The sequence below is a fragment of the Myxine glutinosa genome, chromosome 2, assembly GCF_964187855.1.
Source record: "Myxine glutinosa chromosome 2, kmMyxGlut1.1, whole genome shotgun sequence".
Taxonomy (NCBI): Eukaryota; Metazoa; Chordata; class Myxini; order Myxiniformes; family Myxinidae; genus Myxine; species Myxine glutinosa.
Window position 1 is genome coordinate 215,675,267 of NC_136262.1, and position 144,179 is coordinate 215,819,445.

Here is a 144,179-nt window from a genome sequence, read left to right on the forward strand (position 1 = left end):
TTGTTCTTGTCACCTGTCCAACTCATCCACATAGTTTTGTCATAACGTGTCCATAATTTTTTGAAATATCGTGCTATATATCGTTTTTGGTGCCATCTCACAATGGTGATCTGAATCACTTCAAAAACAAGAAAAAGAGCAATCAGAGATTGCAAACCCTCGCCAGGATGTATTTTCAGTGGTTTTTAAGGCTTTTGTGTTAAAACAAATATGGCGGCCGAACCACGTGACCGATGACGTCATCGTTATTTTTTTTCTAAACTAATTTATTCCTAAATTATGCGCAAGAAATTTCATCTTGATCGGATGAAGTTTTGTACTTGTCGAATTATGACGTCATAATGGAGGCACCTATGACATCATCATTAACATATGTTAATCCCCATGGAAAGTTCTTTACAATGAGCCATGTCTCAATTTTTTTTATTCAGCACTTTCCGAGATATAGAGGTGCAAATGTTTTCGATTTTTCCAAAATGGCGGCCGAACCACGTGACCTATGACGTCATAATTATCATTAAAAAATTATACAGGTGGAGTTGCATCTATGGTGAAAATTTCCTGTCAATCGGACCAACGGTTGCAGAGAAAATCATATTTATTCAGTGCGGACAAACAGAAAAACAAACGGACTCAAATGCAATACCCTCTCCTCTGGCGAGGGTAATTATCGCAACCGGAATCAGACACAACATCTCATGACAAGCCATTTCTAAATGTAGCAGAAGAATTTCAACAAAAGGTAATCAGTGGCAAGGAGGTTCTGGATTTGGACCTGAATAAATTCTAAAATTCTAAAGAACGGCATTTTGGTTTCAACTTTTTAGCCCCTCTAGATATCTACTATATGCCCCAATGTTTTCAATGAGACCAGGTGCCATCTCGGCATTTAACCTTGAAGGTCAATTTCAAGGTCATTTTGATGAAAAAATTAATAAATATTGGAACTTTGTCAAAACTAGCTTCTTAGCTTTTGTCAAATATAAATAAAACTTTGCATTTCATCTAGAATCTAGATGTAGTACATGCGACTCAGCTATCAAATAGTGTATGCAGCCATTATTCTAGTATTTGACTTGAAGGTCATTTTCAAGGTCCTATTGAGGAAAATATTCACAAAATATTCCGGTAACCTACTATGTGATTCGACTTTAATAAGATGACACGCTTGACTCATTTTGTTATGACCCACCCCTCCGACAAGATTGGAGACAGGGTACGTTAAAATGAGCTCCGTCCGACCGACCGGTCATCTGTCCATGTACTTTAGTTAGTGTATGCGATATGTCAAAAAAAACGTTGAACTTTGCAGATATTGCAGATTTCAAGCTTTCATATTGCAGATATCTATTCCTCGTGACATTACCTCAACCTGCTTAGATCACCCGGACAGTGGCTGAATTGTGTTGCCATGGCAACTGTCTCAGTAACTTGGCTCGTGTACGCGATATTTGAATAAAACGTTCAAGATTTAGCTTTCATATTACATACATCTATTCCTCATACCACCCAAAAGGTGAGCGACCTGGAGTATCAGGTTATTGGTGTGTTGAATTACATGGTGTCCGTATTCATTATTTCAGATTTTCCCAAGGTAACTAATTGGCAAATCATTTTTTCTTTCAGGTTTTGATTGAAAACTCAGGCATGGAGATGAATCAACCTACTTCATCAAAACGCAACAAGAAGATGAAATTTCCCACAATGCATCATTTGCCAAGGGGAGAGAGACAAGGGAGATTTGCCAAGGAGACATTTGCCAATGACCATCTGTGCCCCTTTTCATCAGAAGATGGAAAGACAAGGCTATTAAATGTTGCCAAAGGAAGAAGAAAGCATAAAGATTCTGACTCAGTTCGGATTACTAATCGCATTACTAGACTCTCTGAAAGTGAACTGTGGCAAGGAAATCCTATTGAATGGAACAGAACTTGATATACTGCAAATTCACAGGTGAAGGTAGGCTGAAACAGCTGATAACAGCAACCTCAACAAAAGCAACAAACAGGGCCTGATCAGAACTTCCAGCAACAAGCCAGAAACCGGTCAATGGCAGTTCAATTCATCTGAAATTATAATCAAACGAGCAGAAAAGTATATATTACTATGAGAGTGAGGTTGGCAAATGCTGTTATAGCTGCTGATAGGAAGTACCACATTCAGTGTGGGTAGAATTTCATAGGAAGATGGAAAAAGTTAGTGACCAGGCAAGAGATGATCAAGAACAGCATACAATGCATTGTCCATTATGTCTGTATCCCTGATGGTATTGTCCCATCTATGTCCCTGATTGCATTGTCACTTATGTCTGTATAACTGATGTTACGGATTCGTAACTTCCGTTGTTGTGGTTTTCACCCACTTGACATATTTCTGATATTATGTACTATTATTATTCTCAAAAGGGTTATTATTCATGAACAGTTATCTAAAGTTAAAAAGGCTAACTTTAAATGATACCGGAAAGCGAACCGGAAGATGACGGCAGAGAAGAGAGGAGAGGGCGGAGCGAGAGAGTCGGAGAAGAAGCTGGTTGCTTTGCGGTCTGCAACGAACGTTGTCGAGCAAGAGTCACGTACTTTGGGTTTCCTGGGAAAAAGGAATTCCTGCGATAAAGTTGTTATTCCTGTGATGGATCATCTTGCGTGTCAGGTTTGGCGGTAGATTCCGAAGAATCATCGCTGGGTCGTGACGACTCGAGAATCACGAGCCGTCGGCCATTTTGACTAGTGCGCTTCGCGCGTCGAGCAGACTTTCCTTGCTTCGTCAACCGTTTCCACCGCTTTCAGACGTATCTGTGGTGTGTGTGTGCACCGAGGCTTTTGACGATTACTTTGCGGCTCGCCGACCGTGAACAGTGAAAGTTCATACCTGGAGGTTGGATTTCCCAGTTGCCGTGAGTGCGCCTTTGTGCCGCTTTAACCACGTGACCATTTTCTCCGCTTTGGGCCGCATGCGCCTTTGTGCCGTTTTGGGCGGCGTGTCTGTGCCTGTCCTCTGAACGAGATTCTGGTTTTGATTCAACATCGTTCCGTTGATCACTGGAGGGACCAACTCTGAGCTTGAAGACGGGAATATAGAGACAATGGGGAAGGTTATTTTCCACTCACTTGGAGCACAGTGAGTGTGAACCTCATGCACAGTGAACCTCATGCATGTTAGCAGATGGTACCATCATAGGAGATATTGATTGTACTCCTGATTCCTATTATTGTTGTACTGTTATTTTTGTGTGATTTTTATTACAATATTTGTTTGTGTTATTGGTGTTTGTATTATTTGCAATTGGTGTGGTTTCACCATTGTTTTTGACACAGGATAACATATTTTTCTGCCGTGGCTCCTCTCGGGGTTCGGAGGTATACCAAGACCAGGAAGTCGGGGAGGAACACATAACAGAAATTGGGGGCTCATCCAATTGACTCGTGGGCTCGAAATTGGGTCTTCATCCGGGATATAATTCCCTAAAAAACATCCATTTGGGATTGACCCAGATTGAAATTGGGGGTTTGTACTGTGGAAAATTGGGGACTCGGCTTTGCTGATTAAATTCCCTAAATCTCGGACGGTGGATTAAATTCCTTAAATTTCGTCCGGGGAAGAATTCCCTAGCATTCCCAAATTTTCCAATTTTGGAATATTTTCCAACATTCCCAAATTTTTCAAAAAACCAAAAAAAAGATTTATTTTTTTTAATTTCTTGTGTGAAGGTTAACAGGTGTTACCAGTAGTCACCATGGAGTTTGATGCAGAGAAGTTTGCAGTGACCCCTAGTGAGGCACAGTTCTGAGCATTATTAAAATCGGAACTCTTGGTATTGGCCAGACATTTTAGCTTGGAGGTCCGAGCGAGTATGAGGAAAGCAGAGATGCAGAGATTGGTGATAGAATCTCTGGTGGGACGAGGAACATGGGAAGAGGGAGCCTTGGATTGGTTACCCGAGGAACAAGAAAATGTGAGCTCCGGAAACTGGAGATGCAATTGCAGAGCCAGGAAAGGTTGGAAGAAAGAAAAGCAGAGGAAAGGAGAGTTGAACGAGAACTCCAGGAAAGGTTAAAAGAGAAAAAAGCAGAGGAAAGGAGAGTTGCAGGCGAACTCGAAGAAAGAAGAGCAGCACAGGAACGAGAACTCCAGGAAAGGTGAGAAGAGAAAAAAACAGAGGAAAGGAGAGCTGCAAGAGAACTCGAAGAAAGGTTAGAAGAGAAAAAATCAGAGGAGAGAAAAGCCGAAAGGGAGTTAAGGGAACGGGACTCGGCGCTTCAGCAGGAAATTAAACTCAAGGAGCTGGATTTAATGAAAGAACGGGGAGAGGTACCATCCATGCGGACTGGTTCGACACCTAGTCAGAACACCTGGGATGTTGGCAGACATGTTAGGCTGGTTCCACTCTTCAATGAAAAGGAGGTAGCCAAGTTTTTTTCACACTTTGAGAAAGTGGCTCAAATGCTAAAATGGCCTGAGGAGTCCTGGACCATGTTAGTGCAAAGTGTTCTGGTGGGTAAAGCTCAAGATATTTATTCAGCTTTACCGATTGACCAATGTGCAGATTCTGGGATAGTGAAGAAAACCATTCTCAAAGCCTATGAATTGGTCCCTGAAGCTTACCGGCAAAAATTCCAGAATGCCAGGAAGAGGGAAAGTGAGACCCATGTGGAGTTTGCCAGAATGAAAGAAACCATGTTTGATCGGTGGTTTGATTCAAAAGGGACAAAGTTGTATGAGGCAGCAACCATGGCAGATGACTATGCCTTAGCACACAGGATGAGGTTCCATAAACCTAACTTCCCGCCTGGAGTTCGCACGGAGAGTTATGATACATCTGGTGCGGAGAACGAAGATTCAGGGGGGCGGCCTCGAGATGACTATGAGGACCACTCTGATACTACGACTTCTAGAAATCAGAAGACCACAGTTCCAAGACAGACTTATCCTCCGGGGGGCTCGAGACAAACCACGAGTTTCTCCTCCGGGCCTACTTGCGCTTTTTGCAATAAACCTGGACACTTGATGTCCTGGTGTTATGCTATGGGAAGGCAAAATCAGGAGCCGAGTCAGACTAGTACAACTCCGAATGCAATTGCAAATGTGGGAAATCGCCCTCAACAGGGTTACCAACCATTTATTTCAGAGGGGTTTGTGTCATTGGATGGAGACTCGACTAACCAGAAACCGGTTAGGGTATTGAGGGACACAGGAGCACATCAGTCTTTGATGCTGGAAGGCATTTTGCCATTGTCAGAGAAGACGGCAACTGAGGTTAGTGTTCGTTTACAGGGGATTGGTGGCTGTGTTAGAGCTCCACTTCATGTCATCCATTTGGAGTCTGATTTGATGTCAGGACCGGTCACCGTAGGTTTACAAGCCACTCTTCCTGTAGAGGGAGTATCTTTTGTTATCGGTAATGATTTGGCCGGTGGTCAAGTTTCTGGTAACCTGATGGTTGTTAAAAAGCCCAGTGGGGAAAATAACACCACACCAGTCAGGGATGGCGGCACATTTGGCAGGCTATTTGTAGGTGGACTGAACTTCAGAACAAAGGAGGAAGTTCTGACCTCTGTCTTCAGCAAATATGGACCGCTTTTGGAAGTGCGGCTGGTAAAAGACAGGGAAACGCAAAAGTCAAGAGGGTTTGGCTTTGTCACGTTTGAAAACACAAAGGACGCCAAAGAGGCAGTGAAGGATTGGAATGGCAAGGATTTGGATGGTCGGACCATAGCCGTAGAGAAGGCAGGCCGTAGGCGTCGAGGGGGCTACAGAAGAGGAAAACGTGGTGGTAGTTTTGGTGGTGGCCGCAGTCGACATTACTATGGAGGCTCTCAGAGTTACAGCAGCTCCCGAAGGAATGATTATCAGGGTAGTGGCTGAGAAGGAGACCGCTATTCACGTGACAACAGTGACAAGCGGTTCAACCGTGATTATTATGAAAGTTAGAAAGAGTTTAAGCACTGAATGCTGCGGAGCAGCCGAGCCAAAATTCCTACACGGATTAACCGTGAACGCCACGTTCCTAAAGGCGTCCATGTAGTGAACTTTCCTACACTGATTTACCGTGAACACCACGTTCCTAAAGGCGTCCATGTAGTGAACTTTCCTGCACGGACTAACCGTGAACTCCACGTTCCTAAAGGCGTCCATGTAGTGAATACTTCCAGGCCTCACCACCCAACCACCATGGAACCTGGCTTTGAGCTCGGCCTCCCCGGAAAAGTGCTATAGATTTGCTGGCCTTTGGGTTTTGATCACAGCCCCTTAACCTTCATTCAAAAAATGAAAAATAAAAATCAGAGGTTGATGAGATGGAGTTTGGCTTTGCAGGGGTTCAACTTGGAAATTGAACATGTAAAGAGCAGGGACAATGTCGTTGCTGATGCTTTGTCCAGAGGGAATTAACTTTGGGGATCTCTGTGGGTTGTGTGAAATTTTGTTGCTTTATTTTTGAGATATTGATAATTGTTGCTCATGGGAATTGGTGATTTGGGTTGTGAGTTTATTTTTGTTTGTTTAAAGAGTTTGCATGCAAAGAAAGTTTTTGCTGTGTTCAAACTTTCTTTCTTGGGGGGGGGGGGGGGGGGGTGGGGGGAAGTGTTACGGATTCGTAACTTCCGTTGTTGTGGTTTTCACCCACTTGACATATTTCTGATATTATGTACTATTATTATTCTCGAAAGAGTTATTATTCGTGAACAGTTATCTAAATTTTAAAAGGCTAACTTTAAATGATACCGGAAACTGAACCGGAAGACGACGGCAGAGAAGAGAGGAGAGGGCGGAGCGAGAGAGTCGGAGAAGAAGCTGGTTGCTTTGCGGTCTGCAACGAACGTTGTCGAGCAAGAGTCACGTACTTTGGGTTTCCTGGGAAAAAGGAATTCCTGCGATAAAGTTGTTATTGCTTGGACGGATCATCCTGCGTGTCAGGTTTGGCGTTAGATTCCGAAGAATCATCGCTGGGTCGTGACGACTCGAGAACCATGAGCCGTCGGCTATTTTGACTCGTGCGCTTCGCGCGTCGAGCAGACTTTCCTTGCTTCATCAACTGTTTCCACCGCTTTCAGACGTATCTGTGGTGTGAGTGTGCACCGAGGCTTTTGACGATTACTTTGCGGCTCGCCGATCGTGGACAGTGAAAGTTCATACCTGGAGGGTGCGGTTGGATTTCCCAGTCGCTGTGAGTGCGCCTTTGTGCCGCTTTAACCACGTGACCATTTTCTCCGCTTTGGGCCGCGTGCGCCTTTGTGCCGTTTTGGGCGGCGTGTCTGTGCCTGTCCTCTGAACGAGATTCTGGTTTCGATTCGACATCGTTCCGTTGATCACTGGAGGGGACCAACTCTGAGCTCGAAGACGGGAATATAGAGACACTGGGGAAGGTTCTTTTCCACTCACTTGGAGCACAGTGAGTTAACTCATGCATGTTAGTGGATGGTACCATCATAGGAGATATTGATTGTACTCCTGATTCCTATTATTGTTGTACTGTTATTTTTGTGTGATTTTTAATACAATATTTGTTTGTATTATTGGTGTTTGTATTATTTGCAATTGGTGTGGTTTCACCATTGATTTTTGACACAGGATAACATATTTTTCTGCCTTGGCTCCTCTCGGGGTTCGGAGGTATACCGAGACCAGGAAGTCGGGAGGAACACGTAACACTGATGGCATTGTCCCTTATGTCTATATCCCTGATTGCATTGTCACTTATGTGTATATTCCTCACTGCATTGTCCCTTATGTCTATATCCCTGATGGCATTGTCACTTATGTGTATATCCCTGATGGTATTGTCCCGTCTATATCCCTGATTGCATTGTCCCTTATGTGTGTATAACTGATGGCATTGTCCCTTATGTCTATATCCCTGATTGCATTGTCACTTATGTGTGTATCCCTGATGGTATTGTCACTTATGTGTATATCCCTGATAGTATTGTCCCGTCTATATCCCTGATTGCATTGTCCCTTATGTCTGTATAACTGATGGCATTGTCCCTTATGTCTATATCCCTGATTGCATTGTCCCTTATGTCTATATCCCTGATTGCGTTGTCACTTGTGTCTGTATCCCTGATGGTATTATCCCTTGTGTCAATATCCCTGATGGTATTTTCCCATCTATATCCCTGATTGCATTGTCCCTTATGTCTGTATCCCTAATGGCATTATCCATTGTGTCAAAGTCTCAAAAGTCTTCTGTTGTCAGAAGACAATCACACTACAGTCAGTATTTCCTGGTGACCAAAAGATCCGCATCAACCTCAATGGCAAAACCAGCCGTGCTCGAACACTAAACGATGGCCTCCCTCAAGAATCAGTTCTAGATCTATTCAACCTCTTTGTCAGTGACCTGCCAATGCCAACCTCCTTCAATCTCACCTATGCTGATGTCATTGCACTCATAGCGCAGGGCCCCGACCTAAAATCTATGGGGGACCAACTCCACCAAGATCTGGGCAAACTGGAGGAGAACTTGCACAAATGGAAGCTCCATCAAAACCCCATCAAAATCGCTGTTTGCACCCACCATCTTGATAATCGCACTGCAAATGCAGTGGTACCGGTAGGTGTGACATTCTGCAGTATGAAAGTTGAAAATGTTTGTTATCCCAAATACCTTGGGGTTACATTTGACTGGACCCTAACCTATAAAGAACACCTGCAAGGATGCAATGAGAAGGTCAGGGCACGGGTAACCTGGTCTGGAAACTGGCCGGAACATCGTGCGGGGCCGGCGCTATAACACCTTATGCACAGCAATCTTGCCCTCATATCCTCGAAGTCAGAGTATCGTGTGCCAGTCTGGTCGGTGAGTGCCCACATGAAGACCATCGACGTTCAGTTAAATTCCGCAATGAGAACAGTGTCTGGAACCCTCAAATCAACAATGACCGAGTGGCTTCCTATTCTCTGCAACATTGCTCCACCAGCCATCTGAAAGGATGCACTGTCATCCCGGAAAGGATGCACTTCAGCCGCATTTTGGCTATCAAAATTCCAGCCCAGCGCCTTCTTGTTGAACATCCGCTCTGTCGCCTCAAGCTCTTACAGGTGCCCATCAAAGCGAAGCCGACCTGTGGAGGGCCAGCTGCGAGGCTGCCACAACTCCCACGTAGGCAATGGACAGCCTTCAACAGGCTCCGCACCATCGATGGAGGATGAGGCTGCATTGCTCCGTGACCTTGGAGGAGTCCAGACGATGGAGCACATCACATCGCACTGTCCCTTGCCGTAGCTATCGGGAAGACTTTTAGTCCTCCACCAACTCAACCCTGAGACAACCACATCATTGCAGAAAGTGGATATTAATTTTAGTGCACCACATATTGGCCATATGCAAGAAGAAGAAGAAGAAGAATTGACTTGAGAGGGAGGAGGGGGGGGAGAACCTGCCTTGACTGACTGACTGACTACTGTCCTTCATTTTTTAATTTAAAGCATCGAAAACACTTTGCTTTACAAATTTAAAATTGCTTAAAACCAAACGTTATCATTTAATTAATATTGTATTCCATAGTTTATGACTAATAGTCAACATATACAATTTATTATGGACAAAGGTTTTCGAAGTAATGTTTAATGACATCGTTGGAAAAGAGTTGAATCGCCTTAAATAAACTTTTTACATCTACCCTGGGAATATTAAAAATATATAATTAGACTACAGTTCCATTCCTATCTTCAGTTATCAGTCGCTGTACTTTTACAAAGTAATAATAAATAACTAAATCCCTAGACGGGAACCCTACCCTCCCTCCTCTCCCCTTCCAACCCTCCCCCCCCACCCCTCCCTCACTCCCCCCACCTCCATCCAGCCCCTCTCTCTTTTCCCCTCTCCCCTCCAAACCCCCCCACCCCCATATATCCCCTCTCTCTTTTCCCCTCTCCCCTCCCAACCCCCCCGCCCCCATATATCCCCTCTCTCTTTTCCCCTCTCCCCTCCCAACCCCCCCACCCCCATCCATCCCTTCTCTCTTTTCCCCTCTCCCCTCCCAACCCCCCCCCCCCCCCCACCCCTCATCCATCCCCTCTCTCCTTTCCCCTCTCCCCCACCCCTCCCTCCTCTCCCCTCCCAACCCCCTCGCCCCCATCCATCCCCTCTCTCTTTTCCCCTCTCCCCCATCCCTCCCTCCTCTCCCCTCCCAACCCCCTCGCCCCCATCCATCCCCTCTCTCTTTTCCCCTTTCCCCCACCCCTCCCTCCTCTCCCCTCCCAACCCCCTTGCCCCCATCCATCCCCTCTCTCCTTTCCCCTCTCCCCCACCCCTCCCTCCTCTCCTCTCCCAACCCCCTCGCCCCCATCCATCCCCTCTCTCTTTTCTCCTCTCCCTCACCCCGCACTCTTTCTCCCCGTCCCTGCATCGCTGCCTCCCTTATGGTGGAAGGGCCACGCTGAACAGACGGACAGACTGGAGGAGAGTATTATAGTGTCGATAGATTTATAGATGATAACCTTTCATGCACAAGAGGGAAGTAAATATGGACATTTGATACCCCATGAGGCACCTCACAGCTACATACATGTTCTCCACTTCTCCTTATGCACTTTTATTCACATGTAAGTAAATGCAAATAAATACTCTCATTGAAATTGATATTGTGTGTTATTTTTCATGAAAGTAACCTTGAAAATTATATTCAAAGTCACATGTTAAGATGTTTTAAAAGCTTTTAGTTTTGGGCCAAGTTCCATGGCTTCCACGTCCGATAGACGTGGCAGAAGACGACATTAAGTTTCCTAACTCCGTGTACAATGCTCTTGCATGGATAAATCGGGGGATGATCAGACAACAAACAAAAAGAAGATAACGATGTCTATTGTCTATTCCCGCTCACTAGGTCACAGACTCCATCTGATTGTCGAAGCCAAACAAGTGAGCTTCAAGGACAAGATAAAAGGACATTAGACGTTGCCAATGGAAGAAGAAAGCTGAAACATTCTGATTCAGTTCGTATTACAAATCACATAACTAGACTCTCTGGAAGTGAAGCCCCTGCCACCTCCCCCACTCCTCCCCTAACCCCAAAGGTATCTGTGGGGCACACGTGGTTTGCCAGTAACCCCTTTCTGATGAACCAAGTGAAATCCACATTCACCGCTCACCTCTTCTCATTACTTCCTACTTTTCACCACCTGTAGAAACAGCTTCCTCAGTCTCTTCAACTGAATTATTCTCATCAAGGCTTCAATTGATAACTGTTCACCAGCATCTCAGCTCATTCCCCATCCACAACCATGATCTTTTCTACCCCCATTCACCTTCCCCAAACACACCTCTTTCTGCGCTTCCAGTTTTTCATTCCACTCCCACGAATGAGAGTTTGCGGCTGCATCCATCTTGTTTATCCTCTGCTTCCTTTGGTGGTAAGCGTCTTTGGGCTTCCTGAAAAGCGCTATATAAAATAAATGCATTATTATTATTATTATTATTATTATTATTATTATTATTATATCCTTCCCTTGCTTTCCTTCTTTCCCAAGTCCCTTACCCCTTCAAGTCTCCCTCCATTTTGTCCCTTAACCTTTGTTGGTATGTTCCCTCTCTTTTGGTGTGTTCCTTCTCTTTTGGTGTGTTCGCTGCAGGTGTATTCCCTGCTGCCATTGGTGTGTTGCATTGATGTGTTCCTTTATGCTGGTGTGATTTGTTGTGTTGGGTTTTGGTTGGTGTGTTCCGGTTCCCTATTGTTCGTGTGGTGTGTGTTCTGTTGGGTTTTGTTTGGTGTGTTTCCTAATGTTGGTGTGTGTTGTGTTGGGTTTTGGTTGGTGTGTTCCCTAATGTTTGTTTTGTGCCCTAACGTTGGTGTGTGTCCTGATGTTGGTGTGTTTGGTTGGTGTGTTCCCTGCTGTTGATGTGGTGTGGTGTGTTGTGTTGGGTTTTGTTTGGTTTGTTCCCTGATGTTGGTGTGTGCCCTAACGTTGGTGTGTGTCCTGATGTTGGTGTGATAGGTTGGTGTGTTCCCTGCTGTTGATGTGGTGTGTTGTGTTGGGTTTTGTTTGGTTTGTTCCCTGATGTTGGTGTGTGCGCTAACGTTGGTGTTTGTCCTGATGTTGTTGTGTTCCCTGCTGTTGATGTGTTTGGTGTTGGGTTTTGGTTGGGGTTTTCCCTGATGTTGGTGTGTTTTGTTGGCTTTTGGTTGTTGTGTTCCCTGCTGTTGATGTGGTGTGTTGTGTTGGGTTTTGGTTGGTGTGTTCCCTGCTCTTAGTGTGGTGTGTGTTCTGTTGGGTTTTGTTTGGTGTGTTCCCTGCTGTTGATGTGTTGTGTTGGGTTTTGTTTGGTTTGTTCCCTGATGTTGGTGTGTGCCCTAACGTTGGTGTGTTCCCTGATGTTGAGTGTTGTGTTGGGTTTTGTTTGGTGTGTTCCCTAACGTTGGTGTGTTCCCTGATGTTGAGTGTTGTGTTCTATTTTGTCCTATCTCTATCTCTCTCTCTCTCTCTCTCTCTCTCTCGCCCCCCCTGCTGGTCGTTTGCATGCTGGTTGTACTGTCATGGCGTCTGCTTGTGGAGGCCTGTGAGTGCTCTGTGTTGTTGCTCCATTCCCCCCCCCCCCCCCGTTTTCCCCCCTCTGTGTCCTTGTACCTGTTCGTGGAGTCTTCCTGGTGATTCCCATATACGTTGAGACGGGAGAGAGAGCCGGAGAGCACAGGGTGATCGCTGGTAAGGGTTCGCCGTTTTTGGGCGTCGCCCGATCGGTGTTTGCTCCTTCATCTTAAACCTCTATTTCCTTTTTTTCCTTTCGTTTATCCTTCCTTCAGTTTGTTTTGTTGCCTCCCTTTTCCGAAGTTAGGGAAATCGGAGAGGTCTGATTGCTTCCCATTCCCGGAGTTCGGGTAGGGAAGATTGTATTATATATTCACCCTCCCCGAGTTGGGGAGGGGTTGTAAGTGCAGCTGTTCCAGCATGGCAGCTGCACTATCTCGATTTACGGCCTTTCAGAGCCTGACCCGTAAGCACGGGTTCTTTTGTGTACCTCCGGAACGTGAGGTTAGTGTCGAGGACGTTGTCCTCGCAACCGGTCGTGTTGTCGGGATCGACAAGGTTGTTGCCGCTTCGCGGATGAACAAGCGGATCGTTATTTTTTTGTCCGACGTGGATTGTGTCCCACAAATTGTCGAACAGGGTTTGACAATCGATCCAGATCTATTTGTAATGATTTCCCCACTAGATAGCCCAGCGATAAAAGTCGTGATATCAAATTGCCCCCCATTTGTATCCGACGATGTACTAATTAAAGAGTTGTCCCGATACGGTACCATCGTGTCTCGTATCTCCATGATTCCCTTCGGGTCACGAAACAACGATTTAAGGCACGTGGTTTCATTCCGGCGGCAAGTGTTTATGATTTTAAAAAATTCCCAGAAGGATTTAAACCTTATAATAAAATTAAAACATCAACAGAACGAATATACAGTGTACGTGTCCACCAACGTTCTAAAATGTTTTGGCTGCGGACAATTTGGGCATGTTAAGCATGACTGCCCCCGAAAAGAGAATTCTCCACAAGTGCAACCTCCCCTCCGAACCGGGAATAAGCAACCCCCCCACCTTCCCACCACCGGTCCAAACCCTCCCACCACTGACCCAAGCCCTCCCACCACCGACCCAAGCCTTCCCACCACCGAACCAAACCTTCCCACCACCGAACCAAGCCCTCCCGCCGCCGAACCAAGCCCTCCCACCACCGACCCGAACCTTCCCACCATCGACCCAAGCCTTACCACCACTGATCCCAATCTGTCCACCACCGACCCAAGCCCTCTTACCACCAATCCAAACCCCCCCGCCGTACCCCCCTCCCCTCCCCTTGAAACAGGGGCCCCTCCCTCTACTGAAGGATCCAATTGCAGCCATCTCCTGTTAACTATAGATCTCACCCCCCAGGCGACATCGTCCAATCACAGCTTGTTGCCTGCTATAACTGATCCTACCTCTCCCGCCGTGGTAGCCGATGGGATCCCCCTCCCGATGATCACGTCCTCCCTCCCCCCCCCTCCCCCCAAACCCTTGCAATCTCTTCCCACTAACCAGGACGAGTTTCAATTAGTCTGCCCAAAAGGAAAAAGACATCTGCAAACAACAGATGAAAACGGTCACCTCTTTAAAAAACCTACAACTGAAAACCGACAGGCCCTCCTCTCTGGCCTAGATTTGTCCCTCGTCACAGAAAATCGTTTCTCGGTATTGGAGGACATAGATGTGGATGAATCCTCGCCCTTGTCTACTGACCTAGAAATTGATATGGTTGAACCACAAAAATTGGTACCCCCCCCCCCTCCCCCCCCCCTCCCCTGAAGATGGCTCATTTCTCTCCCTCCCCGTCCCCCCCCTCTATGGACTATGCCCCATCCGATAACGTGGAGGGATGTGATGACGGTGAGGAGATAAATGATGAAAACCAGTGTGACACACCATCTGAGCCATCTGATATAGATGACTCTGTTAGTGAATGTGGTAGCCTCAAGGAAGAAGAAATCCCTCCAATCCCTCCCTCCGAGATAAAAAGGTTTCTTAAGGACACATTCCGAAAAAGGAATGTTGTAATAGAAACCTTTTTTCCGGAGCTACCTGATTTTATACATTCCGCTAGACTGATGGTAAAACGGCCCCACGTTTTTAATTTCAATTCCTCCCAACGTCACCGTTTAAAGAAGTGGTCGCAAAAAGCTAAGAATGAACTGCTATCAAAAAATTGAGTGGTGGTCACTCCTCCTTATAGCTGTAATGAGTTTTTCCATTTGTAGCTTGAATATTAACGGAGGATGTAGCTCTGTCCGCAAAGTTCAAGTAAGGGATTTTTTATTACAGAAGAAAGTTGACATTGCCCTCTTACAAGAGACCCATGCCAACGACTACTGTGTCGCAGAGTGGTGTAGGCTCTTCCCCGGCCTGTCCTTCTTTAGTAACGGTGACTCCCGCAAAGGCGGTGTCGCAATAATTCTTAGCCCCTCCTTTTCGCCTTCATCGCTTAAATTCGACGAAATACACAAGGGATCCCTAGCATCCCTAGAATTCCACTACTGTGGAAAATTCTATACTATTTTTAATATCTATGCCCCAAGTACGCCTGTAGCTCGGCGAGTTTTTTTTAATGACCTTGGGGCACACCTAACGTCCCTCGACAGCCAAAACGCCCTAAAAAACCGAGACAATCATGTTTGTATTGGTGGAGATTTTAATTGCACCCTTCAACCCCAACTAGACAGGAACAGTGCAGAGCCCCATCCTGCCTCCACAATCCCTCTCACCAAATTTTTAAAACAAATGAATTTGACAGATATATGGCGGGTACAGCACCCATCAATCAGGCAATACACATGGTGTCGATGCATTCAGGGTAATATTGTACTTGCTCGCTTGGACAAGTTTTATATTAATCCTCCACTTGAACGCCTCGTTCTGTCATCCAAAATTTGCCCATCAGGATTCTCGGACCACAGCGCAACATTTCTCAAAATTTCTGCCCCCTGCCCGAAACACAAGAGTGCTTTTTGGAAATTTAATAACAACTTACTTGATGATAGTACCTTTAAGGACATTTTTCCAGAAATTTGGAATATTCTGGTTGCCTCCCAAGGGAATTTCTCAAACCTCAGACAATGGTGGGATAATGCCAAAACGCACATCAGACTATTCTGCCAACAATATCGTGCGTATGGTGTTCAAGAGGAAAGAAAAACCACAACCTTACTAGAAGATGAAATCCTGGAATTACAGGAACAGCTTCAGGGAACCGCAAGTGTGAGCTACCAGGGAATGAGTCAACAAATTCATGGAAAAACGGCCTTACTGAATTCCATATCCGAAAGGCGAGCACAAAATGCTTTATTGCGCCTGAAGATGAGGTACATACACGACCTTGATGCTCCAACCAAATTCTTCTTCAGCCTTAAAAGGGGGGCCTCTTCGTCAATGATTACACGCTTGCTCCATGATGGGGAACTCCTTTATGAAGATGGCAGAATCAGGGAATGTGCCCGGAAACATTTTAAACAACGGTTTATGCGGCATGACATTAACCAGGATGCAATATCGGAACTTGTTTCTAACCTTCCAACATTGGCGGAGGATCAGAAGCAGCAGTTGGAGGATCCTCTTAGGTTACCTGAGCTCACCGCTGCCTTGAAGGCCTTAGAACCTGATAAAGCCCCTGGACTGGATGGGCTGACAAGTGAATTTTTCCAGTTTTTTTGGGACACCATTGGACCTCACCTACTGCGGGTATTGAATGAATGTTTAGAGGATGGACAACTGCCGTGGAGTTGCCGGAGAGCAGTCACCACCTTAATTCCTAAGAAAGCGGACACTCAACTTATAGAGAACTGGCGTCCTATTTCTGTTTTATGTACGGATTATAAAATTTTAGCCAAAGCCTTGTCTAATCGAATGAAACCTTTTATGAATGTACTAATAGGAGAACATCAATCCTTTTGTATTCCTGGACGTACTATTTTTAATAATATCTTTCTTATCCGTGATACCATTCGGTTTTGTAACAATTTTAATATGAATGTTGGTCTGTTTTTTATTGACCAAGGAAAAGCCTTTGACTGTATTGACCACATGTACCTTTTTAGAGTTTTAGAGAATTTTGGGTTTGGACCTATTTTTATCTCGTACGTTAAACTTTTGTATTGTAATATATCCAGTGTTCTTAAAATTAATCAAGTATTGTGTAGCCCCATTGCTGTACAACGGGGAGTACGGCAAGGTTGCCCGCTATCTGGACTTTTATACTCTCTTGCCATCGAACCTCTTCTGCTCCAATTACGTACGCACATTTCTGGCTTCACTGGATCAATTCTTACCACACCGCTAAAAGTCTCTGCCTATGCAGATGATGTCTGTATTTATATAAAAAATAGTGCTGACGTCACTGCGGTGGCTCAAGCACTAAAAACATATTGTCAGGCTTGTTCAGGCCAGGTAAACTGGAAGAAGAGTGAAGCCCTTTGGATAGGACCTGGAGATTGCCCGCCAATTGTCCTACCAGGAGGAGTGAACTGGCAGAAAAGTGGCATTAAATACCTCGGTATTTTCCTCGGAGACAACACCTTTGAGCAACAGAACTGGGTGGGATTACCAGACAAGGTAATGGCAAAACTGGCCCGCTGGAAAGGACTTCTTTTTCAACTTTCGTACCGCGGAAGAACTCTCGTCATTAACAATCTTGTCGCCTCTATGCTATGGCATAAGATGATATGCCTACAACCGCCCGGGAGCCTTCTTATTACACTGCAAAAGAGCATTGTCGACTTTTTCTGGAGCGGGAAACACTGGCTCCAACCCCCCGTGGCATACTTACCACTCACTGAAGGTGGCCAAGGTCTTATTGATATCCGCAGCCGGATTATGGTCTTCCGGCTTCATATCGTGCGCCAACTTGTATATGGAGATGAAGCCCTACTCTGGAGGCCTCTGGCTAACTGCATATTACAGCTTACATGCAAGCTGGGTTACGACCGAGAACTTTTCTTGATGAACCCTCATCAAATCGATTCATCCTTGCTGCCCACCTTTTACCAAGGGGTGATGAACGCCTGGCAAGCCCTGTCCTTTTCCCGTGAAATGGCAACATACAACATGGAAATGTTGATGAATGAGCCCCTATGCTACAACCCCTTCCTGGAAAACAGCTTGAATAATAGGGGACTCGTTCAACGCTTTGTTGATGCCAAGCTGCTGCGAGTGAAAGACCTCATGACAGAGTCTGGGAGCTGCCGGCTGAGTGCTGCCGCTGTGGCACAAAAAACCGGAATAAAATCTGTCAGGATCATCTCTCGGTTCCTTCAAGGGATATCCACAACGTATCGTAATACCTGCGAGGAACTTGGCCCTTCCCCCGAGGAAACAGCGGGAGACTTCCCCAAACTCCTAGTCTTCAGCCCGCCACTTAATCTGTCCCCTGGCCTGAACAGCCCTGATGATACTGCATTATCCCTTCCCGCCTTTCCAAAGAAAACTCTGTACAACGCGTACGTTAAAATTTTATACGCAAAAACATTTTCTGAGCACCCGAGGCTTCGATGGCAGGATGTTTTACCCCCAATACCCCCCAATTGTCCCAATTGGCGAAGTTTTTATCTTTTGCCTACTCCAAAGTATGTTGGAGATATTCAATGGAAACTTGTACACTGGATTTTACCTTATAATGTTTTACTGAACCGGTTTTCTACTGCTAACTCTAATCTATGCCCTTTCTGTGCATCCATTGAAACCCTACCGCATATATACCTGGAGTGTGAACGATTGCAACCTCTTTTTACATTCCTTCAGGAACGCTTTGTGAAGCTTGGTTCCCTCTTCAATCACATTGTTTTTATTTATGGTGTTTTAGGACCGTCTTCCCTTAGAAATGTGGTTTTAATGAATTTTTTAATTGGCCAGGCCAAGTTTGCAATTTATAAATCCAGAAAGAAAAAAATGGGAAACGCTTCTGACTCGTCATATGATGTACTGCTCACCTTTAAGGCTCTTGTAAATGCAAGACTAAAGCTAGAATACCGGTTTTTTAAAATGAACAAGAATTTAACATGTTTTAAAGAAAAGTGGGTTTTTAATGATGTCATATGCACACTTGATGATGATGATTTGATAATAATTTTTCCTTGAGACCATTTTTATTGTGCTTTGTTTCTTTATGACTGAACATTACTGATTTTTTGTACTCTTGTAATAAAAGGAAGAAACAGTCTCTCTCTCTCTCTCCCTCTCTCTCTCGCGCCCCTTGCTGGTCGTTTGCATGCTGGTTGTACTGTCATGGCGTCTGCTTGTGGAGGCCTGTGAGTGCTCTGTGTTGTTGCTCCATTTCCCCCCCCCCCCCCCGTTTCCCCCCCCCCCCCCCGTTTTCCCCCCTTTGTGTCCTTGTACCTGTTCGTGGAGTCTTCCTGGTGATTCCCATATACGTTGAGACGGGAGAGAGAGCCGGAGAGCACAGGGTGATCGCTGGTAAGGGTTCGCCGTTTTTGGGCGTCGCCCGATCGGTGTTTGCTCCTTCATCTTAAACCTCTATTTCCTTTTTTTCCTTTCGTTTATCCTTCCTTCAGTTTGTTTTGTTGCCTCCCTTTTCCGAAGTTAGGGAAATCGGAGAGGTCTGATTGCTTCCCATTCCCGGAGTTCGGGTAGGGAAGATTGTATTATATATTCACCCTCCCCGAGTTGGGGAGGGGTTGTAAGTGCAGCTGTTCCAGCATGGCAGCTGCACTATCTCGATTTACGGCCTTTCAGAGCCTGACCCGTAAGCACGGGTTCTTTTGTGTACCTCCGGAACGTGAGGTTAGTGTCGAGGACGTTGTCCTCGCAACCGGTCGTGTTGTCGGGATCGACAAGGTTGTTGCCGCTTCGCGGATGAACAAGCGGATCGTTATTTTTTTGTCCGACGTGGATTGTGTCCCACAAATTGTCGAACAGGGTTTGACAATCGATCCAGATCTATTTGTAATGATTTCCCCACTAGATAGCCCAGCGATAAAAGTCGTGATATCAAATTGCCCCCCATTTGTATCCGACGATGTACTAATTAAAGAATTGTCTTGATACGGTACCATCGTGTCTCGTATCTCCATGATTCCCTTTGGGTCACGAAACAACGATTTAAGGCACGTGGTTTCATTCCGGCGGCAAGTGTTTATGATTTTAAAAAATTCCCAGAAGGATTTAAACCTTATAATAAAATTAAAACATCAACAGAACGAATATACAGTGTACGTGTCCACCAACGTTCTAAAATGTTTTGGCTGCGGACAATTTGGGCATGTTAAGCATGACTGCCCCCGAAAAGAGAATTCTCCACAAGTGCAACCTCCCCTCCGAACCGGGAATAAGCAACCCCCCCACCTTCCCACCACCGGTCCAAACCCTCCCACCACTGACCCAAGCCCTCCCACCACCGACCCAAGCCTTCCCACCACCGAACCAAACCTTCCCACCACCGAACCAAGCCCTCCCGCCGCCGAACCAAGCCCTCCCACCACCGACCCGAACCTTCCCACCATCGACCCAAGCCTTACCACCACTGATCCCAATCTGTCCACCACCGACCCAAGCCCTCTTACCACCAATCCAAACCCCCCCGCCGTACCCCCCTCCCCTCCCCTTGAAACAGGGGCCCCTCCCTCTACTGAAGGATCTAATTGCAGCCATCTCCTGTTAACTATAGATCTCACCCCCCAGGCGACATCGTCCAATCACAGCTTGTTGCCTGCTATAACTGATCCTACCTCTCCCGCCGTGGTAGCCGATGGGATCCCCCTCCCGATGATCACGTCCTCCCTCCCCCCCCCTCCCCCCAAACCCTTGCAATCTCTTCCCACTAACCAGGACGAGTTTCAATTAGTCTGCCCAAAAGGAAAAAGACATCTGCAAACAACAGATGAAAACGGTCACCTCTTTAAAAAACCTACAACTGAAAACCGACAGGCCCTCCTCTCTGGCCTAGATTTGTCCCTCGTCACAGAAAATCGTTTCTCGGTATTGGAGGACATAGATGTGGATGAATCCTCGCCCTTGTCTACTGACCTAGAAATTGATATGGTTGAACCACAAAAATTCTTACCCCCCCCCTCCCCCCCCCTCCCCTGAAGATGGCTCATTTCTCTCCCTCCCCGTCCCCCCCCTCTATGGACTATGCCCCATCCGATAACGTGGAGGGATGTGATGACGGTGAGGAGATAAATGATGAAAACCAGTGTGACACACCATCTGAGCCATCTGATATAGATGACTCTGTTAGTGAATGTGGTAGCCTCAAGGAAGAAGAAATCCCTCCAATCCCTCCCTCCGAGATAAAAAGGTTTCTTAAGGACACATTCCGAAAAAGGAATGTTGTAATAGAAACCTTTTTTCCGGAGCTACCTGATTTTATACATTCCACTAGACTGATGGTAAAACGGCCCCACGTTTTTAATTTCAATTCCTCCCAACGTCACCGTTTAAAGAAGTGGTTGCAAAAAGCTAAGAATGAACTGCTATCAAAAAATTGAGTGGTGGTCACTCCTTCTTGTAGCTGTAATGAGTTTTTCCATTTGTAGCCTGAATATTAACGGAGGATGTAGCTCTGTCCGTAAAGTTCAAGTAAGGGATTTTTTATTGCAGAAGAAAGTTGACATTGCCCTCTTACAAGAGACCCATGCCAACGACTGCTGTGTCGCAGAGTGGTGTAGGCTCTTCCCCGGCCTGTCCTTCTTTAGTAACGGTGACTCCCGCAAAGGCGGTGTCGCAATAATTCTTAGCCCCTCCTTTTCGCCTTCATCGCTTAAATTCGACGAAATACACAAGGGATCCCTAGCATCCCTAGAATTCCACTACTATGGAAAATTCTATACTATTTTTAATATCTATGCCCCAAGTACGCCTGTAGCTCGGCGAGTTTTTTTTAATGACCTTGGGACACACCTAACGTCCCTCGACAGTCAAAACGCCCTAAAAAACCAAGACAATCATGTTTGTATTGGTGGAGATTTTAACTGCACCCTCCAACCCCAACTCGACAGGAACAGTGCAGAGCCCCATCCTGCCTCCACAATCCCTCTCACCAAATTTTTAAAACAAATGAATTTGACAGATATATGGCGGGTACAGCACCCATCAATCGGGCAATACACATGGTGTCGATGTATTCAGGGTAATATTGTACTTGCTCGCTTGGACAAGTTTTATATTAATCCTCCACTTGAACGCCTCGTTCTGTCATCCAAAATTTGCCCATCAGGATTCTCGGACCACAGCGCAACATTTCTCAAAATTTCTGCCCCCTGCCCGAAACACAAGAGTGCTTTTTGGAAATTTAATAACAACTTACTTGATGATAGTACCTTTAAGGACATTTTTCCGGAAATTTGGAATATTCTGGTTGCCTCCCAAGGGAATTTCTCAAACCTCAGACAATGGTGGGATAATGCCAAAACGCACATCAGACTGTTCTGCCAACAATATCGTGCGTATGGTGTTCAAGAGGAAAGAAAAACCACAACCTTACTTGAAGATGAAATCCTGGAATTACAGGAACAGCTTCAGGGAACCGCAAGTGTGAGCTACCAGGGAATGAGGCAACAAATCCATGGAAAAACGGCCTTACTGAATTCCATATCCGAAAGGCGAGCACAAAATGCTTTATTGCGCCTGAAGATGAGGTACATACACGACCTTGATGCTCCAACCAAATTCTTCTTCAGCCTTAAAAGGGGGGCCTCTTCGTCAATGATTACACGCTTGCTCCATGATGGGGAACTCCTTTATGAAGATGGCAGAATCAGGGAATGTGCCCGGAAACATTTTAAACAACGGTTTATGCGGCATGACATTAACCAGGATGCAATATCGGAACTTGTTTCTAACCTTCCAACATTGGCGGAGGATCAGAAGCAGCAGTTGGAGGATCCTCTTAGGTTACCTGAGCTCACCGCTGCCTTGAAGGCCTTGGAACCTGATAAAGCCCCTGGACTGGATGGGCTGACAAGTGAATTTTTCCAGTTTTTTTGGGACACCATTGGACCTCACCTACTGCGGGTATTGAATGAATGTTTAGAGGATGGACAACTGCCGTGGAGTTGCCGGAGAGCAGTCACCACCTTAATTCCTAAGAAAGCGGACACTCAACTTATAGAGAACTGGCGTCCTATTTCTGTTTTATGTACGGATTATAAAATTTTAGCCAAAGCCTTGTCTAATCGAATGAAACCTTTTATGAATGTACTAATAGGAGAACATCAATCCTTTTGTATTTCTGGACGTACTATTTTTAATAATATCTTTCTTATCCGTGATACCATTCGGTTTTGTAACAATTTTAATATGAATGTTGGTCTGTTTTTCATTGACCAAGGAAAAGCCTTTGACTGTATTGACCACATGTACCTTTTTAGAGTTTTAGAGAATTTTGGGTTTGGACCTATTTTTATCTCGTACGTTAAACTTTTGTATTGTAATATATCCAGTGTTCTTAAAATTAATCAAGTATTGTGTAGCCCCATTGCTGTACAACGGGGAGTACGGCAAGGTTGCCCGCTATCTGGACTTTTATACTCTCTTGCCATCGAACCTCTTCTGCTCCAATTACGTACTCACATTTCTGGCTTCACTGGATCAATTCTTACCACACCGCTAAAAGTCTCTGCCTATGCAGATGATGTCTGTATTTATATAAAAAATAGTACTGACGTCACTGCGGTGGCTCAGGCACTAAAAACATATTGTCAGGCTTGTTCAGGCCAGGTAAACTGGAAGAAGAGTGAAGCCCTTTGGATAGGACCTGGAGATTGCCCGCCAATTGTCCTACCAGGAGGAGTGAACTGGCAGAAAAGTGGCATTAAATACCTCGGTATTTTCCTCGGAGACAACACCTTTGAGCAGCAGAACTGGGTGGGATTACCAGACAAGGTAATGGCAAAACTGGCCCGCTGGAAAGGACTTCTTTTCCAACTTTCGTACCGCGGAAGAACTCTCGTCATTAACAATCTTGTCGCCTCTATGCTATGGCATAAGATGATATGCCTACAACCGCCTGGGAGCCTTCTTATTACACTGCAAAAGAGCATTGTCGACTTTTTCTGGAGCGGGAAACACTGGCTCCAACCCCCCGTGGCATACTTGCCACTCGCTGAAGGTGGCCAAGGTCTTATTGATATCCGCAGCCGGATTATGGTCTTCCGGCTTCATATCGTGCGCCAACTTGTATATGGAGATGAAGCCCTACTCTGGAGGCCTCTGGCTAACTGCATATTACAGCTCACATGCAAGCTGGGTTACGACCGAGAACTTTTCTTGATGAACCCTCATCAAATCGATTCATCCTTGCTGCCCACCTTTTACCAAGGGGTGATGAACGCCTGGCAAGCCCTGTCCTTTTCCCGTGAAATGGCAACATACAACATGGAAATGTTGTTGAACGAGCCCCTATGCTACAACCCCTTCCTGGAAAACAGCTTGAATAATAGGGGACTCGTTCAACGTTTTGTTGATGCCAAGCTGCTGCGAGTGAAAGACCTCATGACAGAGTCTGGGAGCTGCCGGCTGAGTGCTGCCGCTGTGGCACAAAAAACCGGAATAAAATCTGTCAGGATCATCTCTCGGTTCCTTCAAGGGATATCCACAACGTATCGTAATACCCGCGAGGAACTTGGCCCTTCCCCCGAGGAAACAGCGGGAGACTTCCCCAAACTCCTAGTCTTCAGCCCGCCACTTAATCTGTCCCCTGGCCTGAACAGCCCTGATGATACTGCATTATCCCTTCCCGCCTTTCCAAAGAAAACTCTGTACAACGCGTACGTTAAAATTTTATACGCAAAAACATTTTCTGAGCACCCGAGGCTTCGATGGCGGGATGTTTTACCCCCAATACCACCCAATTGCCCCAATTGGCGAAGTTTTTATCTCTTGCCTACTCCAAAGTATGTTGGAGATATTCAATGGAAACTTGTACACTGGATTTTACCTTATAATGTTTTACTGAACCGGTTTTCTACTGCTAACTCTAATCTATGCCCTTTCTGTGCATCCATTGAAACCCTACCGCATATATACCTGGAGTGTGAACGATTGCAACCTCTTTTTACATTCCTTCAGGAACGCTTTGTGAAGCTTGGTTCCCTCTTCAATCACAATGTTTTTATTTATGGTGTTTTAGGACCGTCTTCCCTTAGGAATGTGGTTTTAATGAATTTTTTAATTGGCCAGGCCAAGTTTGCAATTTATAAATCCAGGAAGAAAAAAATGGGAAACGCTTCTGACTCGTCATGTGATGTACTGCTCACCCTTAAGGCTCTTGTAAATGCAAGACTAAAGCTAGAGTACCGGTTTTTTAAAATGAACAAGAATTTAACATGTTTTAAAGAAAAGTGGGTTTTTAATGATGTCATATGCACACTTGATGATGATGATTTGAAAATAACCTTTCCTTGAGACCATTTTATTGTGTTTTGTTTCTTTGTGACTGAACATAACTGATTTTTTGTGCTCTTGTAATAAAAGGAAGAAACAGTCAGTCTCTCTCTCTCTCTGTCTCTCTGTCTCTCTGTCTCTCTGTTTCTCTCTCTGTCTCTCTCTCTCTGTCTCTCTCTCTCTGTCTCTCTCTATCTCTCTCTCTCTCTCTCTCTCTCTCTCTCTCTCAACCGTTTTATGCCTTGTTTGTATCGCGTTTGGTAATTCGATTTATCACAAACTTCTACATCCTCCTAACGGGCAACTGAGATATGGAAAGGCCATATGGGCAATTTGAAAATGAAGAAAGGAAAAGCAGTGTGGGCTTCAGTGATAATGATGATGAATCGAGGAAGACATCTCCAAAGTTCTTAGAGCCACAGGCCAGCGGTTCTATGTTATCAGAAAGTCTCATTGAAGTTGAACAAATTTTGGACAGAGCGAGTGAAAATCTGAAGGCAAGTGTGCTTGCTGAGCTGACTCGCTGGCAGCTGGTATTTGTTCAACAAAAAAATCAGAAAATGCAGATGGAACGTGAGCAGGAGAAGCTTAGCATCGAGCGCCTGGAGTCGGAACTAGCTAATCAGCGGCAGATGTTGCAAAGCTACGAGACTTCTGGGCAACGCAAAGATGAAGCTCTCTCCAACCTTTCAAGATGCCTTCAACGACAGAAAGAGGAAGTTGAGAAGATGAGAAATTGCAACCATTGGCGGCTGTGGCATCTTGAGCAACAGCATGAGGGCTGGACTGCATAATTGGCTTTTAAGCATCATCGGCGCACTCTCCTGTGCCACTTCATGGCGGTTTGGCGATCCATGATGCAGAACCGCTGGCGGGAACACATCAGTGAAGCTTGCCAAGCTAGGGCTCAGGCGGTCTGTCAACAACTGGGTGCTGACTATGAAGCCCGCATTGCCACGATGTTCCAGGAACAACAAGTGCTACAGACGCAAGTTACACGTTTGCTGGATGAGCGTGAGCTGTATGAGGATACTATGAAGAAGGCCTTCATGCGTGGTGTCTGTGCTCTCAACATGGAGGCGCTGAATATCTTCCAGGAAAATGACAGCGAGCCTGAATATTCAGGGCCTGGAACATCGAGGCCTCATCCTCATCTGAGCAAACGAGGTCCTGGAGCTTCTCATCCTCCCAGGGAAGCTTGTAGTGATGAAGACATTCCACGTCAACACGAAATAATTTCCCAGCAGTCTGCTGGCAGACCCCTGGATGGTCTCATGCATTGCTCATGGGGCACTTCAGCCCAACCTGAAGCACCTGGACGCGGGGCCGTCCCCCCTAACTGCAACACAACAGGTGTTTTCAAGAACTTTGCCAGGAAATACGAGAACAGGCCGTACTGGACCCCACCAAGAGTTTGGGTCTCGTTTTGCGAGGCAAAGAGGAAATGAGGCTGTTGTCGAAAATGCTTGTGCAACCTCCGTGATGGTTGAACGTCACCAACCAAACCTCCGGCAGCACACTTGGCAGCGTTCTGCGACCAGTGGGCACGGTCGAAAAGCTCGGTGGCTCCAAGAGAGCCAATGAGTGACTGCGTGACGACGACGACATTCCGACGTGCCAGTATATCTCACTTGTTTGGTACAGGTACCTATAAACAGTTATGTTTATCAGCTTCACCAGTCTTTTAAACTATGTGCCTTTTGTAGTTGTACACAACAACGAAGCCCTTCCGTTTGATTGCTTTATTTGTTATTTTTGTTCTCCACACTTGTCCCCAAGGTGTGTGTACATTGACATTTACATCCCTCCTTTGTCATGCAATAAGTTTCTCCATAAAATAAATGACAGCACAGACTACCTTTCTCTCTCTCACTCTCTCTCTCTCTCTCTCTCTCTTTCTCTGTCTCTCTCTCTCTCTCTCTCTCTCTCTTTCTCTGTCTCTCTGTCTCTGTCTCTCTCTCTCTCTCTCTCTCTCTCTCTCTCTCTCTCTCTCTCTCTCTCTCTCTCTCTCTCTGTCTCTGTCTCTGTCTCTCTCTCTCTCTCTTCTCTCTCTTCTCTCTTTTCTCTCTCTTCTCTCTCTCTTCTCTCTCTTCTCTCTCTCTTCTCTCTCTCTTCTCTCTCTTCTCTCTCTTCTCTCTCTTCTCTTCTCTCTCTTCTCTCTCTTCTCTCTTCTCTCTCTGCTTTGATTTTCATTCTCTTGCATCCTGCTCCTCCACAATCCTCAACACTGTAAACAAAATAATTAAATAAACAAATTAATACTTTCCTGGCTTTTCCTTTGTTCTTTTATTTTATATTTTAAATACAATTTACTTTTCCTTGTTGAGACAGGTGGAAAACATTGAATCAATCAATTAATTGAATAACATAATTATGGGTGGAATAATGATTGAGTATAATGTGTGCAGGTGAATCTGTCTGATCAAAGTATACTCACCAGTCACCACTCAGCTTGTATCAGTTACTTGGTTAATAGTTCACAAGGTCATGATGTCGGGATGGAGGAACGAACATTGAACCGAAAAACGAACCAATCACTATTGAGATTGTGGAGACGCCCATATTTCTGTACCCTACCTTATCCTCCCCTGACATCCCATTCTCCACCTGAATTCCCATTGTGTGGCAATCCCCTAACCCATCTCTGGACTTGGAATGGCTCAGCTTAAGGTGAAGCTCTCTTTTTGTGCTTTAAAGTTTAAATCATTCATTTTAGAGTTTGTCTTGTGTATAAAGTTTATGGTAATTGCCATTTGTCAAGGTTCTATTTATTTAATTTATTTGAGACAACTGCCTGGAAAATGCGTTTCTTGGGATCTTTCTGGTTGTCGGAATGAGTGGGAGATGTATATTGAGGGCTGTTCATGTTCAACTGATGGTTCAACTGATAGATAGGAATTTGTTTCCGAACTTGCGGAGTCACGTAAATGAGAGCACGTGACCGTTGGAGAACAGTCGAGTTTGTTATTTTAATATTTAAAGGTATAGAGTTTATTACAATGTAAGGAACGGTTAGAACATTGTAACTTGGAAAGAAGGAACACAAGTAGTGTCCTCCTGCAATTCCACTGAACATCCCGTCGCACTCTCTCCTCTCCGCTGTCTAGCTATTGCAGGCACCAGTTCGTGAAAGACTTGGTCAAACTTTCCTCGGCTGAGCCCACGAGAAGGTAACATTGATGGTGGACGTTAACATAAATACAATTAATCCTCCCTGCATAAAAACTGTTATAAATAAATTTCCGACTTACAAACAATTCGACTTACGAACAAGGGTCATGTGATGAATGCCAAATGAAAATCTGCGATATTGCATTGGTATTTTAGAGGAAACTTACACTATTCCTGGTCATCAACATGTAAAACTAGTACCTGTGAAACGTCTTTCCACCACCGTCCCGAAACCGAATGGAGCAGTTTATTGACGCACAAAACGGGATATTAAAAGTTATTTGGGTTTTTCAATCTGGGACGCATTCAAAACAACAATGGCACTCGGTATCGTGCATACCTCCACCAGGCTGAACAGTTTACGTTTTGTATCGCACTTACAGATCAGATCTGGATTCGGACCTGAACCAAAATCTAATAGTCTTGTTCCTGTCTCTTACACAACCTATCCACCAAGGTTTTGTGAAGAATCACTTAAAAATTAATTTTCGTATCCAAATCCATATTCAGATCTTCAAAATCGAATCGATTAGTCCTTGTCACACACTCAACCGATCCACCAAGTTTCGTCCAAATCCATCCACAACTTTTTGAGATATCCTGCTATGTATCGTTTTTGGCCCTATCTCTTAATGGTGAAGAATCACTTAAAAAATTAAACAACTCTCATATCCAAATCCATATTCAGATCTTCACCAAAATTTAATCAATTCTTCCTTGTCACACATCCAACCTGTCCACCAAGTTTCGTCCAAATCCATCCATACCTTTTTGAGATATCCTGCTATGTATCGTTTTTGGCCCTATCTCTTAATGGTGAAGAATCACTTTAAAAATTAAATAACTCTCATATCCAAATCCATATTCAGATCTTCACCAAAATTTAATCAATTCTTCCTTGTCACACATCCAACGTGTCCGCCAAATTTCGCCAAAATTCGTCCAACGTTTTAGGTATCCTCTTTACAGATGTGCAGACAGACAGGGATGAAAACAGCCTCCACCTATTATGGCGAAGGTAACAAACAGCATCCATGACTCGAGGCAGCTAAGTGATGCTAATCAAGATTGCGCTGGTCACGTGATCTTGAACTCATGCCGGCTACACTTTTCACGGGTTATGAGCATTCTATGTATTTTCAGTTCAGTGGATGTAATTCAGAGTACAACATTGTACCAATGAGAACCGCACCTGTGCTGCGGAGGCCGTACGCACAAGTCGCATGCGCAGTACGTGCACACACACAGAAGCTGTTCACGAAGGCGAAGACAGCGACATACCAAAATCTTAGTGCTAGGCCCCAAGCTGTGTGAGGTCCCAAGCACTATCAATGTGAGAAATTGAAGGACCAAATTTTTATTTGGCATCAGTGAGAACTTTGCGGATGTCGCGTTACAGTGGGCCAAGACCAAGCTGATGCACATACCCGACAAGTGCGATGCATGAGCTTTAGTCCGAACTGCGAGGTGAAAGAGCAGAGCAATGGAAGACAAAGTGTGTGCGGAGTTCAACGTGGGTCGTGAGCATCCTGTATCGCCAAACGGTCATAAGGGACCTTCACAGGGTGGGATACCACAGCCAGGTTGCTGTGCACCAACCTCTCATAACACCTGGTAATGCTCGTTTTGAGGGTCCAGTGGTGCAAGAAGCCCGGGCACTGAAGTGCCGAGCAGCGGAGCAAATGTGTGCCCGGTCGGTGAGAGCTCACACAGTTCTACAGCATCGGGTGCCCGGTCCTAACAGTATAAGGTTCTGGCGGTTCCATAATCGTTCCATAATAATTTTGCTGGAATAGTCTGGGCCCAATCATTCCATTAGAAAGCAGGACTGCTACGTTACCATCCTGAGCGATCATCGCTGCATCCCATGATGCAGCATTTCGTCCCTGCTGGGAGTAGTCTTTCAGGAAGGCAATGCTCTGGTCCACAGGGCACATGTTGTCACCGGATGATTTTAGGAGCACGAGGATAAAGTGACCCATCTTCCTTTGCCCTCCCAATCGCCGGACTTCAATTCCATCGAATATTTGTGGGACTGTCCGGGGAGGCGCCTAAGACTGTGGTTTCCACCTCCATCATACCGACGTGAATTGTTGAAAAATGGTGTCACATTCATCCAGAACAATTATAGACACCTGTTGACTCCATGCCATCCTGGATGCACGTGGTGGCCCAATACCCTTCTAAGTGACATTCTGTTGGTGTTTCCAAAAAAAATTGTCCACTTCCTGTAGGCCTATGTACATACAGGACATATACATACAGACAGACACACAGAGGCATTTTAGGTGTAACTGTTCTCTTTTAGTAATTTATTTCTTCATATATCATGCACTAGTTTGACATCTTTCCTAACATGACCTGTGGGATATTTTAGTACCTCTCTGGATTTGGGAATGAGTTTTCTTCAGAAGATCCTCGATACCCAGGCTCTCTTCCTCAAGGGCAGGTAATGAACCATTCATTAATTTTGACACATAGTCCAGACCAATGCTCAGCAAATCTACATTTATAGAAGTAATTCTCATGATGATGGAATATTTATTAAACAAGAGGATGAGTAATATCGATTCCAATATCAAATAAGCATTTGGTAATGTTATGCAGTTTATATTTACAAGACTGAAAATATCTATTGTCTGCTTCTCAGAATAATCCCCAGATTTGTCCTTATGGATTGTACGCTGAGCAGTTGTCCGGTACTGCATTCACCTGTCCACGCAGTATTAATCAGCGCAGGTGAGACCAATGTGTTGAGGGGTTTCTACTAAATCTCTAACATAAAATAAATTGTTAAATTGCTATAGACAGGATAGAAGGAGCTTTTGTCATTTCTTCCTTGTTTTATGTAGTGAATGAATGAATGCTGTCTCAGTCTTTGACATGCTACCTTGTAGATTAATTTTTTGGGTCTGAGCCAACTGATTTGTATCCTTTACAAAGTTTACATGTTTTTTAAAAAAGTCTTATAAGACTCATGGAGGAACTTGTATGTATATCACAAAATGGACAAATTCATGTAGTTTACATTTGGACAAGGAAACTTTCAGATGAGTGTACTTTACATGAATTACAAATTTATTCCAAGGAACTTGGTCACAGGTGGTGACCATTTGGCCCATCATGATTGTACTTTCAAAATAATCAAACAGTATCGGGGATTTGAATCTGGAATCCCAGCATCATACCAAGAGCAGCGCTCAAATTTTCTGGAAATTGCGTTTATAATCAAGCGAAAAGTTATTTAAATTTTATGTTGTTTAAACTGACGTTCCGCAACCTATGGGTCGCGACCCAATGTTTGGGTTGCGAAGGATTTTCAGTGGGTCGCTCGATCGTTTCAGAAATCGCGGGGAAAAAACTTTATCGACGATTTACTTCTCCCGACTGAACAGAACAGAGATCAAACGAACGCCGACACAAACTTTATAGTGTGGACTCTTCTACCGCGCTGTACCGATGTACCGCGATGTACCGCGCATGCATCCGGTCAGTCAGATCATACGTTTAGTTTCCGACATGCGAATGTCCATTGCTTTTCATTCGAAAGATTGAGCTGTAAGCGTAAGGTACTCGCCATGGCTAGAAAGTATCAGCCTGTGTTCCTGAACTATGGGTTCACCTTGAATATCGATTAGCACAATGTTCATCGACCACAGTGTGTGATATGCCTTGACGTGTTGGCCAAGGAGTCCCTCAGGCCCCAAAAGCTGAAACGGCACCTCGAGAAGAAACATGGAGATCATGTCAACAAGTCGCGGGAGTTTTTTCTCCGGAAAGAACGCGAGATGAACAACAGCAAGTCAGTGATGAGTTCGGCTGTTTTTCCGTCGAAGGGATTGACCAAAGCCAGCTACCTGGTGGCGGAGAAGATAGCCAAAGAAAAGAAACCGTACACTATTGCGGGTAAGTTTTTTGGGTTTTTTCGTAAAAGTATTTCACTGCATTGGCGGTTTGTAGGTTCATAAAGTAATACATGGTGCTGTAAGTATAGTTAAATTTAGTTTTTCATTTCGTCTTTAGAATATTGATGTGTCGGGCTCTTGCTTACTATTACTCGTGCCATGTATACGTTGGTATATCACAACTTCGTAAGTTTTATTGTTTGTTGCAATACAGCCATTCTTAAACTTTTCCTCTTTTTTAAAAGTACGTACGGCAATCACATCATAGGCCTACATATTGAATTTTTATAATGCCTTGGAACAGCGGTTCTTAACCTGTAGTCCTTGAGCCAACCGGCCATTTTTTGAAGTGAATGCTCCGGGGGGGGGGGGGGGGGGGGAGTAATTCTCATTATGATTTTCCATTAGACCAATGTCTCAAGTGTCAGAAAAGGTGTGATGGACATCTGAGAACGGTAGCTTAGTGCCCGGATGGACGCCATCTTTGAAACCACCCAGCTCGAAAATGCCCATTTGGTGGGGTACATTGTTGCACGTGTATCTGGACTTCTATACTAGCTATCGATGTGCGGTTGACGACTAAATATACGTCCGATGTGTACCGTCTAAATAAAAAATAATATGAAGCATTTTGTTTTAGATTAATTATTATAAAAATCAATTATCGAAAAAAAATCATATATTTTTCAATATTTTATTATTAGACTTGTACTTTTTTTAGTGAAACAACACTGGTATGATTTTCCAAATTATGCATTGTGCTACACCGTTTATCTGTCTATAAAAATAACTCAAAAACTAAAACATATCATCCACCACGAGTGTACACAAAAAATATATGAAAAGGCATGCACTTCCCACAAACCGAAACTATGTCAGTTGGAATTTCCCGCCGATATATAATCAACCCACAGAACCCAGTGCCGAAAGTGACGTCAGTCTATTCTATATCTATATTCTATATTCTATATCTCAGTCTGAGATTTGTTGCGGTGACCTGATTAATTTCTGAGGGGGGGGGGGGGGGGGTGGGTGGCTTAAGAACTAAAAGTGAACATGTTAGATGGCGCCACATACAACTCTATTATAGAGTTGTATTGTGGCGCCATCTAACATGTTCACTGACTTGGATGAGTATGTCTATGTAAGCTGGCGAGCTTTTCGGATATCGGAGTAATCTAACGTCAGTCTTTTTGTTCTTTCAGCTGAGATGGCCGGTGTCGAGGCGAAACGGGCGAAGATTGAACCTGAGTCCGGAACGTGCATCCTGTGCAGCAAGAAGTCGCCACTCTTTGAACTAAGCAAGGCAGCGGGCAACAGTTCTTGGAAGACATTGTGTGACGCAGCCGCAGTTAGAAACTTTTATTCAATTCTAAAGCTAGTCCAAGAAGGCGCAGTTGAACTTCCTAATATTCCAATATTATACCATAGGGCTTGTAGATCAGACTTCACTCACAAAAACCACCTAGCTACTTTGACCAATGCAGCTAGAAGTTCTTCAGTTGATACTGGCGATGCGGTGCGACGGCGATCATCACGGGAAGAGACAGGATCAACTTCAACGGTCTACGATGATAAATGCATTTTTTGCCAGCGTGCTTCAAAATTCATAAAAGGCAGTCGTACCCGTGAAACAGTTGTCTTGGCTGTTGAACTTCGAGCAGATAAGACAATAAGAGATGCTGCGACAGCTCGCAATGATGAGAGAGTTTTGGCATTGACTACACGAGATATGGTTGCAGCTGAGGCTCACTACCACTTCTCCTGCTATAGAAACTACACACGGCCCCAAAAACCTCAAGTAGAAACTGACATTGAAGATAATATCGAGAAAAAAGAAATGATACGATGTATATTCAATTTCATTCGCACTGACTTGTTCTTGAACCCGAGGATTGTTCCAATAGTTGATGTTGCAACAGATATCCTGTCTTCAGATACATTTTCAGTTGATGTTCGTGACTCCATCAAGAAGAATCTGCAGCGCACATTACAAAGAGAGTTTGGAGAATCGCTCATCTTCTTCAATGTGAAACACCGTGTATACTTGATGCCCGATAATCTGACAAAGCGAGAGATTGCTGCAGAGTGCGTAAACCTGAAAGCAGAAGTGAAAGCATTTGAACGAACGGACGGTGAAAGTAACATTGTGCGTGCAGCTACTTCACTGCGACACCAGATCAAAGATGCTCATTACAATGAACGTTGGCCGCCTCAGCCAGCAGAACTCACTTCAGATTACGTGAAGATACCAGATTCTCTTCGTGTATTTCTGCATACTTTGATTTGCGGGAGTGGGGGTAGCTCTGCGCGTGCCGACACACTGGTATGGTCGATGGCTCAAGATATCATCAATGCTGTACACCGGGGTACCATCAGAACATCGAAGCATGTCCTACTTCCGTGGGTCATGAAAACGCTCACCGGTAATACAGAGGTCATCAGAATATTGAATCGACTCGGGCACGGATGTTCGTACACAGTTCTGGAAGAAATCGAGACAGCGCTATGCATAGACAAATTAGCAAGTGTGGAGAAAGATACAGTACCACTTCCGTCACATGTGCACCCTTCGGTCCCGACTGTATTAGCATTCGATAACATCGACAGGCTAGAGGAATCGCTGAGTGGAGGCGGAACATCGCATCGCGTCAACGGTATCATCGTCCAACCGAAGTCGCAGTCGTGTTTGCCGCCCCAACCTCCATCGGCAGTATCCAAAGCAGATAAGAAGCGATCTATCCCGTCATCCAGCGATTTAGTTCCAATATACAGCGGTGGGAAACGAGAGGGCCCACCTGCAATCAAGCCTGCAGATCTTTCTGACACTCTTGCAGGCGCAACATCCCTTGCGCAGCGCCGAAATCACGTATGGATTATGACTCGCATGCTGGAACCATGCGACCAGACAATCAGTTCGTGGACTGGTTTCAACATCATGACTAGAGATCGTGTTCAGGTGACGGAAGATGTAGTTGGCTACCTGCCGACTATAAACGCGCCTGCCACAGATATGGCAACAGTGCAAGAAATCCTCAGAGAAGCTCTGAACATCATGTCATCACTTCAGCTTGAGCGTATACCGGTGGTGCTAGACCAGGCACTATTTGCTAAGGCGACCGAAATAGCATGGAAAGATGTCGATCGATATGGAAGAATCGTGCTCATGATGGGGAACTTCCATACCATCTGTAACTTCATGTCGAGCATTGGGAAAATGTTTGGAGATGCAGGCCTTCGGGATGTAGCTGTTGAGTCAGGAGTAATCGCTGAAGGTTCCATCAACAGGGTTCTGGAAGGCAAGCAATACAACCGTGCTGTGCGACTCCACAAGTTGATGTACGAGGCACTAATGCGCATCATTTGGAAGGGCTTCCAGGTGTGGATAGAAAGCAATCATCCTGACAAGGAACCCCAGATTCGAAGCACTGACCTCAAAATTCGCAGCATCAAGGAGGATGTTTGCCACGAGACTCTCGCTGCTGCTCTCGATGATGATTCATGTGTACAGAGCTTTGACATGTTCGCGAAATACCTACATTTTCTGCGAACCAAACATGGAGACCTGGCTCGCTTCTGGATGATGTATATTGATATGGTAGAGACCCTGCTGGGGTTGATTCGTGCGGATAGAGAAGGCGACTGGATGCTTCACTTGGCTTGTGTCAGAAGAGTGATCCCTTGGTGTTTCGCAATGAACAAGGTGAACTATGCTAGATATCTACCAGTGTACTATGCACAGATGACGCAACTCCACGAAACATGCCCCGAGTTGTACAGGCATTTCAATCAAGGCTACTTCTCCGTACAGCTTAGACCAGGGAATCCATTTGCCAGAATCGCTGTTGATCAGACAACAGAAGAAACAGTAAACAAAGATACGCAAACAGCTGGAGGAACACGAGGTTTTAGTCTTCGACAAGGGGCTGTGTCACGATACTATCTAACTGCAGAAAATCGGGCTACTGCACTGAGGCAACTACGAGAAACTATCCTTGTGAATGGCAGCGACACATCTCACGCCAAGCACCCTGACTTGTCTACTTCTCGCATCAAACGTGATGAGTCTGGCGTCACAGCTATCTGTGATCTACTGGAAAATGACTGGACCAATCCATTCGCCGATGATCCGTCATGTCTTCTCAGTATATCTACCGGAGCGGCTGCGAGGGAGGACGTTTCTAATGACCTACTCAACACCCTGCAAAAGGGGGAAGCGGCGTATCAAAGCTTCCAGAAACGTCTTGAAGAGGGAACAGGCTTTCATGACACATTGAACAAGCTAAACTTGAAGACCTTTGGTAAGATCAAGCAGAAAGTTGTGAAGGGCACAAACAAGGAGATCGTCCTGAGAGCTGACAGACAACTGTTTGCCACCATGATACTCATCGCCAAGACAAGGAACCTCGACATGCAACTTGTCCTTTGTCACCCACTAGGGCCGTTACCATGGTCTTTGGCAAACGTTGATGGGTCAATGAAAAAAACGAACAAAGCTGCACTTGCGAAACACATGGAAGGTCTTGTGGAACCAGCCGAGAACGTTGACAAGCGAAGTGCAACAATAATTGATGCGATGGCTCTCATACAAAAGATGCATGGCGAGAACGACACGTTCGAAGAACTATCTGACCGCATCCTTGCTGCAGCGCTTCACGCTGGTCAAGGCAGTGAGCGCATCGATGTTGTCTTTGACACATACACAGAAGAATCCATCAAAGCAGCTGAGCGTGTGAACCGCGGTTCAAATGAAGGCATCAGTTTCAGCGAGATCAGACCCGCACACAAAATCATGAACTGGCGGCGTCTCCTTGCTTGCAGCCAGACAAAGGAGAAACTGGTTGTGTTTCTGGCGGAGTCGTGGAAACATGAAACAAATCGCGAAAAGCTAGGCAACAGAACACTGTATGTCACCTGTGGTGAAAAATGTCTGGTACTGACCCGCGATAGGTGGAAGTTGGTGCAAGCACTCGAATGTAGCCACGAGGAAGCAGACACGCGTATGTTTCTCCACGCAAAGCACGCCGCTACCCACTACAAGACGATCATCTTAGTGGCAGATGACACCGACGTTCTGATCATCAGTCTTCATCTCAGCAGAACCATCGATAGTCAGCTCTTCATCAGACGAGGAACAAAGGTTCGAGTCAGAATGATCGACGTTGGAAAGTTGGCTGCGGTATTGGGGTCTGGAGTTTGCAGTGCATTGCCAGGGCTTCATGCATGGAGCGGGTGTGACACTGTGAGTGCTCTGGCTAGCCAAGGAAAGATAAAGGCTTTGAAGCTTGTGCAAGCGAATGAGCTGTATCTTCAAGCATTCACAGATCTGGGATCTTCGTGGAATGTACCAACAGACGTCTTCAATAGCATTCAGGCCTTCACGTGTCAGCTGTACGCCAAGAACACGAAGATCGTCGGTGTTAATTCGCTCCGTTATCACATGTTCTGTGCAAAGAAGGGCCAGATCGAATCTGGACAATTGCCGCCTTGTGAAGACTCCTTGATGCAGCATACGCTTAGGGCCAACTATCAGGCGGCTATCTGGCGACGCAGCCTTGAAAACCTACCAGACGTCCCAACACCATCAGCAGGACATGGTTGGGAACTCGATGATGGCGGTTTGCTCACAATCCGATGGATGGTGGGTCTACCAGCTCCAGATGTCGTCTTGAATCTCATCTCATGCACATGCAGAAGGACGTGTCGACCGTCAGATTGCTCCTGCATACTGAATGGGTTGAAGTGCACTGTTGTGTGTAAGCTGCAGGGATGCTCCAACATGGTGCAGGATGATGCTATCGTGGCTCAGGATGCCAATGACTCTGATGGCGACTCTGATGATTAACTTTGTGTGCACTGTATATTGTATAGCATATGTTGTTCTCTATTATAATGCAGGCCAAATTGCCTGAAAATCTTTATAGACAGATAAACGGTTTAGCAAAATGTATAATTTGGAAGATCATACCGGTGTTATTTGACTAAAACATGACATGTTCAATGATACCTCCGCTTGCTTATTAGGAATATACATCGTATGGTGTTAAAATCAGCTCCATACGTCTTTCCAAACTCTAGTAATGAATAATTAATATAATTGGCGGCCATTTTGAAATCCAAGATGGCCACCAAAGTGCAGATTTCCTATGTAACAATTTCCGCCTGCTTATTAGATATCGTATGGTGTTAAAATCCTCTCCGTACGACATTCCTAACTTGCGTTATCGTCAGAATAGATAATGCCAGCGGCGGCCTAAGTCATTTTATGCCTCTTTACATTTATTTGTTGTAAACTCGTGGTGGATGATATGTTTTAGTTTTTGAGTTATTTTTATAGACAGATAAACGGTGTAGCACAATGCATAATTTGGAAAATCATACCAGTGTTGTTTCACTAAAAAAAGTACAAGTCTAATAATAAAATATTGAAAAATATATGATTTTTTTTCGATAATTGATTTTTATAATAATTAATCTAAAACAAAATGCTTCATATTATTTTTTATTTAGACGGTACACATCGGACGTATATTTAGTCGTCAACCGCACATCGATAGCTAGTATAGAAGTCCAGATACACGTGCAACAATGTACCCCACCAAATGGGCATTTTCGAGCTGGGTGGTTTCAAAGATGGCGTCCATCCGGGCACTAAGCTACCGTTCTCAGATGTCCATCACACCTTTTCTGACACTTGAGACATTGGTCTAATGGAAAATCATAATGAGAATTACTCCCCCCGCCGGAGCATTACTTTTGGTCTGGCTCAAGGACTACTGGGGGTCGTGACGTACGCGCATACGCGAACAAAATACTGTGTGTGGTGTGTACCTTTGTTAGGTTCCTAAAAATGGGCTCAATAAATTGATATGTTATTTATGACCCCTTCATGAGCCCTGGAAAACCCCAAACGACCCCCAGGTTCGGATCCGCTGCCTTGGAACAAAATCAAGATTAATCACAAAGTGAAAGAAATGTTCATGTGTTATTTTATTTATCTTGTATTGCAGAGCAACTCATCCTGCCATGCGCCAAGGCGATGTGCAGAGAAGTGCTTGGAGAGACGGCGGTTTCTAAGATGAGCACCATTCCGCTTTCTGCCGACACGATTCGCCGACGGATAATAGACATGGGCGAAGACATCGAGCCCCAGCTGTACGCAAACCTAGAGGCCAACAAGTTTGTCGTCCAGTTGGACGGGTCAATGGACATCTCACAGAAGGCGTTGATCCTCATCTTTGTTCGTTATCGGCATGGCGATGACTTTATGGAGGATCTTCTGGCATGTGACGAGCTACAGACCAAGACCACGGCCGCAGAAATATTCGCAGTCGTCAACAAACACATCGCATTGCATAGCCACAGGTGGGAAGACTGTGTTGGCGTTTGTACCGATGGTGCGGCATCGATGACAGGTCGGCGCAGCGGTGTCATTAAGCTCATCCAAGATGTGGCACCAGAGGAAAGCTGGACCCACTGCTTCCTAAACCGCGAGGCATTAGCGGTGAAAGAGATGTCACCTGGACTTGCCGAAGTAATGGACATTGCAGTGAAAACAATCAACCATCTCAGGAAGAGCGCCCTAAATTCGAGGTTATTTGCAGAGCTGTGTAAGGAGCAAGATGCAGAACACACCACGGTGCTGTATTTTGCAGCTGTTCGCTGGCTCTCCAGAGGAGATGCTTTGGCAAGATTGTATGAACTTCGCGACCAGGTCCTCGCATTCTTTGAGGTGGCTAGGTCAGACCTGGCAGTCTACTACAAAAACAACAAATTCATCGCAACATTGGCATACATGGCCGACATCTTCAACTTGTTGAACAATCTGAACATATCGTTCCAGGGCAAAACGAACAAGCAGGCGAAAACCGTGTTCGTAATGTATGACAAGATGGCGGCGTTCAAGTCAAAGCTGGATCTATGGAAGAGATGAGTACAGACCAATGATGAATTTGACATGTTCGAAAACCTGGATGATCTGCTGAGCAAGAGTGTTGAGGAACGTGTGGACATTAAGGATGTCATCGTCGAACATCTGGTGAACCTGCGCAAACGATTTGACGAATACTTTCCTGTTGATCCACGCGTGGAGAAGAAGTGGATCCGAGACCCTTATTCAGTCGACGTTCAGCAGTGTTGCAACTTGTCCAACAGATTGAAAGAGGACTTGATCGACATCGTGTCCGACGGTACACTTGAGACATTGTTCGGGAAGGACACTTTAATAAAGTTTTGGCTGACAGTGTCTCATGAGTACCCAGAGATTGCACATCTCGCGGTAAAGTTCCTGATGCCATTCACGACGACGTGGATGTGTGAGGCAGGTTTCTCAACGGTGACATATCTGAAGTCCGAGTATCGGAACAAACTGGAGACGGTGGCCCTGTGCGACAACCTGAGAGTCGCATTGTCGCCGCTTCAAAGCCGAATCGATGATCTCGGAGCCAATATGCAAAGTCAACCGTCGCACTGATGTGGATAATCCACATCCACAATGTTGCAAACGGAACATTTGAATTGGGCTTGTAAGATTCACTTTCGGGTTTAATCAGTGAAAGTTGTTTATTTAATGTTGTTCATGATAACGGAACATTGAACCTGGATATAAGTTCCGATGCATATCGGGTTTTTTCAGTAAAAGTTATTCTTGTTTTGTTTATCAGTTCATGTTACATTTTAAGTTCATCATCAATTCACGATGAAGATTAAAATGAAGTTCAAACACCTTATCTTGGCGTGTCACTTTAATAATTAAAGTTTTATTCTATTTCATAAAAGATACACCGCCAATGAATGTTGTGAGATTCATCTTCATCTTCATCCTCATCATTAAATCTTCATCCGGATTCATCGTAGGGGCGGATTCATCTCTTCCGAAGCTACTAACAAGGCAGGGAGTTTACGCCTGATTGGCTGACAATATCAAGTGGGCGGGGTCTGTGATCGAAGTCGCTGCTCATTCTCAAGGGGGGCGTGGTCTCTCGCTCTCTCTCTCCTCATGGTCGTGGAGATCCGTACAAACTAACAACAAAATAAGGACAGTGTTTGGTATGATTGTCGTCACTTTGCTTTAATGTTCAATTACGAATTGTACTACTGTACAAAGATGATGAACCGAACCCTTACCAAGGGGGGGTGGGGGATTCGATGGGTCGCGACTGGATGCCTGGGTTTTTTTATTGGGTCCTGGGCTAAAAAGGTTGCGGGATGCAGGTTTAAACCAATTGTTATGGGGAGAGGGTAGTATTTCCTGCCCATGACCTGACCCTGGATACCCCGACCCAAGCAAATATGCATAAATTTGAAAGAGAATGGCCAAGCCGTTTGCGATTCTATAAGGGTCAGACATACATATATGCATACATACTTGCATGCAAACGTATTCACCCCCAACCAATAAAGCCACAGAAACAATGTTTCCAAATGAACTTTTTCATTCATAACTGAAGAGATCAAACTAAACACTGTTATAGTTGAAGGAGGTTACATATCAGGAATACCTGCAAAAAACATGTACAAATCAAAATTCATTGGTTGCAAAAGTATTCAGCCCCTTAGGTCAGTTTGTTCTATTTTTAGGTCAGAAAGTTCAATTTTCATCTCATCTGACCACAAAACGTATCTCCACATGCTTGCTGTACCATTAAGATGCTTTTTCGGCAACTCAATACGAGCTTGTGGATGCGTCTTTTTCAGTAATGGCTTCCTTCTTGCCACCTGTCCATGGAGGCCAACATTGTAAAGGGAACGGGATATTGTTGATTGATTAACAATGACCCCCATCTCGGACATAGAGCCTTGCAGATCTTTCAAAATCATTGTTGGATTTACAGTAGCTTTACAGATTTACATAAAGTCATGAATGACAAAGTCATTTACGGAACCAGTTTCCTGCTTGTCCGGCTGCTGAGTTTAGATGGGCGACCTGATCTGGGTAGAATCTGGGTGATATGATACAGTCATGGCCAAAAATATTGGCACCCTTGAACTTTTCTCAAATAACTCACAATTTTCTCTAAAAAATAAGTTGAAATTGACGAAAGTATTTGGTCTCCACAATCTTTATTTCACTGTTAATATTACAAAACCTTTGTTTTTGATTCAGAACTTGATATATCCTTTTACATCTGAAAATAAAAAGAAATGGCATTGACAAAATTATTGACACCCGACTTAATATTTGGTAGCACAGACTTTGGACAAAATAACTGCAGTCAAGCACTTCCTACAGCCACGAATGAGCTTCCTACACCTCTCTACTGGCAGTTTGTCCCACTCTTCTTGTGCAAACTACTCCAGCTCTCCCAGATTTGAAGGGTGCCTTCTCCCAACTGCTGTTTTGAGATCTTCCCACAGGGGTTCAATAGGATTGAGATCTGGACTCATTGCTGCCACTTCAGACCAGTCCAGCGTTTTGTCTTGAACCATTCCAGGGTGTTTTTTGAAGTGTGTTTGGGGTCATTGTCCTGCTGCAAGACCCATGACCTTCGACGGAGACCCTACTTTCTGACACTGGGTTGAACATTGTGCTCCAAAATTCATGGTAATCTCCTGATTTCATGATGCCATTCACACATTCAAGGCAAACAGTGACAGAGGCAGCACAGCAACCCCAATACATCACTGAACCTCCTCCATGTTTAACTGTAGGGAAGGTGTTCTTTTCTTTAAAGGCTTCATTTTGTTTTCTATAAACATAGAGATGATGTGCTTTAATAAAAAGCTCTAATTTGGTCTCATCTATCCACAGGACATTCTCCCAGAAGGATTTTGGCTTGTTCAGGTGTGTTTTGATAAATTCCAGTCGGGCTTTCTCAGCAGTGGGGTCCTCTTGGGTCTCCTACCATAGAACCCCATTTCATTGAGTTGGTGACGCATGGTGCAAGTTCAACCTGTTGTACCTTGTGTCTTAAGATCAGCTTGAATCTGTTTGGCAGTTGATTGAGGTGCTTTCTCCACCATTCAAACAATCCTTCGCTGCAATCTTCGATCAAGTGTTCTCTTGCGGCCACATCCAGGGAGGTTGGATACAGTGCCATGGGCCTTAAACTTCCTGATAACATTGCGTATGGTGGACACATGAACAACAAGGTCTCTGGAGATGGACTTGTAGCCTTGAGATTGTCCATGCTTGGCTACAATCTTGTGTCTGACCTCCTCAGACAATTCTCTGGTTTTCTTTCTATTCTCCATGCTCATTGCGGGACACACAGTGACACAAAACAGCAGAATGACTCCTTTTCTCCATTCAAACTGGTTGAATGAGTGATTTTTATATTGCAGGCACATGCAACTCACCACAGGTGAGTTCAATTTGAAAGTAAAGGAGAATCACCTGCTTAAAATCTAATTATTTCTAACAACTTCTGAATTCTAAAAGGTGCCAATAATATTGTTCGGGCCATTTTAGGATTTCTGTGTGGAATAAGCTAAGATTTAGTAATTTTTTTCAGCTTTTTTTGTTTTGTTTCACTGCAAACCAAAGAAATACATATGTGGATACCAAAAGATTTTTTAAATTTCGACAATTTTCTGGAAGGAATTGTCCATTATTTGAAAAATGTGAAAGGGTACCAATATTTTTGGCCACAACTGTATGATTTCCACTTCTTCATGATTGATATCACCATACTAAAATGGATAATGAGGGACTTTGAAATCTTCTTATAACCCTCTCCTGAACGGTGCTTCCCCATCATTTTATGTCTGACATCGTTGAAAAGCTCCTCGGTCTTTACGTTTGCCTTGTTGGTTTACCAAGTGAGTTGCACCTTAAAACTCTTTAGATGAGTGGTGGAGCTTAATTTTTAATTTATACCATTGATTACATACAGGTGAAACCTATTACACATATTTTGTAAACTATTACACATATTTTGTAACCTTTCAAACAAATAATGTGCCCCTGAGTGATTTCGAGTTCATTAGGCAAAGGGGTTTGAATACTTATGCAACTGAGAATCATCTGATTTTCTCTATTAGTCAAACTTATTTACATTTTATGTGCATTTTATACAGTATCATATTAGTAGTTTGTGAAGACTTTATATTGTTATGATTTTGGGGTATGGATGAAATACCTTAATGAAGTTCAGAATGTGTAGATTAGTATGCTCCGAGTGGCGTGAAGAAGAAGAACCCACGTCGATGTAAATTAAGTTAGGCCGACTGTCCGGGTAAGGGCATTTATGTGTCTCCACATAGAGGAGTGGAGTTGTGTTATTTAGGTAGGGCTAATGGGTAATAATTCCCCTGTGTGTAAAGGCCTCTTGTAATTTTGCCCTTCATTTTTATATTCAGGAAAAGCCATGCCACGAATGCTCCATTCACTCATAACACCAGCAGGGCTAGCAAAAACCCCACAGCTGCCCGATAGGACTAAACCCCGCCCCTCCTACAAACGACGTCACGCGAACCTTCTCGATGAAGGACTAGGCTCTGCCTCGATGACGCATGTAAAAGGAAACCATGCCCCAAGCTTTGTGAGTGGTTGAGGAACGATGGGGTGATTCAATCTAGTTCGGCGATTGGTGATGTGACGTCAGGCAGTATGGGCTGAAAAGGATAAGGAGGAATATTCCACCTAAATCACTCTCTTTTTGTTCTGGCTTTGGTCAGGGCGGTCTCTCTTTCCTGGTCGCTTGCTCTTCGTCTCTTCTTGCCTGGTCGCCGACGAAGGAGGACACGATCGTGCTGCACTTCGTGCGGGGTGCGCCTAAAAGATGGTCAGGGCTCGGTGCAGCCGAACGAGAAGGACAAAGGGAGGAGCTCTTGCCTGTTTTCCTCGCACCGGCGGCTGGCTATTATATGGACGCGACCGCGCCAATGCATGTTTTCCCACGCAGAGATGCGGGGCCTGTGGGCCACGCCAGGCCCTCATTGAGACCGGAGCTCCTTTCACCCACAACACTAGCAGGGCTAGCAAAAACCCCACAGCTGCCCGGTAGGACTAAACCCTGCCCCTCCTACAACCGACATCACATGAACCTTCTCGATGAAGGACTAGGCTCTGCCTCGATGACCTGTGTAAAAGAAAACCTCTCCCTGAGCTTTGTGAGTGATTGAGGAATGATGAGGTGATTCAATGACACTCGGCGAGCGTTTTGAACATTTATTGTTTGGCACATTTATTGTTGGCTGCACGACAGTGAACATTTATTTTCGTTTATTTTTCTCTTGTTCGTGTCTTTGAGTCCGTGTGGAGGGACCTTTATTTAGAACTTTTTGTTTACCTCACCTTCCCTTTTACTTTGTGTAATTTAAATAAACCCCATATTGATTGCATTTCTTTGTCGTGCCTGTCTTGTTCGTTTATTCGTTTGTGGGGCGAGGAATAAACCCCCGTCGCGGCCTCTCGTTCAGGTAAGGCCTCGGATCCTCCCCCGCGCGCCAAAGAGATATTCCCACCAGGTTCGGCTTATACGCCTCGGAGTAAAGCTCGTTTTGGCCATCCATCACTCTGAGGTGTTCACTACAGGGTAGACACGACAATATTCAGTTTGATTTGAAACCATCATGAAACAAGTATTCTCATCATTCTCACCAGGGGAGGGGGGAATTATTTTGTGCCCATAAGCTGGCACTGGATATGCACATTTGGTGGAGTTTGATCCAATCATTTTTACCTCCACCACCAAAGGTGGATGGAGGTTATGTTTTCACCCATGTCTGTCTGTCTGTCTGTTTGTTTGTCTGTTTGTCCGTTTTTGAACAAAATATCTCAAAAAGGTGTTGCGGTTTTGGACGAAATTTGGCAGAGATGTAGCGTATGTGACAAGGACAAAATCATTAGATTTTGGTGAAGATCCGGATTTGGATCCAGCTACTAGAATTTTTAAGTTATGCTTCACCATTAGGAGATAGGGCCAAAAACGATACATAGCAGGATATCTCAAAAAGTTGTAGACGGATTTGGACGAAACTTGGTGGACCAGTTGGGTGTCCGACAAGGACGATTCGATTCGATTTTGGTGAAGATCTGAATATTGATTCGGATATGATGATTATTTAATTTCTAAGTGAATTTAAACCATTGGGAGATTGGGCCAAAAGCGATACATTGCAGGATATCTCAAAAAGTTGTTGACGGATTTGGTCGAAACTTGTTGGACAGGTTGTGTTTGCGACAAGGAAAAATGGATTCAATTTTGGTGAAGATTCGGATCCGGATCCAGCTAGTAGAATTTTTAAGTGATTCTTCACCATTGAGTGATGTGGCCAACCAGGCGGAGCTATTCTCTCTATTGAGTGTCGTTCTAGTTGATCCTATAATATATCAGACATACACACATGCAGAGAATTGCCTTATTTTGCAAAGTAGAATTCCATCTGTTTGTATTTTAAGCATTATCTGATTCAAACAATCACTAACTTAAATGATATAAAAGAAAAAAAATTAAGTAGTGTTCAATCCACTGGTATCTTCTTTCTTGCTGTGTGCGCCTTCTCCTTGTTCAGTTGGTGGAGCTGTATATGGATTTTCTTCCTTAAAAATATCATAAACATCTCGTTCTCCATCGTAACAAAAAACGTTTTTCTCTACCCACCTTTCTTCTGTTATTTGCATTTTGTTACAGCTGGCTGTACCGCATCTTGCCTTCTGTTTGCCACAAGCCATTCGAACCCATCGATTCGGGCAACCTGGTTGGTTCCTGGAATAAGGTGGATCCAAATCCCAACCAGGTACCGTTAATATCTACAGGGTCACATTGAGGTCATTGTAGGTCTGATAGGCACTTCTGTTTCAGTAGGCCCTTTGGTGGATGCATTTTTATGATTATATCGATTTCTATGTGTAGACGAGGGATCAAAATTATCTTGAATACCATGATCAAGCGTACAATAAAGCGTTCAGAAACGACCACAAAAAGGCCAAACCCTTCAAACATTAGAGAGGTATTTCCCAGCAAGATAAGAACCTACCAAGTGTTCATACCTGTAGAATGAGTGAATGCTCAAGGGAAAGTTGTTGTTGTTGTTGTTGTTGTTGTTATTGCCGACCTTCAACAGATGGGTTTTGATGTGGTGAGGGGGATTGCTAGGTTTGTTGCGTAATTATTTTATCATAAAAATGAGTTCAATTATCCTAAATGAATGAGTTCAATTCGTACTTTACCTGAGATGACTGGTATTTGCTTACTTGACTTTGGATCACCTAATTGAGATTGAGTTGTTTAGACTTTAATAATGCATCAATAGGATTGCTGTTAGTCAAGATTAAGTCATAAATAAGCAAAGTCATAAATACATGAAAACTGGAAAAGAGAAACACACCAACAGCAGGGAAGGACACAACAGATGGACACTTGGAGGAAGAATAAGCAAGGGGAACCTCAAACAAAAAACATCTGAGCCTAGAAATGGACGTTTTACCTGGAGAAACAAAAAATAAATGGGGATTGCAACTCGGTGATGATTGGACAAATGGCGTCATTACCTTGTTTAAAGTCATACAGCCAGCCTCCTGTGAACACTTGTTGGACTCAGTGTAATCTCATGGAGACTCTGGACCTATTGGATATTAAATTTACGTTCTGCATACGGAAAAAGGAAATCTTTGAATGCAATATAGGTTCGATTCCTGACAAAGTATTGACCTTCGAATGTCCATATGCAGTCCACGCTCAATCCCTCTTCCGGCTGAAGAAATGACGTGCCAATGTTGGATGAGGTGCAGGCATGCATCGTGTGACGTACGACGCTTGCTTACCGAAAGCACCGTTATTTAATGTTTTACACCAATTTCATTGAGGGTTAAGTTTTTATTGCGACAATGATCTTTTACATGTGAAAATAATGCGGTGCCAGAGGCTTTGGGGAGATTGGCCCAGAGTTTTGGAAATGTATAAGGAACAACCATACTTGTGTGTGTGTGTGTGTGTGTGTGTGTGTATATATATATATGTATATATATATATATATATATATATATATATATATATATGTATATATATATATAATTATATTATATTTATTATGTATATTTATTTATTTGTTTATTTATATATATTTATATATTTATATATTTAATTATATTTATTTTTATATTTATGTAGATACATATATATATATATATATATATATATATATATATATATATATTGTTGCGGAGATGAGGACTGTATTTTTTTTGATTGTGTGCTGTATTATTATTATTATTGTTATTCTGCGCCCCCCTACCTCCGGAGCTGTGTAAAGGTGAAAGGGCATCCCATAATTAGTCCACAAGCATACACGTCAGCCAAGTAATAGAATACCCCTGTTGATAGTTATCTCTTATTCTGTGTTTTAGGGTAAGGCTGTGTCTCCCATTAATTGAAGTACTCCATTGCACCAGTGAAAGAGAATAGATCCCCTTTCATTCCCATCCCCAAAACCTCCATTTCCTATCACATCCCCCTTTCGTCATTGCTGAGCCCTCGATTCTCAATTACCTGCCCTCCAATAACCGCCATTGACCACGAGGCTCGAGTCGGGGAAGAAAGGCGTGTCTCCACCTCGTCATAGAGGGGAAGAGGGGCGTGCCCGCCCGTCGTCATCCAGGGCGGAGCCCGAGGGTCGCGCGACCAACCAGGGCCGAGGTGAGCACCCCGACGGGCGTGTCCAAAACGCCGGCGGCTTAATCGCTGGAGGCGCTATAAAAAGGCGCGCACGGAAGTGAGTCGTGAGTTGGTCTGAGTTGGTTGAGAGTTGGTCGTCAAGAAAGAGGGTCGTGAGGAGTCAGTCAGTGGAGTCGGTGGTCAGTTGGTTGCGTTGGTTGCGGTGAGGAGTCGGTGGTAAAGAGTGAGTGGACCAAGAACGAGTGGAGGGTTTGGACCAGACGAGTCGGACAAGGCCTGGCAAAGCACGCGACGTACACAGCAGCCAAAACAGCAGCGTGGGGCCTGGCCTGAACGGCGGCTGCTAAACGCGCCGGTTGTGCTGCGGGACCCCCTTGGACCTCCCTCTCCCTCCAGCCATCCACCTCCTGCCTTTCCACCCTTCTTGTGGACGTGAGTTTGTTCTGTTTGTTCTGTCCTGGGAATAAGTTAAGTCTGTAGATAAGCTAGTATTTGCACTGTGTCACCTGCGTCTTATGTGTTGTAAATAAACTTGATTGCTCCTTTTTGCTTATGTGTGTAAATAGTAAATAAATTCAGTAGTATTTCCAAACCTTTCTTTGCCTTCGTTTTCCTCTTTGCATTGCGTCGTTTTCGTCTTTTCCCTCATTGACTAGCTGCGGTGCGACCCGGCCAACGTTTGGGTGGAATCGGGTGAGTCGGGGATCCTGTAACGGTCGCGGTAATACCAACCGCTCGGTCAATATAACATCTGTCCGCGATCAGTAACAATTGGTGTCTGGGAGTGAGATTCGAGGCCCGAACCAAATTTTTAAAACGAATAGAGAAAAAAAAAATTTGGTCAAAATTACGAGCTGCCGAAATTTGTTTTTTTAAAGAAAAACCCGAATTTTGAAATCGCGCCATGGCTGGTCAAGGCGACGGGATGCCGGTGGGAGAGATAGACGGGGTAGAATCGACCCAGGACCTCGGGGAAATGTATGTGGAGGAAAGAGAGGAGGAGAACATTGGCAATGTGGTTGAGGAAGTATCAGGCGCGCAAAATGGCGTCCTCGCGCACGTGGGTGGAGCGGCACCAAATTTTGCCGCGCCCGCGACCGCAGCAGTGCCGCTAGTGGATTTGAACCTTTTTATGATGCAAATGAAGGCCCTTATGGAAAAGAATAGTGAGCAATTGGGAAACCAGATAGAGGAGGTGCAAATCGGGTTAGAAAGTAAACTGGATGCTCAGAGGGATGAATTGGGACAGATGAGGGTGGCATCTACAAAAGAGATGGGGGAGATGAAAGAGGAGATACGACGAGGTGTGAGTGAGGAGGTCTCAGGGCTACGCGAGGAGGTAAAGCGAGGTGAGAAGCGTATGGAGAAAGAGGTGAGAAATAATACGGCAAAGTTACAAGGGGGAATAGAAGATCTGACGGAGGAGGTGGAACAGCTGACGGAGGGACAAAAAGAACTAGTGGAGCAGGTTCAAAAGAACACTGCGGTACTAGGAGGGTTAAAGGCGACACAAAAAGAAATTAAAAATGACTTAATAGCGACACAGAGGCAATGTCAGATGGTACGTGAGGAACTGACAATGAGGGTGGACGAGGTGACAGAGATAATGGAGACAAAGGACCGGCAGGTGAGGATGCACATAGAGACGGTCACGGTAGCCTTAGAGGACGAACTTGAGGAGACGCACCGAGAAATAAAAGAGGTTAAACAAAAATTAGAGGAAGTGGAAGAAGAGGTGAGTGAAATTAAGAAGAGACGGACAGAAACTAAGAGAGAAATCCAGGAGGAGGTAATGGAATTGGTACAAGGTCGGTGCTCAACTCATGATGTGCTGCTCACTAACCAAATAAAGAGTTTGCAGGTGGCAAAGGAGGCGCGACGACGAGGTACGGAGGTGAGTGGCAATGTATATGATGTGAGGAAAGCTTCAGTCGGCTTGGGGATTGGTTTGGATCCGGGTGTTCGTGAAAGGCCGTTGGTGAAGTGTGCGACAGGTCTGGTGTGCGAAAAAAGAGGTGTGCGAGAATGCCCGACCATGGGGTGTGTGAGGAAAAAGTGCACGCCAAGGAGTGAGTGTGCCGTCAAGAGTGAGTTGGTCGAAGCGCGTGTGCGAGGGGGTACATGGAAGCGCGGTGTGGTGAGTGTTACGGAGGAAGTAACGAGAGAGTGTACACCTGTGGTGAGTGTTACAGAGGAAGTAACGAGAGAGTGTACACCTGTGGTGAGTGTTACAGAGGATGTAACGAGAAAGTGTACACCTGTGGTGAGTGTTACAGAGGATGTAACGAGAAAGTGTACGCCTGTGGTGAGTGTTACAGAGGGTGTAACGGGAGAGTGTGCGCAAGAGGGTGCGCGAGAAAGGTGTGTAACGGACAGGTGCATGAGGAAAGAGTGCGCTGTCGAGAGTAAGGGTGAGTGCACGACCGAGAGTGGAGGTGAGAGTAGTGAGAGTGACACGGAGCGTGAGTTGGTTGTGGCAGGTGAGCGAGGATATACACCTGGAATGGAAGGATGCACACCTGGAATGGTAGAGCGTGAGTGGGAATGCACGCTGGAATTGGTAGTGAGGCACGTGGTTGGGTGTGCGAGTGAGAGCACACCTGTGATTGTCACAGAGGAGGTGACCGAGGAGGGGGCGCGAAGAGGTGTGTTGGTGAGGTGTGCGAGCGACGAATGTGTGCCAAGGTGTTCGGTGGTCAGGTGTGTGACCAAGTCGGTGAGCGGAATGAGTGTACCGAGGTGTGTAAGAAAAGGTACGACGAGGAGCATGGAAACGGCTGCATGTATGAGCAAGAAAGGGGTAGCGTATGCGTATAAGCATGCAGGTGAGGCATCGATGGTAACCGGGTTAAAGGTTAGAACGACTTTTAGCCGAATCGGGCCCTCGGTGCGCGTCGGGCAGCTTCGCGTGCCGCGAGGACCAGCGGGGATCCGAACCACGGCGGTTTCGAAAGAACCGCCGTACGCGATCCACGCTGTGCCTCGCTTGGAACGGCCGCGTCCGGGCTCCACTAGGCGGAGCGGGCAGCCCGATAGGAAGGGTCGTCATGGCGACCACTTTCTATTGAGACGTGCCGGCAGGTCGAGATCGGGACATTGGATGGCTCCACGCCGAGGTGGTGCGTGGGATCTCGGCCCGGGTAAGCCCCCGTCCCTGCCACGAATGCGGGACGTATCCAGCCGCTGGCACAAAACGACCCGCGTTCATTGCTCGGCTGTACGAAGCCGGGCTGTAGACGTGAATTGGCGCACCGAGAGGATGTAATAAGTAGACGGGTGATGAGGATAGTGTTTTGGACTCAAAATTAGAAAAAAGCAAAATTTGATGATTGGTACGGTGATTGGCAGATGATTGGCAGAATTTTTGATTGGTTGGATTTAGGTGTGCGAAATTGATAGTAGGACCTCCCCAATGTGGTGGGATGGCAAATCCACCATCCCTCACAGTGGGGCAAATGCGCAATAGTTTATGGGGTGGCTATGACAACCGAGCCAGGGAGGGCTTGGATAATGATAGGGATCTAGAAGAGATGACATTAGGTAACGTTAAGGTTAGTTAGTGACTGATACCTGTAGTGGGGACGCAGGTAGAGTAGAGTGGATTATAATGACGTGGGAGCGCAATAGTTTAAAGGGACGACTGGGAAGCGCAAGTTTCAGAGGGGAGTAGTTAGCTGAGATGATGCCGTGTGTGTGAGGATTGAACAGGTGTGATTGAACAGGTGTGATTGCACAGGTGTGCAACTGAACAGGTGTGTGGAGCAGTGTATGAGTGAGTGATGGTGATGTGTGTTGTGTTGACCAACTGGTCCAGGAAGAGGAGGAGGGTGCAGGTGGCACCAGGTGAGATTGCACAGGTGTGCAACGACAGGTGAATGGAGGACAGGTGTATGGAATAAATGGTATGGAGTATTGGAATGGATGGTCGTGGAGTGAGTATGGTGGAAATTGTGGAGTGGAGTGGATGGTGCGAAGGTGTGAATGGGGGAAGAGTGGACCCCCATCACGGATACCCGGGGCGGGTAGTGTAAGTGTTAGGTAGAGGGTACAGGTAAATTGTGGTTGGATATTGGCATCTGTGGTGCGGGTGAAAGAATGGTCTTTGGATGGGTGCATTAGTGTTGTGGAAATGGCTGGGCGTGTAGCCTGTTAGTGTGTGTAGTTGGTTTGGGCACTCCACCACTGTGAGGATGTCGGCCAGGTGAGGCCGCAGGTGGGCTCTGGGAGCCGGTAGTTGTGGATGGGGCCCGAGGATCCGGAGGACGGACCCGGGTAGCCCAGTGCCAGAGGGCACCAAGGGGTGACAGAGCCAGGAGAGGGCCTTCCCCAGTTAGTTAGGTTAGGGTGAGGAGCTAGGTAAGCTCGGGTGGCAACTGCAGTGGTGGAGGTGTGCAGGTGGGTAGACCTGCTGGGAGAGCTACACGTCGCAGCCCAGAAATTGTGCGAGGGCACCGGGAGATGAATCGGGGGAGTGAGACCCCAAATTGAGAAGCACCACAGTTTGGTCAATGGGAATTGGTTGTTAGAACCCATAGTGTAAGTGGCCAATGGATTGGCAGGGAAAGACCCCGGGTAGTGTAAAGTGTGTTAATGTCATTTAGAAAGTAGTTAGGATGAAGTCTCCTCGCACCATCTGCATCCACTCACCTGAGGTGACAGGTACTCCGCACCATGCCATGTTTAATTATTTTTACTGTGCAAATGTTTGGATTGTGAGACGCATCATGACGTGGGTGTGACATTGTGCTTTGATGTTCCATCTCTGCCTCCTTATGAGGATTGATGATGAATTTGGTGATGGCAAATTTTGAAGTAGAGGGATTGTGGAGACGAATTTGGTATAGGGGAAATATGGGGAAGACGTGACCGTAGTGACGAATTTGTAAATGTGGATTTTTGTACATATGGGGTAAGGGCAAGGGTAGGGTAGGTGACAGGGGGGGTGATGTACGGTAGGGACAAGCTTTCTCACTTCGTCCTCCGTACGCATTTCGCCTTGCATTGCCTTATTGATGTGTACCCTTGTGACCTTACCCCTCGCTCAATTGTCTTTCCCCTTTTGTCTCCCACATGACCTGTGCGCCATTGGGTGCCGAGGGGAGCGTGCGTGGGTCGGCCATTGTGCGCCCGAAATTCCCAGAACCAGCTGTCTGCATCGATGCACCACATTATGGACCACATGTCTGTGGCCGAGCCCCACTTATGGACCCCATGGGTTGGGGCATGGCCCCTCTGCTGGAACCGGCCATGAGGGCCCGAAATCTTGCTGGCGGACCTTGGCCACAGGGCACCGATGCCCCACAGGTGAACCACACTAGTCGGCCCTGTGGGCCATAAATAAAATCAAATAAAAAGGACACATGGGGCACACTTTATTGCAAATAGGCCGCCAGTAAGAAAAGCAAAGAAAATGACAACAACTGGAAGAGATAATAATAGCCAGCAGAGGGAGCCGAAGAGCAAGAGATCACCTGCAGGGTTAGGGGTTGTTGGTTTTATTTTCTTGAACAATGGTGACTGCACCGATTGGTGCTTGGGTGCGTTTTTGGGTGCTTTCATGGTGCGTCGATGCAGAGCAGACTGTCTCCCCCCCCCCAGAAAGAACAATCACAGGTCCTGGGTTAGTTTTGTAAATAAAAATAGCGTCATTGTAAATAATGCTTCCCACCGCCAGTGTATAGTTTGAAGACCATTCCGCAATTCGGTTAACTGTGGGCGTAAGTCTGTTAGGCAGGGTGCAATGGAGCAGCGGGACACATTTATTTATGTTTTAACACTGTCGCACTCAGGGTCAGGTTAAAAATAGAGGGAACTACACCTACGTGTCACACTAAAAATAAAAGTTGTAGGCCCGGGCCGTGCCTAAGAGGAGGAGGGTGCAGTGTTGCGGAGATGAGGACTGTATTTTTTTTGATTGTGTGCTGTATTATTATTATTATTGTTATTCTGCGCCCCCCTACCTCCGGAGCTGTGTAAAGGTGAAAGGGCATCCCATAATTAGTCCACAAGCATACACGTCAGCCAAGTAATAGAATACCCCTGTTGATAGTTATCTCTTATTCTGTGTTTTAGGGTAAGGCTGTGTCTCCCATTAATTGAAGTACTCCATTGCACCAGTGAAAGAGAATAGATCCCCTTTCATTCCCATCCCCAAAACCTCCATTTCCTATCACATCCCCCTTTCGTCATTGCTGAGCCCTCGATTCTCAATTACCTCCCCTCCAATAACCACCATTGACCACGAGGCTCGAGTCGGGGAAGAAAGGCGTGTCTCCACCTCGTCATAGAGGGGAAGAGGGGCGTGCCCGCCCGTCGTCATCCAGGGCGGAGCCCAAGGGTCGCGCGACCAACCAGGGCCGAGGTGAGCACCCCGACGGGCGTGTCCAAAACGCCGGCGGCTTAATCGCTGGAGGCGCTATAAAAAGGCGCGCACGGAAGTGAGTCGTGAGTTGGTCTGAGTTGGTTGAGAGTTGGTCGTCAAGAAAGAGGGTCGTGAGGAGTCAGTCAGTGGAGTCGGTGGTCAGTTGGTTGCGTTGGTTGTGGTGAGGAGTCGGTGGTAAAGAGTGAGTGGACCAAGAACGAGTGGAGGGTTTGGACCAGACGAGTCGGACAAGGCCTGGCAAAGCACGCGACGTACACAGCAGCCAAAACAGCAGCGTGGGGCCTGGCCTGAACGGCGGCTGCTAAACGCGCCGGTTGTGCTGCGGGACCCCCTTGGACCTCCCTCTCCCTCCAGCCATCCACCTCCTGCCTTTCCACCCTTCTTGTGGACGTGAGTTTGTTCTGTTTGTTCTGTCCTGGGAATAAGTTAAGTCTGTAGATAAGCTAGTATTTGCACTGTGTCACCTGCGTCTTATGTGTTGTAAATAAACTTGATTGCTCCTTTTTGCTTATGTGTGTAAATAGTAAATAAATTCAGTAGTATTTCCAAACCTTTCTTTGCCTTCGTTTTCCTCTTTGCATTGCGTCGTTTTCGTCTTTTCCCTCATTGACTAGCTGCGGTGCGACCCGGCCAACGTTTGGGTGGAATCGGGTGAGTCGGGGATCCTGTAACGGTCACGGTAATACCAACCGCTCGGTCAATATAACATCTGTCCGCGATCAGTAACAATATATATATATATATATATATATATATATATATATATATATATATATATATATATATATATATATATATATATATATATATATATATATATATATATATATACAGACTTGGCATTTAATATGGAATATTTTTTTTGTGGGGGTGAACTTACTTTTCAAGATGTCTTAGAACCAAAAGTTCATTGGAATTATGTTGAAATTATTCTAGATTTTGTTTATGTCACCTTTAAAAGAAACAAAAACCACATTTGACATTTCGAAACAAATAAATTGATCCTTGAAAGTGATGTAAACTGATATCGAACGAAATTCATGGACAGTACTGTGTTAAACTTCTGTACGTTTTCCAGAAGTATCTCTTTATTTTGCACATTAGCCAAAAAATTTTTTAACAAAAACAAAAGTTAAATTACGACTGGGATTACGGACAGTAAAATTACAGTTCAGTACTTCGTGTAACCCCCACGAGCATTCAGGAGAGCACGCACACGTTGAGGCATGCTGTTCACGAGATTTGCCAAGGTTTGGACAGGAATCTCTTGCCATGCAGTGACAATAGCCTGCAGCAATTCACGCACAGAGGTCGGCTGCTGGTCCAAGTGGTCGATTTGATGCGTTAATTCTGCCCACAAGTTCTCTATCGGATTCATATCCGGGGACATGGCAGGCCACTCCATATGCTCTACACCACGGTCAGCAAGAAAGTGTTGGATCATGCGAGCACAATGAGGCCGTGCATTGTCATCTTGGAAGACAAAGTTTCCTCGAAAGGCTGCACGAGCAAATGGAAGCAATGTTTCTTCCAGAATGGCCCTGTACTTGAACTGGTTCAGGTTTCCATTCAGAACAACCAGGTCAGTTTTGCCCCCTGCATGAAAAGCAGCCCAAACAGTCACACGACCACCTCCAGCTTGGACTCTTGGCACTATACAATCTTTGTTGTAGGCTTCATGCACTTGTCTGCGCACTCGGACGCGGCCATCTTGACGATAGACCAGAAATCTAGACTCGTCACTGAAGATCACGTGATTCCAGTGTCCTGGCTGCCATTGACGGTGCTCTCTGGCCCACTGCAATCGGCGCTGGTGGTGTTGTCTGGTCAGGCGTGGCTTTCTCAGGGGATGCCTGGCCCGATAGCCTGCTTGAACCAGTCGTTGGTTGACTAGCCTTCTGGATACAGGCACATTTGTCAGTTGCTGCCACTCAGCCCTAAGCCGATTAGCTGACTTGGTACGGCCATTGCGGACTAACTGGTGCAGCTGGCGATCATCCCTCCTTGTGGTTCTGCGTGGACGTCCTGGCCTCGGTATTGGAGTAGGGACACCCCTCTGAGCATTTCGTTTCAGGATCCTTGAGTGATGCCATACTGCCGAGCAATAGCACGCTGTTTCATGCCGTAATTTCGTAAAGCCACCACTCCATGACAAACAGCATTTCTCTGTCCATCCTGCATAGCCTGTTCTTGAGCCTGTTTTCTCTGTCCATCCTGCATAGCCTGTTCTTGACCCTGTTTTCTCTGTCCATCCTGCATAGCCTGTTCTTGACCCTGTTTTCTTTGTCCATCCTGCATAGCCTGTTCTTGACCCTGTTTTCTCTGTCCATCCTGCATAGCCTGTTCTTGACCCTGTTTTCTCTGTCCATCCTGCATAGCCTGTTCTTGAGCCTGTTTTCTCTGTCCATCCTGCATAGCCTGTTCTTGAGCCTGTTTTCTCTGTCCATCCTGCATAGCCTGTTCTTGACCCTGTTTTCTCTGTCCATCCTGCATAGCCTGTTCTTGACCATTCTTGACCATAGCATACCATCTCCAGGGGAAGCGGCAATAACTTTTGGAGACGTGCAGCAGTTGTTTTCCACTAATACAGAACGCAACAACCCTTGTATACCCGACTGTGAAGCCAATCATCAAATGCACCTGTCCGTACATTTTGCCACGCCACCTGTGATATAATCCTGTTGTTGACTTCTTGCTGCGATAGACAATCAGTGACATGGTTCTTTTAACAAATAAATCACCAAAGTGTAAAATAAACTCACCAGATTGATATACTGAGTGAAGAAAGTAAACCCAGGCAAGAAAAAAAAAATATTCCATATTAAATGCCAAGTCTATATATATATATATATATATATATATATATATATATATATATATATATATATATATATATATATATATATATATATATATATATATATATATTGTTACGGACATGACTTAGATGTTGCTTGACCGAGCGGAATGGCCGCCGTGTTCGCACAAGTTACCCGATTACACTCGAACGTTGGCCGAATCGCGCTATGCTAAATCAATGAAGGAAAGGACACAACGGCTGGGTTAAATGACACGACACCAGGGGTACAGTTCTCAAGACCTCCGGAGGAGGATATAATATGGGTTATGCAGAACGTTTAGATTACACGGCACAGAGGTACAGCACAGCAAGATGGGCACTTATACACGGTCTTATCTTATTCCCGACAGACCACAGACAAACGGGACAAGACTGACTCACACGGGGATTGATGGCAGGCAGTCGATAGCTCAAGGTGCACCTTGGCTCAGGGGCAGAATCGACCCGGTCCGGTCCAGAGATGCGGGTAGGTATATCGTCGCGCTGGAGGTGGCGTCCTTTTCTCTCCAAGCTGAGGCGCATCTGACGTCACCTCCGTCTTCCTGCGCATGCCAGCGGGAAGTGACACGCCCTCGGCTCGTTAGCTCCGCCCCAGATGGAATCGGTCCGCCGCTTCTTATTGGGTGCGGGGGGTTACCGGGCTCCGCCCTTGATGAGGAGCTGACAGTGAGCCCCTGCGTGGTAACCCCGTCGGAGCACATGGTCAATGGCGGCTAACCAAGCCGGAGTGAGGACGCACACTCCCCGCGCCGCCGCCGCGCCGCCCCCGCTGTTGTTGTTGTTGGTGTTGTTGTTCCATGAGGAAGAGATGCGGGGAGGTATTGGGAGGTCCTAAACTTACTAATGGTGCCATACAATCACATTCTGGTGCAACGAAGAGTCAGAATTAATGGAAACGAGTCCTTAACTGACATAGACTAAGAATAACTAGCAAGATGTCCTATAGTTGTCTACGTGAGATGCGGTGAACCTGGGCACGACATTTAATGGGGGAAAAAGGGGAAGGTCGGGGCTACAGAGTGTTGTTTACAGACAATGGGACTAGGGAATGGGGGATTGGGGATAGTTGGGGAGTATTGGGGAAATAGGGGAATATTTACAAGCGGATATGGATGGAGGCCAAATCCCATATCCGCAACATTGCACCCTTCTCTACCTCGGGGCGTCCCGACCCGATAAATTTTTACCTACGTTAGTGTGGCACTCAGATGTAGTTCCCTCTACTATTAACTCAACCCTGAGTGCGACAGTTTTACAGATGTTCACAAATTAGTAAATATGTCCCCCTGCGACGTTGCACCCTTCTCCTCACCGAAACACACCCACAGGATAACCGAATCGCGGAAAGAATCCTCAAACTAAACATACAGCCGGTAGGGAGCATTATTTACAATTGACGCTACTTTATTTACAAGACTAACCCAGGACCTGTGATTGTTCTTTCTGGGGGGGAGACAGTCTGCTCTGCATCAATGCACCATTAAAGCACCCAAAAACGCACCAATACACACCCAAGCTCCAATCGGTGCAGTCACCATTGTTCATCAATAAAATAAAACCAACAAACCCAAACCCTGCAGGTGTCTCTTGCTCTTCGGCTCCCTCTGCTGGCTATTACTTTCTTCCAGATGTTGTCATTTCCTTTCATTTTCTTACTGGCGGCCTATTTGAGCATAAAATGAAATGCACCCAACGTGTCCATTTTTATTTATTTTTTATTTATGGCCCACAGGGCCGACTACGTGTGCTTCACCTCTGTGGCATCGGTGCCCTGTGGCCAAGGTCCGCCAGCAAGATTTCGGGCCCTCATGGCCGGTTCCAGCAGAGGGGCCATGCCCCAACCCATGGGGTCCATCAGTGGTGCTCGGCCACAGGCATGTGGTCCATAATGTGGTGCATCGATGCAGACAGCTGGTTCTGAGAGTGCCGGGCGCACAATGGCCGACTCACGCACGCTCCCCTCGGCACCCAATGGCGCACAGGTCATGTGGGAGACAAAAGGGGAAAGACAATGAGCGAGGGGTAAGGTCACAAGGGTACACATCAATAAGGCAATGCAAGGCGAAATGCGTACAGAGGGCGAAGTGAGAAAGCTCGTCCCTACCGTACGTCACCCCCCTGTCACCTACCCTACCCTTGCCCTTACCCCATATGTACAAAAATCTACACATTTACAAATTCGTCACTACTGTCACGTCTTCCCCATATTTCCCCTATACCAAATTCGTCTCCACAATCCCTCTACTTCAAAATTTGCCATCACCAAATTCATCATCAATCCTCATAAGGAGGCAGAGATGGAACATCAAAGCACAATGTCACACCCACGTCATGATGCGTCTCACAATCCAAACATTTGCACAGTAAAAAATAATCAAAACATGGCATGGTGTGGAGTTCCTGTCACCTCAGGTGAGTGGATGCAGATGGTGCGAGGAGACTTCATCCTAACTACTTTCTAAATGACATTAACACACTTTACACTACCCGGGGTCTCTCCCTGCCAATCCATTGGCCAACTTACACTATGGGTTCTAAAAACCAATTCCCATTGACCAAACTGTGGTGCTTCTCAATTTGGGGTCTCACTCCCCCGATTCATCTCCCGGTGCCTTCGCACAATTTCTGGGCTGCGACGTGTAGCTCTCCCAGCAGGTCTACCCACCTGCACACCTCCACCACTGCAGTTGCCTCCGAGCTTACCTGCTCCTTACCCTAACCTAACTACCTGGGGAAGGCCCTCTGGCGCTCTCCCCACTCGGTGCCCTCTCTGGCACTGGGCTACCCGGGTCCGTCCTCCGGATCCTCGGGCCCCACTGACACTAACGGCTCCCAGAGCCCACCTGCGGCCTCACCTGGCCGACATCCTCACAGTGGTGGAGTGCCCAACCAACTACACACACTAACAGGCTACACGCCCAGCCATTTCCACAACACTAATGCACCCATCCACAAAACCATTCTGTCACCCGCACCACAGATGCCAATATCCAACCACAATTTACCTATACCCTCTACCTAACACTTACACTACCCGCCCCGGGTACTCGTGAAAGGGGTCCACTCTTCCCCCATCCACACCTTCGCACCATGCACACCACTCCGTACCACTTACTCCAACTCTCTCCACACCACCTTTACTTGCACACCTGTGCTCTCACACCTGGTGCCACCTGCACCCTTCTCTCCCCAAGCGCATTCGCGCTGATCCACAACACTCACTACTCATACACTGCTCCACACTGCTCCACACTGCTCCACACACCTGTCCAGTTCTCACACAGCATCATCTCATCTAACTACTCCCCTCTGAACTTTGCGCTTCCCAGTCGTCCCTTTAAACTATTGCGCTCCCACGTCATTATCATCCACACTAAACTACCTGCGTCCCCACTACAGGTATCAGTCACTATCTAACCTTAACGTCACCTAATGTCATCTTCGCTAGATCCCTAACAATATAACCTAACCCACCCGGGCTAGTTTTCACTGCCATAAACCCCATAATCTAGGGCGCATTTGCCCCACTTGTGAGGGATGGTGGATTTGCCATCCCACCACATCGGGGGTCTCTCACTATAAATTTTGCTCGTCCAAATTCCAACCAATTCAAAAATTTTCCATTTGCTGCCAATTCTACCCACTATTATAAATTTCGTATCAAATCACTATCACTATCACTATCACCATCATCACAGTCCACTATATCCTAGCCTCGGTGCGTCGTGACATCATTAAACTCGGTTCGTAAAGCCGAGCAATGAATTCGGGTGGTTTGGTTGCCTGCAGGTTGAATCCGTCCGGCTTTCGGTTCAAGGGAGGTGGTTTGGTTGGACCGAGGCTCCACGCACCATCTCGGCGCGGCACCTTGCGGTCCCGGGCCCGATGGCTCAATCTCCCCCGGTCGGAACCCCGTCCCCACGAGGGGGCACCGTTCCGCCTCCTCCCACTCGCCCTTGAACCGGACCGGTCGCCTCGCCCGACAAAGCCCGGACTCGACCGTGCGGGGCGGGGCCAAGCCCGAATCGGCAACGACGCTTCGAAGAGAAGCGACGCAGCATCGACCCGCGCCGGGCCTCGCACCCAACAAAGCACCCCTCGCACCGAGTGCTCGCATCGGCTATCCGTCGCCCTAACCGCTAAACCGGTTACCGTCGATGCTTCACTTGCATGCTTACAAGCATACGCTACCCCTTTCACCCTCACAAAAACACACCCATTCGCCGACGCACACTTTTTCCTCCCACGCGTGCCATTTCCACTCACACGGGACCCTTCACCAACGCCCGGATGCTTCCTCGATCCCAAGCGCGCGAAAATTCTTTTGTCGCTAAACATCCTCTTACAAAATCTCCCCGCACAATACACAGCACGTCTCACCTTCGGGGTTCTTCTTCCTCCCTGCACCAAAACCTGCAAACTTCCATTTGGATTAACGAGTACATCATCATGATTTGAGCAGGGACTTTGTACATAATCCATTTCTCCCTGCAATTCCCGGGCTACCTCCGTCATCTCTTCAATTTTAATTCCCAGCACTGCTTTTTCTTTATTCACCTCGACGACCGCTGGCTTTAATAAAACACCCTCTACCTCATCGGTCGCCGGCTTTTCCAAACCCCGTGTCGCGATTTCTACCCCCGTCATTGTACCCGTGCTTTCCTCCGCTTCGCTCAACCAGCGCTTTTCGACCCGCTTTACCTCCTCGTGCACCCCTGGGACCCTTTCGCCCAACTTGCGGTCTCTGTCCCTCTGCTCCCTTGCCTCTGATATCCGTTTTTCCACTTCACACCTGGATTCCTCCCTCAATTTTTTTAGATCACACCCGGATTCGTCTGACATGGCATCCCTCTTCCAATTATACATTGACTCTTCCATAGAGGCCCTCATTTGTGCCATAAATTGCTCCATGAGGGCCTGCATTTGGGCCATCCCTCCCACTTGTGCAGCGGGTGCGGCCGCCGTAGCTACGTGCGAGGCGCCATTTTGTGCGTCTGATACTCCCTCAACCGCCTCCTCATTGCTCCCCTCCATTTGATCCTGGGTTACTCCCAACCCCTCTATCTCTCCCACCGGAACCCAGCCGTCTTGATCTGCCATAGCGCGACTTTCAAAATTCGGGTTTTTATTTTTGTAAAACACAATCAAATTTCGCCGTTATAATTTCGAGCGCGTGAAACGCGCTCCGGGTCCAATCTCACTCCTCGACACCAATTGTTACTCTAATAGTACAATTGGTGTTCCAAAATTTGGGCCTAACAAATTTAGTCCCAGGTCCGAATCCAACTCCTGACAACCAATTGTTACGGACACGACTTAGATGTTGCTTGACCGAGCGGAATGGCCGCCGTGTTCGCACAAGTTACCCGATTACACTCGAACGTTGGCCGAATCGCGCTATGCTAAATCAATGAAGGAAAGGACACAACGGCTGGGTTAAATGACACGACACCAGGGGTACAGTTCTCAAGACCTCCGGAGGAGGATATAATATGGGTTATGCAGAACGTTTAGATTACACGGCACAGAGGTACAGCACAGCAAGATGGGCACTTATACACGGTCTTATCTTAGCCCTGACAGACCACAGACAAACGGGACAAGACTGACTCACACGGGGATTGATGGCAGGGGAGGGCAGGCAGTCGATAGCTCAAGGTGCACCTTGGCTCAGGGGCAGAATCGACCCGGTCCGGTCCAGAGATGCGGGTAGGTATATCGTCGCGCTGGAGGTGGCGTCCTTTTCTCTCCAAGCTGAGGCGCATCTGACGTCACCTCCGTCTTCCTGCGCATGCCAGCGGGGAGTGACACGCCCTCGGCTCGTTAGCTCCGCCCCAGATGGAATCGGTCCGCCGCTTCTTATTGGGTGCGGGGGGTTACCGGGCTCCGCCCTTGACGAGGAGCTGACAGTGAGCCCCTGCGTGGTAACCCCGTCGGAGCACATGGTCAATGGCGGCTAACCAAGCCGGAGTGAGGACGCACACTCCCCGCGCCGCCGCCGCGCCGCCCCCGCTGTTGTTGTTGTTGGTGTTGTTGTTCCATGAGGAAGAGATGCGGGGAGGTATTGGGAGGTCCTAAACTTACTAATGGTGCCATACAAGCACATTCTGGTGCAACGAAGAGTCAGAATTAATGGAAACGAGTCCTTAACTGACATAGACTAAGAATAACTAGCAAGATGTCCTATAGTTGTCTACGTGAGATGCGGTGAACCTGGGCACGACATTTAATGGGGGAAAAAGGGGAAGGTCGGGGCTACAGAGTGTTGTTTACAGACAATGGGACTAGGGAATGGGGGATTGGGGATAGTTGGGGAGTATTGGGGAAATAGGGGAATATTTACAAGCGGATATGGATGGAGGCCAAATCCCATATCCGCAACAATATATATATATATATATATATATATATATATATATATATATACACAGTGCATTCAGAAAGTATTCAGACCCCTTCACTTTTTTCTCATTTAGTTATGTTGCAGCCTTAAGCTGAAATCGATTATATTCATTTTTTTCCCTCATCAATCTACACCCAATACCCCATAATGACAAAGAGAAAACAGGATTTTAGAAAGTTTTCCAAATTTATTAAAAAGAAAAACCTGAAATATCACATTGACATAAGTATTCAGACCCTTTGCTATGACACTTGAAATTTAGCTCAGGTGCCTCCCATTTCTCTTGATCATCTTTGAGATTTTTCTACACCTTGATTGGAGTCCACCTGTGGTAAATTCAATTGATTGGACATGATTCGGAAAGGCACACACCTGTCTATATAAGGTCTCGCAGCTGACAATGCATATCAGAGCAAAAACCAAGCCATGAGGTCGAAGGAACTACCTGCAGAGCTCAGAAAGAGGATTGTGTTGAGGCACAGATCTGGGGAGGCCTACAAAATAAATTCTGCTGTATTGAAGGTTCCCAAGAGCACAGTGGCCTCCATAATTCTTAAATGGAAGAAGTTTGGAACAACAAGGACTCTTCCTAGAGCTGGCCGCCCGGCCAAACTGAGCAATCGGGGGAGAAGGCTCTTTCACGAGCCTCGATTCAGTATCCAAAAAAAAAAAAAGAAAAAAAAAAAGGGCTTTGGTAAGAGAGGTGACCAAGAACCCGAGGGTCACTCTGGCTGAGCTCCAGAGATCCTGTGTGGAGATGGGAGAAACTTCCAGAAGGACAACCATCACTGCAACACTCCACCGATCTGGGCTTTATAGCAAAGTGGCCAGACGGAAGCCTCCCCTCAGTGAAAGATACATGAAAGCCCGCTTGGAGTTTGCAAAAAAGCACCTAAAGGACTCTCAGACTGTGAGAAACAAGATTCTGTGGTCTGATGAAACCAAGATTGAACTGTTTGGCTTTGTCTTGCCACTCTGTCATAAAGCCCAGATCAGTGGAGTGTTGCAGTGATGGTTGTCCTTCTGGAAGTTTCTCCCATCTCTACACAGGATCTCTGGAGCAGCCAGGGTGAACTTACTACACAGAGCACATTGTTCCAGAAGTGCTGGTCTTTGCTGAGGTGTTCATTGGCAAACTTTAGTCTTGCCCTGATGTTCTTTCTGGGGAGCAAATGTTTCCTCCTGGCACACCTCCCATGTAGATCAAATTTGTGCAGCCTCTTTCTAATGGTAGACTCGTGCACTTTGACATCAATAGTGGGAAGAGCTACCTGTAGGTCCCATGATGACATTCTGGGGTTCTTAGAGACTTCTTTCAGCATCTTGAGGTCTGCTCTCGGGCTGAACTTGCTGGGGCGGCCTGGCCTGAACAAGTTGGCAGTTGTTTGGAATCTTCTAAATTTGTAGATGATCTTCCAGACAGTCGAATGATTGATTTCAAATTGTTTGGAGATCCTTTTAAATCCCTTCCCAGACTCGTAGGCATCTATAACCTTCTTTCTGAAGGCCTCAGAGAGCTCTTTTGATCTAGGCATGGTGACGCCACACACTTCAACAACAAAGAGCACACCAAACGAAATGTCTGAGGTTTAAATAAGACAGGTTCCTCCAAGATCCTCTTTAACGATGTTCTAATCATTTGCACCTGAGCTGGTGCACCTGATTCTAATTTTAGGTATTTGAAGTAGTGATAAATGTCGGGGTGTACTTACTTTTTCCACATGCGAAATTTGCATTTATGTTTATTTAAATTATACAATGGACTACAAAATGTAAATGTTTCATGATATTTGTTTTATTATATCACCTTCATTTCAACAATATTGATAGATAAAGATCAAATAGCTGTATGTTGAAATATGTTGAAAAAGTCAAAACTTTACACTTTACCTACTTACTTTTTCACGTGACTGTATGTAAATGTATATTTCAGTTGACTGCAGGATGATGACCCCCTGAGCATCAACAATTGTCTTTTGCAATTGTGGCCCATTGTCGTCCATTAAATTTTGCTACTTGGTCTCTCCATCAGATCTTTAGTCTATCTCTATTTTTCATCGAGGTCCTTATTTTGGTTTTAATTTGTAATTCGTGTTGTCCGTTCTTCTTGCCACGTGTCTAGTTTGGTGCTATCTTCAATTTTTTATTGTGACCAGTGTGCTGTTTACAGTAATTTCCTTGTTTTTTTCTGTCTGATCCGTTACCTTTTCTCCTCGTCTCTTCACTATTGTTCATACTAATGCTCATAAAATTGATCTTTTTCTATTATTACTAACCAGCTGATCAGATTGGCATTTGCTAGGATGCGGAAGCCATAGAACAACAACAACGACCTAAGAGACTGCTTTGGCCACACTGATGCACTGTAAAGAGTATGGTTCAATGATGAAGATGATTATGATGATGAGTAGCCGCAGTAGTGTTCATTCCCTTTTCATTCCCTTTTTCACATATTTTGACATTTTGCTTTCTGATTGCTGTGGATGAGTTCATCACTTTTAGAGCTAATTAATAATAATTAAAAAATCAAATCTGATGATGATCATTTGGTTAAACAAAATAAAATTGAAAGTGTCATTTATTTTTCATTTAAAGATCTCGGCTGCACTCGTCTTCATCCTCCATTTTCACAAAGTTGTCAACATTCGGTTTTTGTTTTGCCCAATAGCAAGTCAGCATAATCAATGATTATGAGAAAGTGAAAATATTTTATTTCCTGTCCTTTTCTTATCCTTATTTTATCACAATTACGACTTGTTTCTTCACTCAAGATACAGGAAAATAATATAACATTTCCTTTGTTTTGGGTCAATTATATATATATATATATAGACATTTATATATGTTTTTTTTAACATTGCTTTATTTTTCAGCTTCGTTGGAAGCCATTCCCCATTCCACCCATCCAAAATGGACCTGTGGACTTCGTTCAGGTGATGTTTTAACTATTGCCTCATTCTTGTTTTTGTTTGCAAATATGTGATTGAACTCGGACTATGTGACCGACTGGAGGTTGAAATGTACTGCTCAATGGAATTTTAGAATAATTTATATTTTTCGTTTACCTTTGGTAGAATAAGGAAACAAATCCCATAAAATTAACCTATTGTCTTTTTCCGTACACCCAGGGTCTGGCCACTATTTGTGGAGCTGGTGATGCGACAGTTAGAAATGGTTGTGCCATACACACCTATTGTTGCAACAGCAGCATGGACAGAAGGTTTGGGTTTAGGTTGTAGTAGGGGTGGGGTAGGGAGTATGGGTGGGCAATTATACTGGCACTGGAACTTTTTTGTATGCAATGTCGAGGCTCATGGAGGATGTAGATCAACTTTGTGGTGGAGTGGATAATTCCTTGTTGCATTCACCATGCTGATGTAGGTTCAATTTTCATGGCCTTTGAATGGAAATTTCCGCATTCGGCAACAGATTGCATAAAATAGATGATGAAGTGTTTCTTTGGTTAAGAAGAATGCTACAGTGCCTGGAACACAAGTTGTAACTGAGCAGATGAACAATGCAGATGGTGAGGTTAAAAGTAAATATGTTCAGTTACTGATGGGAGGAACTTCAAATTTATTCACAGAAAATAATTTACCAATTATCAAACATACTAATACCTTGATAAAGACATTTAGAAAAGTGTCAACTGAAAGCCAGCCAGATTTAGAATAAACAAAACTGTTAATCTCTCTGAAACTTTCCAAAGATCGATTCAGTAAATACTTTGCCCGATTGCTAAAACCAAATAAATACTCCTAACAGAAAGGAATGAACAGAAAATGTCACTTCATACAGGTTCTTTCTTATTTATTGTTGTTTCCTGCAGGTGCTTCTACAATGCGGATGGAGACTTTCTCATTGGTAACGTTTTATTTATTTATTTATTTTATTTCTATTTTTAAAAAATTGTTATTTGCTTTTATTTACTTTACTTATTAACATTCGGTTGTGGTAATAACTGACCTTGTTCGTGATTCTAAATAAGTCTTAAAATTGATTTTCCATGACTTACGTCTATTCTCAGGAACTAACGGGACTTTTCCCTAATTTCTCATGCGCAGTGCGCACCGAACCTATTTCTTACATGGAGAAGATATGAATTGAGAGAAAGGAAGGGGAGTGGTAGGATTGGAGGAATAGAGGAATGCGAGGAGAACAAGGAAATAATTTTGAAAGAAGAAAAAAATAATGTGAAGGGAACAAATGGAGGAGCTGAGACTTTCAGCTGGAGCTAAGATATCAATTCAGTAACTGGGTTTTAATACAGTACCTCATCCTTCCAAGTTCCCCAACAGGGAGAGCTTATGATCACCACAGAGTTTGGGAAGATTGCTGTTACACCACTTGAGATTTGTGTCATTCAGGTATTCACTTTCTTCATTTATTGATTGTTTACCACTGTACTTGGATAAAGCGGTTTCTCCAAAATCTTCATCAATCTCACAGTCTGGATTCTTACATATGTTAAAATGATTCTTGTGCAATTTTTCAATTTTCTTTGACAAAAAGTTTTTCTTTGACTGTCACAAATGAACTAAAACCAAGGCTACCTTCATAATATTCAAATAACAAGAGAACAGATCGAGCATGACTTTATATTGTGTTGTTAATGCAATATTACTCTTAATGTTGTTGCAGCAAGGGATGCGTTTCAGTGTGGCTGTGACTGGAGAAAGTATGGGATTTATTCTGGAGGTTTACGGGACCCATTTTGCTCTACCAGACTTGGGTCCCATTGGTCAGATTTTCATCCACAATTATAAACATACGTACACTTGTTTATTATTAATGAATTATTGCTCGTGTCACTGTACTTAATATTTAAATACATTTCCTGTATTTTATTTTCTTGCATTCAGATACAGTATCCGCTGCTGCTGCTAAATCATAGTGCATTAGTATGTTATCCTGGAACTTTATTACACCTTGCATGTGCATTATACATATATATATATATAATTTTTTTTTAAATTCACTTTTAAGATATACCTCGTGCTAAAATCCAAACTGTTATCACCGCCTCTTAATCAGGAAGCCCAGACTCAAAACCTGCTGCTTTCACACCACACACTGATTGTTGGTCTACCTCTACTACCTGCTGCGTACTGCGTGACCGATAGACATACTCTCGTTCTACTTTCATCTCATTAGGACAACATTTGCTTGTTTTATCTAAAGGTCTCGTCACTGAGTGAACAATGTCTTCTGGTCAATATTAATATTGACTGTTTTAATCTCCCCTCCTATCTTTAGGATCAATAACTCTGCCTAGTTTGCTTCTTTTCCTCCAAACAGATGTTGACAACTCTTTGCTGTTGTAAATGTCTCATTAGTCAGATGTGACTCACAGCCAACCATCTTGTGCCACAGGAGCAAATGGATTAGCCAACCCAAGGGACTTTCTAACACCTGTTGCTTGCTTTGAGGAATCACCGTCAAATTCGACATTCACAGTAATTGCCAAATTCCATGGCCGGCTTTTCTCTGCAAAACAGGTAAATCATCAGAAAATTTTCGATATCCAGACTTGATAATAATAAAAATAAATAAAAATAAATCATGATGTGAGACATAGTTAAGTCTCATGCATTTCACCAATTGGTGACTGACAAATGCAAAGTATGGCTGCCTCCACAGAAATTTCTGAGAAATTCAATAAGCTGAATTTGCTTAATGATGCATTTTTCAATCTTAATATTAAGATAAGATTGACACATTAGATTGTGAGCAGAGTTTGGAATCCCTAGTTAGCTCACCTGGAACGAGGTTCAGGGGACCTTATGCGAAGGCGCGTCAGTCCGTCCGTCTGTAAACACTTGAATCTTCTTCTCCGAAACCGCTGATGGGATTGCGACCAAATTTGGCACAAATTAGATTTGTTGAGTTGTGACTAAAGTTTGTTCACGACATTACAAAACATCGGGGTCTAAAGGGGTCTATCGGGGGTCAAAGTGGATCCAGGTTTGACCCCCCAAAATAGGAATTTTCTTTTTCTGCTGAAACTACACACACGATTTCGATGAAACTTCCACCACAACCTTCACCACCCATGATGTACCAAAGTTTGTTCACGGCATTAAACAATATGTTCCCCTTTGGGGATCTATAGGGGGGGGGGGGGTGGTTTAGCCACCCAAAATCGGTGTTTTCCTTTTTCTCAAAACTACACACGCAATTCCGATGAAACTTCACCACAACCTTCACCACCCGTGATCTACCAACGTTTGTTCACGGCATTAAAAAAAACTGCCCTTTTGGGGGTCTACAGGGGGGTTGCCCCCCAAAATCGGTGTTTGCTTTTTTCTCAGAAACTACACATGCAATTCTAATGAAACTTGACCACAACTTTAATCACCTGTGTTGTACCAAAGTTTGTTCCTGGCATTGAAAACATCGTGGTCTATGGTGGTCTATGAGGGGGCTTGCTCCCCAAAATAGGTATTTGCTTTTTTCTCAGAAACTACACACACAATTTTGATGAAACCTTACCACAACCTTCATCATCTGTGATGTACCAATGTCTGTTCAAGGCATTGGAAATATTGGGGTTTGAGGAGGTACACGGGGTGGGTAGGAAGGGGGGGGGGTGGGGGTTGCCCCCTAAAATTGGTATTTTTTTGTTTGTTTGTTTAAAGTCTTATGTTTACGTTAGTATGATTCTACATGCTGCCCTGTCTTCTAGCAACCATTGAAATTGGTTTCAAATACCTTTAGTCAGTGAATTTCATCATTCAGTGAATTTCAGTGAATCAGTGAATTTCATAAACCACTGTCAGTGAATTTCATAAACCACTGAATTTCATCACTGACTAAAGGGGGCAACCTCCCCCCCTTCTGTTTATTCCACCATTAAATTATTTTCCTTCTGTATATTATTCTACTTTCTATTTATTCTTATGTTTGTTTCTTACGTTTCTTCTTATGTTTATTCTTCTTATCTTTATTCTTCTTCTGTTTATTCTTCTTATGTTTATTCTACCTTCTGTATAGAACCACCTTTAGAGGCCATTTTCCCCCGCAGAGCAGGGGTTGGCCTTTTTCTGGCACCGTGGTCCCCTTTTTGAAGCAATGTTTTATGGCCAGATGCCCTTCCTGCCTCCAACCCTGTTAGTTGCTTCTTGCGACACACAGGGAATTACCAGTGAACTGGTACTCAATTTGCTGAACTCGGAAGGATGACAGGCTGAGTCAACCCCCCTGGCGTTAATTCAGCGATGGATCCTAGGATAGAACCCAGGATCCTAGGATCCCAAGCCAGCACCCTAACCGCTAAGCCAACACCAAGCTGACACCTTCTGTATATTAAATCAAACTAGCAACGGTACCTGCCCTACGGGCGGGGCTTCAATTGGGAGGCCCAAATGAAAAGGTAAAATATCAGAAATTAAAGGCTTTTTTAATTTTAAACGATTCATATAAACATCCGTTAAATCATATCACATGCAAATCATCAAAATCTAAACAGTATCTTATTATAATTCACCAAATGTCCCACAGTGGTCGATACACTATGATCATGGTGATCGTGATCGTGAATCGTAATCGATAATCGTGTTCACAATCGCTATGTCGTATGTACTCCCGATACGTGTTTCCTTCAGTTGAAATGGGTTAGAATTCTCTCAAGCAGGGATTCAACCCGTGTCCTTATGAAAGGTCGTTGTCCGAGGTCACCGAGTCCGATCGGTGCAGCCGTGCAGCGATCGGTGCAGCCGTTTGTGCGGCACCCGGGAAAACAACATCGTCACAATGAGAACAATGAACGTCATGCGAACGCGAATGTTATGTGTGAGTCCAAACCTGAGAATGCTGGAGACCAAAGCTGAAATTGGGAAAACTAAATAGCCTATTTTACTCCTGGAGATCCCAGGATTACCCACCCAAAATATCTTTGAGATCGGTTCAGCAGTTTTTACGGTACCTTCGAACAGACAGACGGACGGACATTTGGTGAATTATAGTAAGATACTGTTTATTATACCAGGTGAGCGCCAGGGGTATTGCCCCTATGTTTTTTGAAGTTAGAGTTTAGATTCCTTTTTAGCCAGGCAACAAAAATCTGATGTTCCTTTTAAGAAAATGACATCACTCTCAAGATCACTGAAAGCCGTAAATTCCCAACTTTATCGGATGCTGGCAATATTTATTTTCAATTCACTTTTGTATACTCACAACTGAATGAAGACAATAGCTCTGCATTTTGTCGCACCAATAGCAATGAATGTGATTTTTGTTTTTTTATGAAATCAATCTCCCAAAAGAAAATCCTTTTCTCCCCGTTTTCTCTTCCTGACCAGTCCAACTCCCCATTCAATGTGGTTGCATGGCATGGCAACTATGTACCATACAAGTACCCACTACAACGTTTCCAGGTTGTTAACTCTGTATCATTCGACCACCCGGTAAGGCTTCTTCCATTCTCTTGTTTATTTTTGGCAACTTAATCACAAAGAGGAGTTGTCTGTAATTGTTACATTAATATTTCCACTGTATTTACTCCAGGATGGCCTTGCCGTTTGTGGGGGTTACATTCTTGAAAATACCCGTGAAGTGCAAATCCGCGATCCTCAAACTAAATGGGTAATGGGGAAAATAGGTTTAGGTGCTTCAACTTTAATGTTTGTCACCCCTTTTTGCCAAAGTGTACCCTTAATGAACATATTTGTGCATTGTTTTTCTGCAATTTATTTTCATGAATAGAGTTAATGAAAACACAAAATAAAGTTTCTTTTATTGAGTTATTAAGATCACAAAACTTACTTTTAATAATAATGATGATAAACTAAATCCAATAATGCGAATGGTGATGATAAAGACGTTTTGATGGAGATGATGATGTTGGTGGCATTGAGGGGGTTATTGTGTTGATGGCCCATGGCAATTAGGTGAATAAATGTGGAAAATAGTTCGCCAACTCGCGATTATTTGAACACATTGACCGCAATCCGCAAACCTTGCTTCAATAAATTCATCATGATATAGCGAACCCACGAATGGCATGGCCCTCCTGTATGAATCAGTTTTTTAAAATTTATCAGCTCCTCTGTTCATATGTGGGAATTGCCCAATTCTAGAATAAATAGAACCACCTTTCGAGGCCATTTTCCCCCGCAGAGCAGGGGTTGGCCTTTTTCAGGCACCATGGTCCCCTTTTTGAAGCAATGTTTTATGGCCGGATACCATTCCTGCCGCCAACCCTGTTAGTCGCCTCTTGCGACACACAGGGAATTACCAGTGAACTGGTACTCAATTTGCCGACCTCGGAAGGATGACAGGCTGAGTCAACCCCCCTGGCGTTAATTCAGCGATCGACCGGGATTCGAACCCAGGATCCTAGGAATCCCAACCTGGCACCCTAGCCGCTAAGCCAACACCAAATTCTAGAATAAATACGACAAATAAAATGGAAGCTGATGTTATAGAATAGATAGTTAGTGATGTGAATGTTGAGACATTTCAAGAAGAATGTTTTCTTTCCTCTAGTGGTTTAAGGTGCTGGCCTATGGAGATCTTTTATGCTCCTTGTCCTTCCTATTTCTATCTGGTAACATTGTAACAACTTAAGATTGTTTATATACGTACCCATCTGATTTTGACTTTGTGATCTGTAGAACTGCAAAAACATCACATTCTGTCTAACTCTATCCTGCTTTCATCTGCCCATTCATATTTCTTTCAAATAACATAAGGAAGATATATATATATATATATATATATATATATATATATATATATATATATATATATATATACACACAGGGTGGTCCAGAAACCCTGGGCACATTTTGAAGAATGATACCTGCAACAAACAAGTATGTTTATTATTGTTCTTTGGTGCAAAACAAATCTTGATTACTCGTTAAACAGTCTAATCAGTCTAATAAAAATGAAACAGATCAGTTCAAATCTTCAAACTGCACTCTGACACACTCGGACACACAGTTCTGTATGTTTCAGTCGTTAAGGCAGCAGTCTCATTACGGATGAATTGTTTGAAGTCTCTAAGGGTCGTAGGATTCCTTGAATACACTTTGTGTTTGAGGAAACCCCAAAGGAAGAAATCACAGGGTGTTGTTAAATCACAAGACGGGCAATCCATTTGTCTGTAAAGTTGAAATCAAGGGCTTGGTGTACACTGGCAGCATAATGAGCAGGCGCACCGTCATGCATGAACCACATTTGGCCATCATTGAGTGGAAATACATGCTGATCCAACATTAGAAGGTAATTTGCAGCATTCACATTTTCTTCGAAAAATATTGGTCCAACAATTCCTCCAGAAGAAATGCCTGCCCAGACCGGACACACTCGCTTGATACTGGACGTTGTGCTCAACAGGAAATCGTGGGTTGTCTCCTGCCCATATCACACTGTTATGACGATTCACAGAACCAGATAAAGTAAACTTGGATTCATCTGACCACAAGATCCTGTTCTGCAAATCATTGTCCATGTCCATTAACCCAAGCAATGTCTCACATGCCTCAACGTGCCTGTCAAAATCATCCTCAGATAGTTGGTGAATTAATCTGGGTATGTATGGTTTCGCATTAAGGTATTTTAGTATTCTTCAAATCAATGATCGGCTTATGTTGGTGACGTTTGATAAACGACGAGTTGATAATGGTGTGTTACTGTCGAGTTGTTGTTGAATGACCGCTCTGCTTTCCTCAGTTCGAACAGTACGAGGCCTTCCTGATGACAGTTTTGGAAGAATGCTGCCGGTTTCATCAAACTGCTTGTTTATTCTGCTAATGGTTCTTCTGTCAATTGCGTCGGTGCCACATTCTTTGACAAGTTGTATGTGAACTTCAGCCGAATTTCCAGATGCAGAACACAAGCGTACATCGAGAATATTCTGTGTCACAATATCCTCCATCATATTAGGGCATCTAATTCACAATGAACTGACATAATGCAAAGACAAACGCATGCAGCACAGTGAGCGAAGCTCATCCCGATCCATATCACGTGATGCACCTCACGCTGTTGCGTATCATGTGATGCCACTGCGTGTTGAATCGGTCACATCCATTTACGGGTAATCATGTTTTGCTTTGCACCAAAGAACAATAATAAACTTAGTTGTTTGTTGCAGGTATCGTTCTTCAAAATGTGCCCGGGGTTTCTGGACCACTCTGTGTATGTATATATACATATACACAAAGAATTAAGTTAAGCACCCCCCCGTTTTTTTACAACCTCGCACATTACAAGTTTGTTGTCGTCAAAACAGTGTAATATACCCATGATATTGCTATATTTTCTGGAGAAGTGATATTATGGTCACATAAAAACATAACAATCATGCCGTTTTCAATATTTTATTCTGAATAATTTAAGGTGAAATTTTTTGGGAATTTTAGGCATATTTTCACCTCAATTTAAGTATGGAGCTATAGGTCCATCACGGACAGTGTGGATGACGTTTATGTTTTCTAACGTACAGTCATTGTTCTGAGAAGACCTCTAGCGATCTTTGCGTCAATAACGTGTGTAGGACCCACGTGATCGGATCACTGACTCAACCCTACGTCTCATAGACCCTGTAAGCCGTCGTATGCGTTGCTGTGGCAGGTTGGTCCATTCCCGATGTAATGCACGTTCCAATTCATCCAGATTGGCTATTGGAGGGACCATCTTCGCAATTTGTCGTCCCAACATGTCCCAAACGTGCTCGAGGGGGTTCAGGTCAGGACTGTACGCAGGCCAGGGGATGGTTGTCACAGCACCTTGCTCCATCCGATCACGTGGGTCCTACACACGTTATTGACGCAAAGATCGCTAGAGGTCTTCTCAGAACAATGACTGTACGTTAGAAAACATAAACGTCATCCACACTGTCCGTGATGGACCTATAGCTCCATACTTAAATTGAGGTGAAAATATGCCTAAAATTCCCAAAAAATTTCACCTTAAATTATTCAGAATAAAATATTGAAAACGGCATGATTGTTATGTTTTTATGTGACCATAATATCACTTCTCCAGAAAATATAGCAATATCATGGGTATATTACACTGTTTTGACGACAACAAACTTGTAATGTGCGAGGTTGTAAAAAAACGGGGGGGTGCTTAACTTAATTCTTTGTGTATATATTCTTAATTTTGTTACAAAGTGTGTATCCGCATCTGAAATGCAATTCATCTCCTCTCTCTTTTCTAATTCCTCAATAAACCGAATTTCTTCTGTGGAGTTTTGTGCCCACCCCCTCCCTCATCCTATCCCCCCCCCCCCCACATCATTTAATACATGGCTTCCCTGTTGTCTCTCAATGCCCCCTCTTCCAGGACCCCTCCATCTTCACAGTACTGTGTGCCAAATCTGCCTATCCAGGAACCTCCATCGCTGACTTTGTCATTTTTCCTCCTCGCTGGGCTGTTGCTGAACACACCTTTCGTCCTCCATATTTCCATCGTAACACAGCATTTCTCCTTTTCATCTTACATCTTCATACAACACTTCTCTTTTTCAAAATTTTCATCCTCTTTGAAACCCATACTTTTGACTCTAACATAAATAAGATCCATTTCTATTCTAAAATTATTGCGTTAGATATTACAGGCAAACTGTATTTTTCGGCATAAGAAATAAACAAAATGTTAGACAATCTATATTTGTATGTTTAATATATCCAAACAAATAATGTATTGACTGTTTTTAAATGATTCAATCTGTCAGTAAATTGTTTTTTTTTTGTTTTTTTTTGTATACTGAATCGAGGCTCGTGAAAGAGCTAACATTTATTTCACAAACAAATGAACCAGACAAACAAAATATATAAAAAGAGGGAGCGGAAGACAAGATGGGGAGAGAAGGGGAAGCACACAAACACAACATTTGAGAGCAGGGAGATGTGTGGGAGGGAGAGGGCTTGGGGGGAGGAGGCATGGGAAGGGAGGGGGGGTGGGAGAAGTATAAAACACAAGGACACCAAGGACTTCCAGGACAGAAGTTGGTATTTCAAAAAAGTGGATTTGGGGTGAAATTAGCGGGGGTAGAAAAGATCAAGATTTTGGATGGGGGAAGATAAGAGATGGTGGTGAACAGCTGTTTTAAAGTCCTGGAGGGTGGAGTGGGATTGAAGAGAGTGAGGGAGTTTGTTCCAGAGGCGGGAGAAAAGAGGTATTGAAGGAGTGAAGGTGAGCAGAGAGTCTTGATTTTGGCAGTTTAACCATAAGAGGGTTGCAGGCAGATCTTGTGCGACCTGTAGGAATATTTGGGGAACAGAGCCCAGAGAGAGCTGGGGGGGCAAGGCCAGAGAGGAGTCGGTAGAAGACGGCAAGACCACCAACCTCCCTGCGGTGAGTGAGTGAAAGACCCTTGGAGTTAGCTTCATCGCGGGAGATTCCAATGATTCGGAACGCTTTGGTTTCAACAGCGGGAAGACGAGCTAGGTGTGAGGCAGGAGCACCAGCCCAGAGGAGAGAGCAGTATTCCATTGAGCTGCGGATGAAACCCTTGTATGTGGTGAGGAGCTCAGGTGTGCGAAGGAAGGACTTCGCACGATGGAGGATGCCCAGTCGGCGACTGGCTTTGGAGGCCAGACTTGAAATGTGGTTTTCCCAGGAAAGATCATGGCAGATAGTGAGACCCAAAAGCTTGAGTGACAGAACTTCTTGGAGAGGATTATTCAGAAAGTGGATGGGAGGGTTGTCCAGTCGGTCTTTTTGGAGAGACATCGTAAGAGTGTGAGATTTGTCAGGATTGAAAGACATGTTCCACTTGTTTGCCCAGTCTGTCATTTTGTCCAGGTCTGCAGAGAGTGAGGAGGCTGCAGACTGTCGATCTGAGGGATGAGGAATGGAGCGACAAAGAATAGAGTCGTCAGCAAAGAGATAGAGAGGATTTACAAGAGAGTCAGAGAGATCATTGATGAAGACCAGAAAAAGCACAGGGCCCAGAACACTGCCTTGGGGAACTCCAGCCTGAACAGGAAGAAGAGATGAGAGAAACCCATTCAGGGCCACACGTTGACTACGACTAGAGAGGAAGTCCGCCAGCCATGCGTGGAGATTTCCATGGATACCAAAGGAGGAGAGTTTGGTGAGCAGAGCGGCGTGCCAGACCCTATCGAAGGCATGTGATATGTCAAGGGAGACAGCTCTAATTTCCTGTTTGGCATTGAGGACCTCCATCCATTGTTGAGAAAGCAGAAGCAGCATGTCCAGAGTAGAGTGACCAGGTCTGAAACCAAATTGATGATCAGAGATCAAGCGATTGGAGAAGAGGAAAGATTTCATATCTGAAGCAATGATGGATTCCATGACTTTGCTGATAATTGGGAGAAGGCTGATTGGTCTGCAGTTGCTAGGATCTGTTTTTGCACCTTTTTTGTACAAAGCGGTGATGTTGGCTGATTTCCAAGCAGATGGCAGATGACCTTGAGCAAAAGAGAGGGTGAAGAGAACAGAGAGAGGGAGTGAAAGAGCGGAAGAACAGGATTTTATGACCCGTGGGCTGATGCCGTCAGGTCCAGTTGCAGAATCAGAGTCGAGGGTTGACTGAAACTTTTCCACCTTGTCAGGAGGAAAGGACACAGAGTCCAGGAGCAGCTGGGTACGGTGGGTACAGAGAGGGATGGGTTTGGGACACAAGATTTAGAGGCAAACACTGAGTTGAGGCATTCAGCTTTTTCATGTGCGGAGTCAGCTGTGTAGCCGTTTGAGGTGAGGGAGGGGATGGAGGGGGAACAAACACCAGAAACAGATTTGACCAGACGCCACCAGGATTTGGAAGAGGGAGACAGATAAGAGAGTTCGGTCTTGAGAACGGAGAGATATTGTTTCCTGGCTCTCCTGAGGGTAGACACACACTTGTTTCGGGCTTTGTGAAAGGAAATGAGATTTCCTTCTGTTGGATTTGCTTTCCGAAATGACGAAAGGAGACGAAAGGAGACGAAAGCAAGTTGCTTCTGGGCAACAGCCTCACCACAAGATTCCGTGTACCATGGACGGGAGGAAGGGTATGACAACTGAAGACGAGATGGGATAAATCTGTGCATGAGAGAGAGCAATTTACTTTGGAAGAATTCCCAGGATGAGTTGATGTCAGAGGCGGTAGAGATGGGAGACCAGTCCAGATGATTGATGGTTGCTTGAAGACCGTGCCAGTTGGGCTGAGTGAAATGCCAGACTCGTCGACGCTGAGGAGGCTCTCTGAGAATGGTCAGAGAGATGTCCACTTTAACAAGCACATAATCAGATGAGGCGATTGGAGCAGAAGAAGAGCAGCTGACATTTTCAGGGAAGTTAGTCATAACCAAGTCCAGAAGAGAAGATGCTCCGTTGACTGAGATCCGGGTCGGGAAATTGACAGATTGTGTCAGTCCCAGTGAGTCGCAGAAGTCCTTTGCTGAGGAGCCATGGCTGGTGAGAGAGGTACCCACACCCAGCCAACTGGCATGATGACAGGTGAAATCACCACATATGAGGAAGAGAGAGTTGGGATGGGTAGATAGAAGTTGATCCATATTATCAGACAGCGAGATGTAGATGGAGTCATCACTGTTTGGTGGACGGTGGGTTATTCTGCACAAACGACACTGTGGGCCTTCATGTCTACCAGCATATCTAACCATTTCCAAGTGGGCCAACGATCTAACTCGTACAGCTCTCACGTACCTCTGTTCCGTCCTGTCAGACTGTCGGCGAATGCAATGATAGAAGTACAAAATATATTTCATGTTAACATTTTTATTGGAACTGGAACTTAAATCTGTAGGAGGAGAGGTCATCCAAAAATAATTCTGGTTATAGCAGATGCATTAACTCAGCTATAAACTTTAACCCCCCTGTACTGTCTTTCCCTCACGGTGCCCCTGTGCTGTCTTTCCCTCACGGTCCCACTGTACTGTCTTTCCCTCGCGGTCCCGCAGGGCTGTCTTTCCCTCGTGGTCCCCCTGTACTGTCTTTCCCTCGCGGTCCCTCTGTGCTGTCTTTCCCTCGTGGTCCCCCTGTGCTGTCTTTCCCTCGCGGTCCCCCTGTGCTGTCTTTCCCTCATGGTCCTCCTGTGCTGTCTTTCCCTCATGGTCCCCCTGTGCTGTCTTTCCCTCATGGTCCCCCTGTGCTGTCTTTCCCTCGTGGTCCCCCTGTGCTGTCTTTCCCTCGTGGTCCCCCTGTGCTGTCTTTCCCTCGTGGTCCCCCTGTGCTGTCTTTCCCTCGTGGTCCCCCTGTACTGTCTTTCCCTCGTGGTCCCCCTGTGCTGTCTTTCCCTCGCGGTCCCCCTGTACTGTCTTTCCCTCGTGGTCCCCCTGTGCTGTCTTTCCCTCGTGGTCCCCCTGTGCTGTCTTTCCCTCGTGGTCCCCCTGTACTGTCTTTCCCTCGTGGTCCCCCTGTGCTGTCTTTCCCTCGCGGTCCCCCTGTACTGTCTTTCCCTCGTGGTCCCCCTGTGCTGTCTTTCCCTCGCGGTCCCCCTGTGCTGTCTTTCCCTCGCGGTCCCCCTGTGCTGTCTTTCCCTCGCGGTCCCCCTGTACTGTCTTTCCCTCGCGGTCCGGTCCCCCTGTGCTGTCTTTCCCTCGTCGTCCCCCTGTGCTGTCTTTCCCTCGTGGTCCCCCTGTGCTGTCTTTCCCTCGCGGTTGTCAGCTCTTTCACGAGCTTCGATTCAGTATAAATAAAAATAAATAAAAATAAAAATCATAATTTATATACTGAATGGATAATGATTAAAAACTAGGGCCTGAGCAGGAAGATGAGGGGGGCGTTCAGTGCGAATTTCTTCTGTAAAGTAAACATGGCTTCTTTGGAATAAACATGAATGGAGGGATTCAAAGAGAAGGAGGGGTAGCTCAGTTCTCCTTTGAAGTTCAGTTTTCTCAAGTTACAAAGTCTTACTATTCACTCCTCTTTTGTTTTTTGTTTTTCACTTGCACTGCCATGTTGGAAACGAGCATCATCTTCACCTAATACCAAGTCCAAATAATTATTCATCACTTCCCCCACATATACATAAAATAAGAGACCCGAACTTTGTTCATAGCATCCTGAGGGTGCTATATTATGCAACAAACAAACAATACCAGAGTTAACTTCAGATAATATTAAAGGACGATTAAAAAGGCCGTCAAATATGATGGACTGGAGCTGTTTATTCGATGGTGCAGCCTCATGAGCGTGCCAAAGTCTGAAGCCTAGGCCTAGTGTCAGGTGTGCTTGTATCTTTTTTATTTATTAGACATTCTACGGATGTAAATGAACACTCGTTTTACTCTGCGTGCATTGCGCATCACGTGCAGCGAATTTCACCTCCCTGCATATTGTATTTATTATTTAACAAGCGTTACACCTAGGTCCCCCGTTGGTGAAGTGATGTGAGTTGACAAAGTGGAAGACGCAGAAAACATGCTATGATATGATATTTCGCTCACAAGGTTCAGACATACATGGAGGCGGCCATCTTGGATTTTGACGTGGCCACCCAATTTTCAATAGCGTTCGTCCTTATGCCTAGATACACCCACACACCAGATTAGAAGTTGGTACTTCGCTTATTTTTCAAGATATTCCGCTCACAAGGTTCAGACATACATGGCGGCGGCCATCTTGGATTTTGACGTGGCGACCCAATTTTCAATAGCGTTCTTCCTTGTGCCTAGATACACCCAAACACCAGATTAGAAGTTGGTACTTTGCTTATTTTTCAAGATATTACGCTCACAAAGTTCAAACATATATATGGTGGCGGCCATCTTGGATTTTGACGTGGCGACCCAATTTACAATAGCGTTCTTCCTTATGCCGAGATACACCCACACACCAAATTAGAAGTTGGTACTTCGCTTATCTTTCAAGATATTCATCTCACAAGGTTCAGACATACATTGCGGTGGCCATCTTGGATTTTGACGTGGCGACCCAATTTTAAACAGCGTTCTTGCTTGTGCCTACATACACCCACACACCAGATTAGAAGTTGGTACTTCGCTTATTGTCCCCCGTCGCACAGCGGAGCGAAAGGGGGACTATGGTTTTCCCCTCCGTCCGTGTGTCCGTGTGTCCGTCCGTCCGTCCGTCCGTCCGTCCTTCCGTCCGTCCGTCCGTGCGTGCGTGTTTGCGTGCGTGCGGGCGTGCGTGCGTGCGGGCGTGCGTGCGTGCATAAGCAAAGGACCGCATTCGAATTTGATGTGTGGGTGCAACCCACGTCAAAATCCAAGATGGCCGCCGCCATGTATGTCTGATGCCATGTATGTCTGAACCTTGTGAGATGAATATCGTGAAAAATAAGCGAAGTACCAACTTCTAATTTGGTGTGTGGGTGTATCTCGGCATCAGGAAGAACGCTATTGAAAATTGGGTCGCCACGTCAAAATCCAAGATGGCCGCCACCATATATATGTCTGAAGTTTGTGAGCAAAGTACCAACTTCTAATCTGGTGTTTGGGTGTATCTTGGCACAAGGTAGAAGGCTATTGAAAATTGGGTCGCCACGTCAAAATCCAAGATGGCCGCCGCCATGTATGTCTGAACCTTGTGAGCGGAATATCTTGAAAAATAAGCGAAGTACCAACTTCTAATCTGGTGTGTGGGTGTATCTAGGCATAAGGAAGAACGCTATTGAAAATTGGGTTGCCACGTCAAAATCCAAGATGGCCGCCTCCATGTATGACTGAACCTTGTGAGCGAAATATCATATCATAGCATGTTTTCTGCGTCTTCCACTTTGTCAACTTACATCACTTCACCGACGGGGGACCTAGGCGTAACGCTTGTTTTTCAAGATATTCATCTCACAAGGTTCAGACATACATGGCATCAGACATACATGACGGCGGTCATCTTGGATTTTGACGTGGGTTGCACCCTCACACCAAATTCGAATGCGGTCCTTCGCTTACGCACGCACGCACGCAAACACGCACGCCCGCACGCACGCACGGACAGACGGACGGACGGACACACGGACGGAGGGGAAAACAGGACTTTTTTTTCGGTTTCCGGAAAACCGGAAAAAGAATAGTTTTCCGGACTTTTTTTTCTAATCGCTTAATACTAATGATTTCAAACTTGGCACATGGTTTCCTCATGATAAGTTACAGATCAAGTTCGAACTTCACGACGTTTCGATCATTTTTGACAAAGTTATGGCACTTTGAACTTTGGGAATTCTGATAATTCTGATGATCCTTGACTCAGTGCCATTTCAAGTTTTAATTTCCTTTAAAAAAGATTTTCTCTGCAATAATAGGACCGATTGAGGTCAAATTTTCACCGTAGGGGGGACTCGGTCTGTAGAATATTTTAATGGTAATTATGACGTCACAGGTCACGTGGTTCGGCCGCCATATTGTTTTTCGTGAAAACTTGAAAACCCCCTTTTTCTCTGCAATGGCTGAACAGATTGAGGCCAAACTTTGCAGGCAGAATCGCATACCCATGACGAACAAAAAAGTCAGCGAGCATGACGTCATGTGTCACATGGTTTCAGAGTTATGACGTTTTTAAGCATGAATCTTTAAAACCGAGCTCCTCCCTCATTTTTGATCCAATCGAGGGGAAACTTCACAGATCTGTTCAGCATGTCAGTCTACTAAAATGTCCTTTTGGAATTTGCGATAGAGCACGTGGTTTGGCAGATATCTTTAATTAAACGAAAAAAAAATAAAAATGGATATCTCTTGAATCGCTCGTACCTCAGACCGTGAGTTGGTAATTATATAATTCACACAGTGCAATACGTGTAGGCCGCTCCACGGAGCGACCTTGCGGGTTTATCAACGAGGCGAGGCATGACACACATGTGTCTCAGCATACCTCAGATCAAGTTTGAAAACCAGCATCAACCGTGCATAAATTTGCATATTCGATCATTTTTGACAAAGTTATGGCACTTTGAACTTTGGTAGGGGACATGTATTGCAGTGCAATACTCACAATGCTTGTTGTGCATAGTTGTACCAGTTTTTGTTTGTCATTGTTAATTTGTAATTGATAAATGTGTAAGATCCATGGAATGTCCTCTGGGACACCTATTTTATTTTAGTAGCCTTTTGTAATTTCATATTCAGTAATATTATATTGAAAGGTAGGGTGTCTCTGGTTTAAAAACAAAAATGATACTTTTGTAAACCTCACATTATTTCCTCTATCTTCAATCATCTCTCATCTGTGAAAATCCTTTTGTACTGTTTTTACCTATATTCACCTAATCTTCATGAGTTAGGTAAGTAGTTCAACTCTGATGTTTACCCGTTGTGGTACCCACATGCTCTGTCCAGGTAACTGCATGAGCGAATTCATGGGCTTGCTGAGCGGCAGGTATGATGCTAAAGGTGCAGGATTTATGGCAGGTGCCTCGAGCTTGCACACAATCATGACACCACATGGACCAGATGCTGAAAGCTGGAGTCAAGGAGCACATTGTCACCTGAAGCCTGAGAAAGTGGGCGATGGAGCCATGGTAAGGTAGCCATTGTTATTAAGTTTTATACCGTTGAGGACCACTGCAAAAGAATTAACATTGAATAGCAGGAAGGTAACTGAAACTGTAGCGGAGTCGATGGCACGCCATTGCAAATCACTCGCTTCCCACCTACAGGAAAGTTGAAGGTTCAAAAAATGTTTCACCAGGAATGACCCAATATCAAATTTTGAGTTTAAAAAAAATCTTCTGTTTTGACCTCTGTGACCCTCAGTCCCCATTCCCGGAGGCAAGAATCTGGGGGAAAATCCCAAAAAACAATTACATTTCATGCATCCCCCAATGTTGATTGCAAATACAAAGTTTCATTTTAAAATGTTTTAAAATGTGCCCTAACTAAGTCTGTTATGTACATTAACGATAAAACATGTCATAAAGAATAGGCCTTTGGGTCAGCAGCCTAGCTAAACTCTGTACCACCTGCATATCAAAGACCTTTGCAGTAAGGGTGGGAGAGGTAGTTCTGGGTGCACTGCTTCAGGACCTTCGCCATGCTCCATTACCCAGAATAATGGGGCAAATTGATGATACCAGTTTATTTAATTAAATCCTGCTCAGAACTGCATTAGCAAGAGAAGAGATTAATTTTACTGCTTATATCACTAAGAGGTATTTATAGGATCTAAGAGGTATTGGCAACTGGTATCTAAGAGGTATTTATAGGATTTTCCTAACGAATTTGTTGAGAAGCACTAAACCTGTCATTAAGGTACCACGAGCAGGGTATCCGTCTCACCTCAAATCAGCAGTTTTCTGGACTGTATCGGTAGAAACGTGTGGTACTTCTCAGAAGAAGTACTGAGTTTAAGTCCCTGTCATGCCGTCGAATTAACACCAGGTGGCGTTGGCTCAGCCTGGCATCCTTCGGAGGTCGGCAAAACGAGTACCAACTTTTTGGGATGAATGACCCATGTTGGAGTATCCTGTGTCGGAGTGGCGACCCGTCCAGGATTGTGCCCAATTGGCTAGAAAAACTGCTTTGGCAGGCCCATGCGTCTGAGGATGCAAACAGGATGGTCTTCTTCTTCCTCATGTCAGATAGTTTTGTAATTGGTATCGTGCACAGCTCTGACATTTTGTCATCACCGTGACACCAGCAATGTCAGTGTTTGTAAAGGTTAACATGGCCTGATTACCTCCACAAAATTGCATGAGATTGCCCCAACTCAGTATTAAGGTAGAAGATCTTCATGAAGTAAATACTTTTTATGGAAAGCAGATTGTTTTGCTTTATTTATAGATGCTTAGTTTTCGTGCATGTGAAATTACTCCCTGGAATATGTCACGATCCAATCATTATTTATTATTTATTTTTTCCACATTGCCAGTACATTTGTCATACAACATTGAGGCTCATGTGGGGGTGTAGTCAGGTTCACTATGTTTTTTCGTTCAAAATTTTGGTAGATTAGCAAAACTATACATTTTTGGAATATTCAGAGCATGAGGAATCCAAAAATTAATGTTTACATTTGCGTAGACACCTTTGCGAAAATGACACTCAGGACAGTGATGAAGATCTGTAAAAGCATATTCCTGAACGGTATAGACCTCGTAGATCCTGTGTATAGGACTTATAGTTCAATCTGATACTACCTATAACTTCCTATAACAACCTATAACTTCAAAGGACTTGCAATATCATGTATTATGTAATAGTTATATCACAAATATAATGACAATGGTTTTCAATTACCTTTGTTTGTTGCTTTTCTATAATCCTGAGCACTATTTTGAGGCCTTTATTGGATTCATTGACCCAGAAAACATAGGATTAGCATATTTAATTAAGTCTCTAGGTTGACTAGAAGCCGAGATCGCGCAAAATATGTATTTTATGGCGGCCATTTTCAAAATCCAAAATGGCGGCCATGCAGGTGTCTGTGCAAATGCCAACATTGATTTTCAGATTCTCCATGCTCTGAAGATTCCAAAAATGTACAGGTTTGCTAATCTACCAAAATTTTGAACGAAATTATATTTGTTAACATAGTGAACCTGACTAGTGATGAGACAGAAGGTAAAAGGGTAATGTAGTGGCATGAGGCAACAGTTGGACACGATAAGGATGGGAATGAACAAAGAAAAAAAGGAGAGAGAGGAGAGAGAGGAGAGGAGGGGAGGAGAGGAGGAGAGGAGGAGAGGAGGAGAGGAGGAGAGGAGGAGAGGAGGAGAGGAGGAGAGGAGGAGAGGAGGGGAGGAGGAGAGAAACATGGTAGGTGGAGAGGGTGAAGTTAGGTCAGCTGAACCCTAATCAGGCCGGATTCGCCCCCCCTCCCCCTCCACCTTTTTCGCCATATTTTTGCAGAAATGTTTTTTCCCGTGCTGAGTCTTCAGGACTTTTTCTGTTCAAGTCTTGCGCACGTTTTGATCCTAAACTTATAAAAATCGGAGTTACGGTTGCCACGCAGCACACAGTTTCTCTGCGCTACTCACCACAAGCCAAAACTTTTCCCATTCCATTTACCCAGCACCCATATCTTTCCATAAGTAATTATGTGCTGCATTCAATATCTTTCAGTTTGTCACAATCACACTTTCCCCATATCATTATCCAATGCTCCTCTACATTAGACCAGGTTCGTTAGACCAGTGTGCATGAAGCAGAAGGGTCAGAATTCCCATAATCCATGCTACGTATATACATGTTGAAGGGCCAAAGTCCTTAGTTATTTTTTAACAGATGTCAAGAGTAGCAGGAGAGCTGGGTGGCAGTCGGACACATAATACGGATGCAGGAGAAAGGGAAGAATTAAATTGTGGAAAAAAAAGAGAAAAAGATGGAGGAGAGCAGGGAACACAGATGGCAGAGAAGCTGGGGGAGGGGAAGGGGGAGATAAAGGAAAAGTTGAAAAGGATGTGTTTAATTTAAAAAATGCCATTCGTTTGCGTAATATGTAGATTGTCTTTTTTTTCTGCCCCAAACTGCTAATCTCAAACTTGACCTCCGCAGGCATTCATGTTTGAAAGCTCCCTGAGCCTGACAGCCACACCATGGGCCTCGAATGTCAGCTGTAGAGATCTGACTTACCACAAATGCTGGGAAGATTTGACCTCACACTTCCAGCACAGGTAAACTCAATTTATCATTCTTTACCGCTTCTGTAATTTTACCTCTAATTGTCTTAACAAGAAGCCATACCTGAACAAATATTTTACCTTTTCATCAGCCTTTTCAGACAGAGGATCATCAGCTTAGATCTGCTTTTAGTATTTCTGTACCAACCAAACCTTGGTATGGTGTTTCAACTCTTTCATCACTTGAATCAACATACTCGTACAAGTTCATCATCACCTGCAGAATGTAGTTGTATTCCCTTTCTCCTCCCCTCCCACACCCCATCATTTTAGCTTATTTTTCACACACAAAACATGGAGTTTATCCTGTAAGGGGGGGAGATTAGATGGGGTTGGACTACATGCAATAAAAAAACATGGAGTCTCACATAATTCCATCTCATCATAATTTGAGCATTCCTGGTGTGCGTGTGTGTGCAGAAGTTCATGGATAATGTGATTACTTGTGTTCTGATGAGATTGAGGATGAAAAGAAATAAAAATGACGGGAATTTAAAGAAAACGTATAAACAATTTGTAAGAGCTGGGACGCAGAGGGGAATACGGGTAAACAATAAGTCCACTTATGAGTGGGAATGTCATTCACATGACATGAATACAAGACAATTGGAAAAGATGGCAAATACAACATCTTGTAAATTATCAATCATGTTAGATATGTATATATATATATATATAGCTCTTTCTAATGACTGACTATTATTACTGATATTATTGTTCGGTACCTTCCAGTGCCGTAGAAAGCTGAAATTTGGCGTGCTGATGGATGCCGAAGCCGGTACACTGGGGAAAATCCCAAAACCATCCAAAAGTATCCGTAAATGAAAATTTACGTTAAAAAACACTGTAAATACATACATTTTTAAAAACCTCAATCAACATCTAGCATTTGAAAATTGTAATTTATAGAAAGTCTGTAAATTGAAATAAAAAATCTCAATGAAAATTAATGTAAAAACAGTAAACGCGTCCGTAAAAACAATAAATAAACAAGAAGACGTCATGCGGAGCACGATACTTGCAAAATCCACCCCCCACTTCCAAGAAAAAAAAATTCCATTGATACAGCAAATTGTCCATTTCATCAAGATTAAAATTGACAATCTTGATCAAAGCTTGGGTGAACAGGAAGAAAAGTGACGATTTTTCAGATGAAAAATGATGATTTTGTAAGGTTGACCTTTGACCTTTTGACCTCAAAAATAATTAGTTTCCCTATTTAGTGACACAATGTGCAGATGCTGTTCAATTTTCAAGTCAATCGGATGAAAACTGAGGATTTTAAAAACTTGGCCTATGTTGACCTTTTGGCCTATGTTGACCTCAAAAATAGTGGGTGGTTGAATTCAGTTTGCTGATATGTAAATCCTATTCAAATTTCAAGTCAATCAGATGAAAATTGAGGATTTTAGAAATTTGGTCTATGTTGACCTTTTGGCCTATGTTGACCTTTTGGCCTATGTTGACCTCAAAATACTTGGTGATTGAATCCAGTGACCAGATATGCAAGTCCTCTTCAAATTTCAAGTCAATTGGATGAAAATTGAGGATTTTAGAAATTTGGCCTATGTTGACCTTTTGGCCTATGTTGACCTCAAATATACTTGGTTGAATTCAGTGAGCAGATATGCAAGTCCTCTTCAAATTTCAAGTGAATCGGATGAAAATTGAGGATTTTAGAAAATTGGCAAAGTTGGTGACCTTTGGGCTATGTTGACCTTTTGACCCCAAAAACAATAGGCTTCTCAATTGGGACGACCTATACAACTTGATGAAGTTTCGTGACGATCGGTTTAGAATTGTGACCTGTAGGCAAACAAAGGCAAACAGACAAACAAAGACAAAGAAACAAAGTTTGTTTGTTTGTAGACAAACAAAGACAAACAAACAGACAAACAAACAAACAGAACCATAAACGCAACCGACCAATATACTTGAAAAATCTTCGGTTTTGCAAGTAATAAACCTAAATTGATATTTAGCAGGAGATCGGTGATGCTTGCCTATAATCACTAAGCTTATATTATGTACTTATGTATGAAGCACGTTATTGCCCACGTGTGTGTGTGTGTGTGTGTGTGTGTGTGTGTGTGTGTGTGTGTGTGTGTGTGTGTGTGTGTGTGTGTGTGTGTGTGTGTGTGTGTGTGTGTGTGTGTGTGTGTGTGTGTGTGCGTGCGTGCGTGCGCGTATATATATATATATCATTGTAATAACGTTTCTCCCTTGCTTTTTGTTTTGTCTTTCACCAGAGAAAGATAAATGGAGTGTCCAATTGAAAACGACTGAAGGGAAGATTTATGGCTCAAAAGCCAATGAGAACCTTACTACCTGAAGTTTGTTGCTTAAGAACGCAAACACCAAGTTTAAATGGCGAGATGTGATGAGAATGTTTAAATTTGCTGCATATCGAAGATTTCTGATGCAAGGTGCCAATCCAAAAATACCTTCATAAAATGTACGGTATTTACCACATGAATAGCGATATTGTTCTCGGATTATAATCTTGACAAATCTGCCATAAATATCAAAGAATTACACTTGCGCCTCGTAAATACTCCTTGGTTTTCCCCGTAGTGCTTACGACATCACAAATGAACACGTACGTACACAGCTCAAACACTTAAACTCCCTTTCAATGTAAATTGAGCCCAGGAATCAATGTTTCTGTCTAATAAAAAACTGTGTGTACAAATACATGGGTCTTGGGTTGGCTCAACTGGGCTATGCTTCTGTATTATGAATCTTGTGATTTCAGGTTTAAATCCCAAACTTCACGAGGAAGACGATGGCAAAACAGAATGCATTTACAAGGTCGGATCTGCTTCAGAAGAGGCAATCCTGTGGCAATGGAGCATGTTCATGGATAATCTGACAACACAAATAGTTCAGAAATTCCTCAAATTCAGGCTTTTTTATTCTTTTTTTTGACCGCGAAATCAAATTGCCTTTGGACAAAACTTTGTGCAATAATTGCATTTAAAGTTCTTAAGTTCTGCCACCAAATTGTGTTGAATCCCCGTAAGGTAAGATTTTCCATCATTCTTATTTTCAGCATGAAAATTCCAATACGAGAAAAAGTGTTCTTATGTATTTATTTATGGAAGACCTCATTTGGAACGACGAAAATGGTTACAAAAAGACCTCTCTGTCTGTCTCTCTCATGGTGGGTTTGGCACAAAAAAAAAATCCAGTTTGAGGTTAGTTAGTCGTCTAATGCTCTTGAACAGAGGAAGGTTATCTCAGCAATGTAACCCACAAATTTGTTTAGAGAGGTGTGGTGTTAAGCGATCCATATGTTGATCATGGTTGACACAGTCGCATCCTGCGGAACTCCAAATATGCCACTTATGCATCGAGTGGCTGCAGAGTCCATGCCCCATTCATATCCAATTTAGGGCCTTCCATGGCAAGTCAAAACCAGATGGCTTCACTGTTGGGATGGAAAATGGCAGCCTGCTCACAGCTAACCCTGCTACATGGAAATCTACAATGTCATGGATAAATACACAACTAATGGCAACCAAACACTGAACCGGTCAACGGAGCAACAACAAAACATATAAGTACCACATACATTGATGGCCAATTCCTATATATAATCACAATACCTGGTCTGCCAGTTAGTATGTTGACGTAGTGTAGAATGAGGGACTGCGATGAGAAAGCATCTGTTTTAGAATATTTTTTATTGCCTAATAAAATGGATTCAAACATGTACCTATCACCGAGGATGTCACACACTATGCTGTGAGATGAGCAATATGGTCAGAGAAAGCAGACGTTACACGAGTGCACAATGGAAAAAAACAAAAATGTTTGTTTTGCTAACTATAAATTGCTAAACCCTAATTTTAAGCATGTATTGTTTTTTTTATCAGTTGCGAACCCTTTGAGTTGCATTAACCGAAGTCTTATTTGCCACTGGTGTTTACTCTCTCCACAGAAGAAAACCACCGGGATGTCCCAATGAAGTGACCTTTGAGATAGATTCGAGTTACATTAACTTTGGTGATCTCTTCATCTCCCAGAGGCTTTGCAGCTTCATCTGACTCCCAAGCTCCAGCCCATCCCTTCCTGGACTCCATCAATGTAGGGATCAGGAAGACAGGAGATGGTTTCTGAGACCCTGTGGATAAACAGGAGGTGTTTGAGACGGTGTATTTAGTAGCTTTCAACAACACCAGATGGAATGAAATTATGCCACATTCCCTGGTTCTGAACAAGAATTAAAAAAAAAAAAACCCTTAGTAACTTTTCACAACGAGAGAGTTCATAGAATACATTACCCCACGCAATATTCAAAAATATAATTAAATTTAAATAAAAGAAAGAATGTAAAAGTTGTATAAATTAAATAATTCCAGTTTTACCACCATTTAATAATAATAATAATTCATTTATTTTGTATAGCGCTTTTCAAGAAGCCCAAAGGCGCTTTGACAGAGTGGAAAACATAATGCATAACAACACATGGAAACAACAATTGCAAAAAGACAAGAATCAATAGGGAAATATTTAAAGCAAAAGGAGGGAGAAGGAGAAGAGATAGTCAGGGGTTAAATGCTGTGGGTTGAATGTTGAATGCAGTGTTGAACAGGTGGGTCTTTAGTGATGTTTTGAATATGGTGAGTGAGGAGGAGTCTCTGATGGTGTGAGGTAGTGAGTTCCAGAGGGTGGGAGCAGCGATGGAGAAGGCCCTGTCCCCCCAGGATCTGAATTTGGTCCGGATGGAGGGGGTCAGGAGGTTGGTACCAGCAGAGCGGAGGTTACGGTTGGGAGTGTGTCTGGAGAGGAGGTCAGCCAGGTAGGATGGGGCCAGGTTATGGAGGGCTTTGTAGGTCAAGAGGAGGATTTTGTACTGGATTCTCTGGGAGATGGGGAGCCAGTGAAGCTTGTAAAGGACGGGGGTGATGTGGTCATGGGTCCGGGAATGGGTGAGTAGATGGGCAGCGGAGTTCTGAATGTATTGGAGTTTATTGGTGATTATTGAGGGTGAACCATAGAGGAGGCTGTTGCAGTAGTCCAGACGGGAGATGATGAAGGCGTGGATGAGGGTTTCTGCAGCCGTGGAGGAGAGGGATGAGCGGAGACGGGCAATGTTTTTCAGGTGAAAGAAGGCTGACTTTGTGATCTGTTTAGTGTATTTGTCGAAGGAGAGGGTTTGGTCAAAGATGACGCCAAGATTCCGGATGTGAGGGGAGGTGGATACTGGGATACCGTCGATGTTGAGGGCAAAGTTATGGGTGGATTTTGTGAGCGTTTTTGGGCCAATGATGATTATTTCAGATTTATCACAGTTAAGCTTGAGGAAGTTGATTTGAAGCCAGGATTTTATTTCAGAGATGCAGTTTGTCAGGATAGAGTGGGTGTCGGTGGAGACGCACTTGGTGGAGATGAAAAGCTGGATGTCATCGGCGAAGCAGTGGAATTGGAGACCATGACGGCGGATTAAGTGACCGAGGGGGGACAGGTAAAGGATGAAGAGGAGGGGGCCAGGAACTGAACCTTGGGGGACACCTTGGGGGAGGGGAGCAGTGGGGGATTTGGAGTTTTTGATGAAGATGAACTGGCGTCTGTCAGAGAGGTATGATTTAATCCAAGAGAGGGCAGTGCCGGTAACGTTAAAGGTGGATTCAAGTCGGGTGAGGAGGATGGTGTGATCGATGGTGTCAAAGGCAGCGCTGAGGCAGTGTCTCTTCCATCACCTTCTTATCTAACGCATTACATTAGTTCTTCGTACCTGTTGTTAGTGTCCTTGATGACATCCCTAAAAACAGTAAGTTTACTGTTTGGAATGATTTTCAATTTTGTTTGCCTAACAGGCAGGTAACAGAGTAAAACTATTATCTCACTCCTTTCTGTGCATGCGTGGTAGGGATGGATTTAGAGACAAATTACTGTTAAATGGCAAACTTGTCTTCCGATTCATCTTCAAAATATAACAATCAATTAAAATGAGTTTTTCTTCGTATCACTATCACGGCTAAGGGCCGGTGCTCCTGCCTCACACCTAGCTCGTCTTCACGCTGTTGAAACCAAACTTTCAGAATCATTGGAATCTCCCGCAATGAAGCTGACTCCGAGGGCAGGTTGGTGGTCTTTCTGTCTTCTATCGACTCCTCTCTGGCCTTGCTCCCCCAGCCCTGTCTGTGCTCTGTCCCCCAAGTATTCCTACAGGTCGCACAAGATCTGCCTGCAACCCTCTTATGGTTGAACTGCCAAAATCAAGACTCTCGGCTCACCTTCCCTCCTTCATTCCTCTTTTCTCCCACCTCTGGAACAAACTCCTTCACTCTCTTCAATCCAACTCCTCCCTCCATGTCTTTAAAACAGCTGTTCACCACCATCTCTTATCTTCCCCCATCCAAAACCTTGATCTTTTCTACCCCCGCTAATTTCACCCCAGATCCACTTTTTTGAAATTCCAACTTCTTTCCTGGAAATCCTTGCAGTGTCCATACGTTGTATACCTCTCCCACCTCCCCCAAAGCGCTCTCCCTCCCACAGATCTCCCGATGTCCCTGCTCTCAAATGTTGTGTTTGTGTGCTTCCCCTTCTCTCCCCATCTTGTCTACCGCTCCCCTTATTATATACTTTGTGTGTCAGATTTTTTTTTTGTGTGATAAATGTTAGCTCTTTCACCAGCCTCGATTCTGTATACAAAAAAAAATAATGGTTTATTTGATGATGAAATTATCAGAAGTTAACCAGCTCATTACAACCACAAAAAAAATCAGCCAAATAAAGAAAAAAACTATATCCTGTTTAATATGGAAACTATAACCTAAAGACAAATGTAAGTACTTTCATGAGCTGGGTGGTCAAGTAAGTACTTTCATGAGTTGAGATCACTGGGTGGTCCTTGAAGTCCAACTGACTGCCAACAAAATGATGCACTGTAGCTCCGATAGTACAAAAGACCTCGCAGTGATCCAATTGCATCATCTATCTGGCCTTTTCACCCTGTCATTTGCCATAGGTCATCTTCCATCTGCTTGGAAATCCAACAACATCACTGCATTACATAAAAAGGTGCAAAAACTGATCCCCTTAACGACAGACCTATCACCTTACTTCCAATCATCAGCAAGGTCATGGAATCTATCATCGCTGTTAATATGAAATGCTTCCTTTTAATCAACAACCTCAACTCAGATCACCAATTTGGTTTCAGACGATGTCGCTCCACCTTGTACATGCTGCTTCAACTCGACCAACAATGGATGGAGGCTCTCAATGTCAGACATGACATCAGGGCCGTCTTTCTGGACATATATCATGCTTTCAATACAGTCTGGCATCCTGCCTTACTTTCCAAACTCTCTGCCTATGGAATCCAAGGCCATCTCCCCACATGGATTATGCTTCAGTCACATTTGGCTCGGCGGCCGTAGGGTCTAAACAATCTACGGCCACTAGCAATTATAGGGCGGCCGCAGTATTTCCACGGTCACACAATGTAGCAGTCACATATGTTTTTATTTTTCGGGTAGCCGCACGGGGTATTTAGAAATTGTGGAGACCGAAAACGTGGGGGTGCCGTACGGTCTTTGATTTAATGTCGTACGGTGACCTTAGGGCGTCCCTGCGGCGGCCATAGAATTTTCAAGGCAGATGCAAGGTAGCCTCAAGGTGCCCGCAAGGCGACCGCAGGGGGGCCCTAAGGTGAACGTGCGGCCAGACGGACGGTAACGAGTGGGTATATATACCAGTTCTGTTTCATATGTATATCATATCTCATATCGTCATGGCTACGGCTTGTCGAATTGCTACGGCCAACCTAGAAATGAAAAAAGTTATAACTCCGCGCTATAATTCCACAGCGACCCCTACGGCCTGTAAAAGATAGCCATACGCCCTAGGGCCACCCTGAGGCCACCTCAGAAACTCTGCGGCCGCCGCACGTTTCTGTCAATTTAGGGGGGGTACGGCCGCCGTATCCTAGCCGTAGAGCAAATGTGACTGAGGAGTTACTGACTTCCTCTACTCTCGTAGCCAATATTTGGTTCTCAATGGAATCCTTTTATCTCCTCTCCCTGTCGAGGCTGGAGTGCCCCAAGGCAGTCCTATTCCTGATCTTCATTAATGATCTTTCTGACTTTCTGGAAAATCCCCTTTACCTATTTGCTGATGACTCCATCCTGTGCTGTGACATCTCTTATCCTTCAGACAGGAATATTGCAGCCTCTTCAAGATGGTCAAACACTTGGAATATGTCTTTCAATCCTGACAAATCTCACACTCTCACTTTCTCTCCGAAAGGACCGTCGGGCAACCTCCCCTCCCCCCGCCCCTCCACCTTTACTTTCTGAACAATTCTCTTGAGGAAGTTCAGTCATTCAAACTACCTGGGTCTCACTATCAGTCACGATCTTTTTGGGGAAAGATGGCCACCGATGCCAGCCACCGATTGGGCATCCTCCTTCCTTGTGTTACGCGTTACCTCCCCAAACCCCAGTTACGGTGCACCTCAGAGTCTCGAGCGGGAACACGGCAGAAAGATTTGTCATTTGGAAGTGTTCTCATAAACTATGGCGAAACCACACCAATGCAATTGTAGAACAGAACAAGTAATTGTATTAAGAACTCTCACATACACAATAATAACACTGTGAAAGAAAGTACAATGAAAATGTCACTTGCATCAAATGAATAATACATATGATGGTACCATCATTCCCCCAATGCTCTCAAAGCAATAAACTCACGATACACCCAACATGAGTGGAATGTAACATTCCACAAAGTCCATGCACAAATCCCAACGCGGTGAAGGTCAAAATCGTGCAGAACGGCAAAACAACAGGCAGGTATTGGCGCGGCTGTGGATGAGGAGTTACGAGGTGAGAGATCAATATGGGAATTGAGCCGATATGGAAACCAACGGCGATCAACACAATGATGTTGATATGGGAATCCCAATGACAAAACAAGATGCACCAAGCGGACAGCCTCTTCGAGAACTAAATGGCGTATCGGCCTGTAATGGAGGCCTGTTACGGATTCGTCACTTCCGTTGTGGTTTTCATCCACTGTAAACATTTTTGATTCCATGTACTATTATTGTTGTCGTTTAAGGGAAATAGAGATTACTATTTTCAAAAGGTAAAAAAGTTAATGTTTTAAATGAAACCGGAACCGGACGACGACGAAGAGGAAGAGGAGGAAGAGAAGGCGGAGCGAGTGAGTCGGACAAGAAGCCGAGCTGCTTCAAGGTCCTGAGCGAACGTTGGCGAACGAGGGTCACGTGTGAACTTTGGGTTTCCTGGGAAAGGGATTCCTGCGACCGAGTTGTTATCGCTGTGACAGATAAACCTGCATGACAGGTTTTGCGGTTGATTCCGACGAGAATCATCGGAGTGCCGTTATGCCACGAGAACGGGCCGTTGGCCATTTTACCTCGCACAGGATTTGCGCATCGCTCAAGGTTTTTCACCTCGCTTTAACCATTTTCACTGCATCCAGACGTTAATCTGGTATGTGTGTGTAACGTGGCTTTTGAGTCGGAAATCTGCGGTTCGCCGATTGGGAGCCGTGGAACGTCCATACCCGAGGGTGTGATTTCCCAGTCGCCTTGAGGGCACCTTTGCGCAGCTTTGGCAGCGTGACTGTGACTGTCATCCGAACGGGATTCTGGTCTCGATTAGACATCGTTCTGACGATCACTGGAGCGGATCGACTTTGGCTTGATGCCAGAATAGAGACATTGGGAATGTTCTTCTTTTTGCTCACTTGGAGCACAGCGAGTTATATTGTACGAACCTGATGGTACCATCATAGGAAATATATATTGGTTGTACAATTGATTACTATTGTTGTTGTACTGTTATTCTTGTGTGATCTTAATACAATACTTGTTTGTTGGTAACAATTGGTGTGGTTTCACCATTGATCTTTGACATACAGAATAACACATCTTTCTGCCGTGACTCCTCTCGGGGCTCGGAGGTACACCGGAGGTACACTCGGAGGTGACCGGGGTTTGGGGAGGAGCACGTAACGTCGTAACAAGGCCCTTGATGTCTCTCCAACAATAACTCACACTTGGTGATAAAACCTGAGACGCAGGTTTAATGGCAATTGCAATAGAGGACGATGTCATGGGCACTCCCTTTCACGGGAAGCCTCAACTCATTCGCGATCAATATCAAAGAAATCCGCTCGCAGCCCCGATGCGACTTTGCGGCTGTATCTCTCTCATGGCCGTCTCATCCTCTCTCTTCTTCCTGCTTCTTTGCCGCGTTTTTTCTTTTTCCTCCAGAAACATTTATTTTCACCTTTTACTAAAGTCATCTCCATTTCACACAAAAATCTTAACAACAATATTACCTGAAACGAAAAATCCTACAAGTATATAATAACAACAAAAACGGAAGTGACGGATCTGTAACACTCCCCGCCTTCAAGGAAGAAAGTTTGAACACGGTGAAAACTTTCTTTCCATACAAAACGCATCTTTAACAACCAAAAGTAACACTCACACCCATAAAACTACAAATCAAAACTATGGCTGATCAAATCCCATGAGCAACAAAAATTCCAAACAACACACAGGAACCCTCGAGGTTAATTCACTCTGGATAAAGCATCGGTGACTACATTGTCTCTGCCCTTCACATGCCTAATTTCCAAGTCGAACTCTTGCAAAGAAAAGCTCCATCTCATCAACCTCTGATTTTTATTTTTCATTTTTTAAATGAAGGTTAAGGGGTTGTGATCAGTGAAAACCTTTATAGGAAAGGTAGTAGTTCCCAGATACACTTCATAATGCTGTAGAGCTAGTAGAAGAGCAAGGGTCTCTTTTTCCCCAGTGGCATAATTTTTCTGATGTCTGTCAAACTTCCTCGAATAGTAACACACCAGGCGATCAATGCCATCATCACCTTCCTGGAGTAGAACTGCCCCAGCCCCCACATCACTTGCATCGATGGCCAACTTGAAAGGTTTTCGAAAATCCGGCGCTGCAAGGACAGGAGAGCTCATCAATATCGCTTTGACTTGGGCAAAGGTAGCCTGGCATTTGTCATCCCAAACAAACTTGGTCTCTTTCCTCAGCAAATTCATTAAAGGTGCTACCACGTCAGAAAAAATCCTACAGAACCACCGGTACCAACCAGCCATACCCAAGAATCTCATAAGCTCCTTCTTCCCTTTTGGAATTTGGAAGCGATCAATGGCTTCTATCTTGGCTGTCACCGGTTGCACCTGACCCTGATCTACTACATGGCCTAGGAACACCACCTGTGCTTTTACCAACTCACTCTTAGATAAGTTGATGGGCAACCTTGCCTCGGTCAATTTCCTGAAGAATGCATGAATTTGTTTAAGATGATCGTCCATTATCATGGTGTCTTTTCACCATGGTTTATTAGAACACTCAAAATAACAAATCTTTCTGCCGTGTTCCCGCTCCAGACTCTGAGGGGCAACGTAATGGGAGTTTGGGAAGGTAACACATAACAGAAATTGGGGGCTCGTCCGGGATCACGGCAGAAAGATTTGTTATTTTGAGTGTTCTAATAAACGATGATAAAACCACACCAATGCAATTGTAGAACAGAACAAGTCCGTAACACTTGGCACACCTGCCCTCCTATCCACCTGCAAGGCCTTCATCCACAGCTTTATAGAGTACTGCTCTCCCTTCTGGGCTGGCTCCCCTGCGTTACACCATGCTCAGCTTGACACAGTGGAAACCAAGGCCTTCAAGATTATGGCACTCTTGCACGATGAAGCTGAGTGTATGGGACTATTACTACGCCATCGCAAACAGGTTGGTGGTCTCTCTGTCTTCTATCACCCCCTTTTTGGTCTTGCACCCTCTGCTCTTTCAGTGCTTTGTCCCACCTTCCAACTCCCAGGTTTCTGCAGGGCTCACACAGTCCGCCATCAACCCCCTTCTGGTTGAACTACCTAAAACCAGGATCACTGCTCACCACCACTCATTTGTTACTCTATTCTCCCACCTGTGGATCTAACTTCCACAATCTCTCCAATCTCATTCTTCCCTCCAGGTCTTCAAGATAACTGTTCACTACCATCTCAGATCATCCCCAAATCCAAACCATGATTTATTCTCCCCTCGTTAACCCTCCCCTCCACCCCATCACCCATCCAAATCCCTCCTAAATTTCCAGTTTCCCATCCAGTATCCACACAATGCATCCTCTCCTGACCCTCATTCCTCCCGACACTCATTGTCCAAGTCTCCCTCTACCTTCACCTGCAACTCCACTGTTGGTGCATCCCCCCCCCCCCCCCCCCCCCTCTCAACTGTTCCTTTTGTCCTGTTGTGTCCTGATCCATTCAGTGTACTGATACTAGCTCTTCCATGAGCCTCAACTATGTGCACATGTATCATGATCAATTTACTTTAATACAATCAAACTACAATGTAAGTTCAAACTCGCACTGCGAACGTGCATAGAAGAACAAACAGTGTTAACCTGTTTCCAAAAATAAACGAATTGACTAAACTCGTGTACGAATTGACTAAACTAATGTGCACATATTTAAAATCACAACTATTAGTCACTAAAGTGGTGCCTCATCACAATCAACTTCTACAAGAAGCAAAAATGGTACAATTAGACAGACCTACACAGATTTTTTAATCTTTTAATCTTCTTAAAGTTAATCTTTATTTACAAGTTAGCTTTACTCTCAAGTATCTCCGCCTTATGCCATTCCCCATTAAGCCGGAGTTGGCAGCTCAGAGCGTATACACCTGGCACAAGTTTTCGATGAACCGGCTGGTCAAGCCTGATGACTCGAGCTGGCAAGAATTTGGACAGGATGCCAATAATAACTTGCCTACTTTGTCAACGCACAACGTGGAATCTTTAATATCCACCAATAATACTTACAAACAGGACACCGGCTTAATATCCATCCAAGGGAGCTACACTTTATTATGTAACACCTGCCTATAAAGAACAAATTGGAAAGTTTTATTTTTTCTAAACTAATTTGAAACGGCTGCCTCGAGTCAACCCTGCTAGAAGCTCTAACCTGGTCACATGTGTGTCGTCTACTCGGTTACAGGAGTCTACCAGACCATAACGTCACCGCCCGACTTCCCAAACTCCATCCCACTTATCTCGCGACTCTAACATCATTGGCTGTGCTCTTATTGGCCTCTTAATACAATTGGTCCTATAAAATAACTATTTCACAGCTGGCGGAAAAAAAAATTCTGCCAAGGCAAGCGAAGCGAGGTCGAGACCAAATTATTCCTGATACGTGAAAAACCCTGCAACCCATACCTGTGGAATGCCGGCCACATTTTCCATCCAATCATCATGTAACTTTTCTAACTCTCCATGGGTAGGCGCTCCCATGTTGAAAGTTTCGTGTCAATCGCTCAAGAGGTTGCAGAGAAAACAAGCGTTACGCCTAGGTCCCCCGTCGGTGAAGTGATGTGAGTTGACAAAGTGGAAGACGCAGGAAACATGGAAGAGTCGATAATATTTGCGAGTGGGTTGGAGACACACCCACACACCAGATTAGAAGTTAGTAGTTCGTTTATTTTTCAAGATATTCCGCTCACAGGGTTCAGACATATATGGTGGCGGCCATCTTGGATTTTGACGTGGCGACCTAATTTTCAATAGCGTTCTTCCGTATGCCTAGATACAGTCGCGCACCAGATTATAAGTGAGTAGTTGGTTTATTTTTCAAGATATTCCACTCACAAGGTTCAGACATACATGGTGGCGGCCATCTTGGATTTTGACGTGGCGACCTAATTTTCAATAGCGTTCTTCCTTATGCCTAGATACAGTCGCGCACCAGATTAGAAGTGAGTAGTTGGTTTATTTTTCAAGATATTCCACTCACAAGGTTCAGACATACATGGTGGCGGCCATCTTGGATTTTGACGTGGCGACCTAATTTTCAATAGCGTTCTTCCTTATGCCTAGATACAGTCGCGCACCAGATTAGAAGTGAGTAGTTGGTTTATTTTTCAAGATATTCCACTCACAAGGTTCAGACATACATGGTGGCGGCCATCTTGGATTTTGACGTGGCGACCTAATTTTCAATAGCGTTCTTCCTTATGCCTAGATACAGTCGCACACCAGATTAGAAGTGAGTAGTTGGTTTATTTTTCAAGATATTCCACTCACAAGGTTCACCGCACGCACGCACACACGGACGGAGGGGAAAACCATAGTCCCCCTTTCGCTCCGCGGTGCGACGGGGGCCAACAAACGTAAGAGCAAATAAAGGTGGAAAAGTGAGGACCTTGGCCGACGTTCCACAGCATGGGAGTTTGTACTCCCATGTATGTACTCCAGTACACTCCACAGGTCGTGGACGCCTGTTACAAATAAAATTTACGCCTTAGAAAATGTGATTACCTTCCGGCACTGCACAGCAACATCCAGCAAAAAGACAAAACAGACGAGACGAGTATACTGTACTATAAAACCAGAGGGAAGTCGATGGCGCGCCACCGCAAATCCCCACACTTCTCACCTAAATAAAGTTGAAAATGGCAAAACGTTCCACCAGGAATGACCCAATATCAAAATGAGTTCAAAAAATATTCCCTTTTGACCTCTGTGACCCCAAGTCCCCAACCCCGGGGGCATTAATTAGGGGTCAAAAAAAAAATCGTTACATGTTTCATGCATATATTTTTTATCATATCAAGTTTAATTTTTAAAAGGCTTAAAATGTGCCTGTAATTACCTTTTTGGTATTTGACCTTTTGACCCTGGCACAGGGGGTGGGGCAAAAATGATACTGAATTAAGCGCGTTTGAACATTAGACTCGGTGGACTGGCGGCCATTTTGGATTTGACCTCTCACGGTCTTCAGAGGTCAAATCTGACTTCCCTCCACATCTGAAAATAAACCTTATGGTATGCACTAACGATGTTAGAAATTTCATGCTTTTCTCTTAAAATGCACAATTGTTGTTATCCGTTGTACCAGGACTCTTCCTAGAGCTGGCCGCCCGGCCAAACTGAGCAATCGGGGGAGAAGGGCCTTGGTAAGAGAGGTGACCAAGAACCCGATGGTCACTCTGGCTGAGCTCCAGAGATCCTGTGTGGAGATGGGAGAAACTTCCAGAAGGACAACCATCACTGCAACGCTCCACCGATCTGGGCTTCATGGCAGAGTGTCCAGACGGAAGCCAAACAGTTCAATCTTGGTTTCATCAGACCACAGAATCTTGTTTCTCACAGTCCGAGAGTCCTTTAGGTGCTTTTTTGCAAACTCCAAGTGGGCTTTCATGTGTCTTTCACTGAGGAGAGGCTTCCGTCTGGCCATTCTGCCATAAAGCCTAGATCTGTAGATCTGTCTGTTTGTCTGTTTGTCACCGGCCTGCAGGTCACAATTCTAAAGCGATCGTCACGAAACTTCACCAAGTTGTATAAGTCGTCCCAATTTAGAAGCCTATTGATTTTGAGGTCAAAGGTCATCTGGAGGTCAAATTTCTAACATCGCCATTTTAAATCTGATTGACTTGAAAATTGAATAGCATTTGTATATTGAGTCACTAAATTGGGAAATGAACTATTTTTGAGGTCAAAACGTCAAAGGTCAACTCAAGGTCAAATTTTCAAAATCATCAATTTTCATCTGAAAAGCCATCAATTTTCAACCGATTGACTTGAAAATTGAACAGCATCTGCATATTGCCTCACTGAATTGGGAAACGAACTATGTTTGAGGTCAAACGGTCAAAGGTCAACTGAAAGTCAAACTTCCAAAATCATCAATTTTCATCTGAAAAAACCGTCAATTTTCATCCGATTGACTTGGAAATTGAACAGCATTTGCACATTTTGTCAGTAAATAGGAAAACGAACTATTTTGAGGTCAAAAGGTCAAAGGTCAACTCTAGGTCAAACTTCCAAAATCATCAATTTTCATCTGAAAACCCATCAATTTTCGTCCAATTGACTTGAAAATTAAACAGCATTTGTATATTTCCTCACTGAATTGGAAAACCAACTATTTTGAGGTCAAAAGGTCAAAGGTCATCTCAAGGTCAAACTTCTAAAATCATCATTTTTCATCTGAAAAGTCATCTCTTTTCATCCTGTTGACCCAAGGTTTGATCAAGATCGTCAATTGTAATCTTGATGAAATGAACAATTTGCTGTATCTATGGGGAAAAAATTGGGGAGGGGGGGAGGGGGCGGATTTTGCAAGTATCGTGCAATGATTTTTCAAGTATCGTGCAATTCGCAAAACGTCTTCTTGTTTGTTTGTTTGTGAACAAAATATCTCAGGAAGTTGTGGACGGATTCGGACGAAATTTGGCAGAGATGTAGCGTATGTCACTAGGACGAAATGATTAGATTTTGGTGAAGATCTGGATTCGGATCCGGCTACTAGAATTTTAAAGTGATTCTTCACCATTGGAAGATCGGGCCAAAAACGATACATAGCAGGATATCTCAAAAAGTTGTGGACGGATTTGGACGAAAGTTGGTGGATCGGTAGTGTGTGTGTGAATGAATGAATGAATGAATGAATGATCGTTTTAAGGCCATTTTCCCCGCTAGAGCGGGGGTTAGCCTTGCGGGCCCCATGACAATCATGGTTCCCTGTTTGAGGCAATGTTTTTATGGCCGGATGCCATTCCTGAGGCCACTTCCTGAGTGTGTGTGACAAGGAATAATCGATACGATTTTGGTGGAGATCTGAATATGGATTCGGATATGAGAATTAGTTCATTTTTAAAGTGATTCTTCACCATTGAGTGATATGGCCAACCAGGCGGAGGTATGCTCTCTCCTGAGTGCCGTTCTCGTTTCTAATGAAATGAAAGTAGCAAGTCAGACATAAGAAGACAGAAAGTAGCAATACAAAAGGTAAACAGCAGCCTGTGAAATGGAGCTGTAGTAGTGAATGCAAGGCAATCGAAGCAGAAGTAGATGTTATAATCGTTAACCTCAAACCAGCATTTCAGGAATCAATGCTAGAACTGAGAACTGCACTTGATGCCTGTGATGATAGGTATAGTATCCTACACTACAGGTGCCAGCAAAGTCTGACAGTATGCTAAAGTTGCAAGGTCACTTGTTGGTTTGTTTCAATGATGGGGAATGTTCATGTTGTAATCAACTTCACATACTTCACATACTCGCTCAGCCTCGCCCCTGCATTTGTTTAGTACAAATGTGATGGTGAAACAACAGCATATTAGATACATCCACATAAATCTGCAGTTTCATCTGTATTACTGATATTATTCCCCCCCCCCCCCCCCCTTCTCTTCTGCCAAAGAATGAAAAGGGAGGGAATGACACCACAATTCTTTTAGAGTTGCCATTACGATATCTTTTCACATTTCCCATCTCAATCCCACAACAAACACAATACACATTTACACCAACCCACACTACATATCTACATATCTACATATCTAAATCTACCTCGAACATAGACATAGACATAGACATAGACATAGACATTTTCATACAATTGCTAATGGGCTGGCAGGATGGTGGAGAGGTCTCCACATTCTCCTAACCAAGCTGTAAAGGGTAGGCTCGAATCCTGGTGTGATTCATCAATGTGTGTACCGGCCCTCGGATGGACGCTAAACTGGGCGCCCAGTCTGCTCGATTAGTCGGTGGATCATAAAAACCCCACGGTGTTTTTTTTTTTGCGAAGAGTAGGCGAGCTATCGCAAGCTGAACAAATTACAAATTCCAGCCTAAACCTGCAGGGGGCACCACATCAGCGGCACAGCAAAACTCCCATCAATGATACCGACACCGGCTGCACACAAACTAAATAAACAATAGTTACTATTTGCCGCACAGATGTCATAATACGTGATAAAAATGTCCAAAAATGCAGTAATGGCAATCTTAAAAAGGAGTCCTACAACTCCTACAATACTTGGTTGTTTCTTTTGAGATTACTTCTTGAAATGTTTTTTGTTTGTTTTTTAAATTTCCGACATGTTTTGTTTGTTTAAATTTCTGAAGCTATAGAACATTCTGTACTCACCGCTCTCTCCAGTACACTCCTCGTCGACCTGGTGGTGGAGTACCTGGTCACAGCCATTACCTTCACCACCTCTGCCACCATGGCGACCCCGCCGTTCTGGCAAGCTAACCACACACAAAACGTCAAGTTACAAATGATCTCTTAACAATGGATTTTGTGGCTTGTGATCGAGATCTGAATCAAAATCCCCATCACCGACACCAAAATACCACAAAATACTTAATGCGCGGATGGAGGAACAGAACACAAATTATTTATTTATTTTAAGTTGCAGAATCGACCAAAATAAATTATTTTCGTGACGAACATCAGTATTTGAAGATTTGAACAAACCGTGAATAAATGCAGAACAAGGCGACATCTCACAATAAGCTAATCCAGTAATTCAGTCATTTGTTTGCGCAGCAGAGTGAATTGAGTGTAATAATAATACTCGTGGTTAGGAGTTCGAACCATTTATTACGTCATGATTCGAGACGTTAATTACGTCATAATCCAGCTAATCCAGTAATTCAGTCATTTGTTTGCGCAGCAGAGTGAATCGAGTGTAATAATAATACTCGTGGTTAGGAGTTCGAACCATTTATTACGTCATGATTCGAGACGTTAATTACGTCATGATTCGAGAACGTTAATCATGGCATGATTCGAGAACGTTAATCACGTCATGATTCGAGAACGTTAATTACGTCATGATTCGAAAACGTTAATCGCGTCATGATTCGAGAACGTTAATCACGTCATGATTCGAGAACGTTAATTACGTCATGATTCGAGAACGTTAATTACGTCATGATTCGAGAACGTTAATCACGTCATGATTCGAGTACGTTAATCACGTCATGATTCGAGAACGTTAATTACGTCATGATTCGAGAACGTTAATTACGTCATGATTCGAGAACGTTAATCATGGCATGATTCGAGAACGTTAATTACGTCATGATTCGAGACGTTAATTACGTCATGATTCGAGAACGTTAATCATGGCATGATTCGAGAACGTTAATCACGTCATGATTCGAGAACGTTAATTACGTCATGATTCGAAAACGTTAATCACGTCATGATTCGAGAACGTTAATTACGTCATGATTCGAGAGCGTTAATCATGGCATGATTCGAGAACGTTAATCACGTCATGATTCGAGAACGTTAATTACGTCATGATTCGAAAACGTTAATCACGTCATGATTCGAGAACGTTAATTACGTCATGATTCGAGAGCGTTAATCATGGCATGATTCGAGAACGTTAATCACGTCATGATTCGAGAACGTTAATTACGTCATGATTCGAAAACGTTAATTACGTCATGATTCGAGAACGTTAATCACGTCATGATTCGAGAACGTTAATCACATCATGATTTGAGAATGTTAATGACGTCATGATTCGAGAACGTTAATCACGTCATGATTCGAGAACGTTAATCACGTCATGATTTGAGAATGTTAACCATGGCATGATTCGAGAACGTTAATCACGTCATGATTCGAGAACATTAATTACGTCATGATTCGAGAACGTTAATCATGGCATGATTCGAGAACGTTAATCACGTCATGATTCGAGAACGTTAATTACGTCATGATTCGAAAACGTTAATTACGTCATGATTCAAGAACGTTAATCACGTCATGATTCGAGAACGTTAATCACATCATGATTTGAGAATGTTAATTGCATCATGGTTCAAGAACGTTAATCACATCATGATTCGAAAACGTTAATCATGTCATGATTCATGTACATTAATTACATCATGATTCGAGAACGTTAATCACGTCATGATTCAAGAGCGTCAATTACGTCATGATTCGAGAATGTTAATCACGTCATGATTCGAGAACATTAATCACATCATGATTTGAGAACGTTAATCATGTCATGATTCATGTACATTAATTACATCATGATTCAAGAACGTTAATCACGTCATGATTCGAGAACGTTAATCACGTCATGATTCGAGAACATCAATCACGTCATGATCCGAGAGCCTCAATTACGTCACGATTTGTGAACGTCAATTACGTCACAATTTGAGAACGTTAATCATGTCATGATTCGAGAACGTTAATTACATCATGTTTTGAGAACATTAATCACGTCATGATTCGAGAGCCTCAATTACGTCATGATTTGAGAACGTCAATTACGTCACGATTTGAGAACGATAATCACCTCATGATTTGAGAACTTTAATTACATCATGATTTGAGAATGTTAATCACGTCATGATTCAAGAGCATTAATTACATCATGATTCGAGAACGTCAATCACGTCGTGATTCGTGAACGTTAATCACGTCATGATTCGAGAACATTAATTAGATAAAATGAATCGAGAACGTTAATTACATCATTATTCGAGAACGTTAATCACGTCGTGATTCAAGAACGTTAATTACGTCATGATTCAAGAACGTTAATTACATCACGATTCAAGAACGTTAATCACGTCCTGATTCAAGAACGTTAATCACGTCATGATTCAAGAACGTTCATTGCATCATGGTTCAAGAACGTTAATCACGTCATGATTCGAGAACGTTAATGACATCATGATTTGAGAGCCTCAATTACGTCATGATTCAAGAACGTTAATTACATCATGATTCGAGAACGTTAATTACGTCATGATTCGAGAACGTTAATTACGTCATGATTCGAGAACGTTAATCACGTCGTGATTCGAGAACGTTAATCACGTCATGATTCGAGAACGTTAATCACGTCATGATTCGAGAACGTTAATCACGTCATGATCCAAGAACGTCAATCACGTCATGATTCGTGAACGTTAATCACGTCATGATTCGAGAACATTAATTTACATCATGATTTCAGAAGGTTAATTACATGATTTCAGAACATTAATCATGTCATGATTCGAGAACATCAATTACATCACAATTTGAAAACGTTAATTACATCATGATTCGAGAATGTTAATCACCTCATGATTCGAGAACGTTAATCACATCATGTTTCGAGAAAGTTAGTTACATCATGATTCGAGAACGTTAATCCCATCATGATTTGAGAACTTTAATTACATCATGATTCGAGAACGTCAATCAGGTCATGATTCGTGAACGTTAATCACGTCATGATTCGAGAACATTAATTTACATCATGATTTCAGAAGGTTAATTACATAATGATTTCAGAACATTAATCATGTCATGATTCGAGAGCGTCAATTATGTCACGATTTGAGAACGTTAATTACATCATTATTCCAGAACGTTAATCACGTCGTGATTCAAGAACGTTAATTACGTCATGATTCAAGAACGTTAATTACATCATGATTCAAGAACGTTAATCACGTCCTGATTCGAGAACGTTAATCACGTCATGATTCAAGAACGTTAATTGCATCATGGTTCAAGAACGTTAATCACGTCATGATTCGAGAACGTTAATCAGGTCATGATTCGAGAACGTTAATCATGTCATGATTCGAGAACGTTAATGACATCATGATTTGAGAGCCTCAATTACGTCATGATTCAAGAACGTTAATTACATCATGATTCGAGAACGTTAATTACGTCATGATTCGAGAACGTTAATCACATCATGTTTTGAGAACATTAATCACGTCATGATTCGAGAGCCTCAATTACGTCATGATTTGAGAACGTCAATTACGTCACGATTTGAGAACGATAATCCCCTCATGATTTGAGAACTTTAATTACATCATGATTTGAGAATGTTAATCACGTCATGATTCAAGAGCATTAATTACATCATGATTCGAGAACGTCAATCACGTTGTGATTCGTGAACGTTAATCACGTCATGATTCGAGAACATTAATTACGTCATGATTCGAGAACGTTAATTACATCATTATTCGAGAACGTTAATCACGTCGTGATTCAAGAACGTTAATTACGTCATGATTCAAGAACGTTAATTACATCATGATTCAAGAACGTTAATCACATCCTGATTCGAGAACGTTAATCTCGTCATGATTCAAGAACGTTAATTGCATCATGGTTCAAGAACGTTAATCACGTCATGATTCGAGAACGTTAATCAGGTCATGATTCGAGAACGTTAATCAGGTCATGATTCGAGAACGTTAATCATGTCATGATTCGAGAACGTTAATGACATCATGATTTGAGAGCCTCAATTACGTCATGATTCAAGAACGTTAATTACATCATGATTCGAGAACGGTAATTACATCATGATTCGAGAACGTTAATCACGTCATGATTCGAGAACGTTAATCACGTCATGATTTGAGAACGTTAATCACATCATGTTTCGAGAAAGTTAGTTACATCATGATTCGAGAACGTTAATCACATCATGATTTGAGAACTTTAATTACATCATGATTCAAGAACGTTAATTACCTTCGCAAAAGCGGAAGGTTATGTTTTGATCGCTGTGTATTTATTTGTATGTCTGTGTGTGTGTGTGTGTGTATGTTATTCGCATAACTCAAAAAGTATTCAACCGAATTGCATGAAATTTGGTGGGATGATTGGTTATTATACGGGACACATTTGATTAGATTTTGGGAGCAATCGGGTCAAAGGTCAAGGTCACGAAAAGGTCAAAATCGTATTTTAGTACAGTACAGAACAGTAGCTGCGGCGAAGGTATGCGCTCTACCGAGTGCCCGTTCTAGTTACATCATGATTCGAGAGCGTCAATTATGTCACGATTTGAGAACATCAATTACATCACAATTCGAAAACGTTAATTACATTATGATTCGAGAACGTTAATCACCTCATGATTTGAGAACGTTAATCACATCATGTTTCGAGAAAGTTAGTTACATCATGATTCGAGAACGTTAATCACATCATGATTTGAGAACTTTAATTACATCATGATTCGAGAACGTTAATTACATCATGTTTCGAGAAAGTTAGTTACATCATGATTCGAGAACGTTAATCACATCATGTTTCGAGAAAGTTAGTTACATCATGATTCGAGAACGTTAATCACATCATGATTTGAGAACTTTAATTACATCATGATTCGAGAACGTTAATTACATCATGTTTCGAGAAAGTTAGTTACATCATGATTTGAGAACGTTAATCACATCATGTTTCGAGAAAGTTAGTTACATCATGATTCGAGAACGTTAATCACATCATGATTTGAGAACTTTAATTACATCATGATTCGAGAACGTTAATTACATCATGTTTCGAGAAAGTTAGTTACATCATGATTCGAGAACGTTAATCACATCATGATTTGAGAACTTTAATTACATCATGATTCGAGAACGTTAATTACATCATGTTTCGAGAAAGTTAGTTACATCATGATTCGAGAACGTTAACCACATCATGATTCGAGAATGTTAATTACAATAATGATTCGAGAATGTTAATCACACAATGATTCCAGAACGTTAATCACATCATGATTCTAGAACGTTAATTACATCATGATTTGAGAACGTTAATTACATGATTCGAGAACATCAATTACGTCATGATTCGAGAACCTTCTACCACGAAATCGTTCACATCCATACGAGGCAAGTAACATTCACTCCAAGAGATGGAGGAAACCTTGATCAAGATCGACGAGTTTACTACGAACATCAACAATTGTAGTTTAATTTGTTTGATGAGACGCCAAACTTAAACCAGGTCGGGTTCTACCTGGTTCTTCTTGACAAACTTTTACCGGTAATTTAGAATGGATCTTACTTTACCTTTTCGTACCGCTACCGGTACGTGAAGTGTTCAAACGGGTCGACATGATTATTTCCCGTCGTTTCGCTCTCCTAAAGTAAAGGTGTCACGTATAAAAGGTACAACACGCACCTCGTTGAGGCAAGAACACGTTTCCCTCCATTCCACCAGCGGCGAAGCCAGCAATCCGTTTTCCCCGCCATTATATATCAACTCGTACTCGTACCGGTACGTAGGAACTCTCAACTGTCAAACGAGGTACGCCCGACGTCCCGTTTTGGGATCAAACGGCGCACACCTGCACGTTTCCCCCAAAGTGACTGTCACACGTTTGTCTTGTGGTTCGACGTAATAAGGTGAGCATTTGGGACTAATTCCGTCCCCCTGATGATGACGACATGTTGTGAAAAACGATTGATATTTTGAGTAAAGACTAAAGACGTCACCATGCGACTAAATGAATGTATGTGCAATGCGTTCGGTGGTCGGTTTTATTACACACCATTTAGAACATGAACTAGAAATATATTTTAAACATACATTATTGGAAGCTACTCCTACTACTACTGCTATTATTATTACGATACGACTACCATAACTAATACGATTACTACTACTACTATGATTATTACTATTACTATGATTATTACTATTACTATTACTACTACTACTATGATTATTACTATTACTATGATTATTACTATTACTACTACTACTATAATTATTACTATTACTATGATTATTACTATTACTACTACTACTATGATTATTACTATTACTATGATTATTACTATTACTATTACTACTACTACTATGATTATTACTATTACTATGATTATTACTATTACTATTACTACTACTACTATGATTATTACTATTACTATGATTATTACTATTACTATTACTACTACTACTATGATTATTACTATTACTATGATTATTACTATTACTATTACTACTATAATTATTACTTCTACTACTACGACTATTACTACTACCACAGCCTCGTGCTGGAGGGGGTTGCCATTTTTTTTATTTATCAAAAACGCTTCCTCACTCTCCCTGCACTGCCCTCTCTCCACCTCGCCCCCAGGAGTACCTCTGGCTTCGGCTTCCTCTTCGCTCCCACCTTTTGTTCATATGTGTGTTGTACCGTCCACCAATCAGTGATGACTCCATCTTTCACGCTGTCTGATAATACCAACCAACCATCTCCATCTTTCACCCCCAGGAGGACCAACTTCGATCTACTCATCCCAACTCTCTCTTCCTCATATGGAGTGATTTCAACTGTCATCATGCCAGCTGGCTGGGTGTGGGTACCTCTCTCACCAGTCATGGCACCTCAGCAAAGGACTTCTGTGACTCATTGGGATTGACACAATCTGTCAATTTCCCGACCCGGATCTCAGTCAATGGAGTATCTTCTCTTCTAGACTTGGTTATGACAAACTTCCCTGCAAATGTCTGCTGCTCTTCTTCTTTGGTTCTTCTGATCATGTTATTGTCAAAGTGGACATCTTTCTAGCCATTGTCAGAGAGCCTCCTCAACATCGACGAGTGTAGCATTTCATTCAGGCCAACTGGCATGGTCTTAAAGCCATCAATCATCTGGACTGGTCTCCCATCTCTACTGCCTGACATCAACTTATCATGGGAATTCTTCCAAAGTAAACTGCTCTCTGATGCACAGATTTATCCCATCTCGTCTTCACTTGTCATACCCTTCCTCCCATCCATGGCACACGGAATCTTGTGGTGAGGCAGTTGCCCTGAAACAACTTGCCTTTGCCCCATGGACGGCTAATCCAACTGAAGGCAATCCCAGTTCCTTTCACAAAGCTCGGAACAAGTGTGTGTCTACCCTTAGGAGAGCAAGGAAACAATATCTCTCCACTCTCAAGATTGAACTCTCAAACCTGTCTCCCTCTTCCAAATCCTTGTGGCATCTGGTCAAATCTGTTTCTGGTGTTTGTTTCCCCTCCATCCCCTCCCTTACCTCAAACGGCTACACAGCTGACTCCATACGTGAAAAAGCTGAATGCCTCAACTCTGTGTTTGCCTCAAAATCTTGTGTCCCAAACCCATCTCTCTCTGTTCCCACCTTACCCAGTCGAACCCAGATGCTCCTGGACTCTGTGTCCTTCTCTCCTGACGAGGTGGAAAAGTTTCTGTCAATCCTCGACTCTGATTCTGCAACTGGACCAGACGGCATCAGCCCACGGGTCCTAAAATCCTGCTCTGCCGCTCTATCTCACCCTCCCTCTGTTCTTTTCACCCTCTCTTTTGCTCAAGGTCATCTGCCAGCATCTTGGAAATCAGCAAACATCACCGCTTTACACAAAAAAGGTGCAAAAACAGATCCTTGCAACTACAGACCAATCAGCCTGCTCCCAATTATCAGCAAAGTCATGGAATCCATCATTGCTTCGGATATCAAATCCTTCCTCTTCTCCAATGGCTTGATCTCTGATCAGCAATTAGGTTTCAGACCAGGTCACTCTACTCTGGATATGCTGCTTCTGCTGTCTCAATAATGGATGGAGGTCCTCAATGTCAAACAGTAAATTAGAGCCGTTTCCCTTGACATATCACGTGCCTTCAATATGGTCTGGCACCCCGCTCTGCTCACCAAACTCTCCTCCTATGGTATCCATGGAAATCTCCACGCATGGCTTGCGGACTTCCTCTCTGGTCGTAGTCAACGTGTGGCCCTGAATGGATTTCTCTCATCTCTCCTTCCTGTTCAGGCTGGAGTTCCACAAGGCAGTGTTCTAGGCCCTTGGCTTTTTCTGGTCTTCATCAATGATCTTTCTGACTCTGGAAAATCCTCTCTATCTCTTTGCCGATGATCCCACTCTCTGCCGCTCCATACCTCATCCCTCAGATCGGCAGTCTGCAGCCTCCTCGCTCTCTGCAGACCTGGACAAAATCACAGACTAGTCAAACAAGTGGAACATGTCTTTGAATCCTGACAAATCTCACACTCTCACTATGTCTCTCTGAAAAGACCATGTGGACAACCCTCCCATCTACTTTCTCAACAATCCTCTCCAATAAGTTCTGTCACTCAAGCTCTTGGGTCACACAATCTGCCATGATTTCTCCTGGGAAAACAACATTTCCAAGCTGGCCTCAAAAGCCAGTCGCTGACTGGGCATCCTCCGTCATGCCAAGTCCTTCCTTGGCACACCTGAGCTCCTCACCACATACAAGGCTTTCATCCACAGCCCAATGGAATACTGTTCTCCCCGCTGGGCTGGTGCTCCTGCCTCACACCTAGCTCGGCTTCACGCTGTTGAAACCAAAGCTTTCAGAATCATTTGAATCTCCCATGATGAAGCGGATTCTGAGGGCCTTTCCCTCTCTCACCACAGGCAGGTTGGTGGTCTTTCTGTCTTCTACCGACTCCTCTCCGGCCTTGCTCCCCCAGCCCTGTCTGTGCTCTGTCCCCCAAATATTCCAACAGGTCGCACAAGATCTGCCAGCAACCCTCTTATGGTTAAACTGCCAATATCAAGATTCTCTGCTCACCTTCACTCTTTCATTCCTTTTTACTCCCGCCTCTGGAACAAACTCCCTCACCCTCTTTAATCCTACTCCTCCCTCCAGGTCTTTAAAACAGCTGTTCACCACCATCTCTTATCTTACCCCATCCAAAACTTTGATCTTTTCTGTCCTCGTTAATTCACCCCAGATCCACTTTTCTGAAATACCAATTTCTTTCCTGGAAGTCCTAGCTGTGTCCATGTATTTTTTTTTTTACATCTCCAACCCCACCCCCTTCCCATGCCTCATCCCCCCAAACCCTCCCCCACCCACAGATCTCCCGATGTCACTGCTCTCAAATGTTGTGTTTGTGTGCTTCCCCCTTTCTCCCCATCTTGTCTCCCGCTCCCTTTATTATGTCTTATGAGTCAGTTTGTTTTTTTGTCATTAATGTTAGCTCTTTCACGAGCCTCGATCTTGTATAGAAACCCCACCCCTCCCCCTCCCCCCCCACAAAAAACATTACTATGATTAATACTATTGCTGCTACGATTATTACTACTCCTACTCCTACTACTATGATTAGTACTACTACTACTACAATTATTAATACTACGACTGTTAATACTACTACGACTATTATTACTACAACTACTGCTGTTGCTGCTGTTAATACTACTACGACCACTGCTGTTGTTACTACTACTACTACTGCTGCTACTATTGCTGCTACTATTGCTACTGCTACTACTGCTTTGCTGCTGCTACTCCGGCTGCTACTACTACTACTACTACTGCTGCTGCTGCTGCTTTACTGCTACAACTACTCTCGTAATCCACTCACTCCACTTTGTTGAACAAACAAATCGGCTGGACAATCCTTGGCGCGATGTTATATTCTCTCTCGCTTGAGAGTTCATCCAAGTTGTGAATCTTTACACAGAACACCAAGGATGGTGAGAGACCCAAGTTGGATGTTGCTTCATGGGGCACTGAGTTCTGGAGATCTCCTGCAACATTTCAGAAACTTTCCTGGTGGATGTTGCTTCTGTGATTAATCAGGGATGGATTAAGGTAGCCCTGGGTGGTCTACATTTACCTCTTCAACCCTCAGCTCCCATTCCCATCCTAAAGTAATAGACATCAGTGAGCTAAGTTACAGTGTACTATGTTAAGTATGCACAAGGTCAAAGTGAGGTCAAGATCTCAGGATAGGTTCTCATTGATACTACGACGATTCTCATTATCCCTCAGATTTTGTTTTTAACGGGGCGATATTGTAATCGGCTCTATCAGTCTGTTACGCTATCTCCTCCGAAACATTTGTGCTCAAATTCGCCAAATTGGTAGTTATGATCACCACATGTCTGCATGGCAGGAGGGAATGAGAGCAGTATAATTTTTGGCTCCACCCTGTGACAGTGTGACACTGGGGTAGGGTCAAAAGATCAAATACCAAACTAAAAGGGCACTAGGTAGAGCGACTTACATATTTGATGGTAAAATGGATTACCGAGCGACTGTATTTACATATTTGATGGTAAAATGGATTACCGAGCGACTCTATTTACATATTTGATGGTAAAATGGATTACCGAGCGACTGTATTTACATATTTGATGGTAAAATGGATTACCGAGCGACTGTATTTACATATTTGATGGTAAAATGTCTTGAAACATTCCTGGGTGCTTTTTGAAGTGTGTTTGGGGTCATTGTTCTGCTGCAAGACCCATGACCTTCGACGGAGACCCAGCTTTCTGACACTCGGTTGAACATTGCGCTCCAAAATGCCTTGGTAATCTCCTGATTTCATGATGCCATGCACATGTTCAGGGCACCCAGTTCCAGAGGCAGCATAGCAACCCCAAAACATCACTGAACCTCCTCAGTGTTTGACTTTAGGCAAGGTGTTCTTTTCTTTGAAAGCTTTATTTTGTTTTCTGTAAACATAGAGATGATGTGCTTTACCAAAAAGCTCTAATTTTGTCTCATCTGTCCATAGGACATTCTCCCAGAAGGATTTTGGCTTCTTCAGGTGTGTTTTGGAAAACTCCAGTCGGGCTTTCTTCTGTCTCTCTCTCTCTCATACCTCCGCCACACCCTAAACCAAAATATAATCTGCTTGTTCTTGTCAACTCACCAAGTTTTGTCATAACTCGTCCACAACTTTGAGATATCATGCTATATATCGTTTTCGGCCCCATTCTCAATGGTGAAGAAACACTTTAGAAACCAGAACGGCACTTGGTAGAGCGCATACCTCCGCCAGGCTGAACAGTTTATGTTTTGTATCCCACTGATGGGCCGGATCTGGATTCCGACCTGAACCAAAATCTATTCAGCTTGTTCTTGTCACATAACCAACTTGTCCCGCAAGTTTAGTCAAAAGTCATACATGACTATTTTATGAGACTTGATATCATGTTGTATATCGCTTTTCGCCCAATCCCTCAATGGTGAAGAATCACTTATAAATTAAATAATTTTCGTATCCGAATCCATATTCAGATCTTCAAAATCGAATCGATTAGTCCTCGTCACACACACAACCTGTCCACCAAGTTTCATGCATATCTGTCCACAACTTTTTGAGATATCCTGCTACATATCGTTTTTGGCCCTATCTCCCAATGTTGAAGAAACACTTTTAAAGTTATACTAGCCGGGTCCGGATCTTCACCAAAATCTAATCATTTCGTCCTTGTCACAAAGGATTGGGAAGCCAATGACATTGGTTCAATGACAATGACAATGACACTGTTCAACTGGTGAGACAAAGATGATACACTACCTCTCTGCCAAATTTCGTCCGAATCCGTCCACAACTTTTTGGGTGGTCTCTGTCTTCTACCGACTCCTCTCCGGCCTATCTCCCCCTGCTCTGTCCCCCAAATATTCCAGCAGGATGCACAATATATGCCCGCAACCCTCTTCTGGTAAAACTGCCAAAATCAAGACTCTCTGCTCACCTTCACTCTTCCATTTCCCTTTTCTCCCGCCTCTGGAACAAACTTCCTCACTCTCTTCAATCCCACTCCTCCCTCCAGGTCTTTAAAACAGCTATTCACCACCATCTCTTATCTTCCCCCATCCAAAACCTTGATCTTTTCTACCCCCACTAATTTCACCCCAAATCCACCTCTTTCAATGTCCAACTTCTTTCCTGAAATTCCTAGTAGTGGTAATTTGCTTTATACTGTGTACCCCTTCCCTCGCTCCTTCCCCCCATTCCCCCACAGGTCCTCTTCCTTCCACAGATCTACTGATGTCCCTGTTCTCTACTGTTTTGTGCTTGTATGCTTTCCTCTCTCTCCCCCTGTCTCCCGCTCCCTTTATTTATTGGACTACTGCGTACAGGTGTGGTCAAACATTGTCATGTTTTCAGACGTAATACATAGATCTCTATACGACAAAATTTGAAATTTAAAAGTAAAAAGAAAAAATTAAATGACAAAGTTTAAAAATTGTCATTAAGCAAAAACCAAACTTTCCCAATGTCTTTTCAACACAAATTTAATAAAATATAGGAGATTACAAATTAGAAAAGCAAGACAAGCAGCGAGGAGAACAAGGAACACAAAAATTGTCTGTAGCAGACCATCAAAAGGACAGTTACCCATTGGTCGTGTGAACCCAAAAGCTTAAATAACAACAACCAGTCATGGATAACCCACCAGACTGGACACATTAGTCTTTTGAGACTAGGACATGAGATCAGTGGTCAGAAAATTGCAGGAAAATAAAATAAAAGCAAGGTTCTGAAAGTGTGGGACAAATATAATTACAGTATATAATTTTACATCCAATTGTACTCAAAATGTAAACATATACATTCCAACATACATTTTACTCTTTGATTAACATCTCATAACAATTATCCTCAACTGTTTAAGATTTCTGACAACACAGTACAAGAAAAGCAGCTGTTCGGGCGATAAATTATAAACAAAACCCAAAATGGATTTTGCTTACAGATTAGTAAACCAAAATCAACCACCTGTAGTCATAGACAATTCGAAGACTAAAGCAACGCAAAATGGCTGATAGAGTAATTACATGGAAAATTGTTAATAATGCAAATAAAACTCAATGTTTATAATCAGAGCATAAGCGTACGCATTGGTTGGAATTACTAAATGACCGAGGCCGACACTATAGCTCAGAGTTAAGGTACTCGCCTTTGAACTGTCTCATTTGGAATAGATTCCAAACCCGACAACAAACCACCACCTTGGTGCTTTGCATTCGGGCGTTTTCTTCAGAGCTAGGCATTCCCTCGGCCGAGGCATTAAGCCACCTTCCCATCTGTTTGCATCCCACAGCACCTTTCAACAAGAATAGTAGGGCCTTATGTGCCGGCAATTGGCCAGATTCTAAGTTACTGCCCTTATCTATTAGGAGTGGTGAAAAGGTGGAGGGGTGAGATGGACTGCATCAATGGCATAGCCAGACATATATTTATGTAACCATCACACCAAATTTGTAGATTAATCCTAGTCAGACACGTATTCGCCCCATTAAATATCAATGTAAAGTTATCATTCGATTTACCAGCTTATAGTGCAAAGATTCTACGACGTCAAAAGAATGGCACAAACACTAAAATCCTGTTTCACGAGAAAGTCGTCGAAGGATGAGGAAGGCAAGAGCAATGGCTATTACAATCACAAGTACAGCTGAAAGTATGTGCGAGGAGGAGCAAAGGTTGGCACGAGTATATACAGCCTGAGATGTAGAAGAGGAATGCGAGGAAGAACGAGATGAGGCAGGATGAATAGTGCCTCTGTGATGCAACTCTGGAAGGATATTTTCCTGTAAAAGAACAATCAGTGCAAAGATTAAATACAACAAATTTCAAAAGAACCAACATGTATGATAACCACAATGTACTCAATAATGGGCTGACAGGAGAGCCTACAGGTATGCACACTTCCCTCTAAGCTAGGTATTAGTTGGTGGATGTTAAAGATCCCATGGTGTCCTTCACGAAGAGTAGGTGAGCTATCGCGAGCACCCTAAACAAATTACAAATTCCTGCACCGACTACTGCTGGGAAGGCAACGGCAAACTACCCAGCATAACCCTTTTTATAATAAATTAGCACTTTCCATATCCGTGACTCCTTTATGCAAGGTTCACCCCAAAAATGGTTAGGAAATCTGCCTGCCTGTCTAATTAAGCGAGCTCGTATGCTCGCGGTAACCGAGAAAGAGGAGGATACACAAGTAATTTAACAATTCTACACACTAGTGAAGTCCTTACAGACAGGATAATTCCCCCAGAATTGGTGTATTTTTTTTTTTTTTTTTTAGTGTAACCTGTAACCCTAACTCCTACCGGGAGGTCTCCATGTAGAGAGAATTGAAGTCTCCCCCCCCCCCCCCCCCCCCCCACCATAAACTCACAGGACTTAATAAAACAAACCTTCCCGTTTTACCACATAAAACCCTCCCGTTCACACCCCGAGTACAACCACCAGTTTTCAACTCATTCCATCTAGCGGTTCAGCAGTGCATGTAAGTGAAAACTAAACAAACACTTCTTGAATTTATAGTATGATGTTTATCATCGGTTGAGGCAGGGAAGCGCTCTCAGCTCACTTCTGTTTGTCATGGTGATGGAGCTGGTAAGCAGGAAGGTAAACATGAAGGATATTCTGGAGAGGATATTGTATGCGGATGCTATGTTTGCTGTGGTGGACAGTGGGTGGGAGATGCAGGAAGTACTGAGGGAGTGGAAGAAGGCATTTGAGAGACATGGGCTGATGATGAGCATGGAGAAGACGGAGGTGATGTGGGTTGGGCAGCAGAGAAATTAAATGAATATCACGTTAGAGGGAAAGGAGATCAGACAAGTTAATAGGTTTGAGTATCTGGGGAAAACACCCACCAGGGACGGTAAGCCAGAGGCAGAGATGCGGAGGAGGATTCAGGTGGATGCAAATGCGTGGAGGAGGGTGGAGGGTGTAATGACAGACAGAAAGATTTCACAGAGATTGAAAGGAAAAATTCTGACGTGAGTAATGCCAGCCTACCCTTACGGTGTCGAGACGGTGGCACAAACAGAGAGACAACAACAGAGGCTGCAGGTTTGCGAGAACAACTGGGTCAGGAGGATTGCAGGATTGAAGAGGGTGGATAGAAGGAGATTAACTGAGGGAGCAGATTGGTGTGCAGAAGAGGTTGATGGGGACATTGGTGAAATGCCGGCTGAGATGGGCTGGACATTTGGTGAAAATGAGGGAAGAGAGAATGGCAAAGAGAGCGGATAGGTTGAGGGAGCAAGGAAAGAGGAAAAGAGGTAGATCGTGGTTGAGATGGGAGGATTGTGTGACGAGGGATGTCAGTGGTTGAAGAGTGGAGAGAGTTGGCTGAGGGAAGTGGAGGAGTATCGTGGACAAAGCAGGAGCTTGGCACTTGGACCTCACCACTTATAAAGGTAAGAGGAAGAGAACAATAATTTGACCAATTAAATTTGCCACTCGCACTCTCAGTGTTGGGGAATTTTGATATTCAGACAAAATTGTGACTCGTGGGAAATATAGATCGTGCTCAAAATACAAAAGTTATATTCAGAAAATAAAAAAGTTCACAAAAAATGACAGGCCATGCAGATGAAAGGAGTGGACAACGATGGATGAGTAACAACCCCAAATAAGGAATGGATAACGTCCTAAGTAGCTCCATACTCCAGTTATCATCAAATATGAATACTATTATTAATCTATACTCCAGTTATCATCAAATTACTCCACTCTATGCCGCTGCATACCTCATCCCTTAGATCGGCAGACTGCAGCCACCTCACTCTCTGCAGACGTTGACAAAATCACAGACTTGTCAAACAAGTGGAACATGTTTTTCAATCCTGCCAAATCTCACACTCTTACTATGTCGCTCCAAAAAGACCGACTGGACAACCCTCCCATCTACTTTCTCAACAATGCTCTCCAAGAAGTTCTGTCACTCAAGCTTTTGGGTCTCAATATCTGCCATGCCCTTTCCTTGGAAAACCACATTTCCAAGCTGGCCTCCAAAGCCAGTCACCGGCTGGGCATCCTCCGTCGTGTGAAGTCCTTCCTTGGCACACCTGAGCTCCTCACGACATACAAGGCTTTCATCTGCAGCTCAATAGAATACTGCTCTCCCCGCTGGGCTGGTGCTCCTGCCTCACACCTAGCTCGGCTTCACGCTGTTGAAACCAAAGCTTTCAGCATCATTGTAATCTCCCGTGATGAAGCTAACTCCTAGGGCCTTTCACACACTTACTGCAGGTAGGTTGGTGGTCTTTCTGTCTACAGACTCCTCTCCGGCTTAGCTCCCCCAGCTCTGTCTGTACTCTGTCCCCCAAATATTCCTACAGGTCGCACAAGATCTGCCAGCAACCCTCTTCTGGTGAAACTGCCAAAATCAAGACTCTCTGCTCACCTTCACTCTTTCATTCCTCTTTACTCCAGCCTCTGGAACAAACTCCCTCACTCTCTTCAATCCCACTCCTCCCTCCAGGTCTTTAAAACAGCAGTTCACCACCATCTCTTATCTTCCCCCATCCAAAACCTTGATCTTTTCTACCCCCATTAATTTCACCCCAGATCCACTTTTTTGAAATACCGACTTCTTTCCTTGAGGTCCTAGCAGTGTCCATGTGTTTTATACCTCTCCCCTCCCCTTCCCCCGCCTCCTCCCCCTCCACAGAATTCCCGATGTCCCTATTCTCCACTGTTGTACTTGTGTGCTTCCCCCTCTCTCCCCATCTTGTCTCCCGCTCCCTTCATTATATGTTTTATGTGTCCGTTTGTTTTTTTTGTGATTAATGTTAGCTCTTACACGAGCCTCGATCTTGTATACAAAACAAGAGAAAAAGGACCACAGTGTGGTCACCAGCTGCGACGTGTAGAATCATGAGGATATCCGTTGCAATATGCGCTACCAAATTCGACCAGTCGTTAAATTATACACATACACTAGCGTCTTTTTGTCTTTCAGCTAAATTTATTCTGGTTTCTTCAAACAAATCGCGATTTTAGTCCGCGATGTTCTTACCTTATACCAACGCACGTCCGAGTGTATGCGCATGCGCTATTCAATAATTACACCTAATTTGTGTCAAGTTCTGTGAAACGAGAGTGATATGAAAACATTCATGTTGTCTTTGTTGCTAAATTTATTCTGGTTTCTTCAAACAAATCACGATTTTAGTCCGCGATGTTCTTACCTCATACCAACGCACGTCCGAGTGTATGCGCATGCGCCATTCAAAAAGGCACCACAAAAACAAGAACAACAACGCGGTCCTCTCATAGAGCTGCTCGTCGCAGCTAAAAATAAAAATAAAAATTGGAACAGGTTACTGACACGAACCCTCACAATTTCCTCTCGTGCACACATTGCCTACATAAGCATCTCTCCCGACACGCTACACCACTATCCTCTTTCCCCTACTCTTCCCTCCCAGTCACGTTGTGACCCACATGGGCCCGCCAGTTTACATGCAGGCATGAAAGGGGTCACCAATATGCCTGGCTTCTTCTTCACTCTATCCTCTCTCTCATCTAATTTCCCGGTTGAATGAGGTGCGCCTGTCGGTGTTTTAGTGTTAAAGCCAAATATTTAAGGGGCTATTTTACGTTCTAGGGGTTAAGACTTTTATTTGTGATACGTGTCTTTGTTAAAACATTATAAATTTTCCAAACCTGCTTAATCATCTTTCCTCCGCTATTTAGACAAAGTGTAATAAGTAGACTTAAGGTTGTACCCACCTGATTCACTATGCTAGACTAGCCGACGTCCCACTTATGGTTCTGCTCGGCCATACCTAATGAAGGTGGGGCGTCGGGAGTACGGTTCCCCATCTGGGATAACTAAACCACCAGGAAGGTAACGCAAGATTTAGTTGTTTCAGACGGCGCCTGTGGTTGCTTAGAAACCCATCGTGCTTCAGAGTTAGCTGCTTCTCGACAGCTTCAGGGTCAAAGGTCAGGAAGCAGGACTAAGAGAGGCCACTTATGACCCGGAGAGCTAACCCGTAACAATATATATTGTTGCGGATATGGTTCATTCGGGGGTAATACATGCTTGATATAGCGTAGTTATTCCCATAAGTGTTTAGAATGAGTGTCAAGTCATTAAACATTATTTTAAATATGCATCGCTAATTCGCATAGCTTTAAATGTCACACCTATCCCAGTGTGTGTAAAAATAAATAAATAAATAAATAACTACATCCCATTTGACATTTATTTGACATCCTTACTTTAGTTCTTTATGCTAAATGTGCTTTACGAGTGTCCAACTAGGCTACCAGCCCTTAGCTTGGTGGGAAATCCCCGACCCTGGACCAGGCCATCGACCAATAGAGAGCGATATGGAAGGGGCACTGTGCATCACCAGACATGGAGGCCCGAGGTAATAAAGGGGACGTGGCATCAGGCCCATGTAGCAAAAACCGAGACACTGGTAGGTTGTGGAAGTCTGCAGAGCTGCCAAGCGACGGCCCGTCTCCACCCAACCTGCCACGCCTAGCTTTCCCAGTGTCACGCTTGCTCCAGAAGCGCAGTCTCTCTTCCCTCTCCTTGCAGTGTTCGGAGCTGGACAATCCTGTCTATCAACAACACTATCGGGTTTGCTTGGAGATAGTACGGCTTATAGCACAAAAGAGAGCTAACGCCAAGGCTGACGGACGGATGACGCGCCATTGTATTAGCTTCATGCTTGTAATCTTCATGCTTATCATGCTTGTAATCCTAGTGAGAGATGCTCATGTTATTTCATACCAGCAGGGGTAATGGGTACCCAGCGATGCCCAGTGCTGTTCTAATCCTGTTGGCATTTCGAAGGAATGAAATTTTTTCTTGTTATATATTTTTTGTTGGGGGCCTCCGTGGAACTACGTTCCAGAGGATCTAAAAAAAACAAAAAACACATTGTTTGGCCATGTCTGCCTCTATCTTAAACTTCAACTCTGCTGGTGGTGTTTCCCCCCTCCCTCAACTGTTCCTTATGTCCTGTTGCACCGTAATCCGTTCAGTGGACGAGTACCAGCTCTTCCACAACCCTCCACTACAAAACATATACAAAAAAAAAATTACATCTCAATTTGCCTGAAATTATAAGGCTTTGCCATCGTAATGACAACAATGAACTTACTTGTCCAACTCGCAGAACTGACGACTTCACGTCCGTTTTACCCATGGCTGTTCCTTCAGTTGCCGTTGATGCAATTGTTGTTTCTGTGTTAGTTGTATCTGGGGCAGCACAGACTAGGTTATTTGTTGCCGAAGTGACTGCCACTGTAGAAAATGTTTCCATCGTGTTTGTTTCGATTTTTTCCATGGCTGTTGTTCGGGCGATTGGTGTCATTGTATCAGTAGTTTGTGTGCGGCTGGTGGTTTCCACCGTACGTCTTGCTGTGGTAACAGTTTTCACATTTACAGGTGTGTGCTCCAGTAGGACTCTGTCCATCCTTGCTCCACAGACATCACAGCAAGTTTCTCTCGAGCTGGAAAACAACACATTACATTTACAGATCATGACATAAACATGACAAAATGAAAAATGCAACTCTACAATGTTGCAGAAACTTTCAACCTTCACAAAACAAGTTAAACAAAACAAGACAGTGTTGGAAATGGAGTGATGTGCCAGTGGATAACCAACTGTAGCACTTGGGTGGTGGTGCAGGGTGAGGGGGAGGGGGTATGGGAGAGAGGGAAATCATGGTTGAACTCTTTTAAGATGGCAATGAGATCTTTATGGAAGAGATTGGCTAGTTACCACCTTAAATTTGCATTCAGCTGTGACAGCTACTGCATTCTGAAAAAGAAAAAGGCCATCATCTATGGAGGTCCATGACCAAGAGCTGTGCTAGATTGCTTTTTTCTTCGAGTTTTTCACCTGGATGATGCAAATCCCTTAAAATGCACAATGGCCTGAGAATAAGTCTGAAATAAGAGACTCTCGAGCTTGGTGTGGAGGAATTTAGATAATGCAGTTGCACCTACAACATGTTGGGTTCACCTGCCACAAATCAACGGCACAAACTTTCAGAACTAGGATATGAATGGAGACCAGAAGGCACAAATGTTAAATTTGGAGAAGGCCTCAGAATAAAAGCTTTAAAAAGCTTAATGTTGTTCAAAAGGCATTCACATTGTATGAAAAATTTAACATTCACAATTTTTTTTTTAAAGCTAGGCAGCCAGCTTTAACATTCAAGGGATGGTATATGCTCCATAATGCAACACTTGTGGTGTCAAATCAGGATGCCTGTTTAACTTCGACAAAAATGGATAATTTCTCACTGATAGTGTGAATAAGCCATCAGTGAAGTGTAGCAAAAGGATTTTTTTGGTGATAAATTCATGGAAGACCAAGAAGATCATGCGAATATCATCACAAGTAGCATCAGATATGAACCTTGTGGCCAAGTTTCATCAAAATCATGTGTTTGGTTCAAGTGATAATGACTGAAGGGTTTACAGAGCGACTCACTGACTTACCTGCAGACACTGCTCGATCGCATAAGTTCACCAGACTAAAGTTCAGTTGAGCTAAAAAATAAACAAGGAAACTCAAATGCAAAATAATTAATTTTGAATGCATCAGGAGTACCACATGCTGATGAAATGATAATGTTTAAATGGCACATGGTTTTGACGTTTATCTGACAAAATGTCCCTTCAACTCCAAAGAGCATCAGGAAAGAAAGTGTGAAGTGGTTGCATCCCTCATTCAACACATTGTTTGTTAGGCACTTGCAAATCCCTGGCTTGAACAACCTCTCCAATCTTTTGTATTATCAGTGTGAATTTGATGTACTCCCACTGTCACTACTTTAAAGTCATATATTGATCCCTGTTACCTTCGTCACCAAAGGTGGGTGAAGGTTATGTTTTTACCCCCGTCTGTCTGTTTGTCTGTGAGCAGGATATCTCAAAGTTATGGACGAATTCTGATGAAACTTTGTGGACAGATTGGGTGCGTGACAAGGACGAATTGATTACATTTTGGTGAAGATCAAAATCCAGATATGAGAATTTTTTTTTTTAAGTTGCTGTTTAATATGCAGCATATGGTTGCTGGTTCGACCGGCGTCATCGACCGGCATCATTTCTGGAAATGTGACTGTGCGAAAGATACCTGGCTGTGCCTGGTACCAATAATCTGGTACACTTTAGGATGACAGGCTGAGTCAACCCACCTGGTGTTATTTCAATGGAAGACAGGTGCTTGATCTCAAGCCAGCCACTCTAACCGTTTAGCAAACACCAGGCTTATATTTTTGTATGTGATTCTTTACCATTGAGAGATGGGACAAAAAACAATATATAGCAGGATATACATCAAAGAGTTATGGTTGGGTTATGACAAAACTTGGTGGATGAGTTGGGTAGGTGACAAGAAAAAGCGGATTCGATTTTGTTTAAAGTAGTAGGGTGGCTTAGCAAAATTACCATTACACGGTGGACAAAATCACCAAATTTGGCATGAACACTCCTAATGACCTATTAATCAATATTAGCCGAGGAGCCCTCGCGAATTTTTACGCGTATTCGTGTAAAACCAAAAAATCCAAAATGGCCGCCATCCAGTAATTAAAAACACATTTCCCGGGTTATATAAGTCATGGATAGCAAAAATTGGTATCAAAATATCAATTTTTAGGACACTGAATGTGTATTTTGATATTACAATATCACCAGTAAATTTAAAGGGACATTCAGTGATTTCATGTGAAGGGCACCCTCAATGTTAGGGGGGGGGAAAGCTTTTGGCTTGAATACATTGCTTATAACTCCAGGTCATCAATTATTGCGAATGATAAGCTGTAAACATTGTACCCTGGAAATACAACATTATCATTAGGAGTGCAAAATATCGAGCCCAAGAATTGGGCGTGTCGCTTATTGGATGTCACGCCTACCATTACAATCAGTATCCACTATAAACCAATGAGAGGTTTAGATTAAGACTTAATCGTCCTTTTAACGGCTCAAAGCTCGGCTCAAAGTCCTTTTAACAGTTGACTTTGTAGTTTTTACAATGAAGGAAACACATATCGGGAGTATGTGACAGCTCTGAGGCGTCTTTCGCTTCGCATCGCAGCGACGGCGAGCACCAACATGGCGGCTGTAAGACTATTATTGAAATTCTAAAGATACTGTTTAGATTTTGATGATTTGCGTGTGATATGATTTAACGGATGTTTATATAAATCGTTTAAAATAAAAAAGCCTTCAATTTCTGATATTTTGCCTTTGTATTTGGGCCTCCCAATTGAAGCCCCGCCCATAGGGCGGGTACCATTGCTAGTTAGCAAAAAACGATTTTCACGTTTTGGGTGACCTTGAGCTTGACCTTGGGCCTAGAGAGTTAAAAATTGGGCACAGTCTATTCCAGGGCAAGGCAAATATGTGTGTAAAGTATGGGGATGCTATGTGCAACGATGTAGACGAGAGTACTGCACACAAACAGACAGACAGACAAACCAACCAACCAACCAACATACTTGCCGGAATCTATTCTGGCAAGTAACAACAAAGAAAACAAACAAGAAGGAAAACAAGAAAGAGCAATCAGAGATTGCAGACCCTCGCCAGGACGTTTTTTTCAGTGTTTAAGGCTTTCGTGTTAAAACAAATATGGCAGCCGAACCACGTGACCAATAACGTCATCATCAACATATTTTATTCCCCATGGGGAGTTCTTTACAATGAGCCATGTCTCAATTTTTTCTATGCAGCACTTTCAGAGATATAGAGGTGCATAGTTTTTCCAAGGTGGCGGCTATACCACGTGACGTTTGATGTCATAATTGTAATTAAAAAATTCTAAAAGTGGAGTTGCACCTATGGTGAAAATTTCCTGTCAATCGGACCAACGGTTGCAGAGAAAATCATATTTATTTTGTGCGGGCAAACGAACAGACAAACAAACTCAAATGCAATACCCTCTTCTCTGGCGAGGGTAACAAGCAAACGGAGTGAAAACGGAGTATTTCCTTTCAGTGCGTGTCATCGCCGGGCCACCTTCAGCGCCTTGCGATAACATCATGCCGCGCCTGGAGATGGAATACGAAAGGAGCGATGTACAAATCTTCAAGGTCACCGAACCTGCCTGCAGCGAGGAAGAAAATATACATAATGGAAACCATCATTATCTGATTTAAAAAAAATCATTCTCATTGTGATGTGGAACTGACTATTGTGATGTGAAACTGAGTATAGATCCAACTATGATTAGAATCATGGACTACTCTGACGTAAGGGGTGAAGCTGGGATTCTTCTTTTTCGTTTCACTCTCTGCTTCCGCATGTACCGTGCTATGGACTGGAAATAAATGACCTCCGGTTTATGTGTCTTGCCAGAAGTTACGAACATAACATGGAGTAGGCAGCTTTGTTCTTTCTTGAACAACCAAGGTGCAGCATAGACCAGAATAACAAAAAAAACAACTAGTCAGCAATCGACAACGGTCGGGATGTCGAACCCCGAGCAGGCTGGTTTCTCCTCAGACGTGGCAGCATTCACCGACGAGGTAGCAGCACAACAGCAACGCCATGATGAAGATATACGTCTGTTGTGAGGCATTGCCTTCACGTCTTCAACCGCCTCGACCATCGTCTAAGAGCTTAATACCTCATCCACCCGTGCTCAATGAAAACATTTCATTGAGAGAGTTCAAATACTTGAGGGAGCAATGGAATGACTAAGCAATCGTCATTCGCCCGACAGACATGGAAGTATAAGAGCAACTCGCTACCCTCAGGAACTGTTTGAGCACCCAAATGAGATAGGTGTTGAAGAATGCTATGGAATTTACTGGTGACACTATGGTTGATGAAGTGATCACCGCCATCCAGCCATACTTGCTGGTAAAGCGTTATTGGATTCATGATCTGGTGAAGTTTTACGAGTGCAAGCAGGAGGAAGGTGAGACTTTTGACTCATTCCTATGTGCACTTCGAGAAATCGCAGCGAACTGGGACCTTGACAAGATGATGGTCAATCGCCATTTCGTCATTTGGATTATCACCAGGATTCGCGATCCAGACGTCCGACAGAAACTGCCTGCAAAGCCGGAACTCAATCTCAAAGCAGAAATCCTTTTATTCCGGCAAGAGGAAGCAGGTAAAAAGGTTGACATGATGGTTTCTGGAACATGCAGAACTAACCTGACATCTGTCGCCAAGACAGCACCCCGTTTCGGCAGGCCAGCGGCGTATCGACCGACACGCGACAGCAATCATTGTGACAGGTGTGGTGGCAATCCACACTCCGACGTGACCAAGTGCCCTGCAAAAGGCAAGCAGTGTCAGAAATGCGGTATTTTTGAACATTTTGGAAAAGTGTGTCGAAAACAGAGCAACAGGGACAAAAATGTCCAAATCAGCGATTTGTCATGTGGTGCTGGTAGCAGGTACCACTCAGGTTAACCTGGACAGCACACCGCTTATTCAGATCGACGTCTCAAATTATGATGACGACCCACATGGACAAGTGACTTTTCTGCCGGATACTGGAGTGGAAGTCACCGTTATTGGCCCTACTCATCTGAAGCTGCTGGATATCGACATGAATAATCTGGACGACATACCTGGTGATGAGAGGTACCGGTGCAGACGGTGCCTCGATGCAGTGCCTGGGAACAATCCACACAATCCTTTACAGACGTGGTGAGTCAACGTCAAGACAATGTACGTGTGCAACAGTGTGCAGACAACATGTTTAACTTATCAGCAATTACAAGACCTACATTGGTTTGTGTGAGAAGCAGATAACCGGTACAAACATGCATTCAGTATGGTTACTGGATGTCAACCCAGATACTGATCCATTGCCGGAGCTACGGAACCAGGTAACGACAGATCTTGTGGCTGAAAAATCGAGGATGACATGACAAATTGATGATCGTCCGTCTGGGGACCCCTTTCGAGATTCCATCCTCAAGAAGCTATGGGACGTTGCTTGCAACAACGTCACCTATAGCCTTCTCGTGTAAACTGTCTCTGATGGTTTCCCCTCCAACAAATGAGCCATTGACCCTCGTGTTAAGGAATTCTAAAGTATTCACAACAATCTTTTGGTGGACGACGGTCTCGTCCTATACTGAGCCCACATAGTTTTGCCTGTAGCAGCTTCATAGACCTCAGCGTTCCTATGAGATTGTGCACTGATGATGGTCCACAATTCTCTTCACGGGAAGTTGCCAAATTTCTTGACTGTTGGGGTATAATCCATCACCCATCATCACCATATTGGCCGAGATCAAACGGACATGCAGAGATGGCCGTGAAAACTATTAAAATGTCAACTACCAAGACGACCAAAAATGGTAAAACTGACCATGTCCTTTCCAGGACTGCTGGAGAGCATAATACTCCACATGTTGGTGGCCGTTCCCCTGCCAAAATTGTATTTTGTAAACCTATACACACTGCTGTACCTGGTGATCGCTGTGCATTTGCACCTGAGTGGCAGACAGCAGCAGATGAGGCCAAAGAGACAACATCAACAATCCGTCAACCAGGCATGATTACCTCATCAAAACTGCTTCTGGTCAAGTTATGTGGAGGAACCGACATTTCCTATGCATGTATTATCCTCCTGCTTATGTTGACCAAGACAATGGTCAACCTACGAATGTAAATGGGGATGTTACCCCACCACCGAGAAGTAGTGGGAGGTCAAGAAAAAGGTCACATAGACTAGATCTGTGAAGCGATACTCCATCTTACAATGACCTGTGATGTCAAGAGTAATCTGGTGAAAGGGAGGTATGATGTGGAACTGAGTATAGACCCAACTAGAGTTATATTCATGGGTTACTCTGTGACATAAGAGGTCAAGCAGGGATTATTTGTCATTTTCGTCTCGTTCTTTGCTTCCGCATGTACTGTGCTATGGAGTGGAAATAAACAACCTCCGGTTTATGTCTTGACACGATTTACGAATACAACACTCATAAAACTTATTTATTGCTTTATTTATCATTTTTATTTCAATTTCCTCTTGGCTTTATCATTCTGAAATAAGGTGGTATATGCTTGTTGCAATTATACCTCAGCAGCAAAGAAGGAAGAATGGAGGCCACTTAATAAAAATGGAAATTAAGCTACAAAGGAGTTAAATTAAATAAATTAAGCTACAAAGGAGCTACAAAGTTAATTGGCAAATGATGTTCATAATAAATAACTTTAAAGGGAACACAAATGCTCAGACCACCTCGACGGTAATCTCTCCTTCAATAACTGACAAAATGGATATAATGTGTCTTTTTCCGATTTGCGAGTTATAAAGTTTGTAATTTTGCAATTAAAAGCCGAAATCTTCTTCTTCACAAATAGATGTGCATCACTCAAAGAGGTCGACCACCATATCCATACTGTCTACGAGTTACATTGCATTAGATTTAGCTCAAACGGTGAATAATTTTCGATTTTCCACAAATATGCTGGGTCGATGTGTCCTCGGTGGTTGTAGTAACACATACCGAGATGTTTTCATGCTACACCAATAGCCGAAAGATCTGAGGGTTTCCAGAAATTGGACGAGGTTTGTCCGAAATACTCGAGTATGGATCGGGCTTACAAAATGTTCGCTTTTGTGCTCAGAACATTTTACAGAGCACCGTTATGAAACAGCAGAGATGGCTAGATCTCGTGGTTATCCCCAACAATTGAGAGAGGACGTGGCCAAGATTAAACAGAAGAAATTGTCTTTGCTCAAAACTAACACCATCTCTACCTCGCTACCAGCACATGTACACAGGTGATTTGAGCAGTGAACCGAACACCTGTGTTGGCCTACTGTCATGTCCATGATGCGTCGTGTCCATGCTGCATCTGTGCTGAGACATGTCCATGCCGTGTCTGTGCTGTGTCGTGTAATATTCATTCTGGTGTAGTATAATTGATTTATCAATGAATACAAAATTTCTGATAAACCATCAATTGAACGGATAAACAAAACCTACCAATCTGTAGTGAACATGCAACCGGCGTTTTCATCTACATGACAAACACCTCCTTTGTCACCATGGTTGTCTGAATCCCTCGCTTAAGGCTCGAAACAATAAGGCTCCATAATTCCCCCGAATGCGTTTCCTTAACTAATTTTGTCGCCAATTGTGTCTTCAAAATCCCAATGATCAGTTTCAATACACTGACAACCTTCAAAGTTGCTAATGAGGGTGAAATCGGTATCGGAATCCGAGCACGACATGCACTGTTTATCTATGTAAACTGCCATTAAGATCAAGGTGGGTTACAAATGTGATGTTATTGGTGAAATCGAAAATCGACACATTAGGGCTTTTTTGACACTTTCTGATTATCAAAAAGATTTCAAGTTTTTTTCCCCTTCAAATTATACCGTGATGATTTTCAATGGTTTTCAGAAAAAAATATTGCGTTTGGGTTCCCCTTTAAATATTTCGGCTCATGGATAAAATCGATGGAGAATGGTCTGCAGTAGGACAGGACAAGCATAGTCAACATGTCAAAAATAGATAAAATACAGAAATATGTGAAAACACTCAAACCGGAAATTAACGAGAACGACACTCGGTAGAGCGCATACCTCCGCGAGGCTAAACAGTTACGGTTTGTAGCTCACCGATAGGCCGGATTGCACCCAGATATGAACCAAAGTCTAATTAGCTCGTTCTTGTCACATTCCAAACTCATCCACCAAATTTCGTCCAAATCTGTCCGTAACTTTTTGAAATATCGTGCTATACATATATATATATATATATATATATATATATATATATATATATATATATATATATATATATATATATATATATATATATATCATATTTTGGCCTTATCCCTCAATGGTAAAGAATCACTTTAAAATTCTCGGATCCTGATCCGGATCTTTACCAAAATCTCATCATTTCGTCCTTGTCACACACCCAACCTATCCACCAAATTTCATCCAAATCCATCCACAACTTTTTGAGATATCCTGCTCACAGACAGACAAATTAGACAGGGGTGAAAACATAACCTATGGATTCAAATATCCGATTTTTCTTTTTGTCTCACATTTTAAAATTCTAATGGACCCCCAGTATTACGGAAAGGGTGGGGGAGGGAGGTTGGTACAATAGGACACACTCACACTAATGATGTGCAGATAGAGATTTAAGGAAGACAATGTGAGTTGCACAGTTACCGTGATGCCAGCAAGAGCTGTTCTGATGGAGGGTAATCCAGGGAACCAAGGGCGCCTTCTCCTCGGGTTGCCATGAAACCAATTAGGGCCAGGAGAGCTGTACGAACTGTGAAACAATGTTGAATCTAAGATAGCAAAATGGTGACCATTGACACAGTTAAGTTCATCAAGAGCTATGCACTTGTTATGATGCACTTCTTGCCCAAGAAATAATGGAAAAAAAATAATCATATTTATTGCCATTATCAAAGAATGTGGGTGGATCATCCTACCATTCTTCTTCAGAGGTTAACAGGGAAGGTGAAAAGAATGATGTGCTAAGTATACAGTGCCCTTGATAAGTATTGGAATAGTTAAGTCAAATTTGTTATTATTGCTATATACTCAAAAAAATTGGATACGAGATCAAATATGAATATGAGGTAAGAGTACAGAAGGTCAGCTCTTATTTCTTGGTATTTATATGCATATATGTTTTATCATCGAAGAGCAATAGCACTTTTTATGTTCAGTCCCCACATTTTAGCAGAAGTATTGGAACACTCTCTCCTTCAGCTATCAGCAAGAACACTCTCCTCTCAATGTTCTGCTTCAACACCTTATCATTTAGCAGGTGCAAAACCAAATTGAGAGCCTTTTCTGACTCATCGTTACTTCGGATGTTGAAAATGATCGATCGAGATGAAATGAAATTTTGTTTGGCACAGGTTGAATCTCATTAATTACTCACCCCCCCCCCCCCCCCCTCCACCATAATAGAATGTTCCTGAAAATGTACTTGCATCAGCAAATAAACTTGTACAATATGCAGTATATACTCGTAGCATGCCACATAACCACATTGTGCAAAATGGTCACCTCGGTTCACAATTTTTCTTTTGCTGCAAAATTATTTGAAATATTCATGTTGATGCATGAATGTCCTTCTGTCATGCTGTCATGAATGACCATGATGTCAATGATGGATGAGTCCCTGCGCATCATAAGAGGCGACTATGGGTTGGCGTCAGGAAGGGCATCCGGCCATAAAAACATTGCCTCAAACAGGGAACCATGATTGTCATGGGGCCCGCAAGGCTAACCCCCGCTCTAGCGGGGAAAATGGCCTTAAAACGATCATTCATTCATTCATTCATTCATTCATTCATTCATGCATGTATGTATTTTGTATACAAATTAATATTAACAAGAATAAATACGATTCTTTTCACTGAAAACATGAATTGGGTCACACATATGAACAAAAATCTATAGACTATAAAAGGAGCCATGTCGGTCGGTCCGTTTGTCTTGCTACAACTTGAGAACGGATTAACCATTTTCAATGAAACCAATGACGGTGGATTCAGGAAACTCCCAGGAAGGTTTTTGATGCAGCACACACGGCAGAACTTTAAACGCCAACTTGTGACGCTGGTTATCCCCGCACAGAGGGCAGGATCTCCCAGGAATCCTTTTTTTTTCTTGCCCCATAGATTAGCCACCGCAGCTATGCTGAGGAAACAGAGCCCGAGTTGGAAAGATTGCTCGAGATGCGACGAATCAGAGAGCACGCAGAGATGAGGAGACCTCAGAATTTGTTTCCTGGCATGGCCCGTGGCTAATACGTACCCCAGATAGTTTGATCAAAAGAAAGAAGAGAGTGGGAAGGGGAGGGCGGGAAATGTTTTAGATTTTGATCCTCCTCTTAGTGTGTTGTGCTATACTAGGAAAGTACCTGCCCGATGGGCAACCTTATTCTTAGCATGCAGCACCACTGATCTCTACAACCACTGGATCGCGCATTGGCTGATCGATCTGACGCCAAACGCCGCCATCTTAACCACTCGCATTGATTCTCCAAGAAAGCTCGCGTTAACACTCCTGCCAATACATATATAATTTTGATTCGTTATTACTATAAATGGACTCAAGACGCCTTCACGTGCTGCGGCCAACTGTACAAATAGGCAGTTCAAGGGTTGCACTCCAACATTTCATCTGTAAGTATAATAAAGTTACTGTAAATGAGACTGTTTAGAGTTAATAGCGTGCAACACATGAACGAGTTCGATGTTTGTACAGACCCATGTGTAGATTCCCTTGTTAGTTGCTGTGTAAAAAAGTTCTATATTTTAGATTTACATTACAATCTAACTTTTAGTGAGGCTACTTTAAAACAAATAGCTTGCAAAACCACAGATTTGCGTGGAGCTAAGTATGAATTATTGCTTAATTGTCAGTGAAGAACAAAAATCTGTAAAAAAAAAATGCACAAAATTACGGTGTAAAACTGTAATCAGATCTAGATCTGATTACAGTTTTACACAAATGACAATGTGACTAGATCTAGAGTCTAGACTACGCAAACAATTGTCAAAGCTCATCTTATTTAGGCATGAGTAGTTCGAACTATTAGCAGCTTTCATGAACAAGGAAACTACCCGCATCCTATTACCACGGATGGACGTACAGGATAACTTTTTAGATATTTTATCTAAATCACTACATCTATTGACTTTGTCAATGCAAACCAAAAGCTTGCAAGTCAAAGACCCACAGCAAATGTAGGCATATTAAATGCAACTTGAGTCCCCCTGTGGCAAGTCGCTGTAATGAGAATAGCCTCAGTTGATAGCTCATTGTACCAGTACAATTATACTCCTTTAAATACCAACGTTGCCAAAGGACGATCAATTACAAATTGCCTTTCATTGCCACAACTGTACTTTTTGCCTTACATATTGCCTTGCATTGCCATAACAGTACATGTATTCCTTAAATGATTTTTAAGATTCCTTCATGCCCCCCCCCCCCTCCCCCCCATTTACTACTGAAAAGAGTTTACTTCTGACAAGAAATAAGAATGGAAATAAATCACTAGAAAGTAATTACCTTTTTAAAATTACTTTTATTCAGCAAAGAAAACAAATTACCATTCAATAAGAACTGTTAGTGGACGCCATTACTGATCTCGTCTGCAAAATGCTGCAACATTAATAGCATCGTTTTGTTTTGAAGAAGGAAGCAAATGATTGGGACTTGGTGTAGTGGGGGACATTTTTTTGATGATTTATAAACAAGTTGATGTTGATGTAGGCCTCTATTACAAGAATACAATTTGAAACTATAGTATAAGGGATTTGATATAAAGTCCAGATCTGAAGGAAAGTAGCGAGCTTAGTTGGGAATTGCATACAAATTACTTGTTGTTCACTCCCCGACTCCTGATGCGTCCGCACACGATGCGAGTGGTTAAGATGGCCGACCTGTGTGTGCGGCAGCGTCAGTTGTGTGTGTTACGTTCAGTGGGCGATGCGCTATCCAGTGGTTGTAGAGATCAGTGTGCAGCACATTCTTCTGACACATACCTTTATTTGGGTGGTGAATAGGCAACTAACAGCTCCCTCAATCGCTCCCAAACATAAATAAATAAATAATCCAGATTACATGCATGAAGCAAAAACATGCCTACTGCTTATAATTGAAAACACCTCACTGCCCTGGAAAATGTAGAGACAGAAATACTACACTGTAAAGCGTGAGGACTTGTAATACCCTCTCCCACTTGAAGGCGGCGCTACACGATGCACATTTACATAGAGAATTTACGATCCCCTCCCCATCCTCCCACAAAACCACCGGCAAAGACAATACACCCCGATACATTAATTGGAGTCGTGCTGATCATACACTACCGGTCAAAAGTTTTGGAACACCTCAATTTTTCCAGTTTTTATTGAAATTTAAGCAATTCAAGTCCAGTGAATAACCTGAAAAGAAAGGCAATTAACAAAGGAAGACAGGCAGACCATTATAACCCTTAAAAGTGGAGGTCATTGGAATGACCTCCACTTTCAGAATTCAGAATCATTTCAGAATTTCAGATTTCAGAATTCAGATTTCAGATTTCAGAATTCAGAAATTCAGAAATTCAGAATCATTGGAATCTCCCGCGATGAAGCTAACTCCAAGGGCCTTTCACTCACTCACCGCAGGCAGGTTGGTGGTCTTTCCGTCTTCTACCGACTCCTCTCTGGCCTTGCCCCCCCCCCCCCCAGCTCTCTCTGGGCTCTGTCCCCCAAATATTCCTACAGGTCGCACAAGATCTGCCTACAACCCTCTTATGGTTAAACTGCCAAAATCAAGACTTTCTGCTCACCTTCACTCCTTCATTCCTATTTTCTCCCGCCTCTGGAACAAACTCCCTCACTCTCTTCAATCCCACTCCACCCTCCGTCTTTAAAACAGCTGTTCACCACCATCTCTTATCTTCCACCATCCAAAACCTTGATCTTTTCTACCCCCGCTAATTTCACCCAAAATCCTACATTTTTTTTTTTTGAAATACCAACTTCTGTCCTGGAAGTCTTTGGTCCCCTTGTGTTTTATACCTCTCCCCTTCCCATGCCTCCTCCCCCCAAGCCCTCTCCCTCCCACACTTCTCCCTGCTCTCAAATGTTGTGTTTGTGTGCTTCGCCTTCTCTCCCCATCTTGTCTTCCGCTCCCTCTTTTTATATATTTTGTTTGTCTGGTTGATTTGTTTGTGAAATAAATGTTAGCTCTTTCACGAGCCTCGATTCAGTATACAAAAAAAAAGAAAAAAAAAGAAGGTGTTTCCTTTAGAGAAATTGCAAAGAAAACCAAGGTGTCAGTGAGTACAGTTTCCTACACCATCAAAAGGCACTTGGAAACTGGAGGAAACTCGGACAGGAAGAGGTCTGGCAGACCCAAAGCCACAACAGAATCAGAAGACAAGTTTCTGAGAGTCAACAGCTTGCGTGATAGGTGGCTCACAGGACAACAGCTTCAAGCACAGTGTAACACTGGTCGAAGTAAGCAAGTCTCAGTTTCAACTGTGAAGAGAAGACTTCGAGCTGCAGGTTTGACAGGTCGAGTGGCAGTAAGAAAGCCATTGCTAAGATGGCAACATAAGAAAAAGAGGCTTGCCTGGGCCATGAAGCACCGCCAGTGGACTACTGAAGACTGGAACAAAGTCTTATGGACCGATGAATCAAAATTTGAAATCTTTGGTTCATCACGCAGGGTTTTTGTACGCCATTGAGTAGGCGAAAGGATGGTTCCTCAGTGTGTGACACCAACTGTCAAACATGGAGGAGGAAGTGTGATGGTCTGGGGCTCTTTTGCTGGATCCAGATTCGGCGACTTGTACAGAGTGACTGGCACCCTGAATCAAAAGGGCTACCACAGCATTTTGTAGCACCATGTAATACCCTCTGGTATATGCCTAGTCATCCTACAGCAAGATAATGACCCTAAACACACCTCCAGGCGATGTCAAATCTACCTTCGAGGAAAACAAGACAGTAGACTTCAAATCATGGAATGGCCAGCACAATGTCCAGACGTAAACCCCATCGAGCTAGTTTTCGATGAACTGGACAGAAGGGTGAAAGCAAAGCAACCTACAAGTGCAACACATTTGTGGGAACTTCTGCAACAGTGTTGGGAAGAACTTGCCGAACAATATTTGATTACCATTCTAGAAAGAATGCCACGAGTGTGTTCGGTGGATATATCTGCAAAAGGTGGCTACTTTTCTGAGTCAAAATTTTAAATTAAATTTTGTTAAACAAAATGATTCTATGATTTCTTTTCTATTTCCAATTGTTTATTTGCTTTATGCTTAATTTCAGAGTACATTGAGACATTAAACTGCGTAAATTGCAATAAAAACTAGAAAGATTGAGGTGTTCTAAAACTTTTGACTGGTAGTATATGTAGCAAGTCTGGATGTAATCAGGCCAGAATTGTAGGAGTAGCAGGACAAACAAACAAACACAAACAAACACCGGTCCGTGATTTATAGTAAGGATTATTCTCAATTCAGCATCTAAAAATGGCTGTGAGGAATATCCCATTAACACTCTCCACCTCCTCGCTCCCTGAATGTATAACTAGGCCAGTATCTATACACCGCCTAATTTATTTTTCCCATTAACACCATTCTTTTTAGCAATTATGCGAAGATTGGTGTTCCCGTCAGCGAGGTGACAGGTCTTGTATGCTAGTCACAACAATTCTTGTCATTTAGCACAACCGCTATTCTACTCAGTAATTGTAACTTGTTTTGGTTTTGCAAGTGTACACAATTAATGCACATACACACTGCCTTTCAGATTACTATCCTTGTCATGCATAACAACCACATTACTGTTAACTTTTAATAATGATCCAAGTCATTTTGTACATCAAAGCATTAATTTGTATATACATATTCAATATTGTCAATATGAATGTTCAATGCACGATAACAAGGTTGCCCACCCGGGCAACCAAGTCACAATCTGCTGTTGTACTTGTGTGCTTCCCTCTCTCCCACCATCTTGTCTCCCGCTCCCTTTATCTTATGTTTTGTGTCCGTTTGTTTTTTTGTGATTAATGTTAGAACATTAAGTTAGGAGCTCTTACACAAGCCTCGATCTTATATAGAAAAAAGAAAAAGAAAAAAAAGTAATGCTCTAGAAAAGTTCATACAAAGGGGCACCCTACATCTGGCAAATAAAATACATTTACTTCTCATGCCGGTGTATGAATCAAATTGGCGCCCCTTTATATGAACTTTTCTAGAGCATTACTTGGTTCCTCCTCAGAACACATCACTCAGCATCACAGTTCAGACGGAAGCCAAACAGTTCAATCTTGGTTTCATCAGACCACAGAATCTTGTTTCTCACAGTCTGAGAGTCCTTTAGGTGTTTTTTTTTGCAAACTCCAAGCGGGCTTTCATGTGTCTTTCCCTGAGGAGAGGCTTCCGTCTGGCCACTCTGCCACAAAGCCCAGATCGGTGGAGTGTTGCAGTAATGGTTGTCGTTCTGGAAGTTTCTCCCATCTCCACACAGGATCTCTGGAGCTCAGCCAGAGTGACCATCGGGTTCCTGGGCACCTCTCTAACCAAGGCCCTTCTCCCCCGATTGCTCAGTTTGGCTGGGTGGCCAGCTCTAGGAAGAGTCCTGGTTGTTCCAAACTTCTTCCATTTAAGAATTATGGAGGCCACTGTGCTCTTGGGAACCTTCAATGCAGCAGAATTTTTTTTTGGGCTTCCCCAGATCTGTGCCTCGACACAATCCTGTCTCTGAGCTCTGCAGGCAGTTCCTTCGACCTCGTGGCTTGGTTTTTGCTCTGATATGCATTGTCAGCTGTGAGACCTTATATAGACAGGTGTGTGCCTTTCTAAATCATGTCCAATCAATTGAATTTACCACAGGTGGACTCGAATCAAGGTGTAGAAACATCTCAAAGATGATCAAGAGAAATGGGAGGCACCTGAGCTAAATTTAAAGTGTCATAGCAAAGGGTATGAATACTTCTGTCAATGTGATATTTCAGTTTTTTCTTTTTAATGAATTTGCAAAACTTTCTAAAATCCTGTTTTCTCTTTGTCATTATGGGGTATTGAGTGTAGATTGATGAGGGGAAAAATGAATTTAAACGATTTCAGCATAAGGCTGCAACATAACAAAATGTGAAAAAAGTGAAGAGGTCTGAATACTTTCTGAATGCACTGTTTGACCATTTTATGAGGAATAAAACTTACTTTCCATTCTCAGCATACATGAGTTTTCCCTGTTGGTTGTTATCTCCATAAGCGGGTTTCAGAAGGTGGAATGGAGCCCTCCCAGATCTCAAAATATCCAGGTGTGTGTGTGTGTGTGTGTGTGTGTGTGTGTGTGTGTGTGTGTGTGTGTGTGTGTGTGTGTGTGTGTGTGTGTGTGTGTGTGTGTGTGTGTGTGTGTGTGTGTGTGTGTGTGTGTGTGTCCATGACAAAAAACGAGACGTGTGTGTATTGATATTTGTGTATCTAATACATAAAATAAGTAATAAATACTAACCCCATCCCCTCCTTTAAGGCTAAGGTTATCTCCCCCTTTCTAAACTAGTGCTTTTCCCTATGGCCAATGCTCCTGTGTTTTCAGTATCATTTGTTGTTTGTTTGATGAAATCAGAGAATGGTACCTAATCAAGAAATTGCAGCATTGTGAGAAAACAAAGACATTCAATTTACGAAATATTTTCGTAAAGGAAGGCTGACTCACTGCTCCAGCTTGGCTGCCATGTTTCTGGGTGATGTCCCGAAATGCTGAGGCAGACCTTCTTGCCAACCTCAAACCTACCAGACGGCTGATGGAAAAACATCATTTCAGGAAGTGGGTAATAACCAAATAAAAATACACATTATTAATATGAGATAATGAGTGGAATGGTGGACAACCTCCAAGTCTAATCCAATCACAACTCCATGTCATTTTAAAGTAATAGACACTTGTACAGTTGTTGCATCCCGGATGCTTCAAAAAGGTTGTAGTTTAACAAAGTATAATTACATATAAAAACTATTCCAAACTGGAGAGTTTATAGAACACCTTACTCCGTGCGGTCTTGCGTAAAAGGGACATGGGAAGCATCTTTTAACCTCTTGCTTAGTGTTTCCAAACACCATCTATATTAGCTTTGTTCCTGAACTTTGTATAGCAGGCACGATGGCAACCATACGAAGATGATGGAAAGGGTCCAGTCAAAAAGAGTCAAATGGAAAGGTCCAGAGCTTAATCTTCCACCAACCCTTCTTGGAGAAATTAATGCTTTCAGTATGATTATGCAGAAAAAAACGTGCACTAAACAAAGATATTTTGGCCGAAGTTGGCTCCGATGTTGTATCGCTATGCGACGCCATTTTGTCTGAATCTTGCTGTTATTGACCTTCAGGGTGCGCGGCAAATTTGAATGGTTGAGACAGTGCAGAATTTTACCCAAGTACAACTAAACTGGAGGTTTTTAGAAGTGCAAATAAGGCATTTGTCTTGTAGTGTTGAAGTATATATTTCAAATACTTAATTGAAATGACATAATAGTTTAAACGTAATGGCTGTAGAAAAATAAACACAAATCAAACCAATGAATCGGAGGTTTACCGCAATTGATGCACCGTCTTTTACACCACCTTATTTAACACATTAAATTATTTATTTGTGCCTGCTTGTATCATTTATGGCATCCCTAAACAATACGTTTCCTGTTTGGAATGATTTTCTTTTTTTTTTGACTGCCAGACTGACAAAACAACAACAAAAAAAAAACACCTTTAGAGGCCATTTCCCCCGCAAAGCGGGGGTTGGCCTTTTTCGGGCACCGTGGTTGTTGTTGTTTTTGTTGGTCCCCTTTTTGAAGCAATGTTTTACGGCCGGATGCCCTTCCTGCCACCAACCCTGTTTGTCGCCTTTTGCGACAAGCAGGGAATTACCAGTGAACTGGTACTCAATTAGCCGAACTCGGAAGGATGACAGGCTGAGTCAACCCCCCTGGCGTTAATTCAGCGATCGACCGGGATTCGAACCCAGGATCCTAGGATCCTAAGCTGGCACCCTAGCCACTAAGCCAACACCACGTTGAAGCAATTCAACAGCCTGAAGCAATTGCTTCACCGTGTATGCACGCTCGAGATGAGACATGAGACCATACAATTTGCCAAAATTTATGGGCACGTTCATGTTCTGATTCATATTCTCGAGTGTTCAAAATATGACATTGAATTGAAATGAAGTAGTTCCTCTATCATAGACCGACATATGTCAGAGAGACAGACAGACAGACAGTGAACCAATCGCTTAACCCACTTTGCACTATCCATGCAGGGTAATGATGCTCATGTATGATGGTTAACAACACAGTAATGATCTGCAGCCAACATGTGCAGAAAAAAAAAATGTATATGGCTTGAGCAAGATGAGACCTTCGATGGATACTAAATTATTCAGACTTCAACCTGTATGAAGAACTTCAGAGGAGCTTTGGGTTGGTCTGTTTATTGTTCCCATGTGAAGTAATGACATCATCCTGGGAACGCAGGTTCAAATGCTTTGCATTTATCCATTATCAATCACATACTAATGACTTTGTAATTCATGCAAAAACATCATGATGTCTCCTCAGGTTTTTGTCTTGCATGTGATAAATGACGAACATCATCATGAGCCTAACATCAGTTGAAAAAAATGATGGTGATGCATTATTAATCATTTCCCATTCACCCAACTTTCTAGCATCTGTTTTGATGTACCTGGTAGTGTAGAGGATAAAGTATGACCACACTTTTGGGATTCCATCTCACCCTTATCCCTTTTCCCAGCACTCTATCCATATATTAGATCTTATAAAGTAGGGCATCACCCAGTCCTG

The 144,179-nt window shown here is 43.7% G+C and overlaps 4 protein-coding genes and 1 long non-coding RNA gene across 8 annotated transcripts in view; 3 read left to right on the forward strand and 2 right to left on the reverse strand.

The window, feature by feature from the left end:
- Positions 1 to 25,092: 25,092 nt before the first annotated feature.
- LOC137422166 (centrosomal protein POC5-like) lies at positions 25,093 to 26,599 on the forward strand. The gene is given in 1 exon segment (XM_068108925.2): positions 25,093 to 26,599. A coding segment is annotated over 1 exon segment (1,137 nt). The 5' UTR covers positions 25,093 to 25,172; the 3' UTR covers positions 26,310 to 26,599.
- Positions 26,600 to 27,397: 798 nt separating this feature from the next.
- HGD (homogentisate 1,2-dioxygenase) lies at positions 27,398 to 90,335 on the forward strand. The gene is made up of 15 exons (XM_068106302.2): positions 27,398 to 27,531; positions 30,410 to 30,481; positions 30,683 to 30,771; positions 46,514 to 46,619; positions 67,015 to 67,074; positions 67,270 to 67,361; positions 67,971 to 68,005; positions 68,429 to 68,508; positions 68,783 to 68,882; positions 69,515 to 69,639; positions 72,442 to 72,546; positions 76,439 to 76,565; positions 84,361 to 84,542; positions 87,517 to 87,635; positions 89,891 to 90,335. The coding sequence occupies exons 1-15, from the start codon at positions 27,517 to 27,519 to the stop codon at positions 89,898 to 89,900; spliced, it is 1,317 nt and encodes a 438-aa protein (XP_067962403.2). The 5' UTR covers positions 27,398 to 27,516; the 3' UTR covers positions 89,901 to 90,335.
- Positions 31,676 to 40,666, forward strand: LOC144888148 (protein FAM200A-like). The gene is made up of 2 exons (XM_078772237.1): positions 31,676 to 31,938; positions 38,948 to 40,666. Exons 1-2 carry the CDS (start codon positions 31,821 to 31,823, stop codon positions 39,868 to 39,870), a joined length of 1,041 nt encoding a protein of 346 aa, XP_078628363.1. The 5' UTR covers positions 31,676 to 31,820; the 3' UTR covers positions 39,871 to 40,666.
- Positions 90,336 to 91,629: 1,294 nt separating the features above from the next.
- On the reverse strand, positions 91,630 to 111,523 carry LOC137420848 (uncharacterized). Its single transcript, XR_010983206.2, has 3 exons — positions 111,459 to 111,523; positions 105,624 to 105,727; positions 91,630 to 91,767 (listed from the first exon to the last, which is right to left on the reverse strand). It is a non-coding gene; the product is annotated as an uncharacterized LOC137420848 (long non-coding RNA).
- Positions 111,524 to 118,313: 6,790 nt separating this feature from the next.
- Positions 118,314 to 144,179, reverse strand: part of LOC137420853 (uncharacterized) — a 65,888-nt gene continuing 40,022 nt past the window's right edge. For all 4 annotated transcript variants that reach the window (XM_068106304.2, XM_078772238.1, XM_068106306.2 and 1 more), the window contains exons 4-10: positions 142,040 to 142,124; positions 134,004 to 134,109; positions 130,414 to 130,458; positions 129,992 to 130,112; positions 128,767 to 128,933; positions 124,965 to 125,316; positions 118,314 to 119,630 (exon numbers count right to left, since the gene is read on the reverse strand). In XM_068106304.2, coding sequence (XP_067962405.2) covers positions 119,418 to 119,630; positions 124,965 to 125,316; positions 128,767 to 128,933; positions 129,992 to 130,112; positions 130,414 to 130,458; positions 134,004 to 134,109; positions 142,040 to 142,124 — 1,089 coding nt within the window. In that variant the 3' untranslated portion in view covers positions 118,314 to 119,417. The remainder of the gene's footprint in view (positions 119,631 to 124,964; positions 125,317 to 128,766; positions 128,934 to 129,991; positions 130,113 to 130,413; positions 130,459 to 134,003; positions 134,110 to 142,039; positions 142,125 to 144,179) is intronic.

What these genes read in the sequence shown, in the direction of transcription:
- HGD (XM_068106302.2), top strand. An exon ending in TGGATCCAAATCCCAACCAG is followed by an intron (nt 46,620 to 67,014) that starts GTACCGTTAATA and finishes TTTATTTTTCAG; the next exon opens with CTTCGTTGGAAGCCATTCCC. An exon ending in GGATGGAGACTTTCTCATTG is followed by an intron (nt 68,006 to 68,428) that starts GTAACGTTTTAT and finishes CATCCTTCCAAG; the next exon opens with TTCCCCAACAGGGAGAGCTT.
- LOC144888148 (XM_078772237.1), top strand. Translation starts at nt 31,821, where the DNA reads ATGAACAACAGCAAGTCAGTGATGAGTTCGGCTGTTTTTCCGTCGAAG. An exon ending in GAAACCGTACACTATTGCGG is followed by an intron (nt 31,939 to 38,947) that starts GTAAGTTTTTTG and finishes CTTGTATTGCAG; the next exon opens with AGCAACTCATCCTGCCATGC.